Source organism: Myotis nattereri (genome assembly GCF_964212035.1).
Source record: "Myotis nattereri genome assembly, chromosome: 13".
NCBI lineage: Eukaryota > Metazoa > Chordata > Mammalia > Chiroptera > Vespertilionidae > Myotis > Myotis nattereri.
This window is the reverse complement of record NC_138088.1, coordinates 43055777-43199200: the sequence shown is the minus strand read 5'-3', so window position 1 is coordinate 43199200 and position 143424 is coordinate 43055777. Positions and strand designations below refer to the sequence as shown.

Below are 143424 nucleotides of genomic sequence, written 5' to 3'. Positions count from 1 at the left end.
GACCTCAACCACTTGTGGCTGGTGGTGGGGTGGGGGGTAGGGAGCTCCTCTTTGGGAAAGACACAAGGCTTTTTCCAGTTTGGGTGTGTCATGTTTCCAAATAAGCTGACTCTATTCCTGCCCCACCTCTCATGTGTCTCTCTGGGTCTCTGCGGGTCTGCTTTCTCTTTTTGGCCTGAGACCTCAGCTTGACAAGATCCAGAAAGGCCTTCTTTCCAAATGCATTTCCCTCAGCCATTCTACAGATTCCAGCAGGCCCCGCCTCCCACCCCCGTTGCTAGGCAGATTCCCCTGTTGCTAGGCCACCACTGCTTCTTCCCTCTCTCCAAACGAGGCACAAATTCCCTGTGACCCACTCAACCATCCACCTACCACCCACTGACAAAACAAAATGGGTCCCTAATGCCTATCATATGGGAACCCCTGTGCCAGCATAGAACATTCCAGACAGGAGAAGAGGCAGTCATGCTGGGGTGTCAGATATGGAGGTGACCAGTTGTGGGAAGGAGGGGTGGGAGTGAGCAAGCCTGGGAGGGTTCTCAGGGGACAGCCATTAACTTGGAGACTTTTCTCTGGTTCAAGGTCTGACCCTCAGCCTGCAGGCTCAGAAAATGTACTTTGTGTGTAACCAGAAACAGATCCTTGTCCTGGTTGCAAACGCATATTAATCAGGTGATGCCTAATGCCAGGATGTGAGTTTATTAATTTGCAACGGGAAGTCTGTCACATGGATTTAGGATAGTCCTGCAGCCATCACCATTGCTCTGAGGAGGCAGACTTTTCTGGAATTGATGGTAACACTGGAGGATCTTGGAAAATTGATACAAAGCACCAGTTTGTATTGGAAAGGTAGTATATCCATGTATGTATATCTATATATCTATTTAAACATGCTTACTATCTGCTAGGCAAATTGCTAGATGTTTTACAGATGTAACTTGATTAATTCCTCATATCAGCCATGAGATGGAGCTACAAACACTCATTCCCATTTTATAGAAAGAAAGCAGTTCGGTTGAATAACTGAGTTCTTCCACCTCCAACTAACAAAGGCCATGGTTGGACTAGTACACCCCAGCTACCTGGCAATAGGAAGATGACAACTTTGGGTGGGATGAGTTGGATGATGGATACTGAGGTGCTAATGAGTCAGGCAGATGGAACTTCCCTATATGCGATGGGACGTGAGGAAGGGACACTCTGCTGAGCCTAGAACTGAAGATAGAAATTAGAGGCATCATCCTGCATATGCCTCCCCTCTTCTGGAAGAGCTCCAAGGGGACAGCTTCTAAATTCCTAATGATAGTGGATAAGAAATTATGCTTCCTCCACTGCAGTGATGGAAGGCAGGAAGGTCACGTGGGCAGGGTAGACACCTGAATGGGGTAGAGCAGGGCACTCAGGGAATTGCCAGGGTTAGGAGCTCAGAGGAGAAGGGATCCTGGGACGGAGGCTTCGCTGCTGTCTTCCAGTCAACTGTCAAGCTGAGGCCGAACACCTAACCAGACCAAGAGACCAAGATTTTAACTTAAAGGAAAGGGAGAAGCAGTCACGGGGAGACGGTGGCATTCACTGAGCCCCCCTGGCAGGGGTAGGCTGTGTAAGAAGAAGGTGACAGAGGAGGAGTGCCTTCCTTATCCCAGGAAAGGACAGAGTATTCATGCCACGTAGTCCAGATCTGGGGGGTCACATCAAGACAGGGGCCTGGATGCAGATTCTAAAAGCAACGGAGGGCTTGATCAGGGATGGCGATGGTGTTAATCTCTACCTCTAGCTAAAGTGTGAGCATCTTGGCTCTGTATCCAAGCCTTAAAGAATTGAGGGAGGTGAGGAGCAAGGAGAAGTGGTTGTCTAACAAGCTGTAGCTTTTCTTCCTTCCCTCCCTTCTTCTCTCTCTTCCTCCTTCCCCCTCTCCCTTCCTTCTCATTCAATTATTCTTGCAACACACTGTCCTGGGACTAGATCTGAGTCACTCTGGGAGAGGGGATGTATGCTCTGTAAGCTGTCTGTTACTCTGCTTTTGTAATTTCCTTTTCTGGCTTTCCCCCAGTTTCCTAGTGAAGTGCTTTTTGAACAATCTTAGCCTTGTCTGGACGCCTGAGATTTGCCCACATTTGGGCCAAGAGAATCGAGGGGTTCCAGGGCCCCTGGAAATTTAGCATGGTGGGCCAGCAGCTGTCTCAGCTGGATTTGCAGGAAACAGCTGGTGGAGCCAGGGCAGAGAGAGGTGAAACCTTGAGAGAGGAAGAGATTGAGAAAGGGTGAGAGATGGGAGCAGCTGCAGTCGCTAAGCTCTTTCTGCCTGAGCTCCTCAAACTCAGGGCCTGCTCTGGCTGCAACACTCCCCACCCTGGCTTTGCTCAGAAAGAAACAAACAAGTTAAAGTGATGTTCTGGAGACCATAAACACGGCCATGGCAGCTTAAGACAGTAATCGGACCTGGGGCTCTTACCTTAGAGCAGTGGTTCTCAACCGTGGCTGCAGGTTAGAATCACCTGGGAATCTTTTTAAAATCCTGATTTCTGGGCCTCATCCTCCGGAAATTCTGTTTCTTTGTTACTAATGTTGTGGCCCCACCCCATGACAAAGAAACAGAATTTCCGGAGGATGAGGCCCAGAAATCAAGATTTTAAAAAGATTCCCAGGTGATTCTAATGTGCAGCCAAGGTTGAGAACCACTGCCTTAGAGCATCAAGTGTGTTCACCTACAAAGCTTAACAGCACCGGGGGTGTGATTCAGCTAGAGGGGGATTATACCCCCAGACACCAGACCAGCGGTTCTCAACCTGTGGGTCGTGACCCCTTTGAGGGTCGAACGACCCTTTCACAGGAGTCGCCTAAGAAAACACATATATAATTACATATTGTTTTTGTGATTAATCACCATGCTTTAATTATGTACAATTTGTAACAATGAAAATACATCCTGCATATCAGATATTTACATGATGATTCATAACAGTAGCAAAATTACAGTTATGAAGTAGCAACGAAAATAATTTTATGGTTGGGGGTCACCACAACATGAGGAACTGTATTAAAGGGTCGCGGCATTAGGAAGGTTGAGAACCACTGCTCTAGACCATGACTGTTTGGGGATGAGATCCATTCAGGGTACATGGCATTCAACTGAAATAGCAGAGAATGGGAGGAATTTGGGTCTCTTCTGTTAGTTCAGAAAACTGAGAACCTCTCAGAGATTTGTGCAAAGTTCTAGCCTCTGCCTGACAGGAGGCCCTCCCCACCCATCTTTCTTACTGAAATGAGCCATGATTGTTTTTACTTAAAGACTCAGAATTATGTCACAACTAGGGAAAGGCAATCATTTCCTCAACTTATTGCTAGCTGGCCTTCTGGAAGAAGTTGGGAAGATGTCAGAGTCACATGGACAGTTTTTTGGGGGGTGACTTCTCTTAACACACTAATATTTTTCACATTCAGGCTTGGTTCCTGGGCTGCTGCGGTTAAATTGAAATCTTGATTCTCTTGGTAACTTGATGGCTTAGTTTAGGCTTCAGGTTGCTGTTCCATGAACTGCCTTGAAATTTAATCACCCAAATTTATTTCCTAGAGTGTTTTTTACCATCTCCTCCTCTAGGCCCATTAGTCACCATCCCATGACCTGACAGAGTGATTATTAAAGACCCCATGGTTCCCTTTCACTAGATTTAGGGGTGTTGGTAACTCTGGAGGCAAAGTTCTAACTTGAGTCACAGTTGGATGGATTTCCTCTCTGGGTTGTGAATCTTCCTTGAGGGCACCATCTCAAGCCTGGGAGAATAACACTGTGGACCCTGAGGCTGGGAGAATAACACTGTGGACATTCTGTTCTTTCTTCAAAACTAAAGAGATGGTTACTTGTTCTTCTAGGGCAGGTGTTCTGGGGCTGGGGGTTATATTATCCTTTGCCCTAGGCATATCACTGACATCTCCCAGCTTCCGTTTCTCTTTTGGTGAAATGGGGATAGTGCACCAAAAAAGGAGTGCTGGGCTTTTGCAACCAATGTTAGCTCCCTTCCTGTCCAGCTGGGACAAGACCCCGGCCTTCCTTCTGGGATCTTGGAAGAGAAATTTTTCAGTCCGAGTTGGAAGCATTCTCACACAATTTTATTTCAAGAGTAGTTCTATATACGAAATGCTTAGCTGTCTCCTTTTCCAACCTAGGCCACCCCTAAAGCAGGGATTGCAAAATTACACAATGACGGGCACCAGGCAAACAAATATATAGTGAGCTGGCTGAGCACTGTCCGGGGTCAAACCTGTGAAGACCCTGGCTGTTGTCTGGAAACAGTTGTTTCCAGGTGAGAATGAGGCCCGGAATGATCTTCCCATATGAAAGGAGAAGCCAGATATCAGCATATTTTGGTGAAAAGTCTCAAATTTTAAATGCTTTTAACGAATTAAAAACATTTAAAGGCTGGGCGAACGAAACACAGTATGGCTCCCCACTGGTTAGGGTCAGAACGTTTGCTCTTGGCTGGTTTTGGAGAGGATGTTCTTGTTTTTGTGGCTGCTCCCCTCCCCCCAGAACTGGGCGCCCCTACCCTCTGCTTGGTTGACCTCTGGAGACATCTACCTGGGCCTGCTCCTCTCCTGCAGACGTGTTGGACCAGTTAAAGGTTATTCTGTAGAAACCTCAACCAACAAGTCAAAAGATGAGTTTCCTGCTCTTAATAGATAATTTTTATTGGTTTTGCAATAAACGTATGAAATAGAAACAATAGCAATAAACTAGCTCAACAAGAAATCGAAAGACACAGGCCCCCAAAGCCCTTCCTGCCTCTTCTTAATGAGTCTCTAATTTATAGACCGACCAGCAGGCCCACTTTTCTTTTTCTAAGCTTTGCAAACTTTTCCATCTCAGAGGCTCCTGTGCGCCGGGAGGCTTGTGTGCTCCTTTCTGCATAGCTGCTGTAGAGGAAGCCAGACAGGAGGCACTGCCTTGGGGCTGGGGGGTCTGGACTCAGCCCTGTTTCCTCTGTCTTGAAGGTCTGCCTCCCTTTAATTTCACATTTATCGAGGGAGGGCAGAAAGGAAGAGTGACCAGGATGAAATAAATGGCCAAAGAGTGCAGATCACCTTTTGGAGAGCAAAGTGAGCCGGGGGTGGGCATGCAAAGCCTCCAGAGGCTGGGGGAAGGCGCTTTTCGCCTTTTAAATCTCTGCCATTTATCCTTCGGAATGCGCAGAAGATTTTTAGTCCGTGGTGCTAAGCCTTTTCCCAGGACCCCAATCTGCATGTCCTGTGTTGGCTAAGCAGCACCAAGGGGGGTGACCTTGGTGGCTTTAGGGCACTGAGGAGACCTCCTTGCGGCCGTTCTCCATGGCAACTTGAGCAAGCTGGAGGGCCTGGGGCCCTGCCAGCGGGCCCAGAGGGCGTTCACTTGTGGGGGTTCCTGGCAGCGTCAGATGAGTGATAGCTGGAGTCAGAAGGGCTCAGGCTCCATCCGAACATTTCCCCTGAGGCCTGCAGCCCAAAGAACAGGTTATCTGTGTTCCCGATCACGCCTCAGAGAAAGCGCAGGCCTCCTCAGGGCTCATGCCTCGACAGTGAGAGTGAGAAAACAAGACCCAGTGGGTTTTCCATGCCCACTTCTCAGGGGTTGGATGATCTCAGGATCTGCATGGTGGCAAAGGCCTTTCACTTGGGATGGTTACACTCTCATCCCTACAGCCAGCTTGGCACTCCCACACTGCCTCCCCTCTGCCCTCTCCCCGCTCCATGCCAGGCCCCGTGAGGAAAGGGCTTGGGTGCATTGCTCCTAGGAATTCGCAGTGAGGGCAAGGGCAGCCTGCTTCCCACGTGCCTCATCTCTGCCGCTCTCCTGCTCACCCCATTCCCCCTCCTCAGGGGGCTGGGGAAAGACCGCTGACTTTGCAACCCACAGCCCCTGAAAGTCCCCATCTATGGCTGCTGTTATGCTTCGAGGACACAGGACTGTGAACTTGAAATTGTCTCGCCTTTGTCACCTCCTGGCAGGTCTTTAGAGCTCGGGGAAACAGCCGAGCGGTACAAATCGCAGCGGCGTGGTGAAGCCCCCCTCACTCCTGATGGGCTGCCTGACTCATATCCGTTTCCCTGGCAAAAAATAAGTTTTTGTTATTGCTGGCTTGGCAGAAGCACGGAAGAGTGCGCGAGGATCTACTGCCCCATGCATCACTGGCCAAATTGCCTGAGAAATCCCAGCTCTAGAACTTTTCATCGTTGGCTGTGATGTACGGAGCAGAACGGCAGCTCCATTTCCCCCGCGTGGGGCTCAGCGACGCTGGCACTTAGCAGACCTGCTCTGCTTGCAACTCGCAGCAAATGTGGTCTCCTCTGTCCCTTCCCCTCCTCTTGGCCCCTCATCCCTCCACTCTTTATCTTTCCCATCCCCTGGTCTGCTCATCAACCCCCTCCCTGCCTCTACCCAGCAGAGCCATAGCTGGAGAATCAGGAGGAGGCCCACAATGTCATTTCTCCATCACTCTGCAGACGATTCCACACTAATGTTCTTTTAATGCTGTGATGCTGCACTAATTAATAAGCATCCTGCACAGAGGCCTCGCCTCGCCTCCCCTCTCCTCCCCTCCCCTTCACACCCCTCCCACACGGAAGGCCTCACATCCTAGCATCTGGCAGCAGAGAAAGGATTTCACTCTTCTACCTGGGCTCCCTGATATTGCTATGAGAGATAACTGTATACGAACCAATAATCTAGCCTGACAATCCAATTTACTGACCAATAGCGCACAATCCACCATGTCATCGGCTGTAGGGAGGCCCATAAATTAGTTCCTAGTAATTTATTCTGATCAATAGAATGGGCAAAGTCACTTGTCTCTTTAATCAAAGGCCCTCTCAGAGATGTCAGGACAGGCGGCTGTGTGGGAGGGAGCAAGGCTCCGGGAGCAACTGGGCAGTGGGTGCTCGGCGTTCCACTCAGAGCCCTGGCTTCCAAAATCCAGCAGAAGCTGCCTCCATTCAGAGCTGGCCGGGAGGACCAGACTACCTATGCTTCCTTTGGTCACCCCAACCGTAAAACATTGGCCTTCAAATAAGCTAAGGCAGAGGTGGTCAGAATGGTGATTAACAAGAGATAGACTTTGACCCCAAGGATGTCTTATCTTTTCTAGATATTCAGAGTCTCCCTTTCTTCCCAGGTTACAGGGGCCCTGCCAGTCTTTGTGCTGTGGCTTCTGAAAAGAGAAGGTAAAACTTGGTGGACAAGAGCCAGTTTGCCTGGCTTTGCATGGTGACTGCCACTTCCTAGGCTTTGGGCAAGCTGCTCACCTCTGTGACTTAAGTTTCCTCTTCTGTAAAGTGGGACTAATAATAATAATACCTGCCTTAGAGGCTTCAAGAAATTAATATATGGTAGGTATTAAATTAACATAAAATTAAATCAATAAATTCATACATAAAGCTCTTAGAACAGCGCCTGACACATAGTAAGTGCTATATTGAGTGTTTGTTAAACAAACACGAAGAGGTCAAGGAAAACTAACCGTTGATGTGATTTCCTCTGAAGATGTGCCAAGTCCTTGAGACGCTTTTCTTCCTGAAAACTTTTGCTCTTCCCTGCCCCCCACCTTCCCCTCTTTTCCTCTTTGTCTAAAATAAACAAAGGAAGAGTCAACCGATGTTCTCTCTTTGAAATGACAGAGAAGCTCCAAAGGCCTTCTCTGGGCCCTTGGGAAGAGCCAGTGCATCGCCTTGAGGCAAGACATGGGGTTTACTTTGGAGAAAAGAGCCTGTCCTTAGAGAGCTGGGAGGGAAGGGAAGACCTGTTACCCGAGCTGGCTATGGGGATTGACACATGCATGAGGCAGAGCGCTTTGACATGAATAGGGCAATCAAAGGGAGATGCCGAGCAATGGTACAAGGGTCTGTCACTTTGGATTCCCGTCCCAGCTCTGCTACTCTCTAGCTGTGGGACTTTGGCCAAGTCTTTGATCCTTATTTTGTGTTTGAGACTTGAAGGGATTGGACTGAGTGGTCTCAGAAGTCCCCCCCCTGACTCTGACTGGAATTCTGTATGGTCAATGAAGAATTGGCTTCTCTGACTCCTCTAAACTCTGCACCCCCACAATAATCATCTGAAAGGCTCTGAAACCAAGCACCAGAAACATAAGGAAATCCATGATATCTCTGAAATATTATAGTCGCTAAATGGAACTGATGTCATTGGTGAAACAGGGATAAGGATGAGAGCTAACTTACTGGGAGGGGGGTTCCTGAGCCCCTGACTTCAATTGTGACTAGGTTCCTAGATGTGCAAGAGACTGGGGCTTCTGTCCTAGCATCAAGGTCAAAGCCAGGAGTTCTGATTCTCTGGGGCCTCTTCTGCTCCATCCACCAGCCCTTAGCGCTACCTCAGATTAGGGAGCCTCATGCTACAGGCATGGCCTCACTGAGGCACAGAGAGGAAACTGTGACAAAGTCCCAGGTGAAATACCAGGCTCTAGTGACTATCCCTGAATCCTCACCCAGGCCACCTGTCTCCCATCACAGAGCCCTGATATGTACCTCGTTTAGATTTGCTGTGCCCATCGGGGGTGAGCTGGGGGGCTGGGGTACAGCGGTCATTGGGGTGATGGGGCCAGGTTGGAGGCCCGAGGCCAGCGCAGGGTGGCTGTATGGCAGGTGGACACAGTTTCTGGTGAACAGGAATCTGGCACCCTCTGCTGACCCCGCGGCGGGAGACAGCTGGTCAACCAGGCTGGGGCTGCAGCCACGGGGAGGGGGATGGGTGGGGTCCAGGACCAAGCGGCAGCTTACCAGTCAAAAGAGCAGCTCCCCTCTCTGAATAGATCATTTTTATTGGTTTTGCAATAAGCTTATGAGACAGGAACAATCGCAATAAACAAACCGAACAAGAAATCGAAAAGATAGGCCCTGAAAGCTGTTACTGAGCCCTTCTCACCTTCTCTTAATGAGTCTTTAATTTATAACAAACTTATCAGCCTAGCACCTCTAGGGTTCCCTTGCTCCAGGCTGGCTAACCCATGGCCTCTGCCTTGTGTGTGTAGAGTCTGTCATTTCCAGGTCCATGAGGCCTGGCTACAGAAGAGGCAGGAGGCTCAGGCAGGAGGAACTGGTCCAGGGACAGGCCTGGGACTTTAGTCATGGCTAGCTCTGGGAGGACCTAGGAGTTGTGGTCCTCCCCCCCACCCTCCCCCAACCTCTTCAGAATGGATGCTGGTGGCTCCGGAGGGCCCACCTCCAAAGCCCTCTTCCCAACGCTAGGCTGCTGATGCAGATACAGAAATCATGTTCCTTTCAGACTTTCAGGTCGGGGCTTAGCATGGGAGGCTGAGATAGCTGGAGACTTCCAACTCCACCACATTGCGTTTCTCAGATAGGACTGGGGTCCCTGAGAGGGGCTGGGATTCTCTCTCCTCAAGATCAGAGTCTTCCTCATGTCATACCGGTCCCTCCCAAAGCCCAGTCTCCCTGTGAAGGAGCCAAACTCCCCAACAGACTGCTTCAGTGGAGTCAGGGCTGAGTCTCTTCCTCGGTGAGGGACCCCTAGAGAAAGGTTGCATCTCCTTCAGACTGCAGGCCCCAGGGTCAGGGTCATGATGTTTCCTTGCCTCAGACTGGGGCTGCAGGGAGGCGAGGCTATACCTCTACCACAGACCGTAACTCCCTTCAGCAATTATTTTTTCTCCAGTCCCTTCTGTCACCAAGTGGCCCTGAAGCCGTTTCCAAAAGCACCCGTCTGTTTCTCTGCCTGTCCTTGCTCGAAGTACCGGCCATCCCGTCCCCCTGTGTCTGCTCTGGCTGCTGAGCACGGGATAGTACTCCCTCAGACCCACTTTCCTCTCCAGGATGGTCCGTGCCTCCATGCAATGCCTGGAATTCTGGAGATGGCCACAAGATGTCAGTGCGAGGCCGTGGAAATGACTCCTATCCGGTGCTGAGCTATAAAGGAAGGAATCAGATAGCTGGCCAAAGGGTGAGTGTGGGGGTGAGTGTGGGGGTGGGCTTGGCAGTCAGCCCTGTGCTTCTTTCCCTGTCCCCTCTGCAAGCCCCAACCCCATCCCTCCACTCCACTTCCTCCCTCACCCTCACAGCAATGCTCCATCCCTCTGCTCTGGCCCTCATTCTTTGCTCCCAGAAAAGCGGGTTCTGCCCCTGACACCCCGCTCTGGGAAGGATGAGGAGCTGCTCTTCCTGCCACACACACCCTGGCTGGGAAGAGTCCTGTGTGCATATGTGGTCCTACATGTCAGTGTGGGTGTAGCTTTGACCACCAGGTGCTCAAAAGCTGGGGCATGCTTGTTTGGGGTTGCCTCTGTGTGTGTTGTGTGTTTATATGTGTGTACAAGGATTTGTATCTGCCACAGGATAAATTCAGATCTTGAAGAGGACCTTAGAAACACTTCCAGTCCGACCTCTTGTTTATAGATGAAGAAATAGAGGACCAGAGAGAGAGAAAGTGGCTTGTCTGGAACCCATTCTCCTGCTGTCCAGCCCAGCATATGTGTGGGCTCCTGTCTGGGTGTGTCTCCAGGGCTGTGTGTCTGGTGATTTACTTCCAATAGGTCCTGGGAAGCACCCTAACAAGGTTTGGAACCGAATTAGAAGGTACGCGATAGGGCTGGGACGGAAAGGCAGGAAGGAAAGGCAGGGACGTGTGGGTGTGTGCACCATTATTCCTCACTGTGGCAATGTGTGGATGCCAGTGGGTGGGTGTGTCTGCATCTCAATCTGTCAACATGAGTGTCTGTCAGAGGCCCTGATTCTGGTGTGTAGGTTTGAGCTCCTGTGCCCGTGTGTGCATGTGCCTGCTAGGACCTGTGTGAGTGGCTGCTCAGAGCCAAGGCCTCTTGGGGAAGTGTTGCTGCTGCGAGCTGGGTAGTGTGTGAGTGATGGTGTGTGCCAGCCAATGGCATGCGTGTCAGTGACTCTGGAGTGTGCATCAGTCAGTGGCTGCGTGAGCGACTTTGGGTGTCAGGGAGGACGTGCGTGTGTGTGTGTGAGAGCAAGGCTGCTCCTTCTTCCCGACCTCCGTGCCCCCACCAGACTGTCTCCCGTGGCCCCTAGCGTTTCCGTGTCCCCACCCCAGTAGCAGTGAAATCCTTTATTGGTTGAGGCAGCAGCCCCCGTGTCGGGATTTCAAGGTTCCTGTCGGTTCCATCCATCTTCCGGGGCCTCCTGGTATTAGCATTGATCTACAGGGGAAATGGAGAGCGCGGCTGGGTTATTACGCACCCGCCCGCCTTCCCTGCGCCGTGATTGAGTGCACACAGAGAATTTTTGAAACATGGCCACCCTAACTTATTCTGTCTTCCTGCCAATAGCGTGGCGTGGGTCCAAATTACGGGTCGATACCAGCTGATCTTTTTATGTTAAACTGTGATGAAGTCGCTTCTAGGTGGAGAGGGGATTAGGCCCTGGGCCTGCTTTTAACCCAGAACTTTTGGGGTGTGGGGATAATGGAAGTGGGGCTTAATGGAGGTGGGGAGCAGAGGGCAGGCAGCACACGCAGGGTGTGCTTGCAGGACAGTCAGAACTGGCTGCACTGGCCTCCCTGTTCCTGCCTAGTTTCTCCCTGTGACCCTCCCCGCACTGGGGACATCAGACTTTCCATGGTCAGCCAATCTGGCCCTGGTGGGGCCCCTCCCTGCTCCCCCCCAAGGATGGAATTCCATTTCCCTCCAGCCCCTTCCACCCCTTTTCCCCACCCCACCCCCACACACACCTGCACCATCAAACGGGTTTGTCTTTAACCTCCAAACAGGGAACTTTAATTAAAGAGACAGTGACCCCTTTTATGAGTTTGGTCGAGTTGGGTTTCAGGGCCCTTGTCACTAGCGGCTCACATGACACTGACAAAAGCTTGCAGGCCCCAAGAGGAGTCGGTCTCCCTCGTAGACATTGCAGCAAGGGCACAGGGTGGGGATGAGGGGGCACGGAGAAGGGGAGGAGCCTTTGGCCAAGAAGCCCAGTGACAATGTTGGTGAGGTGGTCAACTGGGTTGAAGACTGGGGGAGGGGGCAGGTCTGGGGTCTGGGGTGGGAACACTGACTCTCTGCAGTACCTTGGAGGCGTGACCCCCCCTTAACCGCCCCCCCAAACCATCTGGACCCAGCAGTGCAGTGTCTGTTCCCTATGGGAAATGGTGAGACTTCCAACAGGGGCTCATGCACATGCCCAGGGCTCCCATCCTGTTCGCCTGTTGGTTTGCATTAAACACTGGAAGTAAATTCCAAGAGGAATAGATCGGATAGAGCTTACTCTAAGAACAGCTGATTTTTTTTTTTACTCACATATTTAAAGGAAAAGTGATTTTGTGATAAAACATAATTGCTAATAACTGTAATAACACCACTCAACATATGGCATGAAACGCAAACTCTGTCCTGAAGCTGAAGGTGCAATCACTGCATGGCACACACTGCTTGGGAGGGAGCTGTCCCTCCACAGGCAGCAGCTAAATGCAGGCCTCCCGTTGTCTCCTGCTCTCCCCTCCCCATTTCCATCTCCCTGAGAGACTCCAGATACAGACAACATTGGGTTTGCGTTAGGAGTTTGAAGGGCCCTTATCTTACATCCAATCACCTCTTAACTGTTGATTTTTAACTAAGGGCTTCTCTAGGTCCTGAAAGAGATGCTTGCTTGCCCTTTGATCTAATTCTTTGATATCCTTTGTGAATTCTTTAAGCTGGAGAGGCCTGTCCAATCTGCCACACTTATTCATTCAACAAACATCAGGGGCTATTAAAAGGAACCTGTGCATAATTGATTATTTCCAAAAGGGTGGGTTTTCCCTAAGTGGGGTACACTCCCACTAACCAGAGGCTGATAAATTGTCAATTATCTGCCCGGGGAATTAGCCGCCTAAAAGGTAATCCAGGGTTGCCTTTGGACCGGAAATTAGGATTAAGCTCCAACTAGCAAATTTGTGGAGGTGGGACTCAGGACCAAAATTAAACGAAAAGGATCCTCAGCATCCCCTTCACTTCTGCTGTCACCCATGGGCCCCTGACTTCTGGTGACATATGTGCTGGCCACGTGGGACAAGTAGGTGGGATGTGGGAAGTCCAATGACCCACAGACAAGGGGGAGAGTACAGACCGACATGATAAATGTCGTCACATCCGAGGTCTACTTGCTCCCATGAGGAGGCTTCCTCTGTGCATGCACATGCCAACCCATGTGAGCAGCCTGTGTGTGCAGGAGTGCATGCACCCAACAAGAGAGGTCACAGCCCCTCCCCTCCTCCCTGGGGGAGGGCTCTGGAGGCCGGAGGGGTCGGGGAGTAATTGGTTTTGGCGTTTCCTACCTCCGCTGCCCTGGAAGCTTTCTCTGTTTCATCTTCAGCCTGATCAATCCCCAGTCATGTGCCTTTCCACATGGGTGCCCCCGACCCCCCAACTCACCACATTCTTGGAAACTTCGTTAGTGCCATTAATCTGCTGACCCAGGCAAATCACCGCTTTTTCCTGTGACTCAGCCTCTCAATCCGTCCCTCTAAACCACCCCCAGGATCTGCTAAGCACTCCCCCAGCCCTGACACAAGCACCCCAAAAGCAAAAGGGTCAGATTCTCCTGCAAACTAGTAATGGAAGGTGTGGGGTCAGGCTCTTGCTGCGAGAGCCTAACAAGGAACAGTGCTGAGGGCACCCCGTGCACCAGGCACTGTACTAGACATGCTCACACAGTTCAGTCATTGAATCCTCACAGCCCAAGAGGCAGGCGTGACTTCCCTCATTTTAAAGATGGGAACATGGGGTTTGAGAGAGTAATTATTAGCTAATGAGTATCAGAGCCAAGACTGGGACCCGGATTTGTCTGACTCTAAACCCATGTTCTGTTGGCTGGAGAGAAGGGGGAAACCCATCCTTGAGCCAGCTTCCAGATGATCCCCCCAGAAACAGCCTACGGGAAGGAGACCCTGACCTGAGGTTTGTCTCTTGGTCTTCCTTTGTTAGAGTTAGACCTTGAGGTAGTGTGTGCGTGTGTGCGTGTGTGTTCTCAGTCCAAAAAGGGCCCCTGGTGCCCAGGCCCTCCTTGGGGACCCCAGGCTGCACCTGGTGCCAGGATGTGCCCCTCTCGGCCGGCTCCAGGCTTACAGAAGAAGGCCCTGCTCCTTCTGTGGCTGATGCGCTGGCCCATTGTCCAGGCGGGAACAAAGACTGCGGATTTAAGCTGAGTGACCAGGCGGCTCTGCCAAGCAGAAAAGACCGCCCCCCTCGAAGCTGGGCCCAGCCGGGGGCAGGAGGGGGACCCGAGAGAAAGGGGACAGGGAACCTTTGAAAGTAACTAATTAAAGGGCCTTTGCCTGCCCCCTCCTCCTGGGCGCCTAATCTCTCTGGGGCAGCAGCCAGACAATGTGCCCCTCCACCCCACCCCCCTCACCCGAGTTTTAAAACAAGAGACAACTTGAAGTTAATGAGCGCCACCTGACGGGGTCCCCTAATGAGAGGGGGCCGCTGGGCGGCTCACACATTCTCTGGTTCCATGAATAGCTCCCCCCACCCCCGGAGTTTTATTCATCTCAGGCCAGGGGCAGGGGGCAAAAAGGAAGGGGCCCTGCTCAGCTTGGAGCATGTGGACTGTGGTGCAGTGTGGGAGGGGACCCCACCCCCTCCCCCACCGCTGTGCCCAGCTCTGAGGCTGAGCCCCACGGGCTTGGCTTCGGTCTGAGACCTGGGAGGCCCAGGCCTGGGAGATGACTCAGGCCAAACTGCTCTGCTGGCCCTTGATCGCTACTTGCTTTCCCCAACAGGGCACCGAGGCAGAGGAGGGCTGCTGTGGGGCTGCTGTACATGGTGGCAGGGGCCGGGGTCAGGAGTCGTTTGGAAGTGGGATCGAAAGGCTCTTGCATTCCTGGGCAGCCTTCGCCATCACTGCCTCCTCCTTGTAACTCCCAGTCTGGCCTGATCTCTGATTCCTCTGTCCCACCTCTGTTCCTCTTTGGCTGCCATCCGGAAGCTCTTCGCTGATGCCCCCTCTCCTGCTTCCCCGGATCTGCCCCCATCTCTGACCTTTCCTTGTCACCAACAGTGGCTCTTCTCTCAGACTTGGCATCTTTGCTCCCAGACTGGGTGGGCAGCTTGTCAGCCTCAGGAGACAGGCCCAGCTCCCTCGAGTGTGCATGTGGGCCGTGCCCCTGTGAGTGTGTAACAGCACACGGATGTGGACTCGCCTAGGGAGTCGGCAAGTGTGGAAACACTTTTGAAAGACTGGGAGGAACGGCGAATGACCCCATTCTGTCCCCCACCACCATCCTGCCCCAAATCACTCTCCCCAAACCCACTGCCCATCCTGGAAGCCCACCCCGACCTGCACTGGAGCCGCGGTGGGACTTTCTGAGCCCAGATGAGGAGTCTGGCGAACAGAGACCCACGGTCGCCTGGTCTGTGCTCTCAGACCTGGAGATGAGCAGCACAGGCTCCTCAGAGCAGTGCCATGGAGTTCCCTGCTACCCCAAACCAGATGGGAGCGGACGAGGAACATTCAAAGGACCCAGGGCAGTCTGAGTGGAGGGGAGGGAGGGACTAGACAGGATGGAGTCTCCAGCCAGCAGAGAGCCACAGGCAGAGGTGACTAATTCCCCAACTACTCATGGTGAAAATATCACATTTCATGCTTTGTTGCCGATTCACAGAAAAATCCTATTAAAACCGGGTGGATTATTTATACAGTTTAAACAAATGATGATCAAAGATTTTACATGTTTTGAAAAGAACCCAGAGTTATGCAGCATGGCTGGGGGCTTATCCAGAATGTGATGGACAAGTGAAATGTATATGATATCTTGGTGGGGTTAGATGGGGGTATCCTTAGGGGCAGACTTGGTGGTCCAGCCTGGGGGTGGGTAGTTATAGCTGTTCTGTCCAGCAGGGGGCGCCCTGCATCCAATGTTGATACCCCTCCCTTCACCTAATGGGAGCCTAACTGATAAGTGATGATTTCGTGTACCATTTTGTAAGTCCATGGACCTATCTCGCTGAAAGTGTAGTTGTGAGGCATTTGCATTGTGGGATTGTGACTGTGTGGGACTGGGCTTTGCACCTGGACGTGCATATAACGCAGCAGTGACTGGGCAAGCCAGTCCAGCATCTGCGTGTGGTCAGTGTGGGCATGCGTGAGTGGGTTAGAGTATGTGGTGTCTCTCCATTGGTTTCCTCTGTTATTTACCTTTCTCCCAGTCCCATGCTGAAGGTCTTGCTAGCAACAAGCCGGGCTCATCCCTCTTCACACACATTGGCATCTGTGCACCCATACACACCTGTGCAGAGGGCCACTTTTTGAGGGGCAGTTCTCAATGGCTTAGCTTGGGGTTGTGGGCAGTGGTAAGTGGCTGAAAGAGGCACAGGCCCCCTTTCTGGCAGAACCGGGGACCCCAACCTGGGACGCATTACCTCAGGTCATGGCTCTACCACCCCAACTCTAAAGGGCCCACAAGAACCCCTGAATCCACCCAATCCCAGCTCCCTCTGGCCCTGAGGAAGGGCTCACTAAGTGCTTGAGATCCCTGGTTGGAGGTCAGCCTAGAGCCCTGTGGTGAGAACTGGGAGCCCAGTTCAGCCCCAGGAGTTGGGGGAGGGGGTCAGTGGGAAGGATGGGCAGTGCCTGCGGCAGGGACAGAGCAGGGACAGAGCGGCCCTGCATCCCGTGCCCATGATGCCTGTCCCTGCCCACCAGGCCGTCCTGCCTCAGCAGTTTTATTACCCAGGGGGAGATAACGCCCTGAGGGGAGGCAGCCTGTTCTGAAGGGGAATGTACCCCCCCAACCCCAATTCAGCCTCAGGGGCCAGGCCAGGGCCTAGCTGCACTTCTGGCCTGATGCATCCTGAGGGCACTAATCTAAGGTTCCCCTGGAGAGGTCATGGGCACCCCTGGGGGTCCCTGCATAGGAAGGGGCAGAGGAGAAAGGGGGGGCTTCCCTTGACTGAAGGAGGGAGGACATTTAGGTGGGACAGGATTGGAAACAGCAGGAGATGGGGGGTATCTGCCCCCATGGAGATCCCCCAACTGGGGTAGGGAAGCGTGGGGAATGACTGAAGGCGTCTAGTCTGGATGAGTCAGCACTGCTGATGGGTCTGGGAGACATGAAATTTCTTCTCCACTTCGTTTGCTTATGGATTTGTTCCTCCTTCCTTGAAGCTGGTTCCAGCAGTGACGTGTGTGCCCAGGGCCTGGGCTGCTAGCTAAGGAGCAAGACCCGGCCTTGGGGTATTTAATCATCTCATCTGGAGAACCCTGACCTATTTGTTTTCCTCCTCAACTCTTTTTTTTTTTTAAGAAGGGAGCAGGCCACATTGGGGAGCCTGCAACAGCAGTGAGTCGAACAATTGCTTGTGACTGGAGCATCCATCACGGGCCGAGGCCCTGCAGCAGCCCGGCCCGGAGGAGCCTCCACCGTCGCCGCTGCCTTCACCCCAGCCCGCGCTTTATTAGGATTTATACGTTGCCCAGATTGAGGGGGAAAATAATTAACACCCCTACAAATATATCATAAACAAAATATTTATTAGAAATAAATAACTCATTTATTTTACATATTTCATTTCAACAATAACATTACCCAATTTATCATTTAACATTTTTGCAAGACAACTTAACGACTACTTATTAGCATTTCCATTTTTCACCCGCGCACCATAAAGCACGGGAGCTCCCCAAATGGCCTGGCACAGGCCGAGGCAGAAGCTCGGAAGACCCCTGGGAGGGCTGTGGGCCCCCTGGATCTCCCTCTCTCTTCTACACTTGAACATACGCAGGGCAAACATCCCATAGAAGTTCATGGAGTTGCTTTCAAACACAGACCCCTTTTTTTCACATAAATCTGCTGAGCTGCTCCCCTAGAGCAGAGATGTCCCAGAAAACACACACACACACACACACACACACACACACACACACACACACACACTCACACACACATTGATACCTGGCCTGATTCCAAAAATGCTGATATGGACTCCAACATCCACGCACACACAGACTCCCCCTGGTCCACCACACCCAATAGCACGCGGACACAGTTACTGGCCTTGTGCTTATGCCAAACTCAGATCTCAGATCTGTATGCAATTGAAAGGACTCACCACCTCTTCCCTGTTCCTCTACGAGGCGTGGGTGGGGCCTGGGACAGAAGCTCACGTGTGGGACTGAGGCCCTCTGGCCTTCCTCTGTGTCCCTCTTCTATTTCCCTCTGCTCAGCAAGGATTTCCTGGGGTCAAATACCCATTTTCATTTCAAACTTCTGCCTTGGGGGTGGGGAGGGTTCATCCTGAAGGGACCTGCTTGGGTCTCTTCATGCCGCAACCCCAAATGTGTCCTCTGGGCAGGAAGTGTGTGAGGATCAGGGTTCTAGGCTGTGAGATAAGGTCTGGGGCTCTGGGTGACAAAGGAAGAGTTTGGATCTGAGTGTGGATCTGGGTGACGTTACTCTCCATGCTGATATCCAGGGCGGTTGAGAGTCTCCTTCCCACCCAGGATCAAGGCCCAGCCTAGCTCCCTCTGCCCCCTTCCTTCCACTGGCCAACACTCGGCTCTGCCCACAGGAGGAGAGAAGGGATCAGAGAGCCAATACCCTAGATCAGCGGTCGCCAACCGGTGGTCCGCAGACCACTGGTGGTCTGTGAGGTCTGAAAGGTTGGCGACCGCTGCCCTCGATGACAGTCTGAGCTGGAGATATTTCCTCCTCTTCCCCCTCCCTAGCAGTGACCAGGTACCTGGTGCAGGTAGGTGGGGGATGTCTCTAACTTCTGTGGAATCAAAATGTAGCTCTTACTCCATCTCAACCCCTGAACAGGACACATTCCTAGAGCGTCTGCCTGGGTCTATGTGCAGAGAGGAACAGATGGGTGCACACCCCTTCAGGACATGCCTGGGTGCACATACATGCACACACGTGTGTGCCACTCTGCCCGCAATTCTGTGCAGGCTGACTCACGGCCCCAGCCGCTGGCAACATCACAACATCTGGGAGATTAGGGTCTGTTTGGGTGCTGAGGGCCAAGGCCGAGACATTCCCCCTTGAGTGTGTAGCCTCTCTGCCCTCTCACTGGGAGGTGGAGGTGGGAGGCTGGTGGCTGGGGGGCCTGGGGCCCAGGAGACAGGTGAGGGGGCCCTTCAGAGACAGCTAGCCAGGCGCGGGGGGCAGGGCCCTGGGGGAGCACACACAATGGCTGGAGGTTGGAGGGTCTGAAACTAGAGACTTTAATAAAAGCCACTGACAGCAAATAAAGCTGCCAGGGGAGTCCCATTACTCACAACAAGGACCCTTTGTGAGCTAAGCAGGGCTGAACTGACCCTTCTCCACCAGCCTGGCCTCATACCCACCCACCGGGCCCCTTCTCCCTGCTTCAGGCTCCATAGCCCCCCTCGCCAGCCCACCAGGAGCTAGCTCACAGTCTCTCCAATGCTGGGGGAACTCAGCTTGATGTCCCACAGACTGCAAGTCCTTCTCTATGTCTATCTGCAGTTTTTCTAGTTTGTGATGCCACTAGCCTTTGGCTGTTTTGTCCTCTTAACAGGGCTGAGTAACTCCACTGCAGAAGCACCTCCTGTTAAATGATCGGGGAAACTGAGCCACGGTGTGGGCGCCGTTCACCTGGTCCAGTGGTGGAGCAGGGGGGTGGGTATCCATGGCTGTCCTAATCCTGATCCAAAGCCTGGTCTGGCCCTTACACCCCGAGACTGCCCGGGCCCTCTCTGACCCCAGCAGTGTGGTTTAGCAGAAAGGCGGCTGCATGGCGGGGGAGGGGGATGGGGGGCCGGAGGGGGGGTGGAGTCAGGAAGGCCCGAGTTCTGGAGCTGACACTTGGCAGCTATTTGACCTTGGGCAAGTCATTTCTCCTCTGTGGGCCTCAACTTCCTCATCTGTGAAGTGAGGCCGATTTAAAAGGGTTTCTGTGAGGATTGGTGACCCAATAGGTATAACACTTAAAAATTCAAAGCACCCCACTAATGCAGGTCCTTATAACCACTCACCCCAGCCTCTGTCTGAAACCAAATTGGGACTTTCACATCGACCTTCACACAGATTCTGAGTCCTGCTCTGAGTCCCATCCTGGTCACGATGTTGTTAAGGACGTAGGAAGCTCGATGAATAGCTGTAACATGGCAAACGGAAGAAAGGGATGGAACATGTTCTAATGCCTGCCCTCAGCGAAGAAGCCCCCCTCATGGCGGGAGGTTTGGGAAATCCCTGTGGGCAAGAGAAAGTAGGAGTCAGAGCACTGGCCTGGGGTTTGGGGAGATTTTGAGGAAATGGGAAAAAGTGGGGTCAGGGCAGTTGGGGGCTCTAAAGCAAAGTTGGTGTGTGCAGAGGGAGTTTCTGAGGTTGGGTGTGGAGGCAAGGGGTGAGAAGGGGGGGCAGCCCATGGGATTTGGGGTCGCTGCTTTAAGGGTGAGGTGGGACTTGAGATGGGGGTTGGGAGCAGGGGGTCCGGCCAGGGGAGTCCCTCCCAGTCCAGCAGGAGGGGATTCTGGTGCAGGGCGGGGAGGGAGATTAGGAGGCGCTCTCAATTGCCTTAATGGGCTCTAAGAGGCGGGATCCTATTACAGCTCGGGGTGCCCCGGGGTGCCTTGCTGGGAAGACAAGCTAATCTGCCATGCAAATTAAATCCTGCCTCAAGACGCAAGGCCTGCTTAATGTGATCCATTACACAGTTTACTTGTTTATATCTAATATTGGAACAGGCAGCCCGGGCGGGCGGCAGCGGCAGGCGGAGCGGCCCAAAAGCAGGAGAGTAAATTACCAGCAAAATGAGCTTTTCCATCCTCAGCCGCCGCCGCCCGCGCCTGCCGGGCCTTCGCGACCCGGCGCCCCTCCGCCCGCCCGCCTGCAGTGTCCCCTCACTCTGGCTGTCCCGCTCTCCCCGATGCGGCTGCAAGTCTTTCTTCTCTTTGTCTTTTTCCCCCGTAATCCTCACCCGAGGATATGTTTATTGATTTTAGAGAGAGGGCAAGAGAGGAGAGAGAAATGGAGAAAATCGAAGTGCGGGAGAAACATTAGGGGTGGGGGGTTGCCCCGTTACACCCCGACTGGGGATCAAACTGCAAGCTAGGCGTGTGCCCCGACGGGAATCCAACCCACAACCGTTCCGGGTGCCGGTTGGTCCAAGCGCCACCCCAGGAGGCTCCAACCAACTGAGCCACACCGGCCAGGGCCGTCTTTTTGTCTTTCTCCCTCTATGTCCTCTGACCGAGGTCTCTGTCCTCATCTTCTTAGTTTCTGTCTATTTCAGACTCAGCCTCCTCTTCAGTCTTTCTGGCTGTTTCTCCTCCCCCGCCATTGGCTTTCTATCGCTCCCCTTCGCCCTTTTCTGCATCCCTCGGTCTCCTGCAGGGACAGAGACCTGGAGGAGACAGGTGGCTGCGGGTGCTGTGTGCGGCAGTGGAGGTGAACCTAAGCTTGGAGGACCCCATGCCGCACAATCTGAAAGAGGCTGGGCATTGGGACCCCTGGCCTGGGGCTCGGCGAGCTATGGAGAGCGGCTTTGCTAGCAACGCTGTCCCTGATTGGAGAGTATGTGTGAGGGTGACCTTGAGGTGTTTACATGGGGAGCGTCACTGTAGTCCTGTGTGTGAGTGGCCGTGTGTGTCTGTGTGAGCAGGTGTGGATGTGACCTGTCTCTATGAGTGTGCGAGTGTGTGTTTGGGATAGTGTTTTAATAAATCCCGGGAAAGGTTCCCCGCCTCTGCCCTGTGCACCCTTCGCGGGGCTATCTCCTTGTGCCTCTGGATGAGCCTCTCAGGGGGCATGCATGAGGCTTCCCTCGCCTCCATCACACTTGGTCACTCTCTTTCCAGCTCCCTGAATGGCCCTAAAGTTTCAATGCCCCCGGATCAACTAATGGTCCCTGAGGTCTCATGTTTTCCCCTGCTCTGTCCCTGTCTAGCTCCTTACCCCCACTCTGGCTACACCCCTTTTGTGAACCCACGACCCCTCTCGTTGGATATCCCTGAGGTCCTAGCCTGTACCTTCTGGAAAGTCGGAGCCAGAGTTGCAGATACTGAGAGATGAGAGACAAAAGCTAATAAGAGGGGAGAGAGGCACCATGGCAGCGGTGAGATTCAGACAGAGGTGGCGGACAAGAGAGGGCCAGGCAGGAAGACACAGGCATAGACAGACAAGGTCAGGGCCAGGCAGCAGTGGGTAGGACAGGGTAGGAAGTTGAGCTGGGAGCTCATACTTAAGCTCAGAGGCCACAGGCCTAGTATCAAGAGGCTGTTCCAGACACTGAAGCTGTGTAGGTCTGGACAGGTATGAGAAGGGGCGGGCCCCCAGCCTCTGGGCTTGATGGGGCACCTGCCTTGGGGCCTATGCTGAGGAGGAGACATGAATAACTCCACCCTAAGCCTCTGGACCCCTGGCTGTACCTGTGGTCCCAAAAGGAGCCAGTCTTCCCTACAACGGCAGCCTCAGGCCCCCAGGGCAGACAGGGGGCAGAGGGAGAGAAAGCTCCCACAGCCACTGATGTGCACAGCTGCCGCTCTCATGCCTGCCCCTGAACACACTCGCTCACATGTGCCACGTGCCAGGTTGGAGGCTTGCCAAAGAGGCTCCCCTGGCCCTGGTCCATGGCTCCTGTATTGGGCCCTAGCCACACTCCTCAAGCACAGAACTCCTGACTCCCTAACTTCCTGCTTTCCAAGGACCTTGCCCCCTCCCAAGTCACTGAGCGATCCTGACCCCCACCTCTCACCCCCTCAGCTCTCTGGGATCCTTGGCCCCCAATTCCTTCTGATGCCCAAGAACCCTGGAATCTTCCGTTCTCCAACTTCGAGGCACATGTCTTCTTGTCCCTGACCTTTGGCTCTGATTGGGGGTGGGGAGATCCTGACGGTTGGAGAGGGGGGCAAGAGGGAAGGTGTGAATCTGTATGTCTGTGTGGAACGGGGGCTGTTTAGATAAACAGATGGCAACAAATGGCATAAAATTATATACCCATAATGTCAGTTCATAACATTTTGTTCGACATACTTGATTTAATCGCTTAGCTGACGATTTGGCTTTTGGGCCCATATGGTGGGGAATGAAGCTGCGTGGCACCCGCTCCAATCTGGCTCTTTTATCACCGAGTCTGGGGGGGTGGGGATGGGGGGCTTTAAAGGGGGGAGGAGAAGGGATGCAGATGGAGAGAGAATGAGCTGACAGGAGGGGGGCAGGGAGGAGCTGACTGTAGGGACTGCAGGGGACTGGACCCTGGTAGGGTGCAGGAGGATGTCTGGAGACAGTGTGGGCAGGACCTGAGTCAATGGAATGGTCAGGACTGTCCCCAAGAGACTTGGACCCTGTGGCTGACCTAACTGGACTCTCTAGGGCCACAGATCTGCCTCCATGAGCCCAGTAGCCTGAGATTGTCTTCTTCTCTCTTCAAAACCAAGACCCTGAGAGCTCATTTTTAATCTCTGGGGTTTTCCCTGTGGCTTTTGCAAAACTGAGTAATCGGTGTGTGAGCCTGTAGGCGCGTGCATGTGCCTGCCTGTCTCTGTGTATGTGAGGGGGTGTCTGGGCGACTGTGCCATCTAAAGAGTGGTGACCTATGTGCGGATTGCCTGACTGTCACTCTGAGGAACAGGGGGAGGGTGAATGAGTGTTGGTGGCCATTTGTGACTGTGTGGGGGGTGCATTACGTTTTATGTCTGGATGGGACTTGTCACTTGCAGAAGTGTGACTGAAAACGAGTTTGTGGGGCGATGAGGGTGCGATGGCATGCGAGTGGGGGAGATGACTGTGTGTGGGATTGATCTGCGGGGCTGTGGTGTTGAGTTGTATGGGATGTGACTGAGTGTGAATGGTTCAGACAGGCTGTGGCTCATGGTAGCTCAAACAGTGCTGCTGAGTGTGTCTGTCCAGCCACTTCACAGTGGTTTGTTCTGGGTGTGAATGCTGGGCTGTGGAATGGTGTGTGTGTGTGTGTGTGTGTGTGTGTAGGCCCTGGGCACTTCCACGGAGCTACCAACATGCGCACCGACTCCCTGCTCAGCTGTGACTGCCCCTTCAGGGGACCTGACCTGCACTCTCTGCAAATAAGCCAAGCCCTGCACAAAGTGCCCCTCTCCAGTCTCCTGGCGGTTGCTCTGAGTCACTTGGAGTTCGCTGGGTGCTCAGGGAGGAGAGCCAGAGACAGTTCTCCCCTTCCCATAGCCAGTCTGGCCACGCACACCCAGTCCACCCCGCCTCCCAGTCTCGGAGCTGCGCCAGTCCCCCAAGCACCGAGAATCTGGGCCCATATTGGAGCCCATTACTCATGTTGCAGCCTCATCTGCCCCCTGCTGGGTGCCGCCCACAGGCTCAAGAATGGAGCTGGGAGCTGGCCCAGAATGGGGACAGTATCGGGGGGGGGGGGGGCATTCTCCATACCGGAGACACTGTTCCCCAACCCCAGCCTTGGAAGAGGTTCCTGGGCTGTGCTTGGGGTCTTGCTGCTTATCTGCCCTTCCAGTGTCTCTGCCACTGTCTCTCTCTATCCCTCCCCACCCTGTGCCTTCACAAGGACCACCTTACCTCTGCTACTCTCCCCGCCTCTGCCTTTCTTCAACATTCCTGCTCCTCTCTACCCACTGCTTTTCTCTCCTTGTGCCTCTGGCCATACCTCTGAGAGTCTCTGAAGGTGGAGATTAGATCTGGGCTGGGGCTGGGGCTTAGGCCCATTTGGGAAAGTTCCATTCCCACCCTTCCCCTTCATGGCAAGGAGACAGGGTTCTGGATGGTGGTAGGATGGGTGCTTGGGTCTGTAACAGGGCTCTAAGGCAGGGGAGGGCATGCTGGCTGCTCTTCACATCTCCCTGATCAGGTGCTCCTAACAACCTTGCTCCCCACAGATTGCTGTGGCTGGATCAAACCTTCAGCTTCTCCTCAAGCCATTTGGTTGGTCATTCATTCACTCAACATTCATGGGGCACATTTTGTCTGTCAAGCATTGTGCTAACCCAGTGGTTCTCAACCTTCCTGATGCTGCGACCCTTTAATACAGTTCCTCATGTTGTGATGACCCCCAACCATAAAATTATTTTCATTGCTACATCATAACTGTAATGTTGCTACTGTTATGAATCATAATGTAAATATCTGATATGCAGGATGTATTTAGGCGACCCCTGTGAAAGGGTCGTTCGACCCCCAAAGGGGTCGCGACCCACAGGTTGAGAACCGCTGTAAGCTAACCAATATGAGCAAGATACTTATAGACCCTACCCTCAAGGGAGACAGGTGTGCAAGCAGATAAGGATGCGGGTGTTCCAGGGGGTGGGAGAGAGGGCCCAGTAAGGCCCAAAGGAAGCTGAATTCCCTGGGTAGAGGCGCAGAAGCTTTATAGAGAAGAGTGTCTCAGCTGCATTCCAAACATTTTCTTTTTTACTTACACAGTGATACTTGCTCAATGCAAAATGCTGAGATGGCATCAGAAAAGCTCAAAGGAAAACCAAAACAAAATAGTCCCTAAAGAAAATTGCAGGGAATCTTGAGAGATGGGAGGAGTTTTACCAAGTGAGTGGTGTGGTGGTTGGGGCGGGGGGGGGGGGGGGCGGGGGGGGGAAGCTAGGGTGGTGGAAGGAGTTGGAGAAGGGCATTCCAGGCAGGGGTGGAGACATGAGTCAAGGCCTCTGACCCTGAATTGGGGATGTTTGGTAGCGGTAAGAAGTCTGCTGTGGCTGAAGCCTGGATGGAGGTCCTTAGGTTTGGCCCTTGTTCTATAGGCAATGAGGAACCACCCTGGAGGGCAATAAGTAGATGAATGGTGTGATCCTATTTTCTACTTGAGTAATTATTCTGGAGGATGGACTAGAGGTGGTTGAGAATCTAAGCAGGGAGATCAGTTAGGGAATCAGTGCAGTAGTCTGAGAGAAACAATGAGAATTGATGACTGAGGTGTTACAATGGGAAAGGAAAGAGGAGAAACCATAAGGAGAGCAGAATGAATAGGTTTGGAGACTGAACTGGTGTCAGGATAGGGGTGGCAGAGAGGGAAGAGCCAAGAATGAAGCCCAGGACTTTGACTTGGTCACTAGTGTGGCTGGTGGTGTCATTCACCAGATGAGACACTCAGAAGAGGAGCAGGATTGGGGAGGGTGTGGGGAAAGGGCTGAGTTTGGGTTTGGACATGTTGAGTGTGAGATAAAAATATCCAAGCAGAAATGTTCAATTGACAGTGGAATGTAAGTGGAATATAAGTGTGGGGCTGTAAATTTGGAAGTAATTATTCATCTCTATGTATTAATCAACAAATATTTATTGAGTGTGTGTGATAGATTGGGCTAAGACAGTGGTTCTCAACCTTCTGGCCCTTTAAATACAGTTCCTCATGTTGTGACCCAACCATAAAATTATTTTCGTTGCTACTTCATAACTGTCATGTTGCTACTGTTATGAATCATCATGTCAATATCTGATATGCAGGATGGTCTTAGGCGACCCCTGTGAAAGGGTCGTTCGACTGCCAAAGGGGTCGCGACCCACAGGTTGAGAACCGCTTGGCTAAGATGTAGCGGTGAATGAGATAGCCTGTGCCCTTCCCTGTGGGCTCACAGCCATCAATGGAGAGGTGGATCTGAAGCCCTGAGAGTGGATTAACTTCCCAGACGGAGAAGCGAGGAAGGTGCTAGAGTGTCAGCCACATGACTGGAAAAGGGCCAGCCACACAACTGGGGCTTCTTGTCTTTCGAAAACCATGGAAGGCCATCCAGTACATTTGCTCCATTACCTTCTTAGATATGCTTTGACTGGATGTCTCTTGTAGTCCTCATTTTCCAGGTCTGCTCCTGCCAGTCTGACCACAGACACTCACATGTGGGAGGCAGTCAGGTTCAACTGTGTCTGCCCATACGAGGTACTGGAAGACAAGTCCAACAGATTTTGGTTCTATCTGACATGTAACTTCTTCAGCTTCTGACATTATTTGGAAGAAATGGAGACTCCTTGCTATGGTCTTCAAAGCCCTTCTTGATCTGGCCCCTGTCCAGTTACCCAGCCTCATCTCCAGATGCCCAGTGTCTATCTTTCCAAACTCCTAATCCCTGATCAGTCCATGTTCTCCCCCACCCTCAAGCCTTGCACATTCTCTTTCTTCTGTCACCATCTCCCTCTCCCATCTAGTCGGTCTAGCTCAAGTGTCTCCCTCTGCATTGGCTTCTCTTTGGGAAGTCCTTAGCTCATATGATGACTGTCTTTTTGCTTGTCTGCCTGTACCTCTGGATAAGGAGATACTTTAGGGTAGAGCATGTTGTTGTTTTTTGGTTCACCTCTATAGACCCATTGCTGAGCATAGTTCTAGGCACATATTTGGTACTCAAAATAATAGGCTGTGCATTGGAGGTAGGCTGGTGTTGAGATAGGACTGGAGCTGGAGGTGGGACTGGGTGTTGGAGTAGGGCTGATAGGGAGGTAGTGTATGGTTGGGTGTAGGGGTAGAACTGGTTTTGGGGTAGGACTGAATATTGGAAGTGAGGCTGTTGTTGGCGTAGATCTGATTTGTAGGTAAGTCTAGGTGTTGAGGTAGAGCTGGGTGCAAAAGGTGAAATGGGTGAGTTCTGGAGAAGTGGTTGTTCAAGTAGGTTGGGTATTTGTGGTAGGGCTGGTATTAGAGGTGGGGTTGGGTGTTGGAGGTTGGGATGGTGTTAGCATGGTGCTGAGTGCTTGGGGAAGGGTGGATGTTAGAAATGCAATGTTGAGAGGTAAGCAGGTAACTGGGTATTACAGTGGTTCTCAACCTTCTGGCCCTTTAAATACAGTTCCTCATGTTGTGACCCAACCATAAAATTATTTTCGTTGCTACTTCATAACTGTAATGTTGCTACTGTTATGAATCGTAATGTAAATATCTGATATGCAGGATGGTCTTAGGCGACCCCTGTGAAAGGGTCGTTCGACTGCCAAAGGGGTCGCGACCCACAGGTTGAGAACCGCTGGTATAGGAGAAAGGGGTCTAGGTGTTGAGGGTGGACAGGTGAATGGGGAAGGGATAAGGAAGGGAGCGGTATTTGGGAGCATAGGAAGGAGCCCCCTGGGACATCGCCAGAGTTCTGACTTTTAATGCTGCTGATCCAGCTCTTCTTCAGTCACCAGCTTCTCCCCAGAAGGAGAGAAGGAGAGGAGACCCGGGGAGAAGAGCCTAAAAGGGTGAAGAAGGATTTTCATTATGAAGTTAATTAGCTTCAGAGCCGCTGCACCTTTCAGGACGAGGAATTAGAGGGATTTAATTGCTTTATCAGCCTTCCCTTTGATTTTCAGCAATCAGGCCGATTCCATTTAATTTAACTGCCACAGACGAGGAGAAAATTGATGCGCTCACCTGCCTCCGAGCAGAAAGAGAGAGAGTGGGGAAGAGGGAGAGGGAAGCCAGAGAGATTGGCAAACACAGAGTCTGCAGATTAATGAAAACCAACAGCATTTTCTCACAATTGGAGATGAAGTGTGCCCTCGAGGTGTTTGGAGCTGTGTGTGTGTCTGTGTGAATCTCCGCGCACGACTGTGTGGGAGTGTTTGTGACTATGCATGTCTGTGTGGGTGTGACTGTGAGTGACTTGGTTGATGGAGAGGTGGGTATGGGGGAATGTTGGTATTTGGCTGTAGGTAAGTGACAGCAGAGGTGTGTGATTGACTTTTGAAGACTCCTGTACATGGAAACAACAGGGTGAATGGGGATGACTGTGTCTGCCTGTGTAACCATGCATACGTTGGCTGTGTATGTCATTATGTAGGTAAGAATTTGGCTATATGAGGAACTGAGCATCTATTAGTTCATTAGTTCAGCAAATACCGAATGAACTCCTGCTAAGATCCAGACATGGTGCTTTGGGGCAAAAGTGACTAAGATGGAGTCCCTGCCCTCAAGGATTCATAGTTTAACAGAGGAAACAGATTGGTAAATAAATGTAATAGAATCATGCTGCATGGATTGCTCTGGGAGCACTGTTCTGGAAGGCCTCCCAGAAGAGGTAGCTTAAAAGATAAGAAGTTTCCAAGTAGAAAAGGGATTGATGGAGTTGTGACATAGAAAGGGCACTACAGCCAGAGGGAACAGTATATGGAGCATAAGGGAAGCTGGGCTGCCCAGAAGGGCAGACCCAGAGCAGGAAGGACTTTAGGTTATGCTAAGAAATATGACTTTTCCTCCTGGATACTGAGTGGAAAGTAATCCTGCCAGATTTGTGTGTTAGGAAGGCCTCTCTGATTTCTGCATGGAGGATGGATTGGCAAAGGCAAGACCACAGGCAAGGAAACCAGTTAAAATCATTGCAAAATCCAGGGAAGAGATTGTGAAGGTCTGAGGGAAGAGGAAAGAGAGAACAGATTAGGTAGAATGGGCAGACTTTGGGGAGGAGAATAAGGAGGAAAGTATTGCAGGTTTATGAACATCTAGGTAGTAAGCAATTCCATAAAGGGAGGTATTGGAGAAAAAGCAAGTTGGGGAATAAGGGCCTTGAACATGTAGTTTAAGTTGTGATAGGACCTCCAGGTTGAGGTATGCAGCAGGCAGCTGGGTGAGTCTGGAGCTCGACAGAGAGGTCTGGACTGGAGACTAAAAGAAAAGAATTATCAGCATATGCCACAGTAATGAATGACATTATCCAGGGAAAGTGTTGAGATCAAGAAAAGAAGAGGTCAAGGGGAAAAGCCTGGAGATCACTCATGTATATGAGACAGGAGGAAGAAAAAGAATCCAAGAAAGATGATGAAGAATCAGAGGAAAACCGAGAGAAAGTTAGGAAGGAGAAGAGAACATTGATAAGAAGTTGAGTTCAACGTTGGACATGTTAAATTTCAGGATTACTATGGGACATTTATACAGTGGTGTCCAAGGGCCAGGATTTAGACCTCAGAGCTCTCAGCATGAGAGTGAAGGCTTGCTGGTGATGTGAAAGTTTGTGGTGGAATCTGGTATGGTTGGTGTATAGGATGAATGGGTGGATGCAGAAGACAATGAGGAAGTCGGGGCATATAGGGCTTTAAATACTAACCTACTAGTTAGTACTTTCATTTGAAGGCAGGGGTTATTGACTATCTTTAATGAGGAAGATGACTTGATCAGATCTTCATTTTAGAGATATCACTTCATGTCTTAGTTCGATTTCCTCCAAATCAGAGCTTGGAGGAGTGGTGAGGGAGTGAGAAAAGTGAAACAGAAAAGAGCTATTGCCAATGTGGGCGACTAGTGCTCAATCCTTGGGTACACTCTCAGGAATAATGCAGAATGTACTTCAGAATTGTCCCTCTAAAGGATAAGAAGCTGGGCACATACCTACTGACTGAGATCCCCCATTGGTTGAAGTTTACCCTCAGGGCCATTGCATCCTCTTTCTTGGGCTAGCTGCCCTGAAATCAGAAGTGAGTTATGGACAATAAAGGCATCTGCTACATTCTGGCAGCCACTTGGGAGATGGATTAGAGAGGGAGAGAGGTTGGAGGTAGAGTTAGAAGATGATTGCAACATCCAGACAATCCAAGATGAAGGATGCAGGAACTGACAGAAGGAAGGGTCATTCTGAAGGCATAGAATTAATAGGACTTGAAGATCAATAGGGCATGTGGGATTTATAGTAGGCAGAATAATGTCTCTTCAATCCATGTCCTAATCTCAAGAACCTGTGGCTATGTTATGTTACATGACAAGAGGGAATGAAGGTTGCAGATGAAGTTAAGGTGAGTAAACAGGTCCAGGAGATTATCCTGGATTATCTGGATGGGCCCAATGTACCCACAAGGGCCTTTATAGTGAAAGGGGAGGCAGGAGGATCTCTAGGCCCTTGGTTTCTCAGGAGGCAGGCTTCACGGCCACTCTCTACTGTTGTTCATGCTGTACATTGCACAGCTCTAAGGGCGTCATTCACAGAGACAACAAAATGAATACGGTGCTCTCCTAGAGTTGTCAGGGTCCAAGCTTGCCAACAGACCACGATGGCCTGTTTAGAGAGACAAGAGAAGACTCTCCCTTGGCCCCAACTACATATCCAGAGCCTCAGCCCTGGGTTAAATCCAGGATAAAAAAAAGAGGTCTCAGGAGCAAGGCCCAGACCCAGCGTGGTGGCTGCACTAGGAAGGGACGGGGCTGTCAGGCGTCCAGGCCTGGACCCTGCTGTCAACCCCCATTCCTTGGGGGGAAAACTCTTCCCACTCCCCCTGACACCCCAACCCTGTTGACTGCCTTTTGATTAGAATGTGGACTCTAACTTGGAATTAACCTGATTAATGTAATGAAGGCAGGGCCGGCTCAGCACCACCCGGTGATGAGGGGAGATGGATTGGGAGCGAAGGCGCTTGGATGGAGGCGCGGCCGTAATTGCTGTGTTTACTGCTACCAGCCTCGCTGACCCTGCTGTTTAGCCCATTAATGATGATGCACAAGCCTCACTTTCTGAGATAATGACAGAGAATCTCGGGGGAGGGCACAGGAGGAGAGAAAGGGAACTGGGGTTCTGGGGTCCAAGGGACATGGGACTGAGGATGGGACCCTGGTGAGGGTGAAAGGATTAGGGGCCAAGGGCACAGATGCATATGGAAAGACAGAAGGTGCAAAGGTACAAGGTATTTCTCTAGGCCAGTGGTCGGCAAACTCATTAGTCAACAGAGCCAAATATCAACAGTACAACCATTGAAATTTCTTTTGAGAGCCAAATTTTTTAAACTTAAACTATATAGGTAGGTACATTGTTATTAACTTAATTAGGGTACTCCTAAGGCTTAGGAAGAGCCACACTCAAGGGGCCAGAGAGCCGCATGTGGCTCACGAGCAGCAGTTTGCCGACCGCGGCCTAGGCTAACGCCCCCTTAGGATAATTTAGGATAATCGCTTGAGTAGGGGCTGTTGCAGCTGTCAGGGCTCTTCAATTGGGTGGGAGGCCAGCACCATGGCCTCCCCAATTCAGGAGGTCTTCCTGGTGGAGGGGCCTTGGAAAGAACAAAGAAAACTCAGGGAGTTGGGTAAGGGAAAACCAGGGGAACTGGACAAGCACTAGCCTGGGGTAGGGGTGGTTGCAGCAAATCCTTTGGGGACATGGTGTGGCGTGGGTATCCACATATGTACTCATGTACTCAGCACAAAGAATCAGGCATAAATCAATGGGAAAACATCACTTTGATTAATTCCTCTTTGAAGCCTCAAAGAAGATAAAATGGATGCTCTTAATCTCACCTGCTGCCCCTCCATGTATTTTATCCTCATCCATGTACATCATTTATTCACAATAGTCAAGAGTTGTCCTAGGTCTGCTGCAAGCATGCTGACCCTACTGGGCAAAAACCTCTTCTGTGGGCCTGAGTGGGCTACTCTGTGAGTGAGGGGGATGGAGCAGGTGGTCAGCCCTGTGTGATGGATGGTGCAACAATGCAGGTGTTCTTATTGAGCCCTGCTGTCTGCTCCAGAGACTGGGTGGGTGGAGGACCCTCTCAGAACAGCCATGAGGACAGTTGGAGTGTCTTCACAGCCTCAGCTGGACTTCATCAGGGTTGCCCACACCAATGTCCTGGCTTCTTAGTAGTTGGTTGGTTTTATGGACCTACATTAAACTCATGGGCAACAAAAACTCCCTGCTTTTTTTTCCACACGAGTCACTGATGAACATGGCCCATTTTCCAGTGCACTGGGACAATTGATTTGCAATTGTAGCATGAATTCAAGACTTTCCAGTTATTCCTTAAATTACATTATGTTAATTTTGACCCATTATTCTAAGCTGTCTAATTTTGTCCTCTCCCATTTAATAAGTGTTATATCTTCTGATAATCTGATGAGCTTGAAAGTCATTAACAAAAAGAGTGAATTAGAAGGGCCAAGGATGGAGTCATGGGACCAAGCTCTAGAAATTTCCTTTTAGGTTAACACCCGTCTACTTTTTTCTTTAATTTCTCCATTTTGACTATAGTTCTTGGTGGAGCTATATTGGTTATTACTTTGCAAAAATATTCTCTATTTAGCACCTATGCACTTTAATAACCTATTTTTTAGCTAGAATATACACTCCATGAGGGCAAGAACGACATATTCTGTTCATCACTGAATTTCCAGTGCCCAGCTCTCTAAGTATAGAGTGCTCAACATAGAGTCCTTGAGAGAATGAATGAGTCCTCTGACAGCAAGGAGGATGGTAGTTGCGTTAGAGTGGGGTGATTAGTACATCTAGAGAGAATGTGGGTGTGAGGGTGTGACCTTTGGAGTCATGCAAACTTGGCTTTAAATTTTGATTTAGTAATTTATTAGCTGCACGATGGAAGGTGATTGCTTGTCATTTCAGAGCTTCAGTTTTTCATCAGTAAAATGGGCTTGATATCTTCCCCACTCAGTTTTTGTGAGGATTAAATGCAATGATGGTGACAAAGCCTCCTAGCCAAGGCTTGGTACTGTGCCTACAAATAGTACCTCCCCTCCCCCCCCTCCCTTCCTTATAGTGGAGACAGAACTCACAGGGAGAAAGAGAGAAGCATGTGAGGAATGCTATTTGTGCTGTAAGATAGTTCTGCACAATTACCGGAGTCAGGGATGTCAACCCAGACTTTTTTTTAAAAAACCTTTTTCTTTTTCTCATTACATAAGCTATGAATGTTAATTGAAGAAAAACAGGCAAATTCAGATGTGCAAAATAAAACATCACCTGTCACCCTATCACCCAGATTACCACTGTTCACGTTTGGGTGTATATCCTTCCAGATTTATTTTTATGTGCATAATCAATGTTCTTTTTACAAAAACTGTATTATACTGTATAATGCATGTTGTTTTGAAAACTTCTTTTCACTTAACAATTGTGGGGAATTTTTCATGTCAATAAATACAGCTCTATAATCTATACCAACATTGTTAATGGTTGCATAGTAGTCTACTGTAAGGATAACTTTATTGAATAATCTCTTACTGATGGACACTTGGAATGCTTTCTGCTTTTAAAAACAATAATGCAAGGAATACCTCTGAACATGTATCTCTATATCCAAAAGAGGCGGGAGAGAACACCAGTGCGACCTGGGAACGTCTCTAATGAGGCCAGATTGACAAGGCCTTGCACAGACCATGGAGGGACGAAGAGTGGCCGGGGAGAGGGGCACCAGATTGGCAACACACTGTGAAAAGCATCTGAAAGGTTAGAGCTTGAAAAGCGTGAAGGCCGTGAAAACTGCCTGGCAGGGCAATGGCCCAACAACCCCGTGTACTTCTATCCTATAGAGCAGCAATTTTCAACCAGTGTGCCTCAAGAATGTTTAAAACATGCAATACCTGACTATTTAGTCAGGGGCACTGACCTCTTTTCTCTTAGACTGTCAAATTAAAAAAAGACAACAGCCAACGCAACAATAGCCATCGGTGTGAATGAATAAAAATTATAACCTATTTTTTTTCAGATCGTCAAAAGATATAATATATTTTTTGATGTGCTGCAGAATTGTAGTAATTAGTTTATGTGTGCCATGAGATGAAAAAGGTTGAAAATCGCTGCTCTAGAGGACTCATCAACAATCACAGAGTGGGGCACTGCCAGGTACCCACACAGGAGGTTCTCAATGTATATTGTTGAATGAGAAAAGCAAGTTACAGAAGAAAACCTTTGTCACTTGTGTATATGTGTGTGTGTGTTTTTTTAAATTGGTTTCAGAGAGAGAAAAGGAGAGGGAGGGAGGGATAGAAACATCAATGATGAGAGATCATCATTGATCAGCTGCCTCCTGCATGCCTTCTATTGGGGACTGAGCCTATAACCTGGGCATGTGACCTGACCTGGAATTGAACCATGACCTCCTAGTTCATGGGTCAACACAACCACTGAGCCACACCGCTCAGGCAAAACCTTTTATTTTTATTGTGATAAAATATATATATATCTCATAAATTTAGCCATTTTAGCCATGTTAATGTGGATAATTCAGTGGCATTAATTATATTCACAATGTTGTGCAGCTATCACCACTATTTCTAAAATGTTCTCATCATCCAAAACAGGCATTCTATATCCATCAAGCAATTACTTTCCATTCCCTGTTACCATAAGCTCCCAGTAAGCAATAATCTATTTTGTATCTCTATGAATTTGCCTATATTTCATACATGGAATCATATAATATTTGTCTTTTTGTGTCTGGCTTCTTTCACTTAGCATGTTTTCAAAATTCATCCATGTTGTAGCATGTATCAGAACTTTATTCCTTATTATGGCTGAATAATATTCCATCATATGTACATGCTACATTTTTTAATCCCTTCATCTGACAGGCATTCTATCTCTTAAAGTCAGAAATCTGTTCCTTCAAATCAAACATTCTGTGTGAAAACACTAACTGGGAGCCCGTCTTTCATTATTTTTTAATTTCAAAAATGGTAACAGATTGTGTCAACTCAAATCCCTCCACAAATTTCCTAAAATGTAACTAAATCCCAGTAAAATGCCAATATATGTCACAAATTATGTTAGGATGTAAAATGCTCAAAAATTGCTTCCCGGTTACCAAATAAGGAATATGGTTGTAACAAAAGGTTGCTTTGTTAGCAATAAGACCTCTGAGCATCAGCCATACTCCAGACTCATCCCCTTCGGTGACATGTTTCCAAATATCTACACATGATTCTAGCACCCTACTACTTCTATCTGAACTATAAATTGGGATTTTTCCTGTACATCATTAAGTTTAGAATGCCACATTGACTTTGGGGGGGTGCAAATATGTATATATTTCCTTATATAAACAACAACTGAAAAACATTATTGTGAGATACATGTGTCCCATTAAGTTCGAGTACTAAACACCTAGAGATGTTCTGCCAGGAAAATGTTAATGGGGAAAATGTTCTAAAGGATATGCCAACATAGTTAAACAAAAAGCCAATGCATATAATTTTTAATGTATATATAGGTATTTAAATGCACAGAAGAATATACACCAAGCTAAGCACAATAGAGAATGGACTAGAATTAGAAGGACTGGTCAATGAGAGCTTTAGCTTTATCCATAATATCTGCATTTTAATGAGTATGTATTGCTTGTGTGATTAAACATAAATGAATGAAGATGTAAATAAATAAAATGTGTTTAATATCCAGGACAAACTATGGGATAGAAGGTCATGTCGTGTTATTAACCAAAGATAGAAAGAAGATCTGCTACCTTCCTTTTCCTTCCATTCCAGAGTGTTGAGGAGAATGACTTCAAATCAGAAACAGGAAGAAAATATGATAAAATGGTCCAGGTCCAGATAGGTGTCAAGATCATACAGGATGAGAAATCTGCTTTCAGTGATGTCTGGGGACTTGTGGATTGGAGGAGTGCTATGAGATGGAAATGGGCAAGTACTGCATATACTTAGCAAGGAGTAGACAATGGATTTGAAAATTAAAGATTGTCAAGATTGATGTTGATTTCTGGCAAAATTCTAGAAATGATTATTACATATGGGGTCTGGCGATGCTTAGCAAGGAGAATGTGTCTGCCTTCGGTGGAAGCCATCATAAGCTCTCTAAGAATACATACCAAAAGGTAGAATATCATGCTTCTTTTGTTGTTAAGGCAAGGGGAATGCTGAAGATACTATTTTTGCTTTCAACCGGGCATTAAGCAGTTTGTCAGATTATGCTTGTGGATACAATGAAGAAATATGGGCTGTATGATGGCCCTGCTTGGAGGATTCATAACTGGTGAATCACTGTACCCAAAGGGGTGTGAGATGGTAGGGTTTATGTCTTCCGGTGGGAGGTCTTTGAGTCTGTGACTCAGCCCTGGTCATGCGATGTTTTTATAAGTGGCTCAGATGAAGATGTAGGTGTCCACCTCATCGCACTTCCAAATGATGCAAAGAACAGGATCACTAATAGGTTAGATGACAATTAAGATTTGAAATGCTCTTGACAGGCTGGGACGATGATCATACCTGAACAAATGACATTTGGAGGGAGGTGGGTGCGGAGTCCTTCAGGCAAGTTACAAAAGATCAGAGGTGCAAATAGGGGGCTAGAGCCCTGGTTTAAGAATGAATCATCTAAAAAAGACCTCGTTTATTTGACAGCCAATTCATTGGGAATCAGTTGTGGGGCACTGTCGGGAGTACGATGACTCCCCTGCTCCCAAGCCATTTTAGTAGATTTCTTGGAATAAGAAAGGCCAATTGTCCCACTAATTTCCACATTTTGCTGGGTTCAGAGCTGAGGATCCTCTTTTAAAAAAGGAACACCTGCTCATTGAAAAATTTCAAATGATAGCTAACTCTCTTCTGTAAAATGGATAAGCTATTAGTATCTACCTCAAATTGTTGAGGGTTAAATGAGTATAAAGTGTTCAGAATAATATATTAAAATTTGTAAGATAAAAATAAAACTGTTTAAAAGAAAAAGCAATTCTTTCTTTCCTAACTCCTCCCATCCTTATATCAATCATGTGCCTCAGAGGTAGTCATATTATTAGTTGCATGTATTTCTAATTTTTTTTTAGAAATATTTTAAAAAATATATTTTTATTGATTTCAGAGAGGAAGGGAGAGGGATAGAGAGATAGAAACATCAATGATGAGAGAGAATCATTGATTGGCTGCCTCCTGCACGCCCTCTACTGGGGATGGAGCCAGCAACTCAGGCATATGCTCTTGATCAAAATTGAACCCCGGATCCTTCAGTCCGCAGCCGATGCTCTATCCACTGAGCAAAACCGGCTAGGGCTCTAAATATTTTAATTAAAAATTAAAGTAATATGTTTTTATGAAGCCAGTGTAGCAAAATCTTGATAATAGCTAACTCTGAGTGATTAGACTTTGGGAGTTCAGTGTATTATTTTCTCTATTTTTATATATCTTTGAATTTTTCATTAAAAATAGTTATTTACATAGCTCAAACAGCAAACTAATAAAAGTTTATAGCTATTCGCTATTAACTCCCTATAGGCTATATTTTAAAATTATTTAGGCCCTAGCTGATTTGGCTCAGTGGATAGAGCGTCGGCATGTGGACCAAAGGGTTCAATTCTGGTCAAGGGCATGTACCTTGGTTGCAGACCTCTTCCTGGCCGCTTGTGCAGAAGGCAACCAATAGATGTGTTTCTCTCACATCGATATTTCCCTCTGTCTTTTCCTCTCTCTTCCACTCTCTTTAAAAATCAATGTGTGTGGGGGGGCAATGGGAGGATAAGGACACATATGTAATACCTTAATCAATAAAAAAAATCAATGGGAAAATATCCTCGGGTGAGGGTTAAAAAATAAATAAAATAAAATTGATTAGCTATATCTTCTGATACTTACCTTCCTATTTCTATTGAAATATTACATTTATATCACTATATTTGACTTTTCATATTTTACAATTATCTATTGACTATTATGAAAGATGAAGATGGGGCTCTTTTTTTTTCCAACACCTATATTTACTTTCTCTTTCTTAATTCTCTCAATATACTTATATCACAAATTGGAATAAAATCAATGTTTTGTGTTTACGTAAACAAAAGTGTAATTTTAAAAAATGTTAACATTTTTTTTAATTGCTTAAAGTATTACAAAGGGTATTACATATGTGTCCTTTTTTTCCCTCCGCCCTTGACAGTCCCCTAGCCTCCCCTATCCCCCAGTGTCTTATGTCCATTGGTTATGCTTATATGCATGCATACAAGTCCTTTAGTTTATCTCTTACCCCCCTCCCTCCTGCCCCCCAACCCTCCCTGGCCTTCCCGCTGCAGTTTGACAATCTGTTTGAGGCAGCTCTGCCTCTGTATCTATTATTGTTCAAAAGTTTATAATGGTCTCTATTATCCATGAATGAGTGAGATCATGTGGTATTTTTCCTTTATTGACTGGCTTATTTCACTTAGCATAATGCTCTCCAGTTCCATCCATGCCTTTGCAAATGGTAAGAGTTCCTTCCTTTTTACGGCAGCATAGTATTCCATCGTGTAGATGTACCACAGTTTTCTAATCCATTCATCTACTGATGGGCACTTAGGCTGTTTCCAGATCTTAGCTATGGTGAATTGTGCTGCTATGAACATAGGGGTGCATATATCCTTTCTGATTGGTGTTTCTGGTTTCTTGGGATATATTCCTAGAAGTGGGATCACAGGGTCAAATGGGAGTTCCATTTTCAGTTTTTTGAGGAAACTCCATACTGTCTTCCATAGTGGCTGCACCAGTCTGCATTCCCACCAGCAGTGCACAAGTGTTCCTTTTTCTCCACATCCTCTCCAGCACTTGTCGTTTGTTGATTTGTTGATGATAGCCAGTCTGACAGGTGTGAGATGGTACCTCATTGTTGTTTTGATTTGCATCTCTTGGATGATTAGTGACTTTGAGCATGTTTTCATATGTCTCTTGGCTTTCTGAATGTCCTCTTTTGAAAGGTGTCTACTTAGGTCCTTTGCCCATTTTTTGATTGGATTGTTTATCTTCCTTTTGTTGAGTTGTATGAGTTCCCTATAAATTTTGGAGATTAAGCCCTTATCAGATATGACATTGGCAAATATGTTTTCCCACACAGTGGGTTTTCTCGTTGTTTTGTTGATGGTTTCTTTTGCTGTGCAGAAGCTTTTTATTTTGATGTAGTCCCATTTGTTCATTTTCTCTTTAGTTTCAAGTGCCCTAGGAGCTGTATCAGTGAAGAAATTGCTTCGGCATATGTCTGAGACTTTGTTGCCTTTGGATTCTTCTAGAGTTTTTATGGTTTCCTGTCGTACATTTAAGTCCTTTATCCATTTTGAGTTTATTTTTGTGTATGGTGTAAGTTGGTGGTCTAGTTTCATTTTCTTGCATATATCTGTCCAATTTTCCCAACACCATTTATTGAAGAGACTATCTTGGCTCCATTGTATGTTCTTGCCTCCTTTGTCAAATATTAATTGAGCATATTGGTTTGGGCCGATTTCTGGGCTCTCTATTCTATTGCATTGATCTATATGCCTGTTCTTGTGCCAGTACCAGGCAGTTTTGAGAACAGTGGCTTTGTAATACATCTTGATATCTGGTATTGAGATCCCACCTACTTTGTTCTTTTTCAGGATTGCTGCAGCTATTCGGGGTCTTTTTTTTATTCCAGATGAATATTTGGAGAGTTCGTTCTAGATCTGTGAAGTATGCCGTTGGTATTTTAATGGGAAGTGCGTTGAATTTATAGATTGCTTTGGGTAGTATGGACATTTTAATGATGTTGATTCTACCAATCCATGAACACAGTATGTTCTTCCATCTGTTTATGTCTTCCTCTATATCTTTTTTCAACGTCCTGTAGTTTTCTGAGTAGAGGTCTTTTACCTCTTTAGTTAAGTTTATTCCGAGGTAGCTTAATTTTTTTGGTGCGATGGTAAATGGGATTGTTTTTATAATCTCTCTTTCTGAAAGTTCACTATTGGTGTATAGAAATGCCTCAGATTTCTTGGGGTTAATTTTGTATCCTGCTACATTGCCAAATTCATGTATTAAGTCTAGTAGCTTTTTGATGGAGTCTCTAGGGTTTTGTATGTATAATATCATGTTGTCTGCAAATAAGGACAGTTTTACTTCCTCTTTTCCAATTTGGATGCCTTTTATTTCTTCTTCTTGCCTAATTGCAATGGCTAACACTTCCAGTACTATGTTGAACAGGAGTGGTGAGAGGGGGCATCCCTGTCTTGTTCCTGTTCTTAGGGGAAATGGTGTTAGTTTTTGTCCATTGAGTATGATGTTGGCTGTGGGCCTGTCATATATGGCTTTTATTATGTTGAGGTATGATCCTCCTACTCCCGCCTTACTGAGAGTTTTTATCAAAAATGGGTGATGAATTTTGTCAAATGCTTTTTCTGCATCAATTGATATGACCATGTGGTTTTTTTCTTTCAATTTGTTTATGTGATGTATCACGTTTATTGATTTGCGGATATTGTACCATCCTTGCATCCCTGGGATAAATCCTACTTGGTCATGGTGTATGATCTTTCTGATGTACTGCTGGATCCGATTTGCTAAGATTTTGTTGAGGATTTTGGCATCTATGTTCATGAGGGATATTGGCCTGTAATTCTCTTTCATTGTGTTGTCTTTACCTGGTTTTGGTATTAGGGTGATGCTGGCTTCATAGAATGAGCTTGGAAGTGTTCCTTCCTCTTGAATTTTTTGTAGTAGTCTGAGGAGGATAGGTTTTAGTTCTTCCTTGAATGTTTGGTAAAACTCCCCTGTGAAGCCGTCTGGTCCTGGGCTTTTGTTTGATGGAAGCTTTTTGATGACTGCTTCAATTTCTTCCATAGTTATTGGCCTGTTGAGATTTTTAGATTCTTCCTGATTGAGTTTTGGAATGTTGTATGTTTCTAGGAATTTGTCCATTTCCTCCAGGTTGTCTAGTTTGTTGGAGTAGAGCTGTCGATAGTATTTTTTAAAAAATGTTAACATTTTAGCCCTAACCGGTTTGGCTCAGTGGATAGAGCGTCGGCCTGCGGACTCAAGGGTCCCAGGTTCGATTCCGGTCAAGGGCATGTACCTTGGTTGCAGGCACATCCCCAGTGCAGCGTGTGCGGGAGGCGGCTGATCGATGTTTCTCTCTCATCGATGTTTCTAACTCTCTGTCCCTCTCCCTTTCTCTCTGTAGAAAATCAATAAAATATATTTAAAAAAAAAAAATGTTAACATTTTAATATAGTTCATTTCAGCTCCTTCACTGCCAAACCTGGAGGCAGGGAATGCTTCAGTTTCTCTGCCTTCTCTTTGATGACCAAAGTCTAAAGGTGTCTTTAAGCACCAGACTTTAAACGTAACATTATCCTTATTTTTCTTGATCTGAACATATTTGACATTTGTTCTCCTCGCAATAAGCAGGAAGTCCTTGATTTCCTCAAGTTTTCAAGGCATAGCTAGCTAGGAGTGGGAAGCACGTGGCTGCCACAGCAAGCAGCAAGAAGCAAGGAAAACAAAAAAGAACAAAAGTGTAACTTTTTTACAGCTGAGTCATGTTGTGCCTTTCATCACGTTTTATTTCTTGTATAACTTTTTTGTTTTTTCTGGGGTTAATAAGTGCCTCGGTTTTATTTTACTTGCTAAGTTTTTTAGTTCATTATTACTAATTCATGTCAAAATTACCAACAGGAATATGAAACTCATTTTATTTTTGTCAAGCATATTTTGTCGTCTATTGTTACTGGTGGCATCCTTCTAAGATCTGCAATGTTTTTCATTTAGACCATCACTAATACAAATGACCCTTTGAGTAAAGTTTTTAACAAAGGCATACCCTCTGGATAGATGGATTATAAAAAGGAGCTTCCTGAACTGACAAATTACAGAATAGTGCTCTCTTTGGGAAATCATAGTAAGTGTTTTCTTTCTGTAGGTTTAATGCAGCCATTCATCAGGATTGTGTCATGGCAAGCAGAGGGCAAGATAGATTTTGGCTCTAATATATGGCCACCAAGCTCGACACCTTTGGTCAGAAAACAACCTACACTATTGTATATAATGTACCTGTTCCTGTTCCTATTGTACTGGTTACTCTGTGGATATGTTGCATGATTGTCATTATGGAATTTTTCTTCTCTATCATGTTGGAAATTCCTCTCACCCCCTTCCTGTATTAGATCTTTTGCTTACTAGGTCCCAAGTATACCTCTTTCTTGGTTTATTCATTTATTTTATTTATTCATTCATTTTGTATGGAGAACATTCTCCAATAATTTTAAAAGAAAGGATGCATGAGAATTTGGGGCAATTTGGAAGCACGAAAAAGACTATTTTAGTCTCAGACTTGATTGATACTTTAGCTGGCTATAGAATTCTAGACTTGAAGTGATTTTTCCTAAGAATTTTGAAGGCATTATTCCATTATTTAATAGTTTCCATTTTTGCTATTGAGAACTTTGCTGCCCTTCTTATTTCCAAACTGTTGTACTTAACCCTTATTTCCCCCTTCTCTCTCATTCTGAAAGCTTCTCTTTATCCCTTGATGTTCTATAATTTTATGATGATATGCTTTGGTGTAAGAATTTGTAAATCCATTGTGGTGGATATTTGGTAGGCCCTTTCAATATAGAAATTCATGTCCTTCATTTTGGGGAAATTTATGGAATATTTTTTTTGATAATTTTCTCACCTCCATTTTCTTTTTCTGAGACTCCCATTAGTTAGATATTTATACTTTCTGTATTTATCCATTAGATATTATTTTTTTCTTTCCTAGTTCCATCTCTGTAGTCATGCATTGTACCTTTTAGGTATTTTCTCAACTTTACCTTGAAAGCCTACCATTGAATATTTTTAATTCTGATATTATATATGCACATATACATATATATTAATTTCCAGGGGTTTAAAATTATTATTATTCTCTAAATGTACCTTAAAATACACCCTGTTTTTATTTCATGAGTATGTTTCTTTTACCTCTTTGAGACTATTAAATTATAGGCAGTTTTTATTTTGTTTTGCTTTTCTTCTCTTCCCTGAATTGTCTTTGATTTTTTTTCAAGTCTTTTTTCTGTGGTAGTTAATTCTGGTCTCTATACCCCATGTTACAGGCTTATTTTAAACCATTAACATCCTTTCCTGTCCATCAACACACACACACACACACACAGGCAGTAAAAGACTGCTTGGAAACTTGTGTGCATGTTTGGGTCCTGTTGATTGGTAGACATCACTGAAGAGGAATATGATAGAGACCAGGATGTTTTGTGGGAGACCCTGACTGCCAGAATCTGGAGTTATATTTTCTTAGGTTAGTCAGTTTCTTCAGAATCTCCAGCTTAGACAGCTGACCAATTAAAGACAGTTGTCAGCTTTCTGAAAGTCAAGATAGGGGATATGGCTATCCCCAAATTTAACTGGTTTGATTTAATAGAACAATGGTTTAAAACTTTTTATTATTGAAAAATTCAAAAATAAAGGATAAAAATAGAGAGAATAGTATGATAAACACCGCTCCTAGAATTATCAATTTAAAGCCAGTCTTGTTTCAATGACTCTGTCCCCATCTTATTTTATAGAAAATCCCAGACATTATATTATTTAATAGGCAAACATTTAAATTATAAGATGAAAGGACTTTAAATGATCACAATATCATTAGCTCACCTAAAAATTTTATAATGTGCAATTAGTGCAGTATTTACATGTCACTGATTACTTCATAACTTCTCTTCCGCTCCGCCTCCTCTTTTTAAGTACTTGCAAGATTCAAATATATTGCAATTAGTTGATATATCTCTTAAGTTTCCTTTAGTCTATCCATTTTCCAACTTGCTATTTCTTTTTTTTTTCTTTCTTTTTTTGGTTAATCCTCACCTGAGGATATTTGTTTTCCACTGAGTTTTAGAGAGAGTGGAAGGGAGAAGGAGAGACAGAGAGAAACATTGATGTGAGGCACATCGCTTGGTTGCCTCCTTCATGCACCCTGACCAGTGTCAGGGAACCTGCAACCAAGGTACATACCCTTGACTAGAATCGAACCCAGGACCCTTAAGTCTGAGGGCCAACGCTCTATCTACTGAGCCAAACTGGCTAGGGCCCAACTTGCTATTTTTTTTTTTTTTTTTTTACTGAAGAAGCCAGATTATTTGCCCTCTCAGTCTGGGGAAACTACACAATCAAGAGCCTAAATCAGATTTCATCTCTGTGGTTCCTCTGGTCATAGTATTGTCTGTAAAAATGGTGTTTCATCTAGTGGCTTGATCAGATTCAGGTTGGATATTCTGGAAATATTAGCTAATAGGGTTTTCGGTTTTTGTTTTGTTTTGTATGTGTGTGTTTTGTATTTTCATCAAGGGGCACATAATGGTCTGTTGTCTCTCTTTTTGTGAAATTAACAGCCATTGATGATCATTGCCTAGATCTATTAGTCCATTAGGGGTTGCAAAATGGTGATATTTTAATTCTATCTATTTCTTCTTCATTTATTAGCTGTACGACATTTATAAAGAGAAACTTCCCTTCACTCACTGTTTGGTTTTGAAATGCAGTTCTTATAAGAAAAGCAGTAGAAATGTTGGATTTTTTTCTCTTTATTTACTAATTTCCCAAATAATGAGTTGGTTTCTTAGCATCCTACAAATAAAATAATAAAATGTTTCTCTTAAGTATAATTATGTATTCATGGATTTAAATATATTTAATGAGTTTCAATCCATTGTAGTTATTATTCTAACTGATGTTCAATTATCTCATTTTTTGAGCAATGACAGCCTCTAGTTGGCACCTAAGTCCTTTTGACCTGACTTTAGTAGGAGTGTTTAATAGCTTCCTTGCTTTCTGTTATGGCAAGATTTCCAGACACATCTTTCATTTTCCCAAAGAGTTCTGGTTCCTTTTAGTGCAATGTGGTATTTAAAGCCCACAATCCAGGGACCAGGGGTGCTTATTGTTACTGAGTTGATTAGCTTCTTGCCTTTCTCAGTGGGTAGAGCTAGGAAATGGTTTTCAAAAGATAAAATGCATTGACTTATTACTAAGGCATCCATTTGAAATCCAGGACTAGAGGGATTTTACTTATTTTCACTGATCTTCCATTTGTTTTTGTTTGTTTGTTTGTTTCTCCCACACCAAAATCTCCAAGAACATCAATGTCATTACTTATTTGCTTTATCAGTGTATGACCCACTAGGGAATGTACATATAGTAAATTACTAGGTTTTAAATTACTTGAAATAGCTTCTCTCCATGTGGCTATGATTCCAGCACAATGAATATTTAGGTTCACTTATTTCATTTTGTGTCTGCCTTTGGGGGGGGGGGAATTACTAACTTACTACTTAATTTTGTTGGCTTATTATATAAAATATATACATAGTTCTAAAGTCAAATCTACAAAATAAGATATAATCAGTGAGGTAGCTTTTATCTTGTCCTCTCCATTTTGTTTCTCCCTTCTTCAATAGATGAGCATTAAAAAAAAACCCATTTTGGTTATCTTTCCATTTTGTAGCATGTAAGCAAATAAGTATATGTATTTATATTTCACTTTCCCTTTTTAGATAAATGGTTGCTTATTATACAAATTTTTATTCACCTTAACATTGGTCTTTTAATAAAATTTATGTTTAGGAATGTTACCGGTTTATGTTGTGGCTCAACCTGCTCTCTGGTTTGCCTCTTACTATTGTGTGACATCATCGCTACACTCTGCCATTATGTGATGACATTGTTATGTCATCATTACCGGGTTAACACGATTACACTGTCAGGTTGTCCTTTGGTTGCCGGATTGTGTGCCTTGTTACAGTGTCACTGATTTACATGGTTATTTCATTACCACAATACAGCCCCACATTATTAATTAGTGCATTGACCCATCATTCCCTGGTTCATATTAGTAAATTGTCATATGGTTATCCTGTTTCTGAGTTACATCATTACACTATTATTACAAGCCCTACACTATCACTTGTACCTCATGACACACTTTACTGCATTATATTATTTAGGATCCTTTGTTTCAGTATTATACTATCACTCTATCGCACAATTTCATTGGCCCATGCTAACTAAATGCAAATTTGGAGGATGCGGGGGTGGGGAGTGGGCAGGAAGGCATCTTCCAATTCTACATCTTAAGGCCAATTTACTCCCAAGCTACTGCTCTGTAATTCTCTCTATTGGCCATCATGCCCAGGCATGGCAATCTCAGGCACGTGTACTCAGTATATAAAGTCATGCTCATTGTTTCTCGTCTCAAGTCCGCCTCTCTTCTTACCTCTGCTGATAGCCCCACCAGCCACCCAGCCTCTTGGAACACAAACCTTGGAGGCAGCCATCTTCGCCCTATCTCTCTATCTCACCCTCAGATCCAATTGGCAGCCAAGTCCAGACATATCATCTCAGTGAGGCCGCCAATAGTCCTTTTAGGCATCATTGAGATGGAGCCCACTCAGCTCACCTTATTCTCCTCTGCCCCTCATGGGAGACTTCACAAATCTTTCTGCAGGTCTCTCTCTCTCTCTCTCTCTCTCTCTCTCTCTCTCTCTCTCTCTCGTTCTCCTCCCTCCCACCTTCCCTCCCTTTCTCATAACTGCATGAACTTTCTAAAGGTCTCTCTGCCTCAACCTTCCCTTCAGACACCTTGTCTGGCTGCCAGAATTAACTCGGCAAATAAAACTTTGCATCTGGCCATCGTTAGAAGCAGTCAATGACCAATCTGCCGTCAGGGAAGGAAAAATGGCAAACTTAGTCTGGCATTCATTGCCCTATAAAATTGGTCTAAAATTTCATCTAATCAATATCAAAGTCCTGTCAGTTCAACTTCTGGTACATATATCAAAATCCATTTTGGAAAGTGCCCTTTCTAGGTGTTTATTCCCTCCTCCCCTGATCAGCCCATGCTTCAGACAACCCTCGTATCTACCCAGAGCATGCTTCTTCCAGACCCTTGGCTATGCTCTTCTAGGAAGCCCTCCCAGAAATTCTCCCTAGCATTCTAACCCCCAGCTCTCAGTTGCCTCTCCCTTATCTGAACTCACTTAGCTCAGCTGTTTTGGGTCCATCTGATGGGGTCACAAGTTGACTATTTTCTGACAATTTCTTTTTTAAAAAAAATATATATTTTATTGATTTTTTACACAGAGGAAGGGAGAAGGATAGAGCGTTAGAAACATCAATGAGAGAGAAACATTGATCAGCTGCCTCCTGCATACTCCCTACTGGGGATGTGCCCACAACCAAGGTACATGCCCTTGACCAGAATCGAACCTGGGACTCTTCAGTCCGCAGACCGACACTCTATCCACTGAGCTAAACAGGTTAGGGCCTGACAATCTCTTATCTCTTCAGCCACCCAGCCTGTCTTGGCTACTAGGAGAGTTCTGTCTCTGGGAAGCTTGGCCCCAGAGTCAGACCAGGGATCGAGCCAAGAAAAAGCTGAGCCTTTATTCATTCATTTACTTATTCTACAAATATTTTCTAGTACCCATTAAGTGCCAGGCTCTAAGAATAAATACATGGGCTCCATTCTTGCGAAACTTGCCATTTTGGTGGAAGTACAGACAGTGCACAGGTAGGGTGAAATGTTGATGAATGAGGAAGTTTGGGAGCTGTGAAAGCTCATTAAGGGGTTGAGGAAGGCTTCCTGGAGGGAGTGACATTTAATCTAAGATTTCAAGGATGAGTAGGAAGGAGTTAGTCAGGTGAATGGTAGGAGTTGGAAGGTAGAAAGAGTTTTTTAGGCTGAGAGAGAAATAGCGTGTGTAGAGCCAAAGAGAAGGTCAATGTGGCTGGAGCTGAGAGAAGGGAAAGCATACTGGGAGTGAGGCTGGGCTGCTGGCAAAGGCTGGGGCTTTGTGCCTTCTCAATTAAGTTAAATGTTTGGACTCTATCCCCTGAAGGCCCATGGTGGTCCACCAAAGAGTGTTAAACTGAATTTTGTGGTAGGGCGAAGGGATACAGCAGGGTATTATCTGTATTTTTAGAGATAACTCCAACTGCAAGTAAGGACCTAAATTAGGAGAGCAGGCAGAGCCACTGGTGGCCCAACCTTGGGTGATAGGGGGAAGCTGGAAGCAAGTGGCCCAGATATGTTTACAGGAGGGTGAGCCAACAGGATGTGGATTCTGATTGGTTGAGAGGGATGAAGGAGAGGGAAAAGTCAAGGACAACTGGCAGGATTCTGACTTGAGCATTTGAGTGGAAGATGGTGCCATTATCTCAGATCAGAATCAATGGGTGGCGCAATCATGTTTTGGACTCCACACAAAGAGTCACACAAGATGGTTGAGGTTAATGATAGTGAAGTACAGGGAGTTATAGCTTCTAACCCTGTCAAAGGGTCGAAGGCGGCTTCCTGGTTGGGGTAGCTAATGGCAAGGCCATGACTAAATGTGGTGTATGGTTCAAGATAAGAAGTTGGGCCTAAGATTGGGTTCTGGTGGGGTCTGGAAGCTGAGGGAGCAGGAGGCCTGAAGACTTGGAAGTGGATTCAGGGTGGCCCAAGTCCTGGGTGACTCTAGCCTTGGTTGGTGACAGACGGCTTGGTTGGGCTGGGCTGCCCTCTCCTCCTCTGATAATTAATCCCGCACGGGGGCCTCGGGCGATGACAGGGCTGTCTAGCGTGCACTTAAGCATTAAATGACCAATTTCTGTCAGACTAACTTCCCCAGCCTCCCTGTCCCCTCCTCTGCCGCCCAGCCCCCGTCTGCACCCCCTCCTTCCGCTCCCTGCACTCTGAGTTTTTCAGCAACTGATGGCTCCTGGTTCATTTCTGTGGAATTAATTGGTCCCTGAATGAATTCTGTTGACAGGGCAATTTATCATGTGTTTGGGCTGACAGTGCGGGTGTCGGGGGGTAGGAGGGATAGGGAGATGAATGGGGGCCCTGAGATGAAGGGGGGAGGGGTCTGGGTTGGGGTGAATATTGACCATCGATGGAGGCCTGAGAGACACCAGCCCTAGGACTTAGGGGGCCATAGAGTACCCCCAATCATGGCTTCATTCTTTGCTATAGATCATTGATTCCTCAAGTTTGAGAGAAAACCCCAAATTGGAGAGGACCCACCAAACTTTGGCCTCTCCCCAACTCTTCAATCATCTCAAATGAGGGTATCTTCACTGGGAAATTCAACATCACCCTACATTAACTCTCTGAAGGCTGGAATGGGGCCTGAAGCTCTGGGAAAGAATAAGGCTCAATGTGTGTGTGCGTGTGTGTGTGTGTGTGTGTGTGTGTGTGTACACGCATGCACTCAAGGAGCGAAGGACTGATTAGTCTGGGGGGTAAGGGGGCTGGTCTCTAGGGAGTTGGGCGCTCAGCCGGCCTTGCTAACAGGGGCCTAAGGGACTAGCTAATTAGGATATTGGGATGGTTGGGCAGGTGGGGGTGTCGAGGAAGGCAGGAAATATAGTTGGCCCCAAATAGCTGCTTCCTTTGTCTTCTTCCCCTGATCCCCTCAATGCACCCTCAGTGGTCCCCACTATTCTTCTCAATGCTCAAAGCCCCTACCTCTAGAAACATCAGGGCAGACACTGGGAAGAGAGATAGAAAAGACAGTACTAACTCCCTATCTCCCAAGATGGGAGAGATGACAACAAATAAATAAATCTATGCCTACTCCTTCTCTAGCTTAAAAAGCTCCCCATCCTTTTTCTCATCTGAATGTACCCACCCCACCTCTACGGAACTTTCTTGAACTTCTCCTGATCACAGAGATGACTTGAGAACCTACAGAATACAACTACAGGTGAATAGAATGTCAAATGGGAAGGAGCCTTCGAGGCCATCTGGTTGTACACACGAGGAAACCGGGCACACAGAGAGAAGGGGGCTTGGAGCTTACACAGTGACCTTGTGAGCCAACTTCTGGGTTCCTTCTGCGATTGGTTTGGAGATGCCGCCATACATACATGCTTTCTGTTCCACCTCTAGGTTGCATATAGGTTGTACTGGGAGTTCCTTGGGAGTCTGGGTCTTCTACAGGCCTCCTACCAAGTATTGGAGGCCATGCTTGGACACTTGGGGATGCACAGTCACAAAGGTCATACCATGAGAATGGGCCCAAGGTACTGCTGGGGTTCATCAAGTAGGGTGGCCGCATGGAGAGGGATGTAGATGAGGTGAGAGAAGGGAGAGCAGTGTAATCTTGGGGGGCCAGAATGTTACATCCTAAGAGAGGGGAGCTAAGGATCTTCTGCTCATATGACTCATGTGTGTTCTCCCTCCTGCTGCCTGGCAATGAGCTCCTACTGCTCTCAAAGATTTCTTTTTGAAACCCCAAGAAAAATGCTTCCAAAACTCTCTATCCTCCTCAAGGCTAGACCCAGCCTTGTTCCCCACACCCTCAGCAGACAACAATTGTGCCTCCTGTAATTTCTCTGAACAACCCTGGCAGCCCCCTTTTTCTCATGACCTTCTTCTCCCCAGAATAATTCTCTGGTTCCTCCCCACCCATCACCCCATATTATTTCAGGCCTCCTTTCATAAGTCCCTCATGCCATCTCTGAATAGCTTCTCTTCACCCTGGCTGCCTCCCATCCTCTGCCTCAGTCAGCAGGCTTGTCTATAACCCTTAGCCCAAAAGGATCTTCCCTTGAGCTCACTAACAACATATTCTGGCCCTCCTCATTTCCCCCCCTCTCCCAAACCTTTCAAAAGAATTATTTACACACTTCATCCTTCCATATTCTCAGGTTTTAGCCACCCCATCATTTCAACTCCCAGCAGCTCTCCCTCCACCCTCAGAAAGAACTAGCTCTCAGGTCACCAGGTATCCCCTATTCACCAAACCCAATGACCATTCCTTCAGTCCTACAATAAAAAGTGAAATTTGGGTTATTCTTTAAATAATTATGCTTTATGTGTCAAGGACCTGGCTGTCTCTTGTCTCTTTTTTAAATTTAAATTTTATTTTTCAACAAACTCAAAATTACATCAAAAACTATACTCACAGAAATCTCATTCTTACCCGGTCCCAATCGACATTCCTCCCTCCTCAGAGATAGCCATTTTCATTAGACTGTTGTTTATGTTTTCAATGTATATATATATATAAACAAATGTAATAACATTCTTATTTTCCTTCTTTCTTGCACAATGTGCCCACTGTTCTTCAGCAAACAGAACAAAAATCTGTCATCATGGAGTTAACATTCTAATGGGAGAGGACAGGACCTAAACCAATAAAGCATAACCTGTCAGGAGGTAGTAAAGAATGTGGAGAAGCAAGGGAAGGGAACAGAGAGTGATGGTGGGTGTGCACTATTTTACGTAAGTTAATGAGGGAAGGCCTTGTTGGAAGGTAACACTGGAGCAGAGACCTTAAGGAAGCGGGGAGCCAATCTATCTGGATCACATGAAGTGCAAACACCTTGGGAAGGCTTGTGCTTGGTGTAATTAAAGCACAGAGGCCAGTAGGCTCAGAGCACAGTGAGTTGAGGAGGCAATGGGAGGTGAGTTAGGAGTGGCAGTGGGAGGCAGGGAGGGTGGGAGTGAGAGGGCAGACAGCCAAAACATGTAGGGCCTTGTAGATCAGATTTAGGATTCTGACTTTGAGAGAGAAGAGGAGCCACTGGAGGCCTTTGAGCAGAGGAGGGCTATGATCTGCTTTACATGTTGGGAGCATCACTCTGCTGCTGGGGGAGAATAGACTGGAATGGGGAGGGAGGGGGTAAAGATGGAAATAGGAAGACCAATTAGGACTTCTTTTGCAAATCCAGGTGAAGGATCCAGGCTTGGACTGGCATGGTATAGTGCAGATTGTTAGAAGTGGTCAAATTCTGAACCTATTTTAAAGGCAGAGCTGTCTAGTTTTGCTGGTGGATCAGATGTGGGATGGGAAAGACAGAAGCAGTCAATGAAGCGGTGCTTGACTGAGATGAGGAAGACTTGGGGAATCCCCTTAGAGCAGCGGTTCTCAACCTGTGGGTCGTGACCTCCTTGGCAGTCGAATGACCCTTTCACAGGGGTCGCCTAAGACCATCCTGCATATCAGATATTTACATTACAATTCATAATAGCAGCAACATTATAGTTATGAAGTAGCAACGAAAATAATTTTATGGTTGGGTCATGACATGAGGAACTGTATTTAAAGGGCCAGAAGGTTGAGAACCATTGCCTTAGAGTTTCCATTGGGCTTTGCTGCTAGTGGTTAATGGCCTTATTCTCTCTATACTTCCTAATGCTGTGTCCTGAGAGAGGGGGAATCATTGAATCAGCTTGGAGTCAGTCATTGGCACAGATATGGTAGGAGGAGGTTGAGTGGGACAGCCTCCTTAAGGAAGCCATGGTATTCAGTGATGAATACCATTTTGACATTTCTAGCATGGTGTCCTGGCACTCAACTATTTTAAAGCTTCATCTCCTGCCACTTGATGTCTAGCCACATTCTATCTGGTGTATTTCCATGCTTCCATGTCTTTGTTCCTGCTGTTCCCTCAACCCAGGACACCTTTCTTAATCTGTTTATAACTGCCATACTTGGTGTAGCTCAACTCTGGGAGTGGGCTGGGGATAGGTCTAGCAGAGTCAGAACTGGGTCAGTTATGGAGAACAGGCCCTATTTGTGTTTGGGACATTTATATGGGGCTGAAGTTAGAACAGGCAACTGCTCAAAATAGAACATGTTTCGGGGATCCTCAGTCTGATTCCAAGCAGAAACCAACACCCCAGGAGAAACAGCATGGAAGTGTCTGTACAGAGGTGGTCACTCTCAACAGTGGCACTCTCACTGTCCAGGTTGGTATGGGGAGGCCAGACAGAACAGAAGGTAAGGAGTTCTGGTGGGAACCAGGTAAGAGGCCCTGACTCCCAATTTGATGTGTTAGGCAAAGCAGTGTTCCCAGTCTGGGAGCACCTGGAAGCAAAGCCAGGGACTGGGGGTCAAGGTAGCCTGCTATATATGATGAGGGCAGCATTGACTGGGCCAAACCAGAGCCTTGACAACTTCCAGAAACTTACCTGCTAGACATCAGGCAGTGGTCAGGAGTTCTGCCATGCTGGGTTTTGATGGGTTCTGAGCAGCATCTCAAAAGTAGGGTGAACATCTCCCAGGGAGTACAAGAGAAGCCATTTATCATAGAGAACATTAGAGCAGCAGTCACCAACTGGTGGTCTGCAGACCACTGGTGGTCCGTGAGGTCTGAAAGGTTGGCGACCACTGCATTAGAGCTTCTATGTCTATGTATTCCAACCTCATCTTTTTACTATTTTATGTCTTATGAAATTCATAATTTGTTAGTACAGTTGTACATTTGTGGAATTTATAAATAACTAAATATTTAAATAAATATATTATACTAGAGGCCTGGTGCATGACATTGGGAAACTGGGGGGTTCCTCAGCCTGGCCTGTGCCCTCTCGCACCCTGGGACCCCTCAGGGGATGTCTGACTGCCTCAGAGATGGGAGAGGTTCCCACCACTGCTCCCCAGCTGTGAGCCGGGCTTCTGGCTGAGCAGTGCTCCCCCTGGGTGGGGGTGCACTGACCACCAGGGGGCAGCTTCTGCATTGAGAGTCTGCCCCCTAGTGGTCAGTGCATGTCATAGTGACCGGTTGTTCCGCCTTTCGGTCGATGTGCATATTAGCCTTTTATTATATAGGATTGGAGGTACACGTTAAGAATTCTTTTTACTGATAGGATGTATGATTTAAAATAACTTTGAAGATCACCCAGGAAAATGACAGTCAAGAGGGGCAGTACCAAGCAAGGTCAGAAGGTGGGATTGTCATTTGCTGAGGTGGGGAATTGGGAGGGGCCACAGGGGAGAGGGAGGAAGAAGGAGATTAATTTAGGGGCTTGCTGATTTGTTGGGGATCCTGCGCATCCTCCTGAAGTGTCAGAGGGGGCGAAGCTAGGCAAATGGGCTTGGGGAAGGAAAGGCCTCTGGGGTCCTGGAGGGAAGGAGGTGTCTGGGACACACTGCTCCCAGCCAAGAGGATGCCCTGGAAGCTCAGAGCATCAAGAGCCTTCCAGGAGGGAGGAGGCCCAGCGAAGAGCTGAGTTGGAAAGGTATCCCAGGGGCAGAAAACGAAAAGTCTCCACGGGTGAGATCAGGTGAAGGCTGCAGCCTGTAGGCGGGGCTGGAGTTGAGGGGTTGTTGAAGGGATCGAGAGAAGACCCTTCCAAGTACTTCAGCTGCTGCCTGGGCAATCCTGGACAGTCGCCCATCCTTCCCCCAAATGGGAACAGACACAGGATGGGCACAGATCCCCGCCCCTCCGCACAAGAGCAGTGAGAATGCCTGAAAAAGCAAACAGTTCTCCCGCCCGGCCCACCTAGGGACATCTAGACCCATCCAGTCCAACAGAAACAGAAGCACCTACGGACCCACAGACTCCTCTAGGGACACAACCAGACCACACCAATCCTAATTGCTGCTGGCGAGGGCCTGGGAGCCACAAGACACGGGGCGCGCGAGGTCCCGCGAGCTGGCAGGTTCTACCCGAGCCTCCGCGGAGCTAAGTGTCGCACGGAAACTTGTGGCCAGCGTCTGCGGCCCCCGCGGCCTCAGTGCACACTTGCGGGATGAAATTGCGGCTGCGCGGAGGATTGGAGAAAGGAGGCAGGACAGCAGCCATCCCCACTCTCCTCCCGCGGGGAAAGGGCCTCTGACCCCTAAATCTGGGAGCGGGTGGAGAGGCAGGGCGACCATCGGCCTGCTATAGATGTGTACCCCGAAGTGATTCTTACGTTTGGAAAGCTCCTTGTCCCAAGGGCGGGTGACTACGGAAGGGCCAGCTGGTCTGGGCCTTCGCCTGCTTTCAGCTGCTGCCACGAGGGTCCTGGGAAAGGGGTGGCAGTGGGAGCGTGGCTGGGAGGGTCACTGAGGGGGTTATCTGGGATCCACCAGCGGGAGGGGAGGCCTGTCCGAGAGACAGGGAGAGACAAACCTGGAGCCATGGGGAGTGACATACAAAATTTTATTATTATTTATTTATTATTATTATTTATTATTTATTTCTCATGTGCACAATAAAAAAAGAAAGAAAAAGAAAAGAATCAAAACGACCCGACGCGCTTCAAGTGGCCAAGGAGACCAGAGCTATGGGGGGGGCTGTCTCTCGAGGGTTCGAGGGTTCGGCTGGGTCGTGGCGCTGGTGCCCCCCCAGGACTGGAATGGGTTGAGCCTCGGAGTTCGAACCTCGGTTCCCTTGCCGCCCCGCTCAGGCCCCTGGAGCCTGGCTAGGCGCCGGTTGTTCCCTTAAACTATTCTCTTTACTCGTTTTCCTTTTTAAATAAAAAAAGGCTCGAAGGGGAGAGAGATCTGGGCGAGGACGCCAAGCCTTTCGTATTTGTTTAAGAATTTTTATTTATTTATTTTCACTTTTATTGACTTTGTTTCTGTTATTTCGAGTCGTCACGATCCACGGGTGAGGAGACATGCAGGGCGCATCGCCGCTACCGAGAGCGCAACTACGGGGCGGCCGCCGGCGGCGCAGGGCGCGCGGGGCGCAGCAGCCTCGAGGGGACGAGGCCGGCAGTGGAGCCGCCACCGCTGAGTTAGCTGCACGGGCCTGGCGGCCGGGGCTGGGCGGAGGAGAGGCCGAGGGGGGACAGAGACAGACAAAGACGGAGAGAAACGGACTGCGGAGAAAGAGATGGAGAGAGGGGAGCGATGCGCAGGGGAAAGATGAGCGAATGAGGACATGGAGTTACAGAGAAACAGCCAACAAAACAGAGGCGAGAGGAGTCCACAGGACCATGTTCGTCGTTTTGCATAGAGATTTCTTTTCTTTCGTAATTTTTTTTTTTTTGTAACATAAAAAATGCCCCCCTCCCCCAGGACGTGCTGTGCTTCAGTGGGCGTGTAGCTGTGTCCCCTCCCCCCACCCCCCAGCGAGCGGCGACTCTCACAGCACAGAGCGCGGGGCGTATCTACAGGCAGGGCGGGCGGGCGGGCGGGCGGGCGGCGGGGACTCTACCGGGCGGGGCGGGGCGGGGGGGAGCGGGGCGGGGTTATGTACACTGGGGTTCGCCTTCGCACGACACACATCGCCTTTCTACAGAGCAGCAGCCTGTTGGGCTTTCGTTTCTTCCTTTCTGCAAAGATCATCGTATTAAATAAATGTAGACTTTTTGCGGTTCTGTTCAGTTCCTGCCGGAGGAGGAGCTGGGGGTGGGTGGGCAGCCCCCGCTTCCACCTCGTCGCAGCTCAGACCCTGCTCCTGCCGACGGCAGATCCAGAGTCTGTGTCGGGGGAGGGACGCACTGGAGAGCCTCCGAGGGGAGGTGAGGCAGGGAGCAGCGATGCAGGGCACCGTGGGTCGGGAAAAGGACGGGCAGGAGGGAAGACGGGGCGGGGGGTGTCACAGAGGCAGAGACGCTGAGGTAGGGGCAAGGTGGGGCTGAGTCTCCTCACTAGTAGGGGGTGCCTGGGCCCTGGGGGGCTGGGGCTCTGGTGGAGTCGGCTCGGTGGGTGCGGGCTGCTGGGGCCTGCGTGCCTGGGGTCCCAACCTCGGAAGGACCAGACGACCCCCACCTTCCCCGCTAGAGCCCAGCCCCCACTCCAGTCCACCTTTGGGGCGGGGCGCACTCGGAAGGCGGGGGCAGTCCGGCTGGCGCGGGTGCGAGGGCTTTTCCCCAGGGTTAGGCAGGAGGCTCTTCCTCCCGCAGAAAACCAGTTTGTCCTTCGTTTCCTTTGCCCAGGCCCTGCGGCGAGGCCTCCTGGCGAAGCGGGCGGCTCCGGGGCTGGCCGCGCTGCAGTCCGCGCTGATTGTGTGTCACAGAACGTGTCCCCGCGCCCAGCGGCGGCCCGGCCCGAGTCCCGCGTCCCGCCCGCTGGTCGGCGCGGGGGCAGCTCGGGCGAGGCCGGGGGGAGCTGGGCGCGCCCTCCTCGGTGCCCTCCGAAGTCCAGGCAGGCGGAGAGGGGCGGGGTCGGTGGGCCCAGCCGGGCAGAGGGTCCCGCCCGAGGCTCCACTAGTCCCGTCCGGCCCGGGGCCGGTGACGCGAAGGGCAGCAGGCGTCCTGGGTGCGGGGGGCGGGGGGGGGGGCTGGGGCGGCGGCCAGGAGGCTGCGAGTCGAGGAGGTCCTCCCTCCCTCGGGGGGGCGGTCAGACAGGGACGATGTGGAGGCCGAAGCTGTCGGCCTGGAGCTTGATGTGGTCCCCGCGGTAACTAGTGGCGGTCATAGGCAGCGGCAGCAGCGGCAGGGGCGGAACCCCGGGGGGCGGCACTATAATAATAAGGGGAACCTGGAAGTTAACACAGGAGAAGAATGGGCTGGGTGAGAGGACAAACAGGAGAACAAAAAGAGGAAAGCAAAGCAAAGACCGCCCGGGGCTCGGGGCTGGAAGACCTGGGCTGGCTGAGGGGCTGGGAGAGCCGCATTCCCTGGGGGGTGGGGGGAGGGGGGACCCCATGGGCGACCACGCCGCCCGACTGCGGACCTTGCCGGGAGGCTGACGCTGGGGCGGCCAGGCCCTTTCAGCGACTAGGAGGGCGAGGAGGGGAAGGGGGCGGGAGGCGCGGGGTCCGCAGGGACGCCGGGCCTCCGTGCTGCACTGGGGCCTGCCCGGCCGGCACCGGAGGTCCGGTGGCTGGAGTGGGGCGCGTGGGGCAGCGGCGGGCGGGCGGCGGGCGGCGGGCGGGCGCGCTGAGCCGCCGGCTGCCGGGTGGCGTACTCACTTAGTAAGGCGGGGTTGCTGAATCTCCAAGCCTCGTTGTAGGCCGTGTACTGGGGGTGGCTGTACGGGTTGCCGGAGAACTCGCTCCCTGCGGGAGGGTGGGGGAGTGGGATCAGACACGCGCAACACCGAGGCGGACCCGATGTTGTCGGCTGTGGGCCAGGCGAAGGCGGAGCAATCCACTGAGACCGCGTGGGGAGAGCCCTGGGTGCGTGTGTACACGGTGGGGGGTGGGGGGGGGATGCGGCAGCACCCACGACCCTCGCACACGGGAGTGGAGAGACCTGCGGGGCGGTGCTCCCCTAGGACACCTCGCGGGGGCGTCTCTGGCACCCGAGAAGGGTTTATTCTGGGTCCAGGCACGCCTACCCCGCTGCGTGGGAGGACAGGGTCTTTTTAGCACAGACTCTGGTTCTCGGAGCCATAGCCCCCCGGGGTGGAAGCGGGGGAGGGTGGCGAAGAAAGGCCCTGGGGACACTTTGTCCCAGAAAGTCCTAAAAATGGCATCTTAGCACTGTGCCCAAGCAAAGGGCTTGGGTTCTGCTGGGAACCCCCCTCCCACCTTTCCCTCCGAGAGACCGGACTTGTGGGGCACGCAGCAGGGGAAGGAGGTGGCGGGCAGCAGGTGGACTGCCTGCCCAGCCGTGAGCGGTGAGCGGTGAGCGGAGGGCCCCGTGGGCTCCCAGCCCGTCGGAAGCTGCTTCACTCCCTCCACGGGAGAAAGGCCACATCTCCGGGTTTCCCCCTCGCCCTTTCTCCTGTGTGATGACCCCAGACTGTTTACAGTGATCCCTAACCGCGGGTTAAGTAGAGGAGAAGGGGCCCCTCTCGGAGAGGGAGCTGGGGTGGGGGTGGGGGATGCAGCCACTGGAAAGCCTGTTTATTGACGAGGAGGGAAAGCATGCGTGCAGCAGGATAATGAGCTTCTGAGCTCAACTGTGACCAAGAGGAACTGAGCTATCTCCTTCCCCATCGCTAATGAAACAAGTGTAATTTCCTCATCAGCACTAGATTCTGTTTAACGACTCCCCCCTTGCCACCACGAGCTCTCTGCGCTCCCCTCATCCCCACCTCCTTACAGACTCCCCCCTCCCTCACCCCACCGCTCCAAGACCTTCTCCAGCCTCCACCAGCTCACTGCTGGGACCTTCCTGGAAGAGTCTCCTTGCTCTCAACACTTCTACTCCCCCTACCCCACATCTGGGTCTCCTCACCCACACCCCTCAGCTCCTCCTACCCAGTTCCTTTAAGTCTCTTCGGCCCCTTTCTACCACACTCTGCAGCAATGCCCTCTTAGCCATGCCCTTCCCCCAACTCTGCTTATCCAGGCTGTCCCTGGATGGACAGTCCAGGAAGGGGGCCCGTCACCCTTTCTACCCACCCTCCTCCCATGAGAGCTGAGCTTCAGGGAAGGGGCACACAAGAAGGCAACCATGGGAGCGGGTGCAGGCCCAGTGAGTCTCACCCTTATTAACCAAGAGTTTTCCGGTGTTTATGCAAATAGGTGCTTCAACTCTCTTTGGCTCCAAGTCTGGCTGCAATCTGAGGTGAGGGGAGCACAATACCAGAGCCTAAGGGCGACCTCTGCCTCTCTGATTCACACAGCCTAACCCAGCTGCGCCCAGCCAGGGGATGGTCTGCACTCTGAGGAGCGAAGAGCCTGGTTCCTCCGAGGACATGTTGGGGTGCTTTAGCTCATTTCTCTGGAGCTAGCCTCTCTGGTTCCTGCCGTAGCCTGTCCCCTGTTCCTCTTTCATTCGGGGTGGGGTAGGTTCCCTCTTCTCTCTAGGGTGGGCTAGGTTCTTAACTCTGGTCTTCCCTGTGGGTTGGTGTGGACCAGGGTGGCTTTGTCTGAGTGACTGACATGTCTCTGGAAATGGTTCTTGGATCCAAGTTTCCATGGAAACCAGGGCAGGCTCTTCCAAGCAGTGTCAGCTGGCTGGGGGTGGGCTGGGGCACTGAGGGTGGAGCTGAGGCTGAGTGCTCCTTGGGCACAGGCTTGAGTGGGTGGGCCTGTGAAGGGGCCATGACATACAGTGGGATGCACACAAGGGGCACTTCTGCAAGCTCCTTCCCTAGGTTGCTTATGAAAGAGGATGAGGGACCAACTGCAGCTCTAGGGAGAGTGAGGGGTAGAATAGCAGTGTTTTGGGGGGAGGGGATGTTGGATCTCTTCCCACCCCCAGCCTCAGCCTAAAGACCACTCAGCAGCTCACCCACAATTTAGTTACCCCCACATAAATTAGGCACTACAGCATTGTCACCTACCAGGCACCATTCCTGCCAGGGTGGAGGTGGGGTAGCTTCCCTGGCCAGTGGGGGGCACGTGAGGGGGGTAACCAGGCAGAGTGGTGCTCGCCATGTCACGACCTGGAAAAACACAAAGGGGAAGGCATGAGGCCTGGCAGAGAGGGGCCTGCCTCTACGCACACCAGGGCACTCCATGGGAAGAGAGCCCTTGGAGAAGAAAGAGCTGTGTGTCGACAGAGATGCATGTGATGAGCAGATCCGGGTGTGCCTTTACAAGTGCATGAGCTCGTGACCTAAATGTCTGTCCTATGATCAGCTGTGTATGCACCTCCACTCTGTGTAGCTCTTTCTCTGTGCATGTATGTGTACATGTTTGCCTTTGCTTGTGTCTCTTTGGAGCCCAAACCCAGATGGAGAAGGGCGGGAGAATGACCGGGCTGTACTCTCCCTTCCCAGCCAGGTCTTCAGCTGTGGTCTCTCCAGTAACCAAATGGATCTCTATGATCTTGCTCATCTCTCTCCTCCCCAACACCCTACCTTTCCTTCAGGTTTGGAAGATACCCCCCACCACCCACATGGGATAATGGGTCTCTCTTTTCCTCTCCAAGAGATGCTGCAGGCGCTGGGCCTGGCCGGTGTGGAGAGCAGGGGGCCAGCCAGTGAGCCACTCTGTTCTTAGAGTTTATGGCATTTAAATGACAGAAAACCATCTCCGAAGTGAATCAGAAGCTTTTGAGCCAACAGTGCAAGTGGATCAGATCAAGTTCCAAAATCTTCATCCCCTCCCCCCCAGCTGATGACATCTGTCCCGAGAGTCCTCTATTAGCTAAAGCCTGGAGAGTGGGAGGCAGGGCTTTCCTTAATGGGAAGGCACATCAAGTCAACATTAGGGAAATACCCATGGTCCACAGACATCTCCTCCTCAACACACCTGCACCTGAGTGAGTGGCCTCCCTGCCTGCCTGTCCCCTTTACCACCATGAAGAGGTCACCACCTCCCTTTGCATTTTTCTCCCTTTGCATTTTAGTATGCTCCAATTGCTAATCATAATAATTTGCCCGCATGCTCAGGCCGGTTTGGCTCAGTGGTGAGAGTGTCAGCCCACGACTGAAGGGTCACTGGTCTGATTCTGGTCAAGGGCAAGTACCTTGGTTTCAGGCTCAATCTCTGGCCCCTTTCAGGGTGCGTGTAGGAAGCAACCAACCGATGTGTCTCTCTTGCATTGATGTTTTTCTCTCTCTGTCTCTCACCCTTCCACTCTCTAAAAACCAATGGAAAAAAATATCCTCAGGTGAGGATTAACAACAACAAAAATTGCCCTCTTTCTTCTCCCACACTTTCATGCCCTAGACCAGTGATGGCGAACCTTTTGAGCTCGGCGTGTCAGCATTTTGAAAAACGCTAACTTAACTCTGGTGCCATGTCACATATAGAAATTTTTGGATATTTGCAACCATAGTAAAACAAAGACTTATATTTTTGATATTTATTTTATATACTTAAATGCCATTTAACAAAGAAAAATCAACCAAAAAAATGAGTTCGCTTGTCACCTCTGACACGCATGTCATAGGTTCGCCATCACTGCCCTAGACACTACTTTCTGCTCTCCTGGGTCCCTTTCATCCTCTCCAAATTCCCTTTATCCTCCTCTTCATCCAATGCCACTCTCCCACTCCAGTGTCTCTGTCCAACCCTGGGAAAGCAAGGTGTGGCTGGAGGAAGTTATGGAACTATGCATATCTGGCCCAGTTCACTTTCACTAATCCTCATCCTCCTAATGTCTATTCCAAAGTCAGTCTCTCTCTCTCTCTCTCTCTCTCTCTCTCTCTCTCTCTCTCTCTCTTTCTCTCTCTCTCTCTCTCTCTCCTTGCCACTCTCACCTTGAAACTGACCTCTCCTCCTACTTTTCTGAGTTTCCTCATCCCCACCTTAACATATCTGAGTGATTCACCTTTCCTACCCTCAGACTACAGAGATACAGTTCAAATTTCTGTATTTCTAGCTTCCTGCTGAACATTTTCATTAGCTGTCCCACTGTCACCTTACACTTGACAGGAATAAAAGCTGATTCACTGTCTCCATTATCAGTTCTACCATCAACTTACTTGAAGACCACGAGACCAAAAATATTGGAGTCTTTCTTGACATGGCCTTTTCCCTCCCCCTCCATATGAAGTCAGTCACCAAGTGTGCCCAGTTCCGCTTAGCAATGTTTGTGACATCTGTCCCTTCTCCATTTCCTCCAACACCTCCATAGCTCAGCTCCTAAGACCTGCCCTTGGTTTGCCACAACCATTTTCTTGCTTATATTCCCCGCCTCTACATTCTTCCCTCTCAGGTCTCTCTCCCAAGTGTGGATGCTTGGCTTGTCCTCATAAAACATTGCTCTCAACACTTCCCTTGTAAAAACCATCATTGATTCTGTGTAGACTACAGTTTGAATCTAAACTCTGCCAGGCTTTCACAGCGTCCAGGTGCTCCTCCCAGCCAGCTTCCTCAGCTCTGATTTGCACCCCTCCTGGTTTAGTTTGACTGTTTTCACTGGCGTGTTGCTGTGAAACTTCTGTGCTTTTGCCATATCATTTTCATCTTCTTACTCATAGCTTCCTTCTCCTTCCAGCTCAAACCCCTACTATTCTACCCTTCAGAGTTTATCTCTCCTAAACTTCTGTAGCGTCTGTGCTCCATGGATGAGCATGTCATTACATTTCATATTATACCAGCCCTGTTGTTTCATATCATGGCTTGCTTCTTCAAGCAGATCATAATCAAACTGAGGGTCCTGTCTTCTGCGCTTTCTTGCACAGCTGAGAAATGGTAGGTGCTCAATAAATACTTGTTAATTTTCTATCATTCTATGCATTTATAGCCAACACAAACAATAGAGGGGGGCTATATTGTTTTTTAATTGTTTCATATTTGTTGGTCTCCTTTGAAGAGGTAAAGGCTGGGACAAATGTAAATGTTTGAATCTGCCCTTTTCTCTAAAAAATAGTTTGAACAGTGGATTATGAGTGTTTACAGGTTAACGAAAGATTAACAGTAAGGGACTCAAATATTGTGACCCAGCTTTCTCATGCAATAGAATAATTTTTCTCTAACCTATCTATTATAGCCAATTTCTTACACTGTAAAACTCAAGAATAAACAGAGTGGAACTATTAAACAAGAGATTGCTTTAGACTCCCAGAGAGATAGCAGAAAGAATCTGTTTGCTTTGTTGTGTGTTTTCTTTCATTGACTTCTATTGTCAATAAATGGTCTACTCCTTCTGACCACCTCTCAGAGAAGTGGACCTGAAATGGACAATGACAGCCATAGCTATCAATTCCTAGAGAGATTAATAATATGACATATATTGGTCAAAAACAGACCAAGACAGCCCTAGTTGATTTGGCTCAGTGGGTAGAGCATCAGCCTTTGGACTGATCAGGTTCCAGGTTCGATTCTGGTCAAGGACATATACCCGGGTTATGGGCTTGATCCCCAGTAGGGGGTGTGCAGGAGACAGCTGATCAATGATTCTCTCTCATCATTGATGTCTCTCTCTCTCTCTCTCTCTCTCTCTCTCTCTCTCTCTCTCTCTCTTCCTCTCTGAAATAAATAAAAACATATTAAAAAAGAAAAAGAAAAAAGGACCAAGACAGAGGAAAGTTAAAGAGAATGTAAAAGATTTAGAAACCCAATTCCTCTTGGTCTTGTGATCGTAATGTATACAAAGCAGCTAGGAAAAGAAGTAGGTTTCTTTCTTAATAAGCAGGAATTTAAATGCATCTGAATTCTGATTTTCAGCTGCATGGTTTCCACAACCTGTCACACATGAACTCCTTGTAATATGTTTTTGTCACACAATCCCGTCCTTAGCCTCAGAGGCTGGATGACTGGAAAGGTGTTTCCAGCTAACCTGGAGGTACACCTCCAGGGTTTTTTGTTTATTTCCACTGGATTTTTTTCTTGCCAACTTTTATTTCCACTGGCTTTTTCTTTTGCCAACTTTCAACATATAGACACTTTGGCATGCTGAAGGTCACCCACAGAACTGTTGTCTGAAAGAGACATTTCTGAATTCTACTTTAAACACAGAATCTATAGAGTGCTATTCAGACTTTTTTTTGTTATTGTTAATCCTCACCTGAGGATATTTTTCCATTGATATTTAGGGAGAGTGGGAGAGAGAGGGAAAGACAGAGAGAAACATCAGTGTGGAAGAAACACATTGATTGGTTGCCTCCTGCATGAGCACCAACCAGGGCCCAGGCCAGGGAGGAGCCCTTGGCTGAAATCAAACCCAGGACCCTTTGGTCCGCAGGCCAATGCTCTATCCACTGAGCTAAATTGGCTAGGGCCAGACTTTTTTTTAATAGTCAAGTTGTCACTTTATTTTTTTTTTCTTAAAATGAACTTTAAAAAAATTTAAGTAATATTGGTTTATAACATTATCTAAGTTTCAGGTGTACAATATTATCATTCAATATCTTTATTTATTTGAAGAACACAAAAACACCTATTCAAAAAGATATATGTGCTTCTATGCTCATTGCAGCATTATTTATAAGATATGGAAACAACCCAAGTGTTCATTGACTGATGAAGGGATAAAAAAGATGTGGTATATATACCATGGAATACTACTCAGCCATACAAAAAGATGAAATATTGTCATTTGTGACAACATGGCTGGGCCTCAGGGGTATTATGCTAAGTGAAGTAAGTCAGGCAAAAAAGGGCAAAAATTGTATGACCTCACTCGTATGTAGACTATAAAACAAAAGAAGAAACAAGTGAACAAACAAAACAAAAATCAACTCATAGATACAGATAGCTTGGTGGTTATCAGACATTTTAGAATGTGCGAGAAGAAACCCATGATGAGGTAAAACATGCACGCTTCCGGATGGTCAGCATACAGCTGTGCTGCTGCTGCTCCAGATTCTGGAACATCAGTATCACCACAAAGAGGTGCCCGTTCAGGACGCCTAAGCCAACAAAGGTGCAAGCTACTGCATACAAAGCACTCTCTATGGCTTCATTAGTACACAGGTGACACCTGAAGAGCAGGAAAACATTGACCAAACTCTTGCCGGAGCCATATATTCTCCCAGAACACCATTGTCAATAATGGAAAACACATACTGCAGGAAGTTTTCAAATTACGAAGACTGTCATACCATTTGCCCAGCAGCATTCTTTGAGCAAGCCTCTTTTAGTGAGAGAATATGAATGGGTAATGGAATCAGTGCAAGGAAGAATCGACAGAGCGCTGGGTCTTGTGTTACTACAGACAGATGGACAAATGGGAGTGGAGACAAACTCTAAAACTGTAAGACAGCACAGCCACCTCCTTAAACAAGCAAAAGCTTAGAAAGAGAGAAAAAAACCCCAGCTACACAGCAAAATACATCAGTTATAAAATATGTGCCATCCAACAGGAGATAGGAAGCAGTAAAGCATTTGCTTTGCTCACTGACAATGCCAGTAACATAAAAACAGCACCAAGAATCACAAATGGATAAAATGCCACATATTACAAGGGGATGGACATTTCATGTTGGAGACTTGCTTCCTAAGATTATAGTTTTAAAGATGGAAGAGCCTTTGAGATGATCAGTCTAACTTGCTTGTTTTAAAGTTGAGAAAATGGAGGCATACAGAGCCAGAATGACTTTCCTCTGGCTCCAGAGCTAGTATATGACAGAGCCAAAGTGTGAAGCCACGTCTGTACCACACTACCTTGTAAAGGTGACATGAAGCCAGGTACTCCCAAAAGAGCCAAAGGAAAGGAAAAGAAGCCATCCAACCAGCAAAATCTCATATTGCCACGGCCATCGTTAAGATGAGACAAGGAAAAGGAGGACACAAAGAATAAAATACTGACACTGAAAGTCTGTAGTAAAGCTCCGTGGGGTGGAGTATTAATCTCCTTTGAGAGTTTTCTAAAAAACAAAGAGGCTCTTCAAGAAACAGTAGTAGTTGAGTCTCTTAAAGTACCCAGAAGTGTTAGAAGCACTGTACTTGATGAGGATGCCTTCTCAGTTCAACTGCAGAAGTCCCTGAAGATTCTAAAGCCAATTTCTACAGCAATCACTGCATCCGAATCAGACAGTGCACTTTTGTCAGGCATTCCCTACCAAATGGGCCAGATCGAATCAACTGTTTTGGAGAGAATCTAAGTGAAGTTGCTCTTACAAGTACAGAGAAAAGCAAAATGAAAGACCGTTAAGAAATTGGAAAATTTCAGTCAAGAGATAACTTATGCTATTTCATCTAAGATTCAGGGCAGACTTGTGTTTCTTCTTGTACCTAGGCTAGCCAGCATTCATTGAGCACCTACTATATGCTAGGCACTGTCCTAAATATTTTCTGTGTATTATCTCATTTAATGCTCATATCAACCTATGACAGCGGTTCTCAACCTGTGGGTCGCGGCCCCTTTGGGGGTCGAACGACCCTTTCACAGGGGTCGCCTAAGACCATCAGAAAACACATATGTAATTACATATTGTTTTTGTGATTAATCACTATGCTTTAATTATGTTCAATTTGTAACAATGAAATTGGGGGTCACCACAACATGAGGAACTGTATTAAAGGGTTGCGGCATTAGGAAGGTTGAGAACCACTGACCTATGATGTTGATCTGTTTTTAATCACCATTTTATAGACGAGAAATGGAAACTCGGAGGCGCTAAGTGTTATGTTCAAGATTTCACAGCTAGTACATGGCAGAACCTGGACTACAGAACAAACAGTATACTTGGGTGATTCTAGAACAGCCGTGGGCAAACTACGGCCCGCGGGCCGGAAGCCCGTTTGAAATGAATAAAACTATTGAAAAAAAAAGACCGTACCCTTTTATGTAATGATGTTTACTTTGAATTTATATTAGTTCACACAAACACTCCATCCATGCTTTTGTTCCGGCCCTCCGGTCCAGTTTAAGAACCCATTGTGGCCCTCGAGTCAAAAGTTTGCCCACCCCTGTTCTAGAATGACAGTCTCAAATATTGTAGACCCTGGAAATACATACTAGTAGCTATTTGGTCCAGGTAATTAACCTGAGATTATGCTGAGCAAATTCTTCCTATAACAGAACATCTTGTCACTTATTGTTTCTTGCATGTTTCAGGTTCTTCCATTTTCCACAACAAGGATTCACTGATCCTGTAGGACTCCAGTGACGTGCTTTGGGGAGTCCCGTATAGTCATACATTAAATGTTTCTATATAAATAATATCTAGATGGCTTTTAGCATAGTCTCAAAAGTATTCATGACCCAAAGATTAATAATCAGTATTTATAAAAGACCAAAAGAACCTCTATTCTTTGGTGTAGGAAAGGCACTGATTTGTTTGAAGCCACTTGAACTGTACTGATAAACAACATCATACAAAGAACAGCAAAATAACACGTGAAGAAGCAGAGAAGCTTCTCTCAAGTAAAAAAAAATGTCAGCATTTAGAAGACCAAGGAAATGATAAAGAGGAAGCTGCCAAAGCAGAGGGATGCTTCGGCTCAGTGATGGCTCAGACAGCAAGACTTATTAGACATAGATTTATGCAGCAAAAGTTATATTCGATGAGTTTAGAGATGCTTTTCCTCAGCATCTTTCTCTGAAAATGAGCACTTTTGCTCTCCACTTGACACTATGGAGGACCCTAAGGCCAGAAAGCATGACTCTTGTTTTACTAACCTATCCTCAAGTTTGCCTGCTCCTCATAAGGTAGTGAAAACGAAGACATTAGATTGCTTCAAGGTTGGTAGTCTGTGGCTGCATTGGACACAAGCATTTATACTGCTTCCAAGAATACACAGTTATTAGATTGGTAATTGCTGCCTAAATATACCATATACTTACATTTACTATACCAGTTATGATCACATGACCAATCCAAATTACATAATGCACTAACGTAACAAACTTTAAGTCTGTAAAAGATGCTTTAAAAGGAGAGGGAATGCCAGGCCGCTGTGGCTCAGTGGTTGAGTGTCAACCTATGAACCAAGAGGTCATGGTTCGATTCCTGGTTAGGGTATATGCTCTGGTTGGGGACTCGATCCCTAGTAGGGGTGTGCAGGAGGCAGCCAATCAATGATTCTCTCTCATCCTTGATGTTGCTATCTCTCTCCCTCTCCCTTCCTCTCTGAAATCAATAATATATTTAAAAAATAAAATAAAAGGGGAGGGAAAGAGTTTTTTAAAGAATATTTCATTTTGTTTCTTATTTCCCAGGTTTTCAAGTCCTTCCACCGGTGTGAGGTTCCCCAGCCCCAGCCAGTCTTGGCTCCCCAGCTCCTCATCCAGAGACTTGTCTTTTCTGGGTTCCAGCAGAGGGGGCTGTGCCTGCAGCTCAGAGTGGCTGCTCTCCTAGCTGATCTTGCTTCCCACAGACAGTTCGACCTTAATTTAGTCCCTGGTGTATCCTAGGCAGGGATGCTGCCCAGATCTGTATTGACTCAGTGAGGGCTTCCCCTTCACAGCCAATGGGCTGGACCAACCAGGCATGCGGTTCACACCCCTTCTCCTCACAGCACATGGCCTTCATCTGGGCCATGGTAGTCTGCTGGCCCAGGACCCCACAAGAGGACGCTTGCTTCTAACTCAGCTGGACTATGGATGGACCTGCAGCCTCAGCACCCTAGTATAAGGCTAGGGAGTATTGGGAGAGTCACATTTTCCGAGGGCTGATAGGGAACTTGGTTACCTTCTAGTCTAACGCCCTCATTTTACAGAAGGAACTGAGGCTCAGAGTTGGGAAGACATCCCAGCCCTCTCATTTCACTCCCCACACTGCCTTCTCTGGCTCCATTAGCAAATCGCCAATGAAGACTGGAGCTGGGCAGGCGCTTGCTTTCTAGAAGGCTGGGGCCCAGGCTCACTGATGGGCTCAGAGCAAGAGACACCCTCGTGCTGGGTGGGCAGAGGTTAAGCCTGTTTGCACAGTCTCCCGATACTCCAGCTCTGCCAGTTCCTCTCTGGCTTTATTTTGTTCTCTGAGAGCACTGAATTGTCAGCTCTAATCCTTCCGAAAGCGCAGCGTTTTTCAGGCGCTCTGTGTAAGTGAAACCCTAATCCCAAGGAAAACGGCCACTTAAGCTGCTGGAGCATTAGGCTGCTCTCTGAGCCTGCCCGGGATTTCCTCCCTCCCGCCTGCCAGCCCAGCCACCACCTGGGAGGAGAGGGGAGGATTCCAGTCTGAAGGCGAGCAAAGCCCTCTCAGAAGCAACAATAGTGGCAGGGCTTGCCTCCCAAAGCTCAGGTTGAAATGTGTTTGTCCTGAGGCTACAGCTAATGTGGGGGAAGGAAGGATTCTGATCACCCTGGGGAGACAGTGGGGGAGGAGGGGTCTTCCCATCACCTTGGGGGTTAGCTGGCTCTTTGAGGGAAACAAGCTTTCAGGTCTTGCCTAGGTGGCTTTGAGGCACCAGGACATTGCTAAGAACTTTGGTTCCCATGCATACCGGTAATATTCATTGGAAAACCACTATTTAGGCTTTCTGGTCATTTAGAAAAGGTTGGGTTGATTGACTTGACTTTTACTTAGCCAACCTTTTCTTCATAGGAAGTGCCAAATAATGGAGTAAACAAGCTTAGTGCTGGGAGATTCCCCCTTTGGAGAACTCTCCTTTGGGACACCTCAAGCATCTCTAAACATCTGCAGCAGCCTAAACACTCCCTATAATCTAACGAATCATGAAAGCAGTGCCCAGCATTTTCTACTAGGTAATCCTTTGTTGGCCTGAGTTGGCTACTATATGCACTTGAAAAAAAGATCAATGATTTCTTGAAAATAGTTTGAATCAAATTTAAACTGGCCCCTCTCCCTGATCTCTAAATGAATTGGTGAAACTATGCTATGGAGGACCAAGCACAGTCCATTTGGCATGGTCAGCCCTTGGGTCTCATGGATGGAGGGGAAAGATGAACCGAAGAGTCAAGAAGAGAGGCCCAAAGTAATGGGCCAAATTTGAACTCAGCTTAGAACACCATAGAATTACATCTGTGCTGAGATGCCTGGGAGCCCTTCATACCTCCCTATGACTCTCCTCCCCTCTGCAGCTCCATTAGCAGCCCCTTGTGCTTCTGCCCAAGGCACCCTCCTGGGAAAGGCAGCTGAATAGGAAGGCCGGTGGGCACAGGCACTGGGCATGGGATTGGAGCTGGAGACAGGGGTGGTACAGGTTTTGTACTGCTCCAATTTACCTGACTCTCCCTTCCTAGAGTAGATTAATGCCTCTTATTTTCAACATTCTTTCCCTCTAGAGGTGCATGAGATAAAGGAGGAAGAAAAAGAGCCCTGATCCAATGACTCCCTAGGCTGCAGGCCCAGGGCACCTGCATTATCTGTCAATGTCTCATTGCTATGGAAATGCCCCCATAATTAAATCAGAGATGAGGTCTGGTGGCTGGAGGTCCTTGGGGATGTGGCTGGAGGCCTCAAAGATGTTTGGAGGAAGCTAGCTACTTTCCACTGGGCCTTTTCAGTTTAAATGAAGGGTCCAGGGCCTGAGGGTGCTGAGGAGAAACCCTCTGGCTTGGTTCTGCCTCCACAGGAAAGGGCTCTCTGACTTGCCGCATGTTGGTGTTGCCCTAGTCTCCTCTCAAGGTTGGAGAGGAACCCTGATGTCTGTGCTCTAAATTCCTCTTGCTAATCGGGCTTTGGGCTGATAGACAAGACTAGGAGACTCCCAGCCTCCTCCAAAAACATTTCTCAGCCTTTATTGCCCTCTCCTCCCCTGAGGGGCTGGCCAAGGGCTGAGCTGTTTGTTTTATGGAGGGAAATGCAGTCACATTGGAAGGGGGTTGCTAACTACAGGAAAGAGGCCGTTCCTGAACTCCCTGAGTAGGAGGAGAGTTTCCCAGGGTCCACACTTCTGTCTGCTAAAAGGCCACTTTGCTGACCACCCCAGATGTGGGCACGGAGTCTGAGCTTCTGAGGGTTCGCAACCCTTTCTCAGAAGCTGAGCTCACACTGCTCTCCCAGGCTTCCAGGCCCTGGGGCCCAGCCCTTGCTTTTCTTTGAACTTTGCCTGACTGGGCTCTCCACCTCTGCTCAAACCAGCATCTCCCTCTCCCTGCTTCGGGCAGCAACTACATCACCTCCTGGTTCTTAGCTATGGATTCCTTCAGAGCTGCAGTCTCTCTCTAGGCATCCAGAGAAGTCTCTTCCAAGCACTTGAATAAAACTACCTTCTTCCCACCAGCGTGGGGAAGCTAAGAAGGCTCCCATACCACTGGGGAGGAATGCACTGCCCTTGGCATTATTTCCAATGTTCAGACATTTTCCCCAAGAAAATAGAAGATTCTCTGCTGAGACTTCGCTGTCTGGAAGCTTGGCTGCTAAGCAGGGGACAGACTTTACTTGAAAGGCTAGTTGAGGTTCATCCCTTTCCAAAACAATAAGCTATAGGTGTGATCTTCATTTTTTTTAATCCTTTATTATCTCCATATCTCACAATTTGCTGAGCAGTGGTGGGGAAGGGGAAGTAGGATCCAAATCTGTGATATTCACAAAACTATATTTCTCTTATCTTTTTTAGAATATTAAATATGCTTAACGTATAGTTGCTTTGCATTGATCTATGCCAGTGATGGCGAACCTATGACATGCGTGTCAGAGGTGACACGTGAACTCATTTTTTTGGTTGATTTTTCTTTGTTAAATAGCATTTAGGTATATAAAATAAATATCAAAAATATAAGTCTTTGTTTTACTATGGTTGCAAATATCCAAAAATTTCTATATGTGACACGGCACCAGAGTTAAGTTCGGGTTTTTCAAAATGCTGACACGCCGAGCTCAAAAGGTTCGCCATCACTGGGCTATGCTCTCCAGTGCTAGGGGGTATTAATTGTCCTAATTATCGCTTCTGTGAACTTTCCTCCTGATAGTGTGTGTTGATATGAGGTGTGTAATTTTTTATAGTGAGCTCATCTTTACTGGTGGATTTTTTTTCCCTGTGGGAGTCCCAGGTGCCCTGGGTTGGGGAATGTCTCTGCAGAAAAAGTTTGCCCTTGTTCAACCCCAGCCTCCAGTATGATACCAACAGGTTCTCACATACTGCTCTGGCTTTGAGTTTCCCTCTATTTCTGGTAGCAGAGAGTGAGGTTTGGTCATGTGTAAACAATTCTTGTTATATTTTACCCAGCTGCGTTTTGGTGAGTTTCACCTTCCTTGCTTCTGGAACTCAAGTCTCACTCCTCCATTACCTCTCTGGGACTAAGATGAAGTGGTGAGAACTACATTTGCATGAAGCTTTCCCAGTGCGTGACAGTGATGCACACTACAGGCCAGTGACGGCCGCTCAGTGCAATAGCTCGGGAGACCGGTGTATTCCTCAGCTTCTAGAGCAGTGATGGCGAGCCTTTTGAGCTCGGCGTGTCAGCATTTTGAAAAACCCTAACTTAACTCTGGTGCCGTGTCACATATAGAATTTTTTTGATATTTGCAACCGTAGTAAAACAAAGACTTATATTTTTGATATTTATTTTATATATTTAAATGCCATTTAACAAAGAAAAATCAACCAAAAAAATGAGTTCGCGTGTCATAGGTTCGCCATCACTGTTCTAGAGTGAGCAGGCAGAGGCTCTGCACAGCCCTAACGCTCTCCAGCACCATCTCATTCCATTCAGCTCCACCTTCGGGGTGGACTTTCCCCAGGCCAAGCGACTCTCTAAATGCTCAGAAGCATCTCCAAGGGACTCTGGGAATCCTGAAACTAGTACTCATCTTCTCCCAGATCAACATTAATGCCAGTGTCCCTTCATGTTCCTCTGTGGCTGCAGACCTGACCAGGCACAGGAAGGGAGGGTTCAAGGTGAGAAGGGCATAGGGAAGAGGGGCTCTTTCTACCAGTGATGAGAGACTTGAAGGAATGAAGGCACTAATTCACAGCTGGAGCCAGAGTCCTCACTGAAGAGGCCCTGATCCCGAGGCCCCTGGGACCACTGAGGGGTTGATGGCGGCTCCCTGTGGGGTCCTTTGGAAGAATAAGAAGTTAGAAGACGGTACCAGCCACAGCCAGCCAACCTGAGGAAGCCTGGGGCCAGAGTGCCCCCAACCTAGCTGGTCCCTTTTTTCTTATCACTTAGGAGCGACTCGGCTCCGTTCCAGATCAGCAGCCTAGAGCAGTGGGCTGGAGAGAAGAGGTGCCGCTGAGCTAGAGCAGCCCAGCGGCGGAAGGGAAAGTGGGTGATAAATTTAAATAACCAGCTTGACTTGGCAGCTTGCTGAGTTGTGATGCAGTGAAATTAAAATCTCGGCAGAACTTGCAAACACTACCCAGAAAAATCGGTCTCTCTCCTTGGTTCCATGGTGGAAGGTGGGGAGGGGAGGCTATCGGGCCGAGCCCCGGCCTCTGGCAGCCGCCCTTGCCTGCAATGTGATTAGCTGTGTCCTGGCCCACTGGGCCCCACTCTCCCCTCCACACAATAGGCCACGCTCCTCTCTCCTCTCATTCCTGACCTTGTGGAACAGCTGTATCAAGTGGCTGGTGAAGTTTGAAATCAGCTTCCAGTGCCAGGAGGTGGCAGGAATATCAATAAGGTCGGCTCCTCACGTCAGGCTAGGGCATTCCGGGCTGGCTTCCTCAGGACTCATCCCCGGAGGCTGCAGCTTCAGCTGCCTGTCCCCAGGGAAGATGAGCTGGGCGCCTGAGACGTGGGGAATGAAGAGGGCTCCTTGAACTGGTACGCCTAAGCCAGGCTGTAGGCACAGGATGCCCCCCGCCCGCTCACACTGAGCACACACCTGGCCAGACACCTACCTGAAAGGGCCTCCCTTTTCTTCCTCCACCAAAGCCCTTCATATTCACCAACAAAGTCAGCTTTTCAAGAATCTTGGGAAGGAATTTCTACAAATACATCACAGCCTCTCCCAGATCCCAGCCATGCTTGGAGCCTGGTTCTCCCAGATGCCCACATCTTTCTAGAGAACTGTGTGTCTGCTCTCCTGGCATCACTGCTCACTGCTCCCCACAAAGTCCTGGCCTGAAGGCCGATCTGCTGGACCCACTCCTGAGATGGCCCATGAAATCTCTGGGCACTGCCCTGTTTCTCACCTTGACAGTACCTTCAGCAAATTCTGTTTGTCCCCATAATAAACACATCATGAATCATTCATCTTTAATAGATTATGCAAATTAGGAGGACATAAAATCAACGAAGATCAATAACTGCAGCCGTTTAATTGCCAGCAAAAACATTTTAAGAATGAGGAGCCCTTTCTCGGGTAATGGCACCATTCATCCAAACACTGGATCTTGGCCTAAGTGTAGAAAAATCATTCCCTGCCCCCATCCCCTTCTACTTCCCCTCCCCCACATCTCCACACACTTCTCTCTTTTTGGTAATTTCCAGTTTCTGAGCGAGTTTCCCCGTCATTACCACTGGTGAACAGCTCCGAATGTTAATGGTTCTGCTTTTGTTACTCCTCGCTTGATTGAAATGTCGCATACAGATTGAGATGTTAGTGCTAACTTGCCACCTGGGAATGTCAAGCTGGGTCTGAAATGAACTTTTCTCACACTTGGATCCAGATGGATCAGCCGGAGATGTTCCCAGGCTGGGCTGGGACTGTTCCAGGGCAATGGGGGGGTGGGGGGTGGGGGGGAGGCAGGCCGGGGAGGCTCAAGGTGGAGGGACTTTTCTCCACTAGCCCCAAGTTTTCCTGCAGCAGGAGCCCTGCCCCCAAGTTCCATCTCTCCAGCCCAGGAAACACCTGCCTTCAGGACTGTGGCCCTGAGCCCAGGGGAGCACAGCTGGGATTAGAGAAAAGTCTTCTGGGCTCTGTTTCACCAGTTACCTAGGGTGGCCCCAATGGGAAGTGACACTGTAACTCTCAGCAGATCAGGAAAAAGGTGGGCTGGCCTGGGCCATCTCCCTGCCGAGGGTCACAATACCCAGCAGCTCAAAGAGCTTCCAAGTTGAGCTACGGAGAGCTCATGCCAAGTGTCAGTTGATAATAGGCTGTGTCCTGATCCAGCTAAGACTGTCACTTTCAAAAGCCTGATCTAACAGTTCTCTGACACTTCCGGAACTCAACCTCTGATTGTCTAGCCACAGAGCTCAACACTGTCCAGGCTGGAAACGTTGCACCAGGACACCGCTTGAGGGAAACCAAACAACAGGGCTCTCCCAGCCTCCCAGGTGGTGGCTGGGTGGACACCTGCTGCCCATCTCAGGCCTGAGCCATACTCAGATCACCTCCAAGTCAGAACCAGGGCCCTGTCTTACAGCGAGCGGGGCCAGGCCTGCTCCTGGTCTTGCCACTGGCTGTGACGCTGGACGCTTGCCACCCTGCTGCCAGGTCCCCAGGCCGCCTCCACTCGCCTCGGCTCAGCAGGTAACGCCTCAGTGTCTCCCAATCCCCACCGAGACCCTTCTCAATCATTCTGTCTCCCAAGGAACAAACGGCACATTGCCTTTAGTGGCTCCAGAATAATTAGGTGAATTTTAATAACACCTCAATGTGTGTCTCTCCCACTTGGGCACTTCCCTGGCCTGGAAACCCTTCTGCAGTGCCAGGCGCCTTCCGCAGCCGACAGCTCTGAGGTCTAGCGTTCATCGGCTGGCCCTCACCGCGCCACATCCCCGCCTTCTTTCGCTCCAGCTGCCTCTGCTGACCCTAGTCCGTGGGAGCACCCAGATTATGTGACCCTGCATGGCCTGTGGGACAGGCCCCACCTCTCTGGCCTTGGATCAAGCCTTGGTCTCTGTGATTTCTCTGGGAAGCCGGGAAAGCACTGGGATAATTGTGCTTTTCTATAACCAGAGAGCTGGATGCCATGTCCTAAGCCACAGCCACCCAGGCTGCCCAGTGGGAGAGGCAAACAGGTTCCCAACAGCCCTGGGGACCTAAGAGCATGGAGGCTGGACCCTGGGCACTGATGCTCCCTCCTGCCAGCCTGGCCTATTTACTCTCTGCCTTCTCCTGCGTAAATCCTAGTTAGAGGCTTATAATGCTGGGCACCTCGGTGGAGGCAAGAATAAAGGCAAAGAGAGAGGAAAGAGGGTTGGCAGAAAGAGCCAGCAATGACCCCCTTTCCGGGGGGAAGCACACAGAGACCCTACCCACAGTTTCTTATCCGCACATCTGCACACATCCAATCGGGAAGCACCTGGATTTGGGAGCCTCACTCTCTCTGCAGATATGGCAGGAGGCCTTCTTGTCCCCCTGGGCCCCAGACGGCATGAGCTGAGGAGCTCCCACTGAAAGCCGTGCTCCCACCCTCCTGGAAGCCCTCTTACCGGTCACAACGGGGTATGTCTGCGTGCCTGACACGTTGCTGCCCAGCTCGGGGTTGGTGGATGCAGATAGACTCGACTTGACTTCATCAAGCCCAGGGGTCAGGGCTGGGAGGGAGTACTCGTTCCCCTGGGAGGAGAGAGAAAAGCGACAGCTCTCTATTGATGCACACACTCGGAGGAAGAGCTCAGTGTGCAGATGGGGAGGAGGACCGGGGAGCCCTCCCAGATGGGGTGGAAGGAGATGGCCAGGGAGAGGGAGGGAGGATGGGCGGGGCGGGCTGGAGGATGATGGAGAGTTTGTATGGGTGGATGCAGACCTGACTGGGAAGCTGAGGTCAGCCTATACATTATCGGTCGTTATCCCAGCACCCTCAATATTGTTGTAGCAGCTCTTCCTAGGAAGCCCCAAGGGTGGAGTATAGCACTGAGGACCCCCTGCTGAGAGGCAAGGGGTGTTTTAAGGTCCCCCTGGGGTGGGGAGCCTTGGGGAGGAGGGGTGGACCATGACATGATGGCAGAAGGGCCTAGTGGGGCCTCCAGCCTGGCACTGCTGGGCTGGCTGCTCGGGTGCTGGCGCCCCCTTTTTAAAAAACAAACAAAGACAGCCCCATGGGCCCCTCGCTCTCTGCCTGTGCACTGGGGTATGAAATTGGGGAGGGGGAGAGTCCACATGGCTAACAGAAGGGTGGGAGGGGGCCAGTCATTGACTCTGAAAGGGTGTCCTGCCCGAAACACTCGGGTAATTGCCTTTTTATTGCAGCCACCGCCAAGCCAGACCCCAGAGCTGGGCAGGCCAGGAGCCTGCACAAAGCAGGAAAAGTTGCTCTGATTAATATTACGTTAAATTAAAACTGATTTTCTGCTCTTTCGGGTCCGTTTTTTTCCCTTCCGCTTCCTGGCCCCCCCCCCAGAGGACCCCCTCCCCTCCCTGGCTGGACGGGATTGCCTCGTCATTTCCAATTCCTTCTCGTATTGATCTTCCTGTAGAAATCAGTTTTGTAATTAGCTGCAAATTAGGCCTTCTACTGGGGGTGAAGCTGCCCCCTGATTTATCACCAGAGTAATTCGCTGTGATCGGAGAGAAATTAAAATGAACTCAATTAGGCTTCGGATTTGCTTTATGGGCCCTGCTCCGAGTTTCAGGGGGAAAAATGACTGTGCTGGTGTTTAATAGTCTAATGAAAGTAAATAAAGGTTATTCATTGTAATACAGCCGGGGACTCGGGGAGGGTGCACCGAGGCTCCTGCCTCGGCCGGCTCCTCCTTTGTTGGTTTATGGCTCAGGGCACCTTAAAAAGACTTTTGATTTTTGTTTTATGAAGACAAACAGCTTATGGGATAAAAGGACGGGCGGGGAGAAAGGCGAGTGGCTGTGAGCTGTTGGAGTCCTAGAGCGGAACTGTGCTGTGTGGAGCCCGTGGGGCTGCGCTGGTACACGTGTGCTTATGTGCTGGCGTGTGTGTGTGTGTGCGTGTGTGCGCGTGTGCTGTGTGTGTGTGCATGTGCTGCGTGTTTGAGCATGCACCGTGTGTGTGTGCAAGCGCAGCTGAGTGTGTGGTGCTGTAGTCGTGGGCCTGGGCTGGGCTGTAGGTGTGGGAGGAATGGGGGCATGTTCCTGTGTTGGAGCGTGTGCACTGTGGGCTACATGAGGTGTGGGGGGAAGGGGGCTGGAGGGGGCTGAGCTGGTGGGGGGAATACTGGGAGCACTGTGGGCTGTGGGGAGGGGGAGCCAGTGGGTGGTGGTGGTGGTAAACATGTGCACAGGGTTAATGTGAGAAGTTAGCGGATGTGTTTGTACATTGTGTATTATGTGGGTGTGCTGTGGGCGGCGCCCCATGCTGTGTGTTCTGGGCTGTTCTGCATCTGCAGGAAGTATTGGGTCTGAGAGGTAGGCTGTCAGCCTGCCTGGGATCACACCGGACAGCTGGATCGGGGAGCAGGAGGCAGGGACAGCCGGGCAAGAAGAGTGCCTTGGACTTGCATAGACTTTCTGTAGGACCCCGGGGGCGGGGGTGGGGGGGTAGGAGGGAGGATTTAGGCAAGGGACATGGCAAAAGGAAGTTCCCGAGTACTCGACACCAGAAGCAGGTAATGGCAGGGCCAGAAGGAATCTGTCAGATCACACCTCCAAGCCCTTCATCTATAGATGGGGAAACCGAGTCTCTGAAGGGAGTAAGACTTACCCAAGGCCACACTCGCACCCAGAACTCACCATTTCTAACTACCATATGCCATAACGATTTGCCCAACTCTACTATAATGTGCTGTGTGAGCCTGTTCACACGGCCCACACACGGTGCATCCATGAGCAGCACATGCAATGCAGGTGTGCACATGGCTGATCCCTGTGCATGTTCTCCAGAGGCCTCTTCTGCCAGGTCCTTTCCACTTCTGCACCCAGGAAGCGCCTTCCTCACCTGTTCTGATTTGATGTGCTCTGATGCCTGGAAGACGTCAGGGTAGGAAGGACGCTCAAAGACCCGATCCAAAGCTTCCAGCTGCTGCTGGGTGAAGGTGTCAGCTCGCAAGTGCTTCCGCAAACTGTCCACGCCACTCTGGGAGTCTCCATTGGGGACTGATCCCTCGGACACATCTGGGGGACACATGGACACTCGAAGCATCAGTGCAGGCCAGCGAGGCACAGAGTAGTGCAGTGGGTAAAGCAGGGCACCTGGCTTGGTCCCTAGGGCTTCGCACTCCTGCTGGGGCCCCTTACTCCCAGCTTTGGGGCTGGAGGGGCTGGCCCAAGGCTGGCCATGCCTCAGAGACCTGGCTCAGGAAGCCAGAGCCTCTGAAGGAGCTGGGGAGAGACAGGAAAGTTGTCCCAGGATAAGGGGCCAGAGGACTAGACAGAGGTGGAGCCAGAAGGGCTCTCAGGGGCCATCTCCCCTGAACTCCTATCCCCTGGTCTGGGTCAACCTGGCGAGGAGCTGGGTGTCTGGGACCGGCATTACCCAGCCTGTGGAGAATTGAACGTGACTCTGAGATGAATTTCAGTTCCACTGACTCCAAGGGTGGAAAATCATCAAATCTCCGAGGCTGAGTGTAACATGGAGGCTGGGTGAAGCAATTAACTTCACCACAGAGGGAGGAGGGACTCGAAGCCAAACTGAGGCATGTTGCTTGCACTGGGCCAGGACGGAGACCAGAGCAGGGGGACAGCAGGTGGCAGGTGGGCAGTAAAATGCTAACTCGGACAGGCTGAAGACAGAGTCTGTGTGGACGCTGCTGTGCCCAGGCACCCTGCTCAGCCTCTGTCCCTGACCCGGACTCTGGCTAGGCCTCTACAGAGGCCAGTTCCCTGGCCACCTGGTTCCTCCTGTGGGTCTCAGTGGTGCCACATTAGTGCCTGCTCCCTGGGGCTGCTGGCCAACTCTGTCCACATCCTGCCCTACCTAAGCTTTCTCTCCTTTCTGCTCCCCTGCTTCCCCGCCCTCCCATATCAGGGCCACAGTGAGCCCAGTGCCTACTCTGCCACCTCTCCCTGAACCCCCACCCTGTAACTCCCCTGGACCAAAGCTGGGTTCTCCCCAGCCATAGCTTGGCCAAAAGCAGCTGGGGAGCCTTGGGCCTGGGGCCAGACCATGTTGTAGGCCCCAGGATGATCCTCTGGGACTGTTATATATATCAGTTTATAGGTGATTATACGATATGATATAATCAATATTGCATTATATACAGTAACACCGTACAGTATCATTCGGGAGAACACAGAAAATATTACATATTGATTAACCTCAACCTGCAGCCGTCCTACCCTTTCTTGCTGGCCTCTCAGACGGAGCATGGGGGTCTGTTTTCTTAATGCGACCTCCTGTCATCCCTCCATTTTATTCTGGTGGGGGTAGGCAAGCAAAGAAAGTGGTGTGTTGAGGGGCGAAGAAAGAGAGAGAGAGAGGGAAAGGGTAAGGGAGAGAGAGAGAGAGAGAGAAAGAGAGAGAGAGAGAGAGATGAAAACCAGGATCAAGTCTATGGAGGACAAACATAGAGACAGCCTCAATGGTATTTCTATGTGCCCTGCTACTATGGATACAAAACTTGGTGGTTGTGTTTTTTCTGTATAAGCCTCCACTATGATTTTCTGTTAGGGTGTGGCATATTTATTTTTCCCTTTTGTGTGAATGCATCTCTACACATATAAACATCCACATACATAAGCGTCTGGGTATGTGTAGGTGACAGAGTGAGAACTTTCCTGAAAAGGTGTGTGTGTGTGCATGTGTCATTGCATGGGGAGCAGGAGCCCACGTCCCCCATGTTCTCCTGTCCCTGTGCCATCATCCTAATTCCACCCCTTGTAGCTATTTGCATGTTTCATTGGATCTATTCTTCCTTGCTAGAGTCCTCCTACCTCTGTGGGAAGCCTGGCTGTCAGGACTGAGGGAGGCAGTAAGAGTGTCTTTGTGTTGCCATGTCACCAGTGGGCCTGGGAAGAAGAGTGTGCACTTGTCTGCGAGAGGCTGCCCACACATCATGTGCATGGATGTGTGCATGTGTGTGGCGAGACTCATACCATGCCTCTGTGTAGATTTGTGAATATGCCTGTGTGTGGCTTGACTAAGCCCTTGTGAGTGTGTGTGAGTGAGTGTGTGTGTGTGTGTGTGTGTGTGTGTGTGTGTGTCTGTAGGGGCTGAACTGAAGCTTTGTCCTCAGGTCACTGGCTGGAGGAGTCTCTTTTCCTTCATTTATTCAGGGGCCCTTCAGATCTTGACAAATCTGTCACTCTAAATTTGCGAGAGATTATGGTGCTCTCTCCCCAGCCCGCAGAGAGGTGATATATGATATCTGCTGCCCCTATTGATTGCCTGATCTGGTGGCAGAGGCCGGCGAAATGAACTTGAAATGAACATCATGCCTCAACTCATTGTGCGTATAATACACTACTTAATCCCACATTTTTCAGCCGCTATGGAATTCAATTGATCAATCATGTTCCACTGATAGTACTGTTTTAGGGGTTATTGCTGCTCCCTCTACTCACTGACCTTTTTATTTATTTATTTTTTTGTACACTCAGGCCCTGGTGATAAGACAGGTTACAGAGGCAGCAATGGAGAGAAACGGGGAGGGGGAAGGAAGGCAAAAGGAAGCCTGTTCCAGGCAGAGGTGGCGGTGGGAGGCGGGGACAGGGAAGGAGAAGGAAGGGGTGTGGGAGAGGAAAAGAAAGGAGGTGCTAGAGGTGCAGCACAGCAAGCTGGCGTGAAGAAAGCTTTCGGAGAACCCCTAAGAGAGGCTGCTGGAGGCTTGAGGAAACTCCCCAAAGATAGAAGGAAGGTGAGGAAAGGGGGAGAGGCAGCAGTAAAGACGAATCATGAAGGAGCACATGGAAAGTTCTGGGCAATCAGGGAGGAGAACCACAGAGGCAGGGGCAGGGAGAGGGCAGCGGCATGACTGGTGGGGGACAGGGGGCGGCCCTCCCAAATCAGCCAAAGGGCCCATAGGCTCTCCCGGGCTCCCTCCGGAGAATGGGGTGGCGCCCTTCCTTCAGCTAGGGGAGGAAGAGAGGAATGAAGGTAAGCAGAGAGGGTGGGAAGGGAGTTAGGAAAGGAGGTTGGGAGATGCCTGAGAAAGGACACAAAGAGAGGAGAAAGGGAGCCTAGGGCAGCGCTGGCTGGGAGGAGGGCATTTGCCATCCGAATAAACCTGCTGGCTCTGTCTCCCCATCAGCCTGGGTACCCACTAAGGGGGGCAGCCCAGGGCCTAGAAGAGTGGGGGTGGAGGATGAAAAGGAGGAGAGAGCAGAGGAGGAGCGGAAAGGACAAGAGAACACAGAAGAAAGGACTCGGAAAGGAAGGGAAAAAGGAGCGGCTGTCTGTGCCCACCACTCCAAGGGGCCTCCTCAGGAGAACGGCGGGGGAGAGCTCAGAGTGGGATTGCCCATGGGTCGGCTCAGAGGTGACAGCAGAGAGGGGGTGGAGCTGGGCTATGACGCTGCTGCAGCAAATTCAAGTACTGAAGCCCCTTCTGGCAGAGCTGGGCTGAAAGAGAGGAGGAGGCTTCAGAGTGAGCAGGAGAGGAGAGGGTGTGAGTAATTAGGTAGCATCCTTCCCCTTGTGAGCGCCTGTGGGCAGGGACCATGACCGATGCATCTCTGGAGCTCCAGGGCCAGGCACGGAGCTGGACTTACAGTTGGTACTCAATGAATGACTGAATAAATGAATGAGGTTCTCCTAGGAGCATTCAAGCCAGAACCCTGGCAGAAGGTCTCTGGACTGGCAACCTGACTGGCTTGGCACCCTTGCAAGGCAAGTCCCTCGCATCCCTAGGTCTCAGCGGCCGCTGGGTAGACCTATGCCCCACTTCACTCACCCCCACTGCTTGTTAGCTTCTGGCAGCCGGGACTCTGGTCCACAGGAGGCCCTTCCTGCTCTCATGAACACCATCCTGCCCCCTACAGTTCCTCTACCCAAAGGACAGAGAACAACACCATATTCCCAATTAAAAACAGAACCTAACCTTGGAGCCACAGAATTGCCATCCAAAGCAGGTAGGAGAGGTTCCTTGGGAATAGGGCCCAGATGGCCTCTGCATTGGACTCCCCACACCAAAGCCCTGGTCTCAGAGAGCAGGGTGAGCACAAAATGGGTCTATTTGCCCGTGGTGGGAGCTGGTTCCAGGGAAAGTCTTTCCTAAACGATGGGAGGAGGCCCCCGGCCTTCACCTTGATGGGATAAGAAGACCACCCCTTCAAGGACTCCAAGAAGAAGGCGGAGTATGCTGGCCATAGGGCCTGAGCTTCTGAAAGAGTTCTGATTTCCAATACCCTTCTCCACGCTCAGGCCATGTTTTTAGACTGAGGCTGGAAAATATGGTTGCTGTAGGTTTAGTAAGACCCCATAGACCAAGGAAGGAGCCGTGTCCTAGTTGGTCTCCATATATTGTCCTGCTGTCCCCTGCCCAGCCACCATCCATTAGCAGGTACAATACCGAGAGCTTATTACATGCCATTGCTGAACTTTACACAGCTCATTTAATCCACCCCCCCCCCCCCAACCCTGGGAGGTAAATACTGTGACGCCTCTTTTAAAGCTAAGGAAACTGAGGCCAAGACAGATTACGGAGCTTATCCAAGGCCATGCAGCTGGTAAATGACAGTCAGGATTTAAATTCAGGTCTGTCTGATTCCAGAGCCTGCCCTCTACATCATTTCACTCTGCTGCCTGGGTGCTAAACCCAAGGGCCCAGCTGAGGGCCACTTGGCCCCATCCGGGACATGATTTCCCTCCCCGCATCCTCACTTCTCTGCCTTGCACCCTCTCTACACTGAGGCTGCAGCCTGTAGCTTGAGCACAGACTGTGCCCAGAGTGATTAGGGGACACCTGGTCCAAAGTCCTCATTTTATAGTAATGAAAGCTAATGGGGTGGGTGGGGAGGTGAGGGAGGGAAGGTGACAAGCCCAAGGTCACACAACTAGGAAGTAGACTTGCAGGACCAGAGCCCATTCCGGGACCTTGGTCCACTACACCGTGAGCACTTCCAAGGAGAGTGAGCCACCAAGAGTCCTTTTTGGAACAAGGCAGATATAAATAAATTAATTAAACTGCTGAGTTAAAACTTTGACATATACTATTCTTTCAAGGAGAACAAAGGCTCATGTTGACTCCTCCTCTAACCACTTCATATTTGCTTAGCGGTTAACAAAAAGGTTTCAAAGACCTTAGGTTATTTGGGTTTCCCCGACCACTCTCGAAAGTGGTGAGGATTATAATCCCTGTTTTGCTGGGTAGGAAGCTGAGGCTCAGAGTACATGAGCTGCAGATTCAATGAGAGTGAGGGGCTAGCTCAAGGGCATATCTACCGGGGAGCCTGGCACAGGAACGTGCTCTGTAATCAGTTGTGGGCTGACCCAATGAGCATCATCAACTCCCAATCTCCACTCAAACCAAGTGAATGGCAAAACCAAAAGATCATCTTGACTGGAAGGAGAGCCACCTACCTACCTCACTCATTTAAGTTTTTCCATATCATCCAAGCTTTTTACAATAAGCACGTGCCACTTACAGAATCACTAATAATAATCTTTTACTCCTCAATAAGCTCTGATTTCCTCATTCACTTAGCCTTGTCACTCCCCATCTATACCTGGGCTTCCCAGAGCAGAGCTCTCTACCTCCCGCCTCTCTGACCCCAGACCAGAACCCTCTCTCTGGCTAAAAATAAATAAGGTTGTCCAGTGAGGTCTCAGCAGCTTGGAGAGGGGGGCAGTCCCCGAAGGTCATGTCTCAGGGATGAAGGCTAGGGACAAGGGTAAAATAGAAGTGCTCTGTCTTCCTCGTATGTGGACATTCCACCCAAATTCCCGAAGTAGTCGCTGCAAGGGACAAGAAAATTCTCATGCACTGACCAAAAGGTAGGTGGGGGTGATGGTAATAGAATAGATGATGTCATTTCCTTGGTCACAAAGTGCCAAGGTTATCAAAGTCTATAAAATCAAGATGGGTATGAACTGGGGTTTCCCATCAAATCCCAGGAAGTGAAAATGAGGCATTTGAAGGGACTGTTTTTAGGTGTAGTAAAGAACTATACTAAGTTCCATTTTCTAAGACCAAACACAAATATCTACCTGTCAATGGGGAAATTGACAATATTAGGGCTTTCACATATGCTCATGAAATCCATTTAACTTTACAAGGTAATTATTATTAATCTCATTTTCAGATGAGAGGCAAAATTATTTGTTCGACACTGTCAAATTTGCCTTCTTGTCAAAGATTGTCATTATCATCATTTAGTGAGCACTAACCATGTACTAGGCAGTCGAGGTGCTTTACACACATGCTCTCTAATTCTCACAGATCACTTGCAAAAGAGACATCATTAGTTCAATTTTACAGCAAAGAAAACAAGCTCAGGGAGAGTTAAAAGCATGCACAAGACCACACTGCTGACAGGAAGCAATCTTGGGGAAAGCAAGTCTTACTTCATCTGCAGAGAGAAAATGACCTGAAAAGGTGATACGGGAAGAAAAGAGAAAAATGTGGAGGAAGTGAGAACAGTGGGTGATGAGCTTCAGGCCTGGGGGGGGGGGGGGGGTTGGGCAAAGCAGGAGGGGTCAAGTCTAGCTGTGTTGGGGGTGGGGCTCTGAACAGACATTTGCTCCATACCATTCTGATCTACGGCCTCTGCCCCCGTCTCTCTGCACCCTAGCTTCTCCAACACCCCTTCCCCCTCCGAGGGGTTCACCCCCAGGCTTCCCTAGTTTCCCCAGCTGCCAGTTGTTGCAGTTTCAAACTCAATTGTTCTCCTCAGTACTGAGGCAAATGGAGTCATTAATTACCTTCTATCGGCTGGGCTGAGTTCAGAATGCGATCAATATCTCCGCTTGTCATTCAGGGCAGCCCTCCTGTGCAGCCCCAGCCCCACCCCCACTGCGCAGGAGGAGAAGGTCTGGGCTGCCACCCTGGCCCTCCCATCTGATCGAGAACAGGGAGTGTGGGGTTTGGGACCAGGAATGGAGCTGCTTTCCAGACTGGGAGAAGAACAGGGATAAATGGAGTGGGAAGAGGGCACAGGCGAGTGGGAGGGAGAAAAGAAAGGGAAGGAGTCCGAGGAAAGGCGAAGAGAAGGGCAGAAGACAGGAAAGGGTGGGGGGGAGACGGGAGGGAGAGAGGGGGAGGGGAAGCACGGTGGAAGGGAGAAATTGATAGGAAATGGAGGGAAGAGGAGGAAAGCGGTGCTGCAATGTGCTGGGAGGGGCTGGGTGGAGACTGTGCTGGTAGAGACACTGCCTGTCCAAGGAGCTGAGGTGACGTACCCCATTGCCTCCCATCCTTAAACTGCACAATCTGTGAGCCTGCCCTGCCCAGGAACCCTAAGCCCAGCTGAAGAGGAGGGCACAAAGAAGCCCTTGGAGATCAGGCTGGAAGACAAGGGCCTGGTAAACCTTCCAGCCCTGCAAACCTTTGGCCAAAGGGTTCTCCTTGACCACGCCCAGCTTCCAAGCACTCAGCGAGTTCATGGTAGTGTGAAAGGTGTGTGTGGAGGCCTGGCCTGCCTGGCCTGACTTCCTGTGCTTCTGGGGACACTAACTGCCCGAGTGACCCTAACTTAACACTGGACCGGCAGTAACATCTCCTGAGCTGAACTCCTAGTTTTGTCGCTCATGTGCTATGTGACCTTAGCCAAGTCGCTTGAGCTTTTCTGGATTGAGTTTCCTCAGATGTACACCAGAGGGTTGCTAGCTCTCCCGCAGCAATATCAATTTCTCCTTTCTCTGTGTTCCAGTAGCCCATCTATCCAAACCTCTAGTGTAGAAATAATAATAACTAAAATCGATCCAGTTCCCATTATGGTGCCAGACACTCTGCTTAACGTACATCTACTGATTTAATCCTAACAATAACAGCAGCTAACATTAACTGCCTACTATATATTAGGCACCCATCTCAGGTTTTTACATATATTAACTCATTTAATTTTCACCAAAACTTAAAGCAGGGAGCTTCTATTACGATTCCCGTTTTGAAGGCACGGACCTGTCTGTTTCATCTTTATCAACCTAGCATTGGGCTTGACACATAGTAGGTGATAGAAATGTTGACTGATTTGTCAAATAGAATCCCCAAAGCAAAGGCTGATAGATTATTAATTTGCCTTGTTCAGTATTTTACCTTTTCGAAGGAAAACTAAGCAACAAAAGAAATTGCTACTCTGGATTCAGTATTATCATACTTCACAGCTGGCAAGCATCGAGATCATTTAATTCCATTATCTCTTAGAGATTTAAAAAAAAAAAAGAGGCTCAGAAAGGTTAAGCAATTTTCCCGTGTCACACAGCTAGTCATCGTTAGGCTGGGGACTGAGGTTCTCAGCCTAGAGCCCTTTCTCCTATTCCAGGGTGCTCAATTTTGATCAACAAAGAAAAACTGATAAAAGGGAAGTGATGGGGATCTGGGGAGAAAGCAACCATGTCTAGAGTTAATAGCAGCAAAGGAAGGAGGCATTTGACAAAGTCTGACTGGAGGAGAGCAAACTGCTAGGTGTTGAGGGAAAGAATGGTCGTGTGATCCCACTGCAAGAGTTTCTAGAAAGGAACATAGTTCCATAAGGATTGGATGCTCTAACAATGAAATTCTGCCCCTGCAAGCTCAAAGAATCAACCTGACAAGAGGGAGTGAGAGTGGGGGAGGGGGAGAAAGAGAAGGACATTTTAGGAACATCATTGCTGTTGCACACGAATAAGCTTTAAAATACGATGAGCCTAGATTTTAAAAGGACATGTACACTGAATAGTGGAAGATTATGCGACCATTAAAAAATCATGTTTTCAAAGAATATTTAATGATATGTGAAAATGGTTCTATATAATGTTAAGTGAAAATAGCAAGACAAGCTGTATATACAATATCATTCCAATTTTTATCAAAATAATATATATAAGATTATACATGCACAGAAAAAAAAAAAAGGATACCATATTCCAACAGTGGTTATCTCTTGATGATGAGATTATGGGTAATTCTTTTAAAAAAATCTACCGTATCTTACAAATATTTTACAGTGAGCATGTATTGCACTTATTATCAGACAAAAGTTATTTTTTTCCTCCTGTAAAGGACATACAACAGATGGAAGGAGGGGACCATAACCAAGGATGGATATGAGAATAGCATGAGCCTGTCAGGAAGACAAAAGCTCAGAACAAGCTGAGACAACAAAAAAGGGTCTTGATAGCTCTGCTTGGAGAAAGGACAAAAGGAAGGCAGGTTTAGGCTCAGTGCTGGGGAAGAGGAGGCAATACTGACAGGAAAGAGAGAGAAGGCAGAACTTCTCCACCAAAGAAAAGAATCTTCCAAACGGGACCAGCAGGCGTTGCCCAGGTCAGGGGGGGCCAGGCAGGTGCTCCTAACCATGCCCATTGAGTTAACTTCCTCAGGCCCAGATAATTCATGTAGCAGGAGTCTGGGAAGGGGGGAAAGGCAGATAAAATTCTAAAATTTTTGTTGATGACTCTTGAGGAGTCACAGTGAAGCAGTGATAAAGCCTAATGCCATCCTGCCTTGCAAAAAATAAAAGGGGGTCAAGGTAAGCTTACACAATAGCACTTCAATAAATTTAATATTGGGGTCTGGAAATCTTTTAGAAGAAATTATTATAAAATTAATTTGTGGGCATTAGAAAAGAAAACAGTGATACATGCAAGATGGAGCTTGCATGTACTCACCAAGAATAAGTTGGAGCACATTACTTATATATCAGCGCTTAGATCAAATGCCACCTCCACTAAGACTTTCTCAATTCCCCTGGTTGGAAGCAACTGCCCCCCATTTTAAAAATATTCGTCATAGCACTTCCTACCTTGATTAAAGCACTTATCGCATTCTGCTCTTATAATAATATAGAGGCCCTGTGCATGAAATTCATGCACAGGTAGGGTCCCTAGGCCTGGCTGGCAATCGGCCAATCTGTGGGGCAACCAGTGGGGTGATCGGGGGTCCCCCTGCTCACACCCACCTTGGCTGGCCTAGCGCTGCCTGCTCGCCGGCCCCACCCCCACCACCACCAGTTGGGGCCTGTGGGCTGGGGGCAGCTCCTGAGTTGAGCATCTGCCCCCTGGTGGTTAGTGCGAATCATAGTGACCAGTCATTCCACTGTTCGGTTGATCTGCATATTAGGGTTTTATATAGATAGATGCACCCTATCTCCCTATTAGATGAAAAGCTTCTTGAGGTCAAGGACTGAGTCCTATTTGCCTCTGTAAATCAGTCCTGACATGTTTCATACATAACAGGCACTCAATTTGTGCCCTGACTTAAGTTGGATTTGTTTTATTGATCGATTAAAGAAATGCTCTGAATGTAGTGAACGTTAACATTTCACAAAGAATCTCCTTCCTAACTTTATGGACAAGATGAAGAAAAGTGAAATGGTTGATGGCTACTGAGTCAATAGTACCCAAAACATTCATTTATCACAACCAGGAGGGGGATCTTCACTGGTGGGCTATGTGGCTCTCCTTTATTTGAAAGGAAAATAACTCTTTAGAAAACGATGAGGGTGATGATATAGAAAACTTCCTTATGACCTTAATCGGGTGGAATTAAGAGTCCAAACCAACAAGATGAAATTCAACAGGGATAAATGGAATGCCCTATGTTTAGGTTAAAAAAAAATCAATTACACAAGTACAGAATGGGGTAGACCTGGCTTGATAGCAATTGATGTGAAAAAGATCTCGAGGTTTTAGTTGACCACGAACTCAATATAAGCTTGAGTCTGACATGGCTGCTAAAAAATCGAATGCAATCTGAGGCTACATTATGGGTTTAGAATCTCCAGGTGCAGAGCGGCAATGGTCCTACTGTACTTGGCATTGGTTAGACTGTCTCTAGAGCAGTGGTTCTCAACCTGTGGGTCGTGACCCCTTTGGGGGTTGAACGACCCTTTCACAGGGGTCGCCTAAATACATCCTGCATATCAGATATTTACATTACGATTCATAACAGTAGCAAAATTACAGTTATGAAGTAGCAACGAAAATAATTTTATGGTTGGGGGTCACCACAACATGAGGAACTGTATTAAAGGGTCGCGGCATTAGGAAGGTTGAGAACCACTGCTCTAGAGTTTAGTGTTTATTTAAGAGAGATTGCCAAAACCGGTTTGGCTCAGTGGATGGAGCGTCGGCCTGCGGACTGAAGGGTCCCAGGTTCGATTCCGGTCAGGGGCATGAACCTGGGTTGCGGGCACGTCCCCGGTGGGAGATGTGCGGGAGGCGGCTGATCGATGTTTCTCTCTCATCAATGTTTCTAGCTCTCTATCTCTCTCCCTTCCTCTCTGTGGAAAATCAATAAAATATATTAAAAAAAAAAAGAGAGAGACTTTCACTGTCAATAATGAATTCAGAAATGGGTAATCAGGATGGGTAGGGACCTCCCACAAGTACAAGGACCATATCATGTGAGAAACTGAAACCCACTCGGCTCAGCTCATTGTTTTTGCAGGTGCTCAGTAAATCAAATAGAAGGAATGGAAGGGAGGGAGAGCCACTCTAGGTGGTTCACTTTAAAGATGAGGAAACTGGAATTCAGAGAGAGTATGTAATTAGCCAAAGGTCCCAGAGCAAGTAAGGAGTGGAAATAGATCCCACATCCAGAAATTTGAATTCTAACAGTGACAACTGTCCATTCACGTCCTATGTCCAGGCAGGGGATGTACCCTGTCAGGCAGAACTGCTGGAGGGGAGACCTGATGACCTTTAAGAATCTGAGACTCTGCCTGACACCACTCTCAGTCCAGCCTCTGACCTCCTTCCACATGGAAGGTGTCTCTGGAGCCTGTCTCCCTGAATCTTAACCACTCCCAGGCTCAAGTCCCACTTCCTTCTTGCTTTTCTAGCTACTTTCCTGGATTCCTACTGAACTCTTGCCACCTGGTTCATCTTCTAGTCTCATGTGTGATAGCTCTGCCTCCCCCAGTAGATTGAAGTTCCTTGAGACCCACCTCCTGGTTCTTTGCTCCTCTCATACCTCCCAACACCGGGGCCCACGTTGATACAAAGCTCCCCCGAGAGATGAGTATAAATTTCCACGTATTTATATACCAAAGCAAGATCACAGATTCTCCGTAACCTGAAATGGTTTATAAGAAATTTGCCCAAGGGCAGAGAGATAGCCTGAACGATCATTTAGGGGCCTCGTGTTTCCTAACCAGCCAAGGGAGCTATGAGGGAGATACGAGAGAGGCCTAGAACCCCAGAAAATTATACCTGTACAGTTAATTTCCCTGTTTTGAATGTTAGCCCCCTCCACCCAAACCCCTAGTTTACCTGTAGGAAAGAAGGACATGAGCACCCAGTGACAACACGACCAGCCTGAGCGTATGTGAGGAGGGTGAGTTAGTACAAATGGGGGCGGGGGGGGGGGGGGGAGGGGGGCAGGGGAGGCCAGAGGCAACACAATGGGAGGGAGCAAACAGGTAGCAGGGAGTGAGCATTGGGTGGGTTCGGGTGAATTCCCCAGAGTGATCAACTTTCCTGCCTGAGAGCATGCGCTGTGCCTTCCTGCTGGCCTGCTGGGCTCAGGCGCACTGGCTGCTGGTGGGGAAGGAGGGCTGGCTGAGGGTCCCACTTTGTGGGACCTGCGTCCTCCATCGGCCCTCTCTGGGCTTTCTGGAAGGGGCTAGGGCCTTCTGCCGGGTGCTGGATTCCAGCGGGGACCAGAACCAGTTAGAAACCTCTCTGGAGCCAGGAGGGAAGGGGCTTTGTTAGCTCAGAGGACACAAGCAAGGCGAAAAATTACATACCAGGCCGCTCTAAGTATGCTTGTTTAGAGAAACTGCTTGCATTTATGAAGTCTTTGGTGCGGAAAGCAGGGTTGCAAATGACTGCATCAGAGCGACAGTAAAGGCCATTAATTTCCTGTTATGTTTTCCTGCGTTGGGGGCTTTATTAATTTAATTTTACACTGTCGAACAACAGCGAGAGCTGACACTGCCACACCGCCAAGGCTGGGGCTTTCTTTCTGTGTGCGTAGCAAGGCTTTGCCTGACATGCAAATCAACGCTATTACCAGAACCAATAAAGATGTGCGGAGGGAAGAGGGGAGAGATAAGGAGGGGGAGGCAGGGAGGGGAAAGGAGAGAGGGGAGAGAAAGGGTGAAAGCCATCCTGGCCAATTTCTGCTGCGCTCCATGCCTAGCATCTCCTGGCTTCCCAGACTAGCTCCAACTTCTGCCCATCCTCCCCACTGCCTTCTACTCTCTTCTTCCCTCTGCTCTATGCCTTCAGATGACTCTACCTCTGCTGTCCTCCTCTGTCCTAGATCCCGGCAGAACTTGAGTAAGGACAGGAAGTTCCCAGGAGGAGGTAGGCGATGGAGTTCCCCCACTGCCTGTGCCCGGCAGAGGCATGTCCCAGAAGCATGGAGGCGAGAGACCAGATGCTGCCAACCCAGCAGGCTGGAGCGAAGGCCTTTCTTACGTATACTGTCTCTTCCAGTCATTTTTCTCCACCACACAACTTCTAAAATCAAGGGCCCTGGCCCACTGACATACTGTTAGCACACACACACCTGATCCCATATGCTTGTGCACATGAAGAAGAGTCTAGAACAGGGGTGGGCAAACTTTTTGACTCGAGGGCCACAATGGGTTCTTAAACTGGACCGGAGGGCCGGAACAAAAGCATGGATGGAGTGTTTGTGTGAACTAATATAAATTCAAAGTAAACATCATTACATAAAAGGGTACGGTCTTTTTTTTTTTTTTTTTTTTAGTTTTATTCATTTCAAACGGGCCGGATCCGGCCCGCGGGCCGTAGTTTGCCCACGGCTGGTCTAGAAAGCAGATATTGCAGGTTCCTCTCAGAGCTCCCATATCCCAACAATTTATTTCCTTTGAATTTCTGGAACAAAATACTGTCCCTCATTGTTTCTCCTTAGGAGACTCCAGTAGCTGTCTTCAGTAGCTGTAAGGTACCTACTTGGTCTAAACCAAACTGCCAGAGGAACACGGCTCCCCAGCATCAGAAAAGGGACGGATTCCTGGCAGACCATATTCTCATCTCTCTGACTACATCGACCTCATACTCACCACCCAAAGGCCACCCACACTGCCCCTCACCCAGAGCAGCTTCCACCAGCCGGCTGCCCCAGTGGTCCACCCAAGTGTCCACTCTGCCCACGTGTCTGGGTTGGCTACACTGCCAAAGGAGATGGAGGTGGGCTGGGGGTGGGGAGGGAAGAGGGAAGGAAAGGGAAGCTCCTGAAGTCCCTTCTACCAAACACACTGTCTGCATCTTTCCATCCATTCTTTGAAGTCTGCTGGGGTCTAGGGAGATCTGTATGAGCCAGTGTGAGAGAGAGAGGGAGGGGGGAAGGAAGGGAGTGAGGGGGTGGGGGGGAGAATGTGTCTGCGCGTGTGTGCACGTGTGTCCGTGCATCTCTCCCTCTCTTGCTGGCTTGCCCGTGCTCCTGCCTGCACTTTCTGCTTCAGGAGCTGCTTGCCAGGCTCTGGGAGGCTGTTGGACGGAATCCAGCTCTCCCTGGGAGGAAAGCATAAACTTCATAAACTACATTTACTTTAATGCAGGTTCCTGGGGGCAGCTTTCCTCCGGCTTTTCTTCCCTCCTCTGTCTTGATCACATTTTATCCCAGCCCCTGTGTGCACCCAGACCACACGCACGCACGTGCACACGCACACACATACACACACGCTCGCACACACACATGCACACACTCGCTCGCACACACTTTATAGCTAGTGCTCCTGAAAGAGCTGAAGCCGGGGCGGGAGCATGGACAGGTGTACAGGCTGTGTTTACAGGAGAAGGCCCCGGCCTGGCCCTGGAGAGGCCCTTGTGAGATGCCCACACACTTGTCCGGTGGAGATGAGCACAAAGGGTACTTTGAGGCAGGCAGGCAGGCGGGCAGGCGCCGCGCCTCGGGAGGGAGGTATGCTGACATTTTGAGGGGATGACAAAATTAGGAGCCACCTGGAGGCTGGGCCCCGCGGCTCCAAGGAGGGAGAAAGAGAAAGCGAGGCCTCCACGCAGGTTGAGGTTTGTGAGGCCTCCCTTGTCTGGTGCTGTCAAGGTCAGCAGGTTCGGGTTCACCGAAGGGTCAGGATGGTTTGAATTACTGGCTCCACTGCAACTCGGCTCTGAGGCTCGTGATCATCTCCCAGCCCTCCCCCAACCCTCCTGGCTTCTCCACCCCCACAGGGCAGGGTGGGGAAGGTCCGGGAAAGCCTTCCAGCCACCATGGCCCTGGGGAAGGCAGGCAGGAGGGAGTCCTTCCCTGGGCTCCGGGGCTCCTTGTGCAGCCCACAGCGGTTGGGAAGGTGGCTAGGACCCATTCCTCTGTTGGGCAGCAATCCTGGGTCTCCAAATCCAGCCTACCTTCTCTCCAAATCCTTTTTCCAAGGGGTCCCCCATGCCCCTGCCCTTCTCAGCTGCCCACTGGCCTGCAAAGGAGGAGGTGTTCAGGGAGGCCAGCCCACTAGCAGCAGGGCCTGGGGGACAGGCTCAGGGCCGGGCCCCTCCCTCCTGCCCACAGCCCGTGCCTGGGGGAGAAGGGCAGCGCTGAGGCAGCGGATTTCTCATTTCTCGCTTGGTGCCCTTGCCGGGTGGGGGAAGGAGAACGGGGCTGCCTGCAGGGCGGAAGGTAGTTGCCAAGTGGAAGACTAGGGTTTGAAGACAGTCTGACAAGGAGGGTGTGCAAACACGTGCCCAGAAACACACAGATGCCTTTGCTGAGAAAATTGTAATACTGTGCTACACCCCTCCCCCTCCCCCCAACTGTCAGTGGTGGAGGGGTGCACACAGGCCCCTCTACTGCTAATCTGTACATTCTCTCCTGGGGGCTGGGGTCCACCTATTTGAACGTTTTGGCATTTTATGAAAGAAAAAAAAAGCTCTTTGGTGCGAAATCGCAACATACTTCCTCAAACAAGGAAATATAATTCTTTATCTACAACAGCAGGAACTGGTTAGGAGCCTGAGGTGGTTAATGATTTGACTGAAGTCTCTGGTTTAAACTCAGGGATTTATGTACAAATTCATGCACCCATGTCAGCTCCACACCACCCTGGCTAGCCCCAGTCCTTCCCCACAGAGGAAAGCCAGCCCATGTGTGCACAGGCCCCAAGGTGCAGGCCTTAATAACACATCGGCATGCCCTGCACCCACCTCTGTATAATGACATGGTCAGTGTTCAACGGGCTCACGGCCAACATTGTCCAGGGTTTGGCTAAAAATTTCGATCCAACTAAGATAGAAAAATTCCCCCCTCGGCATGAACGGCCTGATTTCCCAGTTTACTGGGAAGATATAATCATAACAACAAATATGTTCTCATAAGTGGACTTTTTTGGTGTCTTAGTGAATGCGGACCTTTGAACCTTAGCTCCTTCTGAGCCTAGAGTGGACATCAGCCAGGGTTTGGATATTTGTTGGGAAATGAATACAGGGTGAGCTTTGTTAACGCCGTTAAACTCAGGCGCTTGTCTAGACGGATGGTTCCCTTCCTGTGGACTTGGTTCCTGGGCTTTCCTAGGACTTGCCTCACGAGGGGCAGCCTGTGGCCCGTGCTCGGTAGTATAGCGCATGTGGAATCATATCAGTCTGGCAATAACCCACAGAGCACCTGTCCTTAGAGAAACTCAAACGCTGCTTGGCTTCCCCCTGCCAGTAGAATGCTTTCTTACAGGGCCTGGCCAGGGCCCAGAGGACAGTGGAAGCAGCACGAGGCTCCGTGGATCTTTGCCCACCATGGGAGCTCACTTCAGAGCTCTGAGGGCACGCCACCCCAGGTTTACACTCCTGGGTGGGGATTCTTTAAAACCAATCAAATGGGTGTGTGTGTGTGTGTGTGTGGATTAGGTGGTGAACACAGGGAACCGTGCCAAGTGCTGGGTTTAGGTTAAGGAATCAGTGAGACCTCGTTCTTCATTTTGTTTACTCAACATAGTGCAACTTCACCGTGTCTTCTGGGCCCTCCTCGGCACCCCTCCCAGCTCCTTCAGGCTGAACCCTGGCCCCCGAAAATGGTATGTGCTCAGCGAAACTTCCCAAAGCTCTTCCCTTGCAGGAACGCTTAGATCCTTCTCTGTTTCCACCAGCCCCCCGCAGCTGGACCGAAAGGCCACAGAAGACAGACACTGTGGGCCTGAGAGAGTCAGCTCTGGCTCCTGCTTCTGCCTCTAAATGTCTGCCCGTGCCAGCCGACCAGGGTGTGCCGACCTGCAGACTTCCCCCATCGGCCTCCTCCAGGACTGAAGGCTGCACCCAAAGCCCCAGGGCGGGCCAGCGGGGCAGGGGCAGGCTCTCCTCTTCCAGGGGGTCCTCCTTGCCTGCCTTTTCTGACACCAGCACTCTTCCCGCTGCCCCTCCAGAAGGAGAGCGGGGAAGAGAGGCTGGTGACCAGGGCACGCCTGGTTTACATTAATGAGATACACCGAGGGTAATCCAGCCGGGGAGGCAGCCTACAAAAGGAGGCGATCGCGATCGCGGGCGGCCAGGAGCAGAGCTGCTCAGGTAATTGGTTTATCTATCTGGAAGCAGGGGGAGCAATCTCAGCACAGACAGACTAGCAGTAAAGTCTCTTCCTTAAGGCTATTTCCTTTGTCTTTTCAATTGCTTGCACATCCATGTGAGAGAGGGAGAGAGTGTTAAAGAGAGAGGGAGAGGGAGAAATGTTAATTTGTGAATTAATGGCTTTTCTCAGCGGAATTGTAAATTCAAATGTCACCTCACACGGTGACACCACGGCTGGTCTGCTGAAGAAGCAATGATAAGATCCCCCACCTCCCTCGGTGCCCCTCCCTCCCCAAAGATAGCTGTGGAGTGGAACATGCTACTTTTAATTTGCAATAACAACACAACAGAGGTATGCAGTAATGACTGCCTTCTTTACCCTCCTCCTGGCTTCCTTCCCCCCAGTCCAGTTGGCTCCCCACTTCCTCCCTCCTTTTGCTCTTCTGAAACAATACCTCACCCCACCCTGGCTGTCGCCCACCGCACCCCAGCCAGGGCCTGATCACATGGGGGGTGCCTTTGGAATTGACGATGCTACAACCCTCTCTTCTCCTTCAATAATCAGGGAATTAATGACCCTGAAGTTAAAGTGAGGCTGATACCGAGGCCCTGCCCAGCGTTGGGAAAAAAGCCTTCATTGTTTTCAAGCAGGAGGCGGGCAGCAGTGAGGGAGATTCATGGATGGAGATTGAATATGCAATTTTCTTTCACCTTGCCAAGAGCTGCCCCTGGGCTGTGCCTGGCCTAAATTTTTCCTTTTACCATCTCTGCCTTATCCGGCCCTCCCACCTCCCTTCCATTCTTTCCAGAAAATTACCTTCAAAATTGATTTCCACTTTTACAAACAAATATAATGGGAACACAGGAAAAAACTTGGGCCGTGATGAATTAGGGCTGTCAGGTGCTTCCAGGTCTCCTTTGCTTTTGTTTTACTACCCGATCTGCTCTTTGTTTTTCCAAGGGCTGGAAAAAGTGCCCCCATCCACTGACTGCCTGATCCTCCCGGCCACTGGGGTCTCAGCCCCCACACCCAGCAGTGGCCCGTGGAAAAAGTGATCCAGGCCCTGAGATTCTGTTAGCCTCTTGGTTTCCCAGCGGACGCTTGAGCCACCTCCTCCTTTTCTGCTCACTGGCCCTTAGGAACCCACTCTCTTATTGGTCTCTAACCGCCACCCCCAGCTATTTCCCCTGACCCCCACACCAGGTTCCCTCTGGCCCCCATACCTCTTAAAGTCCAGACCAGATGCAAACCTCCACCTCCTCTAATGTGGGCAGGATCAGTGTATACCTCGACTAGAGCAAATGAGAGACAGACAGACACTGAGAGATCCCGAAAGACAGGCAGGTAGAAGAGGGGGGCAAGACCCTGAGATTGGGAGACCAGGCTCTTCTTCGAAGGGTATGAGGGTGCTGAGTGGCAACTCCCATATAGCCCGAGGGCATAAGGGCTCCCAGCCTGTCTCCCTTGCCTTGAGTCCCAGGCCACCCCTGGAGGCGGGTTCAGTACGGCCCACCCATTTGCCAACAGATGCAGGGTAATGTCTGTGGGGCCCTGTGCCTCAAGGCCACGGGCTCTAACACACTCAGGCCTGGCTTGAGTTCTCCCTGTTCACTAGCACTCACAGACATGCAGCTGCTCACATCTGCTCATCTCTTCAAATATATACACTCTCCAGAAGGCCGCATGCCTGCCCAATGCCTGGCGTTCTACATCCCCTTTCACCCAAAGATCTCAGAATGCTGGAAAACACACACACACACTTTCATAAATTATGTAAAAAATTACATATATGTCCATAAGCAAAGTAAACAAGTAAACTTACACATGGGAGCGGAAATGCACAGCAGTGAAGGGGGAGGGGTGCCTCCCTGGTAGAAAAGAACGGGGTCCTATATTTATTTACATACAACTGAAATGTCTTTGGATGCTAAGAGAGGGCATGTGACCCAACTAGGTAACTGCAGAGCCAATGAGTAAGCAGAGACAGACCAAGGTCCCCCCATCACACACGGGGAGCTGACATCCTTCCCGCACTGCCCTAGCTCCCCTCCTTAACAGGGGCCGCACCAAGGCTAGGGAGGCTCTGCCCAAGTAAGCTTCTTCCTGACATGACTTCATTTTCTCTCAAAACTTAAACCTGCCAATTAATTACGTCTCCCCCCCCCCCCCCAAACACAGTGACCCATCTTCCAAGATGGATTGGCTTGGCATTCTATATCCATGACCTCGTGAAGTCCTTTCCACAGTCCCTGTGAAGTGAATGCTGTTACTGTCTCCCCTTCATAGAGAAGACGAAGCTGATGAAGGTTAAGTGACATGACCAAGGCACTAGGGTTCAAACCCAGCTATGCTTGACAGAGCTCACACCTTTTCCAACTGCCCGTTCATGCTGCCCTTCAGGGACGGCCTGCTGGCCCCCATCCCAAATCCTCCTTCCTGGCCGTGGGGGGGGGGGGGGGCGGTCTGCAGCCTTCCCCTGCCTGAATCCAAGGCTCCTGGACAGGGTAGGTCAGTGATGGCGAACCTTTTGAGCTCGGCGTGTAAGCATTTTGAAAAACCCTAACGTGCCAAAACCGGTTTGGCTCAGTGGATAGAGTGTCGGCCTGCACACTGAAAGGTCCCAGGTTCGATTCCGGTCAAGGGCATGTACCTTGGTTGCGGGCACATCCCCAGTGGGGAGTGTGCAGGAGGCAGCTGGTCGATGTTTCTCTCTCATCGATGTTTCTGGCTCTCTATCTCTCTCCTTTCCTCTCTGTAAAAACTCAATAAAATATATTTAAAAAAGAAAAAAAGAAAAGAAAAACCCTAACGTAACTCTGGTGCCGTATCACATATAGAAATTTTTTGATATTTGCAACCATAGTAAAACAAAGACTTATATTTTTGATATTTATTTTATATATTTAAATGCCATTTAACAAAGAAAAATCAACCAAAAAAAATGAGTTCGCGTGTCACCTCTGACACGCGTGTCATAGGTTCTCCATCACTGGGGTAGGTGCTGCTCGTTTCCACAGCTTCATTTCCTCCTTTGCTCCAAGTCTAACCTGAGCAACACACTTGGGGACCTCTAGGAGGGAAACTAACTAAGGAAATAAACTGCTTCTTCCAGTTACGGTTCCATCCAAAGCAGGAGGGAGCTATAAAGGCAGTGACAGGACTCGGTTGTTTGCAGCCGTGCAACCTGCCCTGCCTGCAAATGCACAACTGCACCGGTTTGGCACCACTCAACTGCACAACTCATTGTGCACCTAATTAATGGAATGCAGAATCACAGCCCCCTGCAATCCCACACGTCAAAGGATGAGACCAACACACCTCCCCGCCCACAGATTAACAGACTCAGACCATATGACTTCATTTGGATTGTTGGACAGGTTATGCAATTGCTCTGTTTCAGCAACACCAATGGACAGCAACACTTTGGGCCGTGGCTGAAAGCAACTGGGGGAAGGCAAAGGCCTTTGGTTCTTCAGCCTGAAAAAATGTAAGAGTCTCTCTATCCTCCAGTCACATAAGCCAAGACAAGCCACATTCAGGGAAGCAGTAACCTTCAAAGGACCCTAATATACTCTGCCATAATTGTAGCCAAAAAGAGGTAAAGCCTTTACGGGTCCACAACAGGGTTTTACCTCCCCAGACAGTCTTCTGGGGGCTTTGTGACATACCTTACCCATCTATCACTAGCCTGTCTACCTGTCTGATTCTGGGATCTCCTGGACTCTTGGGGTTTGGGGGGGGGTAGCATATTTCTCAAAGGAAAGTCTGGGGATTCTTGCAAAGGCCAAGGGCTGAGAAGGCGTCTCAAGCAGACTCACAGTCACTGTCAGTTTCTTTTTCCCCAGAGTCACAGCTGATCGACCCTTTACTAATATCCCCACAGATATGATTGCTGCAGATACTAATAACGCTGTCCATATTCCAAGTGCCAGTGCCAATAATGCTCTGGGTATTATCACTGTGAACACCAATAACTACTGCTGAGATTGTCTCCAATAACGCCAGCACACGCTGCAGTGATTGTCCTCGCTAATGCCCAACACCATGACATTGTTAGAGCTGAAGAATAGGCTGAGCTGTACCCAGAGGCAGGAGCGGGAGTGGCTTCCTTAAGGACAGAGAGGCTCACAGCTTGCCCTCAGAGTAGGACACTCCTAGGGAGACACCACAGTAAGAGGGGCCAAAACAAACAAACAAAACAGGCCAGCCTGGCAGGGCATCAGGGCTCTCCTGGAGGGAGATGTTGTCTGTCCACTCCCTCAGTCCCTTGACACGCATACCTGTTCCCATCCCAATGCCCTCAGTTCCTCAAGCCAGTTTTCTCTTTTGCCTGCAGGGCTGGCCCAGGAGCTAAAGGACACACCTGGGTGTCGGTGCAGCCCAGGCTGGAGGCTGCCTCCTGCTACTGGCCTGCCAGCTGCTGTGCTACCTTGGCCTGACTGCAGAGTTGGGCTACATCATCTTGACACATAATTATCTCCCCTCTTCTTAATCATCTGAGCTGCTCACTAATGCAAACTGGGCCTGGCTGCTTAGAGGCACCAAGAGTGGGGGAGGGGGAGTACAGGCTGGGGAAGGTCTGTGCTTGCTCTCTCTTTTCTTTTCCTCTCTTCCCATCTGGGTCCCATAGGTCAAGTGTGTGTGGTGTGGGCACAAGGGATCAGAGAACGGGCCTCCCTTATAGGCTCTACCAGGGAAAGGACAGCTCTATCAGATCTGTGGTGGGTCAATAGGAGGGAGAGTCAGGGCAACAGAACCCTTCCACATCCCCCCAAAAGCAGTAGGGCCTCTGATCCTTCCTGCCACCTCGCTAGGCCCAGGGAGTGAGTGTGTAAGCAGGACACTTGGAGACCCTCCTGTCCCTCACCTGCAGGAGTTCAACTGCTTGCTGAGATGTCTCCCCACTGCCACCACTGTCACCCTGCTGGAGGGTGATCCTCCCCACCCCAGCCCTGTCCCTTTCCCTTCCTGCTCACACACTTTCGGCGGCTACTCTTGCCTGCAGAAAAAGTCCAAACGCCTTATATGATCTGGTTTGACCTGATCTGCGACCCTAACCCATTTACTTAGCCTGATTTCCCATGACTTCCCCTTCCGCCCTTTCATTCCAGCCAAAGTGCCCCTGCACTTTCTCATCACAGAACCTTCTGGTCACAAGGCTGGGTCCAGCAGAGAATTTCATACCACCATTGTCTTTGAACATGCCCCTCGCCCATTCCTCAGGGCCCTCCTCACAGAGCAGCCCTCCCTGGGGTTTGTTCTCGCCCCACTCTGAGCTCCAACGGCCCGCAGCCCAGACCTCCACCACAACGCGGATATCTGATGGGCCTTTCCGCTCTCTGGGCTCACATGTTTTGTACGCCCCACTAGACGGTAAGCTCCTTAAGGACAAGAATCATATCTCGTTCTGCTTTGGGACCCTATAGCACCAAGCCTTTCTTGTGATTAACGCACAGGAGGGGTTCACTGAATTGAATTGACTTGAAACAATGAACGTGACCAGTTGCTCAGAAAGGACAGCACTCTGTTCTGGGCCAACCAGGCCCAACCTGGGGTGGCCACAGCCTCATGCCAGTGCCTCCCTACCCCTGGTCTCTTTTCATGGCCCATAGGAGCCCAGGAAGCAAAAAGCATGTCCAACCACAGGACAATGGGAGAGAGAGAGGTGAGGGGGGCTGTGGCCTACCCTGGCTTCCTGAACATCTCTCACGCTAAAAAATGCAGGGCAGTGGTTAAAGGAGAAACCCCTTAGGGTTTGGGGCAGAATCTTCCAAATACTCGGGGCATCAGGAAGCTTGGCTAAGGCCTGAATGTGGGAACCCCTCAGGGAGAAGTGGAACTAAGGGCCTTTCACATCACCGCCCCCTGTCCATCAGGGGCTGTAGCCAAAACAACCACAATGAAATTCAGTGAGTAGCAAAGGCCGTGGCAGCCAAATGGGTTTGGATATTTGGGAAGAAGGAGAAATAGAGCCAGACAAGCTGTTTCCCTGTGAAACGAGGCCATTAGGGCTTCTGGAAGGAGGCCAGCACAGGTCGTCACTGTCTTGCCAGACCCAGGCCTCTCCTACACTCTGCCCCTTCTCCTGGAGGCCAGGGCTCTCATATCTTTTCCTGGGGCCCAGGGAATCCCAGTGTTGTCCCTTTTCTCTGTTCCTTACCTTCTAAAGCTGCCCAGTTCAAGGGCTCATCTAGGCTTAGGATGACTATATGACTTATTGTCTAAACAGAACATTTTTGAAAGAACAAGGAGATGCTGACTGGCCAAGATGCAGAGACAAAAGGTATAAATTGGGACCATCTGGACTAATGGGATATATGGCCACCCCCTTTGTGCTCATCTCTAGAGGATTCTGTCTATTTCATGGTATCCTTAAAATCATACCCTTAAAATCATACACTCTCCCGAAAGCAGAAGGCTACTGCCTCTCCAGCAGAGACCATGAGATTGGGGCTAGAAGCAGGTTCCAGGCACTGGTGTCTCTGTTTGCCAGGGCCTGCCAGCCCTGCACCCTGGCCATGCATCATAAGAGAACCAGACGGTCACCAAGGGGCCTCTAATGTCACCCATATGAACAACACCTTCTCCCAAGCTCATGGCCACCACTCTCTCCTCTTACTCCTTTCCCCTCTCCTGTTCCTCTTTATTTCCCTCTCTACCTCCATGCTTAACAGCTGGCTGCACCATGAGGTATTACAGGGAATGAGGGCAGGCCAGAGAGGAGCCGGACCGGTGTCTCCTCCCATGGGGGAGCACAGAGAGGAACCCATGTCCAGCTCCCTGGCTGGTTTTAATGGGGCCAGTGTCCATGTGTCACAGAGAAAGGACAGCAGGATCAGCTGTATGTGACACCACTCCCCTCGCTCCTGATGGGTTGGGATCAGGTGAGGACAAGGCATATTGGCCTTTTATCCTCAGGTCAGAGACCAGATGCCCCCCCGCCTCCAAAATCTTCCCAAAATCCATGGTTCATGCTTCTCTTCCTGGAATCCCACGGAGATATTGGGGGTGAGTCCCAGAGGAAGGTGAGCAGTCAAGGCTGCTGAGCAGATGGTGAAGCTGATGGCCCCACCAGCAGCCTGCCTCCCTCTCTCCAGGAGCCAGCAGGGCAGTGGGGGGACCTGGGCTTTGCCACTAAAACTGATCTCATAGCAGAGCAGCTGCGAGGCTGGGCCGAAACCGGAGCTCTGAGTCCAAGGACAAAGCATGCATAGGGAAGCCAAGCCTCTTCCCTCCTCCCTACCTTCATCACGTTTCCTCTTCTCGCCATTGGAGCGAGGGATCCCCAGGATCCCGTTGATGGAGTAGGATCCCACTGGATCATTGGAGGCGCTGGAAACAGGAGGGGAGGCCGTACTGGGAACTGGATGAGAATAAGGAGGAAATGCCATCAGGAAAGCAGTGGTGATCGCAGGCCAAAGCCCCAAGGCTGGGGGCAGAGAGAAGCAGAGGAAATAAGGAGGGATGCGGAGCCCATATTCCCCTTCTTTCTCTGAGGTTTAAGAGAGAAGGCATAGCTACATACAGAGCAGGCTATTCACTTCTGTCCAGCCCTGGACTGGGTGGTGGCCAGTCAACCCTAAGCCTTCTCTGCAGACCTACAGAGGTCACTGGTGCCCTGAACTCACTCCCCTGAAGATGAATGGAAACCTAAAGCTGACTCAACCTAAAAAGTGACTCAGCAGTCTTGGAGTGAGCACAGCTCCTAGGAGGCCTCCTTGCACAGCTAGTCCAATCCCTGGGGCCAGGAAAGCCCTTCTAAACAAACTGCATCTCGCTGCCTCTCAGTCTCCTGGGCTGAGTCTTTACCAATCCTGATTTAGACTCTGTGGCTTTCTAAGATCTGTCTCTGAATCCCTAGGAGACACAAGAATGGTCCTGATATTCTCCAGGAGTGCATAGCTCTTCTCTCTCAGTTGCTTCTGGTCTTGAAATCACTTGAGAAGTTCCTCATTCCCCACTCTGGGCACAGACTAGTGAACACATTCACTCCGTAATGATCTACTCAGGTACAGCCCAGCCCAGCCCTCCTTCCTAGCACACGCTGTAATACAGGCCTAGTAAACAACAGATCCTGCCAACTCCAGGAGGGCTGGGACCTGCCATTCTACTTCCTGCTAGTCAAGAGAGCAGGGGACAGCTGCCAAGAGGGGCAGCAGGAAAAGTTTGATCACATCCCAGCTCCTTAATACCTGGTGCCAAGCACCCTTGGGCCAAAGGGAAGACTGTATGATTGGGGGGGGGGGGGGTAGGAATGTTAGCAGGTGTTTTGGTATGGCCTAGGTCACGTCTCTGGAGGGCCATGAGCAAGGATCCGTAAATAAGGAGGTTGGAGAGAGGCAAAGAGTTACCAAGTAGATAACAGAGAGACAGAGATCAAAAGAGATAGGCTATGAAGAGGGAGGGAGAGAGACAGAGGAACAAACCCAGAGCCTCACATACAGAGATGAGAAAAGAGAAGGAGAAAGAGAAAGAGGGGGGAAGAGGAGAGAAGGGAAGAGAAGAGAATGATAATTTTAGAAATTAAAAACAGAACGAAAATGGAGTCAGATAGTAGATATGAAAAAAGAGGGGCAAATAGGGAGACAGGATCAGATAAAAACAAAAGATGGAGAAGGAGGGAGGGGAGGAGAAGCTATCCTAAAGGGGAAATATTAATAGGGAGGAAGGGGAGGAAAGAGATAGATAGATATGGCGAGAGGGGTAGGGATCCCAGTGAGCTAGTCTCTCTCAAGAAGACCTTTGAGCCTCTAGGACAGGGGTGGGCAAACTTTTTGACTCGAGGGCCACAATGGGTTCTTAAACTGGACCGGAGGGCCGGAACAAAAGCATGGATGGAGTGTTTGTGTGAACTAATATAAATTCAAAGTAAACATCATTACATAAAAGGGTACGGTCTTTTTTTTTTTTTTTTTTAGTTTTATTCATTTCAAACGGGCCGGATCCGGCCCACGGGCCGTAGTTTGCCCACGGCTGCTCTAGGAGCTCATAGAGAGCGCAAATTGGAAAAAAGTAGTTCTGGGCATAGCTGCATATCCAGCTCTCTCAGGTGGGGTCCTGCTTCCCCAACCCCCCTACCCCCGCCACTACCCCTACCCTGAGCCTGAGCCCTCTTACCAATGGTGTGGCCAGGCGCAGTCACTCCAGTCCCAGCCCCATCCGGTGTTGGGTGAAAAGGCTGCTGAACTTTGGTCCGGATGATCCTGCAACAGCATCACAACAGCATCACACACCACATGCCTCTCCTTTCCCAGCAACTCTAGCCCAGACCTGCAGAGACCAGCCCTCAGCTCCTTCCTCACTCATCTGCCCCCTGCACCCCTGCCCTCACTGACTGCTGCAAGGCATGCTTTCCTTCCTGTTTGCTCTGTGGGTGGAGGCCGTCTGCCTCTGTCCTGCCGTGTGTGCATCACCAGAATTGCAGCTTGATTTTTGGTAGCAGGTATTGGGGCAGCAGAGTGAGTAGAGCACAGCACCCTTCCCCTTGGTGGGGGTGGGGACTCCCCCCTTCCCCTTTCCTAATCACATGCAAATCTCTTCCTGGGCGCGGGACTCCCTAGATCTGAAGATCATTTTGGAGCTGGCTTTCCTATTGGGACTGTACCACACAACTCCAGAGTTGAGGGAGGGGGCGAAATTTCCCTTTACTGAGCCAAGGAGAAGTAACCAGGAAAGGGCTGCATTACAGGTGACCCTTTTGTCCCCAAGATTCCAACACAGAGCACGGTCCCTCTGCCAGATGTCAGGCCCTGGACAACTTCTCACATACTGCTCTGTCCCTGTCCAGCTCGCTGGCCTGATGGCCTCCTTTTCTGAGGTCCTACTTGGATCAGAGCTCCTTTACTAGGCTAGCTGAAAAGCCTGGTGCCCACCCCCGACCCCCACCCCCACCCCACTGTGCACTCTGGGGTGAGTCAAACATCCCAGGACCGGGGATGAGCTGGCTAGTCAGTGATCGAAGGACCAAGGGCTATGTGATACAGAAGGCCCACGCTGGGGCCAGGACTGAGGAACGCGCCCTTCCACTCACTGGTCAACTTAGGTGCCCTTGGAAGCAATTTTTCCAACAGTGTTGCTCCTCCCTGCAGAAACGTGTGTGATCCAAGTTCACTTCAACCAGCAGGTAAGTCGTAAGCCACGAGTGCACTCCTCTCTAACCAGCTTTTACCGAGCGCTGCCAGACAACAGAAATGAGGCCCTTGCCTGAAAGTGCTGGATATAAAGTTAGGGAAGGAAGACACACACTCAGAGAAAGCTAAGTAACTCCAAGGGGGCCAAGTGTAAGTGCCAAAAGGCATCATCCCCCTTGCGGGCAGGGTAATCGGGAGAGAAGTCACTGAGGAGGTGAAACTTTATGTAGCGCTTCAAAGCAGAGTAGGGCTAAACATAGAGATACACAGAGGAACCAGAGGCACGGGGGATGGTGCACAGGGCACCGGGCTACAGAGCTACCAGGCTACCAGGCTTCTGACTCTGCCATTTTTTGGCTACAGAGCTTTGGGCTCATCATTCTACTTCTCTAGGCTTCAGGTTCTTTTTTGTTGTTAGCCTAACAAGCTTAGACTACAGCAAGCATGTCAAACTCGTGGCCAGCAGTCCGCATGCCTCATACATATTGAAGCATGCAGCCCGCTGGCTGCGAGTTTGACATGCTTGGACTACGGGATCTCTAAGGTCTCTTTCTCCATTAAAAAACATGATTCTAAGATGAACAACGAAGCAGAGGGTGAAACATTATAATCAGGTGTTGGAGGGGAGTAGAATCAAAGCATGGGAGCCAAATGAACCTGATGTTTCAGGGGCTCATGCCCAGACCAGTCAGCCAGAACAGGGGAGGTATGGAAGGGAGGAGAGGAAATAAGGCTGCAAACTTGGAAGTGGTGAGAATTGTGATCTCCCACTTACTGAGCATGTATTATGTGCCAATCTTATATGCAATTCATACCACTTACATACACCAGTGTTAATTCTCACAGCCTCCACGGTGCATACTATTACCCTCATTTTGCAGATTGGAAACCAAAGCTGACAGAGGTTAAGAAGCTTACCGGAGATTACACTGCCAATTAGGGTAAAGTGAGAATTCAGTCTCAAAAGTGAATGCTTTCCTCACACTTTCCCCAATATATGGGGACCAGGTTTAGAGGGTCTCAGGCCCACGAGTGATTTCTAAACTAGAGGGGGCACATACAAACTGGTTCTGGTAAAGCAGTTTGGAGGCAGGAGGCGATGAGGGGCTGTTCTCAGGGAAAAAAAAGGAGAGAATTTGCAAGATATTGGTGAAGGCAAAATGGCCAGGATTTGGCAATTAACTGGAGTCTACCATAGCTCTAAAGACCCAAGTCTGGTAACTGAAAAGCTGTTGGTTTGTACCACTGTCAGAAAGAGGGATGCATGTGGGGATGTTGGTCCTAGACATGCAGCATCAGGTCGGGGAGGAATGCCCAGGTGGACACGCCCACACCCAGCTGGCATAGCAGATATGGATTTAGAACAGTGGTTCTCAACCTTCTGGCCCTTTAAATACAGTTCCTTGTGTTGTGACCCAACCATAAAATTACTTTCGTTGCTAATTCATAACTGTAATGTTGCTACTGTTATGAATCGTCATGTAAATACCTGATATGCAGGATGGTCTTAGGCGACCCCTGTGAAAGGGTCGTTCGACCGCCAAGGGGGTCGTGACCCACAGGTTGAGAACCACTTATTTAGAAGGTTGTCAAGGCGAGGAGTGTTGAGAGGTTCAAGAGGCCTGAGGAGTGGACGCCACTTTCAGAGACTCGGAAAAGGAACCTGACCTTGCCAAGGGGTAGGAACTGGCCACACAGGAAAGGGCAGAACCAGGATCCGCACTTTCACCCAACTCAACGGAAAAGAAAGTTTCCATAAGGAGAACATAACTCACAGTGTCAACAGCGACAAGAGGATTGGAGGGAATTGGGAAGAAGAAGGGGCATAGATTTGGGGATTTTAGTGACTGCTAGTGACCCTGGGGGGAGCAATATAAACAAAGAAGGAGCCAGACAAAAAGAGGCTAGGAAGTGCATAGGAGGAAAGGAGAGAAGAGTGTGGAAGCCAGGGGCGGGGAACTGAGTGCAGGGAAGGCTTTTGAAGGTAGTGGCGACATGGATAATAAGTCTTTAGGCTGAGGAGGAAAAACCTGTGAAGAGAGAGCTATTGGTTGGCTAAGGGATTGTGAATGCTGGTGAAAGCAAGGCAAAACAACAAGAGAATGGAATGGAGAACATAGGGGAGGAATTAGGGAGAGATGGCATGTTTTGAGGGAGCCAAATGCTTTGAAAAGGAGCTTTTTCTCTTAGAGCAAGAAGGCAAGGTCATCTCCCAAGAGTTGGGGTGGGGGGAGTGTTTGGAGCATAATCACAATGGGAAAGACTGGAATAGCTAAGGGTGGTGTAGACTGGTCTACACGAAAGGCCTAGAGCAGTGGTTCTCAACCTTGGCTGCACATTAGAATCACCTGGGAATCTTTTTAAAATCCTGATTTCTGGGCCTCATCCTCTGGAAATTCTGTTTCTTTATTATGGGGTGAGGCCACAACATTAGTAACAAAGAAACAGAATTTCCAGAGGATGAGGCCCAGAAATCAGGATTTTAAAAAGATTCCCAGGTGATTCTAATGTGTAGCCAAGGTTGAGAACCACTGGCCTAAAAGGAGGTGGAGCAGGTCAGAGCAGCTGCTTCTAATTCATTGCAGCAACAGCTTCTGGGATCTCACTGACCTGTGGGTGGCTCTGGACTAAGGAAGCCTCAGAGCTGGGGCTGGATGAGACAGGTAACCGCTGGCCTTGTGGAGTTTCTGTCTTTGTTACCCAGTGCCTCTGACCCCTGGGGCACAGGTGCAGACTTAGCTGAGGCAGCAAGTGATGGAAAAGCACAACTCCCTGACAGTGGCTCGGTGAGCCTAGAAGAGGAGCTGGGCAGGTTGCCTGCTGTGAGTTACTCACTAATACTCTTGGTGTCCACCTGTGCCCTCTGGGCTGTGGGTATTTGCAAGATCGAGAGCTGATCACGGGGAATTTAAGAAATGGGATTGTGGAAACCTGATGGCCAGCCATTGCCCTCCTGCATCTCATACACAACCCAACAACTCACAGGAATATCACGAGGGGCTAAAAGGATGGAGAAAAGCAGTTGTCTTGGGTGACTGCTTGATACTATTTCCCCCAGTTCCTCCTCCCCTTCCTCCAATTCTTTTCCATTCTTGGCCCTACAGTCAGATACCTCTATGGCCTCCAGGGTCCCAGGCAGGTTTGGCCTGGAAAGTCAAGTAAGTTCGGCATATGGGTCTTTGGAGGGTGCAGTCGGGAGCCCTGGAGAGCACATCGCTAGAGCTGGGGGCTGGGAGATGCTATTTCCTGTATCCGGAAAGACTGCCCTGTCAGGGTGCCTGCTCCCCGCCTCTTTTTCCAGCATGCTTTTTTCCACAGGGATGTTCTTTCTCCTCTAACTTTCCTGGGACCTCCAGGGCTCTGTCGGGGCCCAGCGTGGGGACTTCAGGCAATCAGCGTCTCCCACACTCACAGGAGTATGACTAGAGCAAAGGGAGAAAGCTCAGTCTGGGTCCCAGCTCTTGTTACTTACTGCCTTTGAAACCCTTGCAGTTTCTTATCCCCTCACCTGTATAATAAAATACTACTGCTACTTACTTCCTAGGACTACAGTGAGGATTAAAGATGGTAACTCATGTAAAACAATTAGTATGATGCTTGGCTCAACAAGTGCTAGCTATAACAACAACGAAGAGGAGTAGTATTCCCATGGGCGACCCCTAGGCCTGGCTGTTTTCTATTTAGCGGCTGAGCCAGGTGCAGGCAGGAGGCCTCCCAGCCCAACAAGCCCCTGTCTGGTCAATGCAGCCGCTACAGAGACACTGAGAAGACAGGAAACCGCAGCAGCAGGTGTCACAGCCTGACCCCAAAAGAGGCTGCATCAGAGAAGACAGACTGGGGACCCCTGCCTGGGGGTGGATCTGTAGACACTATGAGCAGCAGCTTCTTCCGGACCCAAGAGATACCAGGTTGAGCTTTAAAGGATGACAAGGCAGGTGGAATCACTCCGTCTTGGGTAAATTCTCAGGAAGCCTTCAGCTCCCACCAAGAGGAGAGGGAACCAGTCTAGTGGCTCTGTGAGTTAGAACGAAAGCATGTAACCAGCTGCATAGTAATAGTTTGTTAAACTCATGAAGAAACACCGAAGCCCTCAACAGTTTAGGAAAGCAGTGGGGACATTCTCAGTCCTCCTCCGGCTCTACACCCTCTTCTTCCTCCTTCTCTCATCCTTTCTTCTGTGTTTCACTCTTCCCTGCCCTTCTCTCTGTCTCTCTTCTTTGTCTGTCTGTCTGTCTGTCTGTCTCCTTGCACCCTGAAGTCCCAGTGTGGCTGTGTGAGTTTATTGATTTCTGGGAGCTGGGGGAAAGTGGGAGGCAGGGCTGGGGTGCAGACTCAGGGATGGAAATAGAAGGCTATAAATTATTTGTGACAGGAAAGCAATAGTGGCAGAGTGCTGAGCACAAGTCCTGTGTCACTATTAGATTCCTTTTAGCCCGATGACACTGTAAAAAAGGTTAAGTGTCTGCTGGAATCGTACACCTGGGGGGCCGGGGCAGCCTGGGAGCAGAACAAGCCACTGAGAGCAGGTATATCAATTCTCCAGGCCAATAATATTCCTCTCATTGATCGCCACGCAAAGTTCAAAAATCTCATTACAGCCAGGCAGACCGGGAACTTTTTACAAATCAATAGAATGATATAATGTATGTATACTTAGTACAAATGTATCTATTCATCTATCCATCCATCCACGGTCCGCCTCAGGGTTTCCAAGTTAACCTACCCATCATATTATGTTATGTTATGTATGATATTATATTGCATTATATTATATGATAATAAATGGTGTGCAAAAACTCCCTGAGGTGGGGACAAGAAGAGGACCTATTAGCATTGAAGTGACCTCAGCTCACCTTGGAGGGAGTTAGGTGGCAGTATTTCCAGGACTAGGCCGGCCGGGATTTCCAAGAGCAGTGTGCTTGCTTCCTTAGTGGAGGTACCAGTAATAAAAACAATTGCCCTAAATATTCACCAGGTGCCGGGCCATGGTCTAAGTGCTTCAAACACATGGTTCGCTTAATCTTCACAACAAACCATTTTACAGATCAGACATATTATTACTTGGCCAAGATCAACCGTTTAATAAACGGCAAATCCGAGGTTTGAATTCAGGTAGACTAATCCAGGGCCCATACCCTGACCCGCCAAGCATACTGCCTCCAGGAGACAGGTACCCAAAAGTCCCAAATCCAAGCTCCTACATTCTGGTCCTCTTGTTTTGTTGTGTTCTGCGAAACAAAGGTAAGGAGCTCCCTGAGCTTCAGCATCCCCCTCTATAGAATGGGAGTAATAACACCTGCTCACCAGCTGCTGACAATGTGATATACACAGGACCTCCGAGCATGTCCCCATGAAATTCTGTCCAGCTGCCTGGGACAGACTGCCTTCTCTACTTTGGAATCACTTCCAAGTGGAACGGCAGGCTAGCCCCAGGCTTGGTCCTATCGCTGGATTGCTCAAAGGGTCTTTGGAGCAAGATGTCAAGTATCTTCATTCTTGTGTCATATGCAAGTGTAAGTCACTTTAAATTGTCCTGGGGTAGATAGCTCACTCACTTTAGTTTTTGCAGAAAATGTTGCCCTGGCAGGAGGAAAATCCACCCTGGTTTGGTAAATGAAAGGAACTCCAGTGTAGAGAATGGTTCAGACTAGCTGGCCCCACTGCACACTGGGCCCGAGGAGTGGTAGGAGGGGCCCCTCCCAGTGACTTCATAGGTATTCTTATAGGCTGGATCATTCTGGAGGACAAAACAATATTTGCTTCAGCAAAGGATATTTTGCCCAATGAATGCCGGTAATTGTTTCAACTCAGGCCTTTTGAGAGCTGCCAACATCAGGCATTTGTCCCTGGCTCAGCCCCAAGGCAAGTCAGAGCAACGCAGATAGCTGGAGAGTTTTCACGGCAGAACCTCAGGTGAGGTATCATAGATCATCGAGGAAAATTTCACCTCTCCCAAAAACGGTTCCTACCTCTCCCTACTCCTGAGAAGTCTAAGGAACTGGAATCTCCCCTCTGTACATCCCAGGAACTGAAAAGGTGAAATTTACTACCTCCACCCCACAGAGGAAATAGCATCCATCCTGCCCACCCCACTGGCAGCCCCGAAGTGCTGCACATAAACTGTTTTCTGAGGCTTCCGCTTTGCAATTTGTGCAGAGTTTAGAGTTGTCTGCCCGCACCCACTCCCATGCCCTGTGGGTTTCAGCTTGGACAACTGACCATATGTCAGGCAGGGTTGTGTGCGTGAGAATGGTTACTGATGGGGGGAAGCTATGGGCAGAACCTTCTATCCTGCCTGTAGGAGGATGTAACTGGAATACACAGGTTCCAAGGTTAGCAGGGTTCCCCCGAGATGTACCAAGAGCTTCTGCCTCTTGTTGCTTCTCAGAAGTCAAAACTGAGCTCCAAGAAATGAGAGCCCAACTATAAGCTTGCAGAAGGGTTTCCTCAAACTACTGTCCTTGAACTGCCTGCATTAGCTCTCCCTGGGGTGTGTGCTAAATGCAAATCCTGGGTAACGTCAGACCTGATTAGAGTTTCTGATGGTGGTCAGGCCCAGGAATCTGTATTTAAGCAAATTCTCCAACTTATTCTTAAGCTCTCTAATATTTGAGAAGACGACCTTCCGTCAAGGGGTGAGGAAACCGTCCTGGTGGTTAGCAGGGAAGCCCTGAGAGAGCAGGGAGAAAGGCTCAGTGAGTTAAGAATACTTCGGGTCCTTACTCATACTCCAGCAATGGACATTCCTCCCCATCTGCTAATCCTGACTCCAAATGACACAGTAGCCAAAATTCAAGAAGCTCTCAGTTCCTCTGTGGGAACTAAACTACAGGTTAGAAATAAAAATAATTTCAAAATAGTTTTTGGTACATTCCAGGATGAGAGATTCCCAGTGAATTCTTTAGGTACTGGGCATATTTTCTGCATCAACGTCGCCTTCTAAGACTGGCACTGAGGGCGATAATCCTTCCACCACGTGTCCCCGGGAGCCCAGGCCAGATACAATTTACTGGGCTAGATGGGCCATGGGGCTGGCCCAAGGGGGCCATAGGGATGGTTTAGATGATGAATGGTAAGCATATGGATTGATTTAACTTCAAGATAGGCATAGGTTTAAAAATTAAGGGGCAATGTGTTTAACTAACCATTTGGAAACCGGTCTGCAGTGCATGCCAAGCCCAGAGCCGTGACCAGACTAGCTCCTCTCGTCACTGGCCATGCCCTCATCTGCGAGGGCTTCCAGGCGAGGGCTAGGGGTTGCCTGCTGCCTATCACACACATTCCTGCTGGCCCTGGGAGGCTCCAGAGGCTAGAAGACTGCCTGATATGATGAAGGGTGCTCCTGTAGACTCACTGCTGGGACTAATTCCTCCCTGTCCTTCCACTGGCATGCCTCCTCCCTCCCAAGCAGAAGGAAGCCTGGAGGAAGTGCCTTTTAGCAGCAGCAATCTCCCAGAGGCTGCCTGGCCTCCCTGCCTCCAGCCCCACCCCCTCTCACCTGGTTAACGCCAGCATTCAAAAACAATGCATGGTTTCTCTCTGTCCACCTACAAGAATGTGATGTGGCTAACCCCTCTAACCGCTTCCTATTAGCTACAGGATAAACTCAAAATTCCTCAGCCTTGCCTTCAAAATCTCCCCTAATCTGGCGTTCTAATCTACTTCTGTTCCCCTCTTCCACTCAGGGTCGAGTATAGAGCTGAAACCTTGTTTTCTTGCTTACTCAATTCACATTGAACCCTCCTCTAGATTGTGAGCTCTGTAGGGGCAGATGTCAGGCTTAGATTTCTCACCATTGTATTTCTATCATGTAGCAGCAGTGCCTGGAATAATGTGAATATTTAAAGATTATTTGTTTAGTAACAAATAAGTGTGACTATTAATAGTAACAATAATATAATATTAAGGGATATAGTGAGCGAATACATGTTTATTATGTACCAGGCAGTGAGCTAAGCACTTTACATGGATTATTTAATTTATTCCTCTTTTCTATTATTGTGGGAGTTGAGGTTCAGAGAGGTTATGTAACTTGCCCAAGGTTACACAGCTGTTAAGTAGCAAACCTAGGATTTAAACCTGGGAGTCTGGCTCCAGACTCCACGCTGCTAACCGCTGGGTAGAATAAGTCAATCATATCAAGAACAGATGGAGAATCCATGAGAGGCTGGGGCTGAATAGAAGAGCTGCATATAATAATAAGAAACATAATAACCATCATTTATTTCATATTCACTGTATGACAGGCATTGTAACAAATGCTCTTTCTCATTCAAATCCCAACTACCACTCTATCAAATAGGCATGCTCTCTATTATTCCAAGGAGACAACAGAGAGGTTAAGCAACTTGCCCAAGTTCGTGTGCTTAATAGCACTGAAGCCAGACTTTGGGTCCGGGCCTGTGACTCCAATATCTGTAGGCTGAATCATATTACATCTTCTGGAAATATCTATGTTAGCCATTTTTTGTGTTTATTATCTATTTGGGAATGAACAAATTTTCCCTCTAGTCTTTCACATCCATGATCTGGACAACTGAGCAAATGTATATGTTTATAATTAATAGAAATTGCATGTAGCCATGATTCTAAAGATGCTGACCCTTTCCCCCACACATGCCATAGTTGTATTTGATAAGCATCATACCTGCGTTACAAAAGAACCATAATTTTAGGTTAAGGGGTCTGGTAGCCATGTATTTTATATGCACTGGTAGATTTGGGGTGTAGATTTTCCAAATTCTCTGTATCTATCTCTCTTTCAAATCATGTACATAATTATGTGGAGATAATGCATAAGATGTGTTTCTCAGTTTCTATGTTTCTAGAAACTATTTCTATGATTAGTGTGTCTTTATATTCATGTCTGCTCTAATGCATTGATCCAAGATTTATGATACTGGATGTATTTATTGAAACCAACTTCATGAATTTCTGCCCAGTTATGCCTATTTCTGTCCAATATGTAAGCCACAATCACACATGACTCCACACTCATCACTGTTCCCTTCCCAGGGTGTCTGAGACGCTCACATCACAATCATGTTGTTATATTGGTCCGTGCACAGTATTGATGGGCATAAATGTGCATTTGTATACCTGTGTGTCTTTCTATCTATGGCCAGGATGGGGTGGGGGTAGAGTGATGTGGAAATGAGAGGCTTATTAAATGCCAAGTAGATATGCAATAAATTTCATTGATTTTATAAACTCCAACTTGTCTTCAGTCTCCTTCCATTCTTTATCCTGGGGGCATTGCAACAAAAACCTATTTTAAATACCTTTACTTCCCCCACCCCCTCCCCAAAAAAGTGTCAATATTTTATTTGGATTTTTAACTTCGCTCCATAACAGTTGTTTGACCTCCTGACTCGTGCGAGTCACATAAATTCTGGGACTTTATTCAGGAGCCATGTTCCTGCTATTGAATAAGCAATTTGGGAGGGTGAATTAATGACTTGTGCTGTTGCTGGAAAGTCCCTGAAGAAATATTAAAATTGCTTGCAGACTGAATCGATACTCAGTGAACACCCAGCAAGAGGGCTTCGGTTCTGGAATGACCACAGAAGGCAGGGCTTGGTGGAAGAAGGGGAATTCCGGCACCCAGCCTGGCAAGCCCCCTCCTTGCCCACCCCTACCTTTCTTTCCATCCCTGGAGCTCTGTCATTTTCAGTAACAGCAAAGTCTGATCAAACCCCAACCCGGACAAAGCTCATTTGTCCTTTCTTGCAAAGCAGGCTCAGGGGACAGTTTACTCTCTTATGAGCAACGAGAGCCTGCAGGCATGTTGGAGGTGATGGTCTGGACACATCCACCTGCTGGAGAAACAGGAGGGCCCTGCTTTCTGGCGGGCTGTGCTGTGCTTGGGGATCAGGAGAGCACTGGGCTTGGGGAGGCTGGAGCTGTGACCATTCTGTGCTGGGTACACAGAAGGGTTGGGTGTTGCATTGCTGACTCCAGCTCTTTGTGTGTTTGACCAGTGCTATCATTCAGATGCCCATATGATTTCAGCCTTTGTGTATAGGTGTGCCTGTGGGATGGAAAGTTGGAATTGTGTTGTGTTATTGTGTATTGCATTGTGCCATTGGCAGCTGGCTTAAGGTTTGTTACTTGGTGTTTTGTGGTATTGTATTGAGGTGACTGCACTTTGTGTAACACTGAGTTAGAAGAATTTAAGTATTGTTTGGTGGCAATGTCCATGTTTCTGCTTTGAATTATTGTGTCCGTTGATCATATCAGCATCCATTTTTTTCCACATAATGTATGTCTCAGAGATTAGGTTAATGGGTGTCTCCTTGGTGATGTGAGTTGAGTAATGATGTTGGATCTGGGTGGTGGTGTATAATTTGGTAATTGCTTTCTCTGTGTGGTTGTGGGTGAGAGAGCCCACCCTGTAGCTTTTTAAAGCTTCTGGCTTCATCAGAAGGAAGATTCTAGAAATGCAGAACAAATCTCTTCTTGACCAAATGCACAGTTCTATTCTTGGAAGCAAACTCCCCCTGCTCGATGGAGCAGTTCTGACCTTACCCCACTGGCACAGGTCCTGATGCCACACTCCCTACATCTGCCTAATTTGGAGAGTTAAAGCCAAACTCTATGCCTGTCAATACTCTAGATCCCTGGTGGTGCTAGAGGAGGCTAGATGGGAGAAAACTCCCCAATTCCAATGGGAATAACAACATAAACTCTGGTTCCAAGAATCCCGTTTGCTCCACTCTGTAGCTCTGGCCACCAGCAACTTCTTCCTTCCCAGTATCCCCAGATGATGTAGCTCAGCACTCACAAAACCACGCACACACCATGGAAGAGAACAGGAAAAAGTACTAGCCATGTCTTTCTACTAAGACTCAGGGTCTCTGTTCTGAACTTGTAAGTAAATGCATGAATACACTGCTAGGCATGAGATGCAAAATATACAGAGCTCCCCAAGAGATTACACATGCCTGCACTTCCTTTGATCAAAAGTTGATATGAAGTATGAATTAGTGCATAAGCACATATGTTTCAGAGCCAGCACTACATGGGTTCAAGTCCTAGTTCTGTTACTTAGCCTGTGGCCTGAACAAGTTATTTAACTTCTCTGTACTCTTCATCTATAAACAATTAATTAATACATGCAACGTGCTTATAACAATTCCTATTGCAGTGAGAAGTTGTTAGCTATTATTATTATTATGAATATAAGGACTCACCAAGTAAAGTATCCATAAGCTTGGCCTATGCATGTGTAGAAACATGTACACATGTGGGCTAATATCATACAAAATCCTATGATAAATCAAGATGTTTGTGTGATTTAAGCAGAATTGCAAAAACTAATAGTCAGTTAGAGGCAGTCAGGTGGGGGCAGAAGGTAGTTCTCTTCTTGGCCTTCTGGTCCATTTGGACAGTGGCAGGGACTGGGGGTTGATAGTCTGTCTTTACACAGAGGGCTGCATCCAGCCCCATGAGGATCAATAGACAGAAAGGAAAATGGCCCATATATATTTTATACTTATTTTAAAAAATGTAAGTTCTCAGATTTCCAATTTAGCTCACTTAAAATATTTATTTATTTATTTTAAAATATATTTTATTGATTTTTTACAGAGAGGAAGGAAGAGGGGTAGAGAATCAGAAACATCGATGAGAGAGAAACATCGATCAGCTGCCTCCTGCACACTCCCCACTGGGGACGTGCCTGCAACCAAGGTACATGCCCTTGACCGGAATCAAACCTGGGACCCTTCAGTCCGCAGGCCGACGCTCTATCCACTGAGCCAAACCGGTTAGGCAAAATATTTCTTTTTTTAATTGAAAAAATCAGGACCTCTACCAGCTAACAGGTATACATGAGGAATAGGAGAATCTAGGTGCTAAATTTGGGAATTAAGGAAGGAATCAGATAAGTGAATGTTAAGACATTTGGATGTGGATCTTAAAGAAGGCCATTGAGCTGAACTTGGTTACTCAACTAGGCCAAAGGGGCAGGGAGAATTTAGGGCCTCAGACTTATCTCATGGGTTTCTCATAAAGCTGGGAAGGCCAGAACACATCATCATGAGTTTGGGAAGCTTTGGTTTTCATCCTTGCTCTCGTTGGGCACAGAGTAAAATGGAGAATTTTCAGATGTGCAGTTACTTTGAGCCATTGCACTAACTCTTAATTTTTCCTTAAAATCTTTTCTCCCTCAGCAATGGAAATAGTTGCGATGATTATCAACCCCCTGCCCGCATGCTTCCCTGGAATATATAGATATGTGGGACAATTTGGTAGATAGATTTGGTTTGAATTTGTCAAACAATTGCTCACTTCTTCCTCTTCTCTTACCTCATCCTTTCTCTTATCTCTATTTTCTCTCCTCTCTTCCCCTCCTCTTCCCAATTTCCTCCCTTTCTCTTCCCTCTATGATATTTAAGAATCAGAGGAATCCTTCAAACCTATCAAGTAAGGAATTTTTTTCCATTACCGTTTCATTTTATCTTTTAAAAAACCTGCAAAATGCAAAGCACCACAACACATGAAAATGCCGTGAAGCCCAGAAAATGCCAACCTTCAACTCCTCAAACAATAGTAGACTCATCACAGAGAAGGAATGTGCAGTCATACGAAGATGCGACGTTGACACACACACACACACACACACACACACACACAGGCAGGGCTCTCAAAATGGACAAAGGGGGAAATTATGTAACTAATTCTGTTCAATGGTTAGATAACTGAGTTATAGAGTTGTTTGTTTGTTTTTCCTGGATGTACACGGAGCGGGCCCCCTTCCTAAATCCAGTGGGGCTCATAGCAGCCCACAATCCTCACTGGCATTCATATACACAATTCTGTCCATACAATATCCTTTTGGCTCCTCAAGCATTTTTATTTTTAAAATTTCAGTGTTTGTGCACACTAAAGCCAGAACTCATACGTGTTGACATAGACACAGAACAGGAAATATATACTTGATGACTGCTGTTGCTGTAATAATAACTAGCATTGACTGAGCACTTGCTATCTCCGGGTGCAATGCTAAGCAGGTTTATGTGGACTAACCCATATGACCCTCATGAGAACCTATAAAAGATCTGTATAATTGTCCCCATGCCAGGTGAGTGAGGAAACTGAGGCCCAGAGAGGATATGAGATTTACCTCTAACCGTGCAGCTAGTGAGTAAGGAAGCTAGATTCACTCTGGCAATTCTCTCCAGAGCCTGCTTTCCTATACCATAGGTTTATGTGAATTGTCTCACACATAGCAAGTGCTGAGCAAAGGTTTTCTGAATGGATGAATGAAAGAATAAATGAATAAAAGACAGTATCTACTAAGATCCCTGATATTCTCTTTCAATATGGCAAAGTGGATTCCCATATGGAAGCCAGGCCTAATCGACAGCTTAGGTGTATTTGGCCCTCCCAACCAACTTCAGGTGGCAGTGTCCATCAGCTGTGCTTGTCCAAATACCAAACGCTCTAAGCTCCAGATCTCCACTGGCTTTCAGGCCACGCCCAGTCCCCCTTCAAATCAGAAATGAGACTCAAATGCATCAAAGATGCTTTCTAACCACAATACTTTGTTTCTTAGAGTATTTTCCTCTGCAGACAGGTGTTTCCCAATGAAACAAAACACCAATGAAATGCAGATAGGTGTTAATTCTGTGCCTGGATAAAAACTAAGAATTTCAATCCATTACTTAGACATCTCCAAACCACCAGATACTTGACATCATATCGACAATATTTATTAGATGACTGATTAAAGGTTTTGGTTTTCATCCATATGTTTGGGAGTTAACCTGTTCATCAGCAAGTGCTCATGGTTTTCCAAGAGACATAAGTGAACAGTAAAGAAAAAAACACACAGAATAAAATAGACTAAAGAGGACAGGGTAGCAGCTATTCGACAAAACTAGTCAAGCAGACTCCATTCTGGGAATGGGTTGCTGCCTTGGAGATCCATTAGAACACGGATCCAGCTCACCAGAGACTCGTGTGCTTAAAGACCTTTCAAAACCTTATAAGGCTGTATCCTTGGCTGTTTACGGAATTGGACCCAATCAGATCCCAGCACGACGGAGCTGATGGATCAGTCCCAGCATCTGGTATAGACAGCCCGCGACCGACACAGCTTCATCCTTACTGTCTTCAATCCACATAAACATGTAGGCACTCTGATGCCCACATGCCTGTGCACTTAGTGTCTCTACGTATCAGCAGTCCGAGCTGCAGATTTTGCAAAGCTGGGCATAAATCTGGTTTGTGACTTTGTACAGGTACCTCTATTTGTGATTTAGTGCTGTGCCTTTTATCATCTCTCCTCCTTCCATTTTCTTTCCCTCTCTACTTTTTAATGCTATTTACAGCTTCCTTATCCATAGAGCAGCACAGCAATCCTTCAGTGTCTCTACTGATATACCCAAATGATTTTTCTTACCCAGGTTTTCTCTCCACTCGACTTAATTTATGTTTTAGTAAACAGGACCTTTAGATCGCTCCATTCAATCGTATTTAGGGTTATCACTTTTATCGAAGGGGCCGTGGCACTAAAGGATCTTTGCAAGGGACATTTGTTTATTCTTATGAGAAACCGGCTCTCCCTGCGTGCGAGAAGGCTGTGTGCGTGTGGGCGTGCATGCACAGCGTTCTCAGTGTGTGCCACTATGCTCCATTGCCCTGTGTCAATGCCACTTGGCACTGGCAGGAAGAGCCCGGTGAAACCATAATATGGACAGAAGCTGACCCTCAGACTGCTGGAGGTAAGGCCAGGCCCCGGGCCCTCCCTGCTGCTGACCAATCAGTTCTTTGAGGACCAGGCCCATTATAGCTGGCCTGGCTGCTGCCTGCAATAGCTCTTCCTCCCATGCACACCCTTCATCCCAGAGCTGCAGAGGAAACTGTGATGACATTGTTCACAAGCGAGGTTTTGGGGGTTTCTTCTCCTAGAAGTGTGATTTGGAGTATAGGAAACCAGGACAATGCCTCCCTATGTGTCTGGGTCATCTGTTGCCTTTTTTTCTCTCTTCAAGTCTTTCCACTCTATTTGACCTTGAGCTCTGGCCTCTCCCTTCACACTGGAATGTGTCCCAAGGGGTACAGCACCTCCAAGAAGCAGTCACCTGGCCTGACAAGGCTGGAGACCAGTAGCCAGAGGGGCAGTCCATCACTCCACTCCTGGAAATAAATCCCATTGTATTTGCATTTTAATTTTCCACATAAACAAGGGCCCAGAGTACTCGCTTGGGCAGCATCACTGGATGAATTTAATTAGAAATGAAAAGTTTATAGGATCCTCTTTAATGCGATTAATGCTCAGTTAACATTTATCACATTCGTATGCTGGAATCGCCTTTTAGAAGCAGCCACTGTCCATGAAATGAATGTCTCTCAACTTTCTTTGCACCCACCCTGGGAGGTCATCTCCTAAGTAGACTGTGCTACTCTCCAGGCTGTCTCCTGGAGCCAGGAATTAGCTGGTCCTCAGAGCCAAGTTTAGGGGAAGTGAGAACAGGGAAAGAGGTGCATAATAAGCGCAGGGGTGGGAGGGCAGGGGGCATAAAAGTGAGGTGAACACTACGTCTAGGAGGAGCTGGACCTGAACCAAGGCAGTACCCTCTGCAAATAGTTGAGTGTTCTGCCCAGCAGACTGGCTTAAAGGCTTCAGAATCTCTTCAATAATAATAATAGTAATAACAATAATAATAATAATAATAATAATAATAAAGATTCTCTTCCTAATATACACACCCAGTGCATTTCTGTGAACAAAAATCAGGAAATCGGGTTTCTGCTAGGGTTGTCAGTGTCAATTACATCTGGCTCTCACTTCTCCTGTCTTTGGCCATCTCTCTTCTACCCTTTTTCCCTGTCTTGTCCCTTATACTGTTCCTTCCAGGCCCATGGCAACTGGGGAAGGAACCCAACTCTCCATCCTGGGGAATACTTCCTTTTCTCTGGCTCTCCCAGAGGCCAGACAGCTACAGTCAGTGAAGGCCGCCTGCCCTGGTGTCAGCTCCTTAGGGAGGCAGAGCGGAGTGGGGGAACATGAAACCTCTATTGGTCCCCAGAGGAATGATGGCCTTCCCTATCTTATCAAATTCTCTTCAATCTTCAATTAGAGTCTACTGAGATTGGCCTCCTAACCCAAACCAGCTAATCAGAGTGATGATGAGGAGGGCAGAGAGGAAGGAAAACATACAGGATGGGGGGAGGGGAAGGAGGTATCCTCACTGCAGATGATAAAAAGCCATAAATAGCTTGGTCTTTGTCCCCACCTACATGCACACTCCCTTTGAGGACCTCAGCAAACACAAACAAGCAGTTGCTACCTGTTTTCCTAGTAGCGTGTTACTCACACACACCTCCCTGGCATCACACATAACTCTACACCCTTGCCTCTAGCACAATAAATGCATGTGTACATGCTCACAGACTAAACGTGTCAGGATCCTCTGTGTACCTGACAGAACCCCCACCCACCAACTCAGCAGGACAACTACCATCCATTCAACCCCACACTCTCCCAATCACATTTACTAACACCCCAAACAGGCAGGCCGTCCAAATGATGGCAGAGACTTTTGTCCTGGGACCAAACAATCCCTTCAACTGGAAACCCTCTGAACAGTGAGCCACTAGCTCACTATTCAGGACAGACTGTTCAACAGGACCAACTCCCTTTAAAAGCTCCCTGTAATGCCAGGGCCATTTAGATGGCTTCCCGGGGCATGGATGCCATGCTCAACTAGATACCAGGAGCCCACACACTCTTTCCAAAACAGAGCTATGCAGAGGCCCCCAACACATAGTCACCAACTTCTCCTGGTGCGATACACAAGGTAGACACCATCTTGTCCTCTTGAATTAGTTCGAGAGGTCACAGGATAAGGGGTCTCCTCCCTGACCATCTCTGTGACCTGTTAAGCTGGACACTGTCACATGAGGCTCCAGACTTCCTTCAGCCTCCTTCATCAGCCCAGCAAAGACCCTGGGGCCCAGAGGAAGCAGCAGGACCAGGGAAAGCTGATCCAGTGCTCACATTTGCTCACGCTAGAGCAGTGGTTCTCAACCTGTGGGTCGCGACCCCTTTGGTGGTCGAATGACCCTTTCACAGGGGTCGCCTAAGACCATCCTGCATATCAGATATTTACAATAGGATTCATAACAGTAGCAACATTACAGTTATGAAGTAGCAACGAAAATAATTTTATGGTTGGGTCACAACATGAGGAACTGTATTTAAAGGGCCAGAAGGTTGTCAACCACTGCTCTAGAGCCTCTGTTGATCTCCCTTCCTGCTCTCCTCCCCTCTCAACCCTTCCTCTTTCTGATTTCTTGACCTTATGGAGCCTACAAGGTGGGTACAGTTTCCTTTTCAGCCTGTTGCCCAGTCTCACAGCCTTTCTCCTCCTTCCAGGAGCTGCCAAGAGCTGCCAGAAGCTGCCAGGAGCTGCCAGGAGCTGTCGGTCATGTCCTCTGGCTTCCCCTGTTCCTGGATGGCTGCAGAGGGAGCTCACTGCAGACAGACGCTCAGGCAAAGCTGATGGCAGGCAGAGCAGGAAGTCCAGAGCAACGTAGCCCGAGGCTCCTGGGTGGAAGGGGCTCTAGTGTGGAACACCCAGGAGGCCAGGACCTCCCTTCCTCTTGGCCTCTCTCCCACCCACCCTCCTCCCAGGGACCAGGCTGGAGCATCGCACTGCAGCAGCCCCACAGCCCCTACCGGCCTGCCCTGCAGTGTGCTGCCCGATGCAGGCAGCCGGGAGCTCCAGGTCTTGTGACTTTGCTCTCACCACACCCTCCATTTCCAACACACCTGTCCAGGCTGAGCCAGGTCCGAGGCCTCTCCCTTTTCCCTCTCAGCTCCATCTCCTCTTCCAGTCCTCAGTCTTACTTTTGTCCATCCCTTTCCATCTACACCTTGCCCCTCTTCACCCCCAGCTAGAGAGAGTACACACCCTTCCTCACCTCCCTTCCTCGGGGGCTCTGGACTAAGGAGCTCAGGAAATGTCACATTCCCTTGCACCTGTACTGAGGTTACTGCTCTGGTCTGAAGCAGCGAGCTAAGTTATGTGCAGTCCGCAGACCAGGGGCTGCAGACCGCTGGCCCATGAACTGAATCAGGCCTGGCGATGTGTTTTATTTGGCCAGCACAAAGTTTTTTTAAAAAAAATCTTTTGCCTCTAGACTGGGCCTGTGCACTCCAGCTTCTGTTTGTCCAACTCTCACCACCTCTGTCTCATCTTCTGTGGCCATTCCCACTGTCCTTTCCTGCCATGGGCACTGGAGGCATTTGTACCCCTGAGCCCTACAGCCACACGGCATTCCATCACTGCCCTCCACTAACACATTTCTTGCCCATCTGCACTTCTGGGCACTACTTTTCTCCCCCCATATTCCTAGACTAGACCTGACCTCTCTAGAATGCCAAGGACTCTTCGTTTCTCTCTCTCTCACACACACACATGAGAAACACAAAATATCTCCTTATCATATTAGCTTCTAAAACCCAAAAGAAAGAGTCCAGTGGTTTTTGAGGATGAGCTACAAGAAGAACCTGGCTCTCCTGTCTCCCTCCCTCCCTCCCTGAGAGTTTCCAGGTCTACACGGGGCTTTGCTCCTCCTCCTCCAGTACCGGGTCATTCTCCTCTTGTTTCTCACACCCCCAAAAGCTCCCCTGTGCACAGCCCTCCCCAGGAGGCCCCAGGCATCTGCCTCTGCCATGATGCCCCACCTGGTCTCCAAGCCTTCTCCAGTCGTAGCTATGCATTTCTCGCACACAGTTTCTCCTTATTTCCCTGGCACTTGGATTAGTGGGGAAGGGTTTGGAGGCTGGAACTGGGACCTGGCCCTTGGGAGAGCTCTGCCAATGACTATGTCCGCTGCCATGCCTGCAGCTGGGGCACCTATAACCTTGGTGGGTCACTGGACCGCACCTCTGCAGGAAGGGGACCCACCGGGAAGAACGTCTTTCGGCTGCTTACCCAGTTGGTCCCTAACTAGTCCTGCCAACTGGTCTGGGACTCAAGTGTCTAAGTGAAGATGGACAGCTGATCACACAGCTCTCCATCACAAGGGTGGCATCACTGTAGTAAATCCCCTCTTAGTGGGGGCTACTGGACTATGGAGTGTTACAGCACAAAACAAAGGAAAATTTGGCCCCAGTTTGCCCCAATTCTGTAATGAAGAATCTTTGGCCCAGCCCTATAATCACTCGGTGGCCCTAGGACTGCCTCCCTAGTTGACCTGATAGGCCCACGGACCCAAGGACAAGGTGTCCAGACTTTATGATCGAGGGTCACATCCAATGGGCCTTCTTCCTTTTCCTCCTCTTTGCCTTAGAACCCGTTCACCAGAGAGCAGGTACTGGTTGGTGTACGCACCGCCCCCACCCCCCAGATATCAACCTCTATGCCTGGAAACCATTATGAATACATTCAAATGGCACCTTACAGCACCAAAACAACCTGTTAGCAGGAGGAAACATCTCCACCCTGTAGCTGACTGGTAGACAGATAAAGCCAAGGTGATTTAAGTTCCCTTCTGTTTAATATTTAACTAGCTATTTGTGCATTGGTTGTGAGACACTGTTTCCCACTCCTCAGATCTGTCAGGGTCCCTTCTCTCTCCTCTAGACTCACCCACATAACTGGGTGAGCTGCACTGTCCATAGCTGTAACTGCTTCCCCTGCAAGGATCTCAACTCTGGACACCTGCTGTAAGCAGGAAGGAAGGAGGTACAGGCCAGATTAGCACCCTTTACTACATTCTTTTAAAGAGCAGGAAGAGCCTACTTGGCATGGCTCAGTGGTTGAGCATTGACCTGTGAACCGGGAGCTCATGGGTTCGATTCCTGGTCAGGGCACATGCCTGGGTTGTGGGCTCGATCCCCAGTGTAGGGCATGCAGGAGGCAGCCAATCAATGATTCTCTCTCATCACTGATATTTCTATCTCTCTCTCTCTTCCCTCTGAAGTCAATAAAAACATTAAAAAAATAAAGAGCAGGAAGTGAAAACAATTCTTTCCAGTATTCTGTTTCCTTTTACTATAAGAACTCAAGCTTCCAACTCTAGGTAGCAACAAAGAGGGACTAAGGACAGGCCTGAGCAGTAAGAGGCAAAGTTGCAGCATAGCTAGAATTTAAAATCTAGGAAGCTGGGAGCAGACAATAGTGCCCCTGGCTTAAGGTGTTCCTTTGTCAGTCCTGCTGAGAAGGCTGAGAAGCAGGACTTACATTCCATGTGAACTCATAAGAAACCGACTCTTCAGAGTACAAGCTCTTGGTGCTGGTGGGTGGGTGGGTTGATTTATCTTCTGCACCAGTTACTACTATCACTGCTCTTTCTCTGGAAGCTGTACCTAGTCCACAAGCACATATCATCACATGAACAACCACGTGATCCCATGTGTATAAGAACAAGCCCCTTTCCCAACTGTTCCCTTCCACCCCAACTTCCAACAGTGCCTTTCATTTCCTGATCTGCTTTGCACAATAATCTTCCCCTTGTACCCATTTACTCACAAAGCCAATGCTCTCCCCTGCCACACCCCACTCTCTCCCCAATACTCCTGCACCCTGTTTCCTTTCTCCAGGGGCTGCTCCTGCCTGGCCCCATCTCCACTTGGCTAATTCCCCCTGTGGCCCCTGTATTGAACTGTTGTGTTGTCCATTTCCCTGTGACAGGGCTCTGGTTACAGAGTTATTGATTGGTTTTCATGCAGACAGATGGGCCCTTCCCGAGCTCCCATCGAAATCCCCGCCTGTATGGGCTGATTGTTGCCTCTCAGAGTGTAGGATTGCACTGGAGACCACCCTCTATGCAACCTCCATGGCCCAGGCTGTGGACGGTTATAAATGGAAGCAGCCTGAGCGATAATAAAAGCAATTGAATGGGTTACCTGTGTAGACACAAGATTTATGCCTCTTCATTTTGATGTGATTGTTTTATTGAGTTCTCAGAATAGTTGGGACACTATTTATTTATTTAGGGGTTTCCCTTTCTTTTCTTCTTTGCATCACCCTCCAAAATCCACTTGGAGCTTTCACAACCCTTCCTGTCTGCCTCTTCCTAAGAGTTGCCAGCTGAGGTAAGAACTCAGGGCAACCAGCCATTGCTCTCACCTGAAAGTCACTTTGTGGCCTGAACGCCCACTCTGAGCCAGCCACCAGGGAAACAGACCAATATGACTGCCGGCCAAGAAGTCTGAAATAACTAAGAGAACAAAAATGGCTTTTTAGAAGGACAATGCCAGTTCATTTTAAGGAATAAGAGGACCAATAGTCATGACTGTAACATGTGATACCCTAATGATGGGTGATCTCAGCAACAGGAGACCCTCTCTGGGGAGGGTCAGGCGAGCCAGGCTTCTCAGACAGAAACTGACATGTGTGCTTGCTATTTGTGACCCAGTCTGGTAGGCCAGGGGCCAAGAAGGCAAGTTCTCTGTCCATATTTTTCTCATTCCTTTGTGGGAAGGTCGTCTTCTTAGCCCATCAACTTGCCTTGGCTCTTTGCCATGAGACCAACAACCCTGACCACCAAACAGCTGCAAGGGTATGGAGATGTGGCAGGAAAAGCTGCACCTCTTGCCTGGCTTCGTGCCAAACCAGGTCCAAGAGTCAAACATGCAATGTTCTAGAAACCTGAGTTGCCGAGAAGGAGACACAAACCCTAGCCCTGAACATGTCCTCAGCAGTCCCTTGGCTAGGATGAGTGGCCCCCAGCTTATTTAGAAAGGTCTTTGAATGGACAGCTGGTAGACCACTGTCACCCCACTGCCAGAGCTCTGATGAAGACCTGTGAACGACACAGCACTGGGTCTATAGCCTTCTTGAAGCCAGTATTGCCCCTGCTACGAGAATGAAGGTACTCACTTAGGGCCAAACAGGCTAAGAGAGAGTGTGGGTAGCAGGTGATCAGTGAAATAATGGATCCTGGAAGAGTCCATTCCAAAGACCTAGGGACAGGAGTGCCCTGGTACCAAAGAGTATGGGGCTGAAAAAGTTAGGAGAGTGATGGCTTCCTGTCAGCTCATTCCAAGAGATTGCCCTCAGGGGATCTTCAGTAACCCTGCTAGCTGGAGTTTGTGCCTGTTCTTTCAAAGGAGCCGTATTCTCTGCCCAGAGCAATAGCCAAACCAGAAGGCTTTGGCGCACAATCAGGAAAATCCTTCCTTCCTAGTCAATTGCGATGTAACTAGGTGACTTTTTCCCCTTTCAGCGGCATGGATCTCCCTCCAACTCTTTCCCTCTCCAGGCACTTCCCACCCCAGGTTTTAAATCTCAAGTCACCTGCTTATTAACACCCACCCTCTACAGTGGCAGTATACAAGCCGAAGAACTGGCAACTCCATGCTCAGTGATCAGTCACCCAATATTGAGAATGATTCAGGCGCTAAGAAATGATTCACATACTAAACAATTCATCAACCCTCCAGAATTTTGACAGTGGTTTCTGGGGCTGGGGGTGGGGGTGGGGGCTGGGGTGGGAGGCCTCCTTGACCTTCTCCATTGGCTAAGAGAAGTATTTCCATGAAGACTTGCCAATGGAGAACGTGGGTTGGCTGTCCAAACCTTTATCACGACAGGATCAGAGAAAGTCAGAACCATTTTGAAAGCATGAGAAGCAATTTAGTTTATAACTAAACTAGTTCATAACAGCATATTTCAAGTGCGGCGACAGCATCTGTTTTGAGGAGAAGAATATGAAAAACCTTACGATTTGGCTCAGGTGGGTGAGCATGTGTGGACTTCCTTTCTTGCCAACCACGGGCACATGCACACCCTTACTCATAATGGTTATAAAGTACCCAACACGCGTTGGCATCTCACCAATAGTAAAGCTCTCAACTCAAGCACTACCTGTTCCCCAAGACACTGCACTTTCTGCACAGGGTGAAATCTCCAGGCTCTTTCCACAGAGACTGCGAATTTACAAAGGTCCTGACATCACCAGACCAGCAGAAACACCTGCCTTTCTCAGGCTTTAGGGTGAAAGAACACATCTCAGATAGCTTTCTCCCCTTCAGAACAAAGCACCAACAGGGCTGAAGCTAAAGGCATGAGGCCCAGGTGCATCCCTCCAGCCCCGACTCAGTAGCACACTGGGAAGCTCCCAGAATTCTTTCCAAAATATTAATCATGATAGGATTCTGTCCCAAAACCAAATCGAGAATACCCTCACCGCTCCTTGTTGACAAAGCAAGCGGGAAGCCTAACTGTAGACCCAGAGCTTCCCCGTTCCTCTCCTCCCACGTTGCCCACAGGCGGCTATTTCTCCACACCCAAAGGCAGCCTCACACCCAAAGGCAGCCTCCGTGCCCCTCAGATGACAGGGCTCCATACTGAGCAGATTCTGCCGCTGTCAGAGCTGTCAAGCTGAGGCTGCTCTTTCTCACACTCTTATTTCAACCAAGACTCACTTCTCTACTTTCTCCCAATTCTGACAGATGCACCTTAAGTTCTTTGGAGCTTGATCCTGGGGTCACCTGTACCCCTGTTTTCCATGGCTTTTCAGGATGAGAGCATTCCCAAACTTTTACCTAAGCCAGCTTCCAAAATCATCTTAGTCAGTGAGGAGTATATTTTGGGGTGAGGGGGCAAGGGATGCTAGATAAGGGGTGCTGCCCCCCATGCCTGCCTTGATTGCTCTAATCCTCCGCCCATCAAGGGAAGCAAGCTGCCTTAACCATACGTTTGGATTCCTCAAAAGCAAATCCTATCACTGACGGCGGCATTTCTCTCTAATGTTCTCCAGAACACGAGCACCCAGACCCAGCACCACTGCTCCTCAGCAGGGCTACTCTCCTCCCAAGACCCCAATTCCAGCTCACCCCAAGCACCAGCAACCAGCCAGAGACTAAATCTCCAGATGGCTGGGGAAACAATGCTTTGTCTCCTTTCTTTCCCTAGCCACTACTCCTGCCTCAGCCCCAGCCTTCTCCTCTGGCTTTTAAATGCAAAAGACTCATTCCTCTCTGGAACCACCCAGCATCTTTCTCCAGCTTCTTCGGAAGGTGTCTGAATGTCAAACTGCTATGCTTTCCATACCTAGCCGAGCCAGGCCCAGGGAGCTGGAGGGTTTTCGGAGGGTGTATAATTAGCTGATCAGTATTATGTTACCCTGTTCATAACTGAATAACCATTTTAATACAGATGGCACACACTGGGATAATTTCTGGGGTCGCCTTGCCGTACGTTACAGCATGAGTGTGGCAGAGGGAATCTTCTTTAGCCAAGGTACATTCTACCAGCTAATTTTACCTGCTGTTTTCAGGATGATTTGGGATAATTCCATATCATTTACAAATTATTTTTAAAAACCACCTTGATATGTGATGCCAGCTTCTAAATTATTAGCTAGTGCCTTTATTACCCCGAAAATAAGCCTGTGAAAAGGGCAAAGAATAACAAGGGTATGAAACCCTTAACCCTCATCTCATCTGGGGATTTGTCTTACAATGGGGGGCATGGGTTGAAAGGCTGGCCAAGGTCATCTGGAACATGTACAGAGTCTCTGTTAGTGCCAGGTTGTACAGTTCTGTGATGTTGAAGCCATCCTATGTCCAACTACTGCTTACATGTGTTGCACCCACCACAGACAGACACATTTGCACACTGGCTGGGTGCACATACATGGATTGAGTGTGCACATGCTGGCGTGGCTTGGAGATTGGGAGACTAACTAACTTCTGCTATTGCACGTCAAGCTGATTCGAGCCTGTGCCGTCCCCATGTGCCTGAGCCTGTCAACGGTGTACTCTTAGGCCTGGACACAGGCACTCCAGGTGGTTAGAGGCATCTCCTCAGGTTCAGCCTCAGAATCCAGAGTTCTCCCTCCCCTACTGATCTCCCACTCCTTGTCCACCTTCTCTAGTCCCTGCCAATTGCTGGCTAGTGGTTGGCATCTGCTCCGAAGGCCTGGACACTCCTGCTTGTAGGCCGGAAATTTGTGCGAAGCTGGCTAGCAAGGCCTGGGCTCCGGGGAGGCAAGCTTTGTGGGAGTTGGCAGGGAGGATGGGGGAGCCAGGACAGGCTGCTGTCCCTGGGGAAGGGAGTATGCCTTTAGAAAGGGAAGTCTGTTTGGAGGCGATGAATAGACACTGGTCATTTTAAAGGCTTTGGCTGTGGGCTGTGATTGTCTCTAGATACCGAGGCGAGTAATCTTGGAGTCTTAATTACCACAAACACTTGGATTCATTTCCAGGACGCCAGCGGGAGAAGCCTGGCAGGGAATACTCAGCCCTAAGCTGGAGATAGCTCAGTCTGTCTGTCTATCTCTCTGCCTCCTAGATCCCCTCTCTCAGCCCAAAATACTTTGGGGCTGGCAGTAGGGAGGAAGGGCAGAGGCTGAAGAAAGAACCAAGATCCCAAGATGGAGTGCTGGGTGCCCTGGCGGGCAGGAGGTGGGAGCTGGAGTCCTGCTCTGCAGCCCAGGGTGGCTTGCTCACCTGTTGATGGAAGAGACGCTGGGCACTGTGTCATTGTCGCAGATGCCCTCAGCCAGCAGCCGGTCGCGGATTTCCCAGGCGAACATAGTTGGGTTCTGTCGCTTGTATTCAGCAATCTTATCCACCACTTTGGGCGTTGCCACTTTGGGCTTGGAACCTCCTATCACTCCAGGCTTGATGCTGCCAGTCTCGTAGTACCTGCGCCGGGAAGGCCGGCGGGTCAGCGAGAATCAGCAGTGGCAGGGGCAGGGGGGGCTGTAGGTTCCACAGACACTGAGCCACTCTCCTGCTCAGAGCAGCGGCACAGGGGGAAAGGCCCAGCATGGCTGAGAGGGCGCTTGGCTAGGGCGGGGGACTCAAGGGAAGATGAAAGGGTGGACAAGGGGACACTCCCTCCAGGAAGGGAGCCTGAATAGGTGCCCCCAGGAGTGAAAGTCCAACCTTTCATCTAGGAAGCGCTTCCAGGCCCCCAAGGCAGACCCGGGCTAAGGCACCATCTCCAGCCCTTTCCCACCTAGACGGAGCCCCTGTGGGAACCAAGATCCTCCTTCCACTTCCCCAAGGCTTGTTTTTCTCCTCTTGGGGGTCCGTTTCCCCTCCCCCCTATACTTCAGTCCCCCAGTCCATATAACTCTGCTAGAAGAGGCATCCCCATCCCCCTTCTTGAAGACAGGAATCAGGTTGCCTCCCCTCCAGGACCCTGGAGCTGGGCAGGTGCTGGATGACCCTGCTCCACCCTTGCTCCTGGGGCTGCAGCCACCACCTGAGCGCCCTCTCCAAAAGGGGCAGCTCTCCAGATACCCCCTAGTGGGGCATGTCCCTCTCCCGCTGGCATCCTCAACTTTCAGCCAAGTCCCCGGGCTGGAGACCCAGGGCCGATAGGGGAAGGAGGCAGGGTGCCTCCCTGGGGCAGCTCCGAGGCCCTCACCTGCCCAGGATTTTGCTGACACAGCCGTGGCTGACCCGCAGCTGCCGGGAGATGTCGCAGGGCCGCACGCCTTGGTGGGCTAGCTCCACGATGCGCTGCCTCACCACGTCGGGCAGGGGCCGGCCGTTCACAAACACCCCCCCAAGCTGGTTCACACCCCCGTGCCCTGCTGGGGAGAGACAAGAAAAAAACACAACACCCCACATACAGCAGGGACCGGCCATTAGTCAGGGTCCTCAGCCCAGGACTTGGGAAAGGAGCAGGCAGGGCAGAGGGGCATGTTCCCAGGGTCTTGGGAGAATGGGGGCCAGAAGACCACAACGCCGCCGGGGGGCTTGGGGATTGGAACCTGCGGGCTGGCAGAGACGCGGAGGTGCAGATGTTTGCTGGGTGGAGGGCTGGGAAAGAGCGGGCTCAGAGACCAGTGAGACACAAGGGAGAAAGCGAGCGAAGGAATGGAGATGCAGGGCAAGAGAAAGGAGGGGAGAAGGGGAAACAGCAGAGGGGGGATTAATGCCAGCAGGAAAGAATGCAGAAGAAAGGACGGGCCGGACAGAGGACAGAACCTGCGTGGAGCGGGATCCCCGCCTGAGCCGCAGGCGAGATGGAGCTGTCGGTGTGGGGTGTGCGGGCGATGTGCTCGGAGGCGAGTGCTTTCTAAGTCCCGGGACTCTGTACAGAAGGGCTCTGAACACAGGGACATCCCTAAGTCCCTGACACCCCCCTTTTGCTCTTCACCTTTTCCCTAGTATTTATTTTTAATCGGATTGGAGTTTTCCTACCTCTATCTCTGTGTTTTTGTTTTATGGTTTTTTTAAATCGAGTTTTCCTTTCCTTTATGTTTTCTATCCTCCCGTCTCCCTAATGTCTAAAGTTCAAAGAAAGCCAGGTGGAGGAGGGAAGGCTTCAGAAGCCGGGGCTGCGTTGGCCTGGCTCAGACGGGGAGGCAGCGGTGAGCGGCATGTCCGGGAAGGAGCCTGGGAGAGCGCAGGCGGCGATGGCTCGGCCGCGGCCGCTGCGCCAGGCTCGCGCCAGGCTCGGGGCCCACCACCTCGCCCTGGTCGCCCGGTACAGGTCGCCCGGGCGAGCTGAGGGCTCACGGAGAACCCTGCGCAGCCAGCCGGGCCAGCTCGCATCCTTCTGACCTCTCAGACCTGGCAGCAGGGCTGTCGCTCGCCTGGCCAGGAGGAGGGCGCTGACTTTCCAACCAAAGTCCTGCTCGGGCTTCCGACCTCGGAGCGCAGGTGGTTCCCGGGTGCCAGGCCTGAGGGCGCTGACCGCCGGCTCCCCGTGCTCCCTGGCCTAACGCAGTCTAGCAGTCCTGCGCCCAGAGCGATCCAGCCGCAGCCGCGGTTACTGATCAATCCAAGCCCAGAGACTTCTAGCGGCCCGGCTGGGCCGGACCCTGCGGTCAACCTGCTGCCCCTGCCAGACTAGCCTCCGGCGACTTTCGGAGAAAGCGGGGACGTCTGCGTCCCGCTCGATTCTCTCCCGGCCCCTTCTGGGGGGATCCAGAGCGCCGGCGGCAATGCCCCGGGGAGAGGTCTCTGATCTGGAGGCTGGGGGAGGCCGGAACCTCTTATTTTACCCGCTCGTCCCCGCTGGTCTCCCTACCTCTAGCCCCACTCCTCACCCCTCCCCGCCCTCCAAACCTCAACCATCAATAATTTAGGCCCCGGGAGAACTCGCGTTACCGGTATGAAAAGGCGGCAGCTGCGGGCAGATTAAAGATGAATAATTCAGCCTTCCCGGGCTCTGGGCCCGGCCCCTCATCCCCAATCTAAGGGGTGGGAATGGAAGGGGACCCGGCGAGAGTCCAGGTCCGGGGGTCAGAGCCGGCGCTGAGTCGGGCCTGGAATGCGCCACCGCCACCGGCGCCGGCTCCGGCTGCGGCTGCTGCTGGCGGGCCGGTCCGCCGCCCGCGCTGCGGTCTCTCCCTTCCTTCGATCACCTTCAGCTCGCCTTGCTCCCCTTCAGCTTTCAAAGTGGCCCCCCGTGGGCGGCTGGGATTCGGGCGGGTCCCCTCGGAACGGCCAGAGAGGAGAACCGGGGCAGAGGCAGCGGCGAGAAGCGGGCGGGCTGGGCGAAGCCCGCGCTCAGACCCGGGTTCACTCTCGCAGGAAAGGAGCCTGGGTTTCTGGCTTGGCTCGCGGAGACTCGCCGCAGCTCAGGGCTCCTGGCTCGGGTTTCCTGTGCTTGGATATTATTTAGGAAAATGTATTTTATCCGAGGGGTATTTCTTAAAGCTCTCCCACCTCCCTGTAATGCTAAATGTATGCTTAGGGGAAAACTCAGCTCTTCCTCCGGGCTCTCTCATCCAAAACATATATCAAGCGAGTTCTAAAAAGTTTCCCTGTGAAGTTACAAATCATCCTTAATTATTAATCTACAAAAGAGGAGATGTTTTTATTTAGGATCCATTTATCTTTTTTTAAAAGCCTGAAAAAAAATCTCTGAATTGTTTTCCAAGCTAAAGACATATGACATGAATTAAATTCAAATTTAATTAAAATCATTCCCTTTTCTTATTTTTTTTTTGGTTTCTTTGCTCCTCACCTCTTTTTTTTCTTTTCTTTTCTTTTCCTTTTTTTTGGTCACATCCTTTCTGTTTTCTCTTTTTTTCGCTTGCCGATGTTTTGATTTCGCTCTCCTTTCTCCTCCACTTTGGCATTTGCCTTCCTTTTGTTCTTTCCCCCATATTTTCTCCCTCTTTGCCTACACCCTGGCCAGGTCACTGGCTAAACCGTCCTCACCAGGGAGTGTGAGGTGGGCAAGGAGCCTCCAGAACTAGAAGCAGAGCCTGGCTCTGCCCAGGTGCCTCCCGGAGGCTCCTCTACTCCGGCTCCTGCGGACTTCAATGTCTCTTTGGAACCTGTCTTTGTTTTTGGAGCATCTCCCGGGTGGGGTAGAGAAAGAAGACCCCACATCCTGCCAGTCTCAGACTCCCAACTCGTGGAGCAGAGAAGGGGAAAGAGAGGGAAGGGAGAGCGGAAAGAAAAGGAAGCATTTCAAACCAGCCCATAAGAAGCCTTGGCTGGGCTGGTGGCCGGGAGATACTGGGAGCTGAGGGTCAGAAGGGGGCACCCCACCCCCATACTCTTCTGCCTGATTGTCCTGACACTGAGGCTGCTGATGCTCCAAGTCTCCTCCTGGACAACCACACTGCAAGTTGGGGAAAGGTAGAGATGAGGGGAGGGAGGCGAGGGAGGCGGAGGGAGGAAGAGACAGAAGATAGAGGAAACACAGCACAAACCCTGAAAACAGCCAGCTCATTAGTCCCCCAGCCCAGGGTAAGAGGGTGGCTAGGGAACTGGGGTTTCTGGTGGGGATGGGGTATAGACCCATGATTTAACAAGGAGCAGGTGGAAGGAAGGAAGGAAGGAAGGAAGGAAGGAAGGAAGGAAGGAAGGAAGGAAGGAAGAAAGGTAGGTGAGGGGCACCAGGGAAGGTAGGAAGGCAGGCAGAGAGAGAAGCATGGGTGACAGGAGGCAGCAGGAGAGAAACGGAAGGCGTTAGAAACACTGGGAAGTGAGAGAGGAAGAACGAAAGGGGAGACTGGGAGAAGCCAGTGTGGCCTCCAGGATGGGACTGAGCACCAGGGGCCAGGGCCGCGCCAGGATGGAGCCAGGTTGGGACGGGGAGCCCCGAGCTGAGCTGGGACAGAAGCCGGGCGCCGGTACTCACGGTGCATCGCGGAGAAGGGGTCTGCTTTGCAGTGCATATCCATGGGGAGGCAGAGGAGCGGGAGGAGCGCGGCTGCCGCCGCCGTTTCGCCTCTCAAACTCAACTTCAGGACTTGAGGAGAAAAGGGAGGGATGGTTGGGGGTGGGGGTGAGCGGGCGCCCAGCTGCGGCGGGGCGCACGGGGGCGGGGGACGCCGCGCTGATCTCCCCGCGGGGACTCCTCCCTGGCCGGCTGGAACTGGCAACCGCAGTGCCCGCAACTTCCCACCGTCGGGACTCGGGGCTGGTGGGTCAGCAGAACGGCCCCGAGGCAGCGGGCCGGGCTGGGGGGATTTGGGGGCGCATGGCGCGCGCGGCCGCGGCGGCCAGGGCTGAAGCTGGGAGGGGGAGGCGGCTCGCTCAGCTCCCCTGGAACCCGGTCATCCGAGAGGCAGCAGTCGGAGAGGGCGAGAAGCCGGGGTGGCCCGAGGGCGCCGGCTGGGGAGTCGGGCCGCTCCAAGTGCCGGTGAGTTGGAGAAGTTGGCAGAGAAGTAGCAATCCTCGGGATGTCCGAGCGGGCGCCTTCGGGCGGGGAGAGCGCGAGCCGGGCCCCCGCCCCCGGAAAAGGCCGGCGCTCGCCGAGGCGGCCGAAGGGCCGGGAGGGAGGGAAGGAGCCGAGTGGCGCCGGCAGCACCAGGCTGGCCCCAGGTGGGTTGCGGCTGCGAGAAGGCTCGGCCAGAGACTGGAGCCTGGGCTCCCGGTGTGTCTCTCTCTAAAAGCTGCAAAGTCCCCTCCAGACCCCCTCCCCCTCCCCGCGCTGGGAGATGGATGACTTGTCAGACAAAGGCAATAGATTCCACCACTCTGTGATTCGCCAGCGCCGGAGCCTCGAGCTTCGGCGAGGAGGGCCCCGCGCCTGTCACTCCGGTGCCGGCAAGGGGAGGGCAGGAGAGGGGGAAACGGGAGGAAGGAGGGAGCAGCGGGCGAAGGAAGATGGAGGGAGGGGAGCGGGCCAGGGGGAGGGGGAAGGGGAGCCCGGGATTAAAACTACGCTGAGAAACGAAACTCGCCGATAAGATAAACGTTAGATAAGGATAAAGGGCGGCCGGTGTAATGAATATTCAGGCATCGACACAGAGCCACGGAGTGAGTGCTCGGAAGCCTGGCTGGAAGTCCCAACTCACCCAGCCCTGCCATCCGCCAGCCAGTGCCCGCGCGGGCCGCGCCGCCCCGAGCCGGGTCCGCATCCCCAGCCTTCACCCCCCTCCTCTCCGCTCTGAGTTCCCTTCCGTTCCTTCCTGGTTCTTCCTTCCTCTCGCTGGTCCTTCCCTTTCGCCTTTCCCTCCTGAGGTACCTCCCCACCCACGCACCCCCCAATTCTCATTCCGGGGCAAAGTGCCCGGCACTTGGTCCTCTCGCGTCCCACGCGCGGCTGCGCGTAGGGCTTCCCTCATCACCTTGCCCACGGGGTCTGGGCACCCAGAGCGCTCGGTTTAGAATCGAGGTGGACACCTAAGACAAGGACCCGCCTGCTTCAGCGGGACCCACCGGACAGTGGGCGAGCCGGGGACTCGGCTCCTGGAACCTGGGGTGACCCCTACGGAGGGCTTGGGGAGGGAGACGGTGAGGGGCTACTGGTCGCTGGCGGCAGAGAACGCAGGCGACCAAAGCTGGCTCTCCCCGGCTGGGGAGAAGAGGCTGCGCACAGGGTTGAGCGCCGCCCGCTGCCAGATCCGCGGACCCGGCGCCGGCACAGGGGGCGCATCGCGCTCGGCCGGGCCGCTCCTGCCGGAGCCGCCGGCCCAGCCACCGCAGCCCTCGTCCGCACTCGCTCCCTCGCCCGCTCGGGTCCGCTCGCTTGCACGCACCAGGCAGGAGAAGCCCTTTGTCTCCTAACTGGTTAAGTACAGAATATCCAGGAGATCTTTATGAAATATTTTCCCTCGTCTCATAAATCATCTTGGCACTTCAGCTGATGTTTTAACTCTCTCTCCCTCCTTCACTCCCTCCCCCCGCTTCCCTGGGTCTGTGAAAGGGTGGCTCCGGGAAGCCCGCGCTGCGCTCCAGCCTCCCGGACTCGGACTCGGGGCTCCTCTGGCCCCTGCCTGCAGAACGGGCTGTCCCGCTGGCAGGCGGAGTCCAGGCGGCCGGTAACGTAGGGGCTACACTCACCCGTCTCCGCCAGGAGGAAACGCCTACTGGGCCTCTTGCACCCAGGTTTTGCGGGGGGCGCCCTTAATCCTCTCACGGGGCTAGGGCCAGGCGCAGCCTGACATGTTTCTGAGCCTCCACTCATTAGGGGACCGGGTCTGCTGGGATCCTAGCATTTACCCTACTTCCTAGATCCTCCTGAGCCCGATCCCCTAAATCCACCTGCTAAATAACTTCTGAGAGGAAAAACCCGTCTCCACCTGCCTCCTCCCTCGCAGCCCCCAACCCCACTTCCCTCGGGTGGCCAAGCGGATTACCTAGGGCGGGAGGTTGAAGACGCAGGGTCCAGCCCTGAAGGTCAGTCTCTTCCTCTGGAGACCTGCAGATGGCGCTCTCGGGTTTGCTTTGGCCTCAAAACCCCACGAACACGCACTAACTTCGTGTGGGTAGTGAAAAAGGAAAACCAGAGTTCTTTCCGTCTAAAGGGAAAGGCCTGGGAGTCCAGGCTCTTAGGTGGTGTTAGTTGGTACAGGCATGGGCTTTCTCGGGGAGGTAATTAACCCAGAATTGGGGTTTGGGGACATCGAGGAAAGGTCCTTATTGAAAGGAGCTCAGAACTCAGAACTCAGGGAGCCCTTCTCTCCCATCTCCCTGTGTTGGTCCAGGAAGCTGTCTTTGAGAAGCTGAACTACTGGAGGAACAAGACTGTGGGCAGAACCACACATAGATTCAGGTTTTTCTAGAACCAGCTGGACACATCCCTACCGTTACATGTATGTTGACGTGTGGGTGCAGACAACAGGCATTTGCAAGAGGCACTTCCACCTTTTGTAAAGAAGGGGACTTGATGCACAAAGTATGCTGGACGTAGTTCTCACACACGTACCCCCTAAGAAGTGAAGGAAGACCTTTCCATGACAGTCCAATTCCCAGGTAGCCCCTGAGATTCCAGAGTTCCACCCACCTCACCTCGGCCCCTCTGGGACCACTTCTCCATCCAGCACTACACCAGTTGGTCAGCCTCCCCCAGGCCAGGCCCTGGCAGCTTCCTCCTTAGCTCCCGCCCTTCCAGGCTCTAGAAAGTCAAAGAGCCCTGCCCCCTAGTGATTTTAGCCAAGGCTCTGCCTTCTCCTGGGGCTCCAGGCTGAAGGGCTGGCCTCTCCCGCTGATGCTCCCTTTCCTGTCTTTCCCTTTCTTCTTCTATAGAGCCTAGTAGAGAAGAAGAAGAAGAAGAAAACAAGAAAGGGAAGAAGAAAGAAGAGGAAAGAGAAAAGGAAAGGGAAAGAAAGAAAACAACCCAACCCCAAACACAACCGGGCTCCGACCTGTCAGGGTTGGTTGCTTTTCCGTCCGCCTCTAAATGAACCTTTTCTCTCTGGTGTTTTCAAAGCGGCCCATCCACCCCCCAACCCAGGGGCATTTACACTTCAAACAAGGCGCCCGCCTCCCTGCGGAAATTTAAAGGCAAATAAACTTTTGGGGAGTTGCTCTGATACCCATCTCGGGATTTGCTTCATTAGCCGCCTCTGTGCATCTGATCTGCCCAATAAATCTTCCTTGTGGATCTCCATTCCTCTGCCTTCTCCACTCCCTTCCCTGGCAGGCTTGCCTGGCGCCCAGAGCCCCCACCCTTGCTGCCTTCCTCCAGCAAAGCTGCCTGAGTCTCCAGTTGCCTGGTGCCTGCTCTGCTAGGGTGTACGAGTCAGGAGACAGTAGTCCCCCTTGAGCTCCTTTCTCCGCCCTACTATGTGCAAATGCACAGACCCCCCCCCCCCAGCCAAACCAACCGCCCAACTAGCACCCCAACTCCCAAATTGGTTTCTGGGCAGATTGTGCATGAAGGGATGGGTTTATGGAAACCCTGTCTGTTGCCCCCAATTGCACCGATTCTTTGGCGATCCTTCTGCTCATTTTTCCAGTTTCCCAGTCCCTGACCCAGAGCTTTCCACTGGGCGAGGAAAAGTAGAGGTGTGGCTGCCTCCCCTCCACAGGATGGGCCCTGAATGGTGGCCCAGGCACCCCACCTCCAGAAGTTTGGGAAGGTGGCTTGGTCTGGGGGGCTGGGAGTGTGGGGAGCCCCCCAGCCGTGCCCCAGCCTGCTGGCCGGGCCTGCCTTCCTCCTTCCACTCCTGAGGCCTCCTGGGGAGTAGTGAGGGGAGCCAGGGCCCGGCCTCTCAGGGAGGGGATTAGAAATTCCGAAATTAAATGTATCTCCCTAGGAAATGCTTCCCACAGCGAGGACCAAATTAAATGCATTAAAGTTCAGGGGGGAAAGAAGCTGTTTAGAACCGATGGGGGGAAAACTAGTCCGAAGGGAAGAGAGGCAGAGAGGAGGAGGGAAGATAAAAGGGTGGTGCAGAGCAGCAGCTCCGCAGCTGAGCTCCTTTTCTGAATTATTCCCAGTTTTGGAAGTCATCACCTTCACAAAAAAAGAAAAAAAAAAGAAAAAAAGTTCGTCTAACAACCGAAGTCGCGGGCGGCCCCGCGGCCCACTTGCCCCAAGGTTCCCGGCGCACCCCGGGGCGCACACTGGGAGATCAGATTCCAGGCAGTGGGCGCACGCATCACCCGACCCCCTCCCCTGCTCGGCCTGACCAGCTTCTGCCCAGCCCTTTTCCCTCCTCCTCCCCATCCTCTCCCCACCCCTCCCCCTTCCTAGCCCTCCGGTCACGTTGGAGGATGGTTGTTTTTTTTTTTTTTTTTGGAAGAGCTTCTGGTACAATATGGAGCACCATGGGCTGCAATTTCACACTCCACGGCACATTCCCCCTAAAGCTACTTTTTTTTTTCATCTAAGACCCCCTAATTTCTGCTTCCTCGCTCCCTCCCTTGCTCCCTCCCTCCCTCCTGCTCTCACTTTTCTTTTCCTGCTTTTGTTCCCGATATTTGGGCTCCCTGCGTGAAGCCCGGGGGGCCAGAGTACAGGCCGCCCCGCCCTCTCGGTCTGTTGGTCCTGTGGCGGCTGGCGCACGTGCTGCGCCTTTATCCTCCCCGACCCTCCCCCTTCAACCGGCTGCTTCTTACTAGAGGTCCTAGCGACCTGCCCGGCCCTTCTCAGCCCCTTTGAAGGGAAACGACAATGCAAGCCACTTGGCCACCAAAGCCGCCTCTTAGTGGCACGGGCCTGCCAGGTGGCTGCCGCTGGTGGGCCACCGGACTGGGGAGCAGAAAGAATAGTCAGAGACAGGTCTAAACTAGGAGTGGAGGGTTCTGCCCAACAGAGAACAAGTTGTGTGTGTGGGGGGGGGGGGGGGTGGGGGGGGGTGCAGTGAGGCCCTGGTCAAACCTGGACAGAGTCTAGTAGTCCCTTCACACACACCCACACCCAGACACCCATGGACCTTTGAACGGCTAAAGGGACCACTCACCCCAGAGCCCACGGGAAGGAGCAGTGGCCGCCGCCTGCCCCGTCCTTTGGCCTCTTTGAGCCTCAGTCTTTTTGCCTGTGAAATAGGGGTAATGACACCTGTCTTGCCTACTCTATGGAGCTAGCCAATAGGAAGCACTGACAAACCAAACATTTCCATAGTAGAAGAAGGAGCAAGTGCCTGGCTCTCTGAACACTTAACCTTGCACGGAGAGGGAAGGGGGGCGGGGCGGGGCATTTAGGCAAGGCAGGGGCTGGTATTTTCCAGACAACTTCTATCCTATAAAGGTAACTAGAAGATCCCTCACTGTCTCCCTTCCTGGGTTCTTCCCTTTCAGGATTTTTTCCTTTCCCATAACTACACCACACCCCGTACATGTTTCCCACCCTGCTCTCTCTCTTTCCTGCCATTCCTCCATTACCACTTCTTCCTGCACGCCTGCCCCACTACACGAGCGCAGCTGCTACCCCCACCCGAACAGCCGGGTTAATTGTGGCCTCTGGCGCGGTCCCCTTAGGGCCAATCTGCCAAAACCGTCGGGAGGAGCTGGCCCGTTGGCGGAAATTTGGGGAAGGAAATCCCGTCCGGTCCGGTTCCAAACAAAGCAAGTTGGTCCTCCCAGGACCTGCAGTCAACCTGCCAACGCCAGAGTGGAGATGAGATGGTGCGGGGAGGCCTGGCCGAGGGGAGGCGTAGAAGGCGGAGAGGGGCGGGGAAGAAAAGGGCGTGAAAGGGGTGCGGAGGGCATGGAGAAGGCACCTGTCTCTGGAAGGCCTGCGGAAGCTAATTTGGGAAAAGTCGAGGCTCCCGCCTGGCCAAGAACCCCTTCCCAGGTTCCTCCCCAAGCCGGGGTGAGAGAGTCCCAGTGAGGCTGAGTGTCTGTGCCCAAGTAATGATTAACCCTCTTCTCAATCAGGCCTTGAGCCCTCAGCCTAACCTGGCTGTGGTGTAGGGAGCCGGTGCCGGTGCCGGTGCCGGCGGGCCCTGGACGTCCCAGGCGTTACCGGCAAGTCCACCCGACGAGGGGGGTTGCGAAGTAAGGGGGCGAGCGGTAGACGGGGCAGCCGAAAGGGAACTCAGTGCTGGGCAGGGGGAGCGCAACTCCAGAGGCCGAGCTGATCAGAGGAAGCGGAGTAGCCACAGCCAGAGTCCGAGGAAAGCAAGGGGCCACAGGCGCGCGAGGGCGCGGGGCTCTGCAGCGCCAAGGAACCGTGGGCGAGGCGGGAGAAGCCCAGGGCCGAGTCGTCCCGGAGTTGAGAGCAAGCACCAAATCTACGCTCGGATCCCTCCGCGGCGCCCGCCCTCCCTGTCTCCTCTGCCAGCAGCTGTGCGGGTGTGAGGAGCGGGCGGAGGACGCGCCAGAGCCCAGAGCCGGGAGCGGTAAGGAAGG

At 49.7% G+C, this 143424-nt stretch overlaps 1 protein-coding gene across 9 annotated transcripts; it reads right to left on the bottom strand.

Moving 5' to 3' along the window:
- Positions 1-57328: 57328 nt before the first annotated feature.
- Positions 57329-136595, bottom strand: PAX2 (paired box 2; the record flags this gene model as incomplete). 9 transcript variants are annotated; one of them, XM_081104956.1, is made up of 11 exons in its annotated part: positions 57329-57450; positions 57903-57989; positions 60170-60271; positions 76405-76531; positions 78822-78997; positions 97602-97670; positions 103622-103741; positions 105496-105581; positions 131926-132123; positions 132854-133022; positions 136538-136595. In XM_081104956.1, 11 exons carry the CDS (start codon positions 136578-136580, stop codon positions 57329-57331), a joined length of 1299 nt encoding a protein of 432 aa, XP_080961082.1. The 9 variants fall into 9 exon arrangements, with proteins under 9 accessions (XP_080961082.1, XP_080961083.1, XP_080961084.1 ...); XM_081104952.1 differs by having other exon boundaries at positions 57393-57469; positions 136538-136580; XM_081104953.1 differs by having other exon boundaries at positions 57393-57469; positions 132854-133019; positions 136538-136580.
- Between the last annotated feature and the right edge of the window lie 6829 nt (positions 136596-143424).